This window comes from Amaranthus tricolor, chromosome 10, assembly GCF_026212465.1.
Source record: "Amaranthus tricolor cultivar Red isolate AtriRed21 chromosome 10, ASM2621246v1, whole genome shotgun sequence".
In the NCBI taxonomy this organism is placed as follows: Eukaryota; Viridiplantae; Streptophyta; class Magnoliopsida; order Caryophyllales; family Amaranthaceae; genus Amaranthus; species Amaranthus tricolor.
The window spans coordinates 5,901,783-6,044,978 of record NC_080056.1 but is presented as its reverse complement, the minus strand read 5'-3'; the positions used below and the strand labels follow the sequence as shown (position 1 = coordinate 6,044,978).

At 33.3% G+C, this 143,196-nt stretch overlaps 12 protein-coding genes and 1 long non-coding RNA gene across 22 annotated transcripts in view; 7 read left to right on the top strand and 6 right to left on the bottom strand.

Moving 5' to 3' along the window:
• The window catches only part of LOC130825543 (2-isopropylmalate synthase A-like), a 15,061-nt gene extending 10,673 nt beyond the window's left edge, over positions 1-4,388 (top strand). For both annotated transcript variants that reach the window (XM_057690820.1, XM_057690821.1), the window contains exons 6-12: positions 41-141; positions 1,971-2,004; positions 2,101-2,175; positions 2,781-2,864; positions 2,940-3,074; positions 3,568-3,710; positions 3,791-4,388. In XM_057690820.1, the coding sequence (XP_057546803.1) occupies positions 41-141; positions 1,971-2,004; positions 2,101-2,175; positions 2,781-2,864; positions 2,940-3,074; positions 3,568-3,710; positions 3,791-3,947 (729 nt within the window). In that variant the 3' untranslated portion in view covers positions 3,948-4,388. The remainder of the gene's footprint in view (positions 1-40; positions 142-1,970; positions 2,005-2,100; positions 2,176-2,780; positions 2,865-2,939; positions 3,075-3,567; positions 3,711-3,790) is intronic.
• Positions 4,389-4,894: 506 nt separating this feature from the next.
• Positions 4,895-7,538, bottom strand: LOC130825544 (uncharacterized). The gene is made up of 2 exons (XM_057690823.1): positions 7,214-7,538; positions 4,895-5,365 (listed from the first exon to the last, which is right to left on the bottom strand). Exons 1-2 carry the CDS (start codon positions 7,378-7,380, stop codon positions 5,071-5,073), a joined length of 462 nt encoding a protein of 153 aa, XP_057546806.1. The 5' UTR covers positions 7,381-7,538; the 3' UTR covers positions 4,895-5,070.
• Positions 7,539-12,125: 4,587 nt separating this feature from the next.
• LOC130825542 (probable phosphoinositide phosphatase SAC9) lies at positions 12,126-33,007 on the bottom strand. 2 transcript variants are annotated; one of them, XM_057690818.1, is made up of 14 exons: positions 32,736-33,007; positions 32,541-32,624; positions 30,794-31,392; positions 26,574-26,706; positions 24,728-25,944; positions 23,632-23,739; positions 23,316-23,486; positions 19,778-20,020; positions 18,439-18,801; positions 16,648-17,478; positions 15,094-15,291; positions 14,046-14,504; positions 13,727-13,960; positions 12,126-12,727 (listed from the first exon to the last, which is right to left on the bottom strand). In XM_057690818.1, the coding sequence occupies exons 2-14, from the start codon at positions 32,551-32,553 to the stop codon at positions 12,446-12,448; spliced, it is 4,851 nt and encodes a 1,616-aa protein (XP_057546801.1). In that variant the 5' UTR covers positions 32,554-32,624; positions 32,736-33,007; the 3' UTR covers positions 12,126-12,445. The 2 variants fall into 2 exon arrangements, with proteins under 2 accessions (XP_057546801.1, XP_057546802.1); XM_057690819.1 differs by lacking the exons at positions 32,541-32,624; positions 32,736-33,007 and having other exon boundaries at positions 26,574-26,696; positions 30,794-30,992.
• Positions 33,008-40,372: 7,365 nt separating this feature from the next.
• On the top strand, positions 40,373-47,490 carry LOC130825540 (inactive protein kinase SELMODRAFT_444075-like). Of its 2 annotated transcripts, XM_057690815.1 has the most exons (8): positions 40,373-40,703; positions 40,787-40,920; positions 43,891-43,985; positions 44,654-45,669; positions 45,823-45,983; positions 46,258-46,334; positions 46,406-46,706; positions 46,905-47,490. In XM_057690815.1, exons 1-8 carry the CDS (start codon positions 40,511-40,513, stop codon positions 47,052-47,054), a joined length of 2,127 nt encoding a protein of 708 aa, XP_057546798.1. In that variant the 5' UTR covers positions 40,373-40,510; the 3' UTR covers positions 47,055-47,490. The 2 variants fall into 2 exon arrangements, with proteins under 2 accessions (XP_057546798.1, XP_057546799.1); XM_057690816.1 differs by lacking the exon at positions 43,891-43,985.
• A 513-nt stretch (positions 47,491-48,003) lies between these two features.
• Positions 48,004-55,972, bottom strand: LOC130825541 (T-complex protein 1 subunit beta). Its single transcript, XM_057690817.1, has 12 exons — positions 55,803-55,972; positions 55,517-55,565; positions 55,370-55,426; positions 54,922-54,987; positions 54,694-54,805; positions 54,343-54,471; positions 53,350-53,421; positions 53,144-53,259; positions 52,910-52,986; positions 51,982-52,467; positions 49,027-49,342; positions 48,004-48,442 (listed from the first exon to the last, which is right to left on the bottom strand). The coding sequence occupies exons 2-12, from the start codon at positions 55,520-55,522 to the stop codon at positions 48,296-48,298; spliced, it is 1,584 nt and encodes a 527-aa protein (XP_057546800.1). The 5' UTR covers positions 55,523-55,565; positions 55,803-55,972; the 3' UTR covers positions 48,004-48,295.
• Positions 55,973-58,788: 2,816 nt separating this feature from the next.
• On the top strand, positions 58,789-61,296 carry LOC130825793 (uncharacterized). The gene is made up of 2 exons (XR_009046959.1): positions 58,789-59,246; positions 61,050-61,296. It is a non-coding gene; the product is annotated as an uncharacterized LOC130825793 (long non-coding RNA).
• A 3,588-nt stretch (positions 61,297-64,884) lies between these two features.
• LOC130825772 (cysteine synthase, chloroplastic/chromoplastic) lies at positions 64,885-73,100 on the top strand. The gene is made up of 10 exons (XM_057691174.1): positions 64,885-65,360; positions 66,815-66,924; positions 67,154-67,211; positions 67,353-67,616; positions 68,462-68,599; positions 69,094-69,145; positions 69,227-69,306; positions 71,791-71,850; positions 72,420-72,500; positions 72,779-73,100. Exons 1-10 carry the CDS (start codon positions 65,139-65,141, stop codon positions 72,869-72,871), a joined length of 1,158 nt encoding a protein of 385 aa, XP_057547157.1. The 5' UTR covers positions 64,885-65,138; the 3' UTR covers positions 72,872-73,100.
• A 2,201-nt stretch (positions 73,101-75,301) lies between these two features.
• Positions 75,302-81,280, top strand: LOC130826343 (stearoyl-[acyl-carrier-protein] 9-desaturase, chloroplastic). 2 transcript variants are annotated; one of them, XR_009047064.1, is made up of 4 exons: positions 75,327-75,587; positions 79,719-80,223; positions 80,381-81,025; positions 81,145-81,280. XR_009047064.1 is itself a non-coding variant. In XM_057691973.1 (3 exons), exons 1-3 carry the CDS (start codon positions 75,466-75,468, stop codon positions 80,939-80,941), a joined length of 1,188 nt encoding a protein of 395 aa, XP_057547956.1. In that variant the 5' UTR covers positions 75,302-75,465; the 3' UTR covers positions 80,942-81,280. The 2 variants fall into 2 exon arrangements, 1 of the variants encoding a protein (XP_057547956.1); XM_057691973.1 differs by having other exon boundaries at positions 75,302-75,587; positions 80,381-81,280.
• A 2,086-nt stretch (positions 81,281-83,366) lies between these two features.
• Positions 83,367-89,957, bottom strand: LOC130826341 (protein IQ-DOMAIN 14-like). Of its 3 annotated transcripts, none has more exons than XM_057691971.1 (7): positions 89,480-89,951; positions 89,005-89,038; positions 87,976-88,077; positions 87,178-87,717; positions 86,293-86,523; positions 85,780-85,905; positions 83,367-84,345 (listed from the first exon to the last, which is right to left on the bottom strand). In XM_057691971.1, exons 3-7 carry the CDS (start codon positions 88,048-88,050, stop codon positions 83,650-83,652), a joined length of 1,668 nt encoding a protein of 555 aa, XP_057547954.1. In that variant the 5' UTR covers positions 88,051-88,077; positions 89,005-89,038; positions 89,480-89,951; the 3' UTR covers positions 83,367-83,649. The 3 variants fall into 3 exon arrangements, with proteins under 3 accessions (XP_057547954.1, XP_057547955.1, XP_057547953.1); XM_057691972.1 differs by having other exon boundaries at positions 89,005-89,070; positions 89,480-89,913; XM_057691970.1 differs by lacking the exon at positions 89,005-89,038 and having other exon boundaries at positions 89,480-89,957.
• A 6,151-nt stretch (positions 89,958-96,108) lies between these two features.
• On the bottom strand, positions 96,109-105,315 carry LOC130825786 (uncharacterized). Of its 2 annotated transcripts, none has more exons than XM_057691194.1 (6): positions 105,169-105,315; positions 102,061-102,458; positions 100,533-100,840; positions 100,376-100,432; positions 97,620-98,044; positions 96,109-96,917 (listed from the first exon to the last, which is right to left on the bottom strand). In XM_057691194.1, exons 2-6 carry the CDS (start codon positions 102,420-102,422, stop codon positions 96,645-96,647), a joined length of 1,425 nt encoding a protein of 474 aa, XP_057547177.1. In that variant the 5' UTR covers positions 102,423-102,458; positions 105,169-105,315; the 3' UTR covers positions 96,109-96,644. The 2 variants fall into 2 exon arrangements, with proteins under 2 accessions (XP_057547177.1, XP_057547178.1); XM_057691195.1 differs by having other exon boundaries at positions 96,109-96,914; positions 105,169-105,309.
• A 2,462-nt stretch (positions 105,316-107,777) lies between these two features.
• On the bottom strand, positions 107,778-114,845 carry LOC130825982 (uncharacterized). Its single transcript, XM_057691445.1, has 6 exons — positions 114,670-114,845; positions 114,363-114,561; positions 112,954-113,037; positions 111,199-111,456; positions 109,914-110,049; positions 107,778-108,503 (listed from the first exon to the last, which is right to left on the bottom strand). Exons 1-6 carry the CDS (start codon positions 114,729-114,731, stop codon positions 108,289-108,291), a joined length of 954 nt encoding a protein of 317 aa, XP_057547428.1. The 5' UTR covers positions 114,732-114,845; the 3' UTR covers positions 107,778-108,288.
• A 1,353-nt stretch (positions 114,846-116,198) lies between these two features.
• LOC130824767 (uncharacterized) lies at positions 116,199-117,929 on the top strand. The gene is made up of 2 exons (XM_057689786.1): positions 116,199-117,077; positions 117,213-117,929. The coding sequence occupies exons 1-2, from the start codon at positions 116,199-116,201 to the stop codon at positions 117,927-117,929; spliced, it is 1,596 nt and encodes a 531-aa protein (XP_057545769.1).
• Positions 117,930-125,641: 7,712 nt separating this feature from the next.
• Positions 125,642-141,772, top strand: LOC130825515 (BAG-associated GRAM protein 1). 3 transcript variants are annotated; one of them, XM_057690778.1, is made up of 18 exons: positions 125,642-126,063; positions 128,665-128,715; positions 129,246-129,343; positions 130,876-130,951; positions 131,244-131,372; positions 131,468-131,508; positions 132,730-132,871; positions 133,476-133,592; positions 135,097-135,126; positions 135,221-135,320; positions 137,206-137,312; positions 137,944-138,087; positions 138,310-138,414; positions 139,632-139,778; positions 139,863-139,916; positions 140,026-140,089; positions 141,131-141,192; positions 141,299-141,772. In XM_057690778.1, the coding sequence occupies exons 1-18, from the start codon at positions 125,878-125,880 to the stop codon at positions 141,416-141,418; spliced, it is 1,773 nt and encodes a 590-aa protein (XP_057546761.1). In that variant the 5' UTR covers positions 125,642-125,877; the 3' UTR covers positions 141,419-141,772. The 3 variants fall into 3 exon arrangements, with proteins under 3 accessions (XP_057546761.1, XP_057546762.1, XP_057546763.1); XM_057690780.1 differs by having other exon boundaries at positions 125,923-126,063; positions 128,646-128,715; XM_057690779.1 differs by lacking the exons at positions 135,097-135,126; positions 135,221-135,320 and having other exon boundaries at positions 137,196-137,312.
• The last annotated feature ends 1,424 nt before the right edge of the window (positions 141,773-143,196 follow it).

The window sequence follows — 143,196 nt, the reverse complement described above, 5'->3', positions numbered from 1 at the left end:
CAATTTATGAATTAACTGAGAGTTGTTTATAATACTATAGCATGGAATGCTGAAACACAAAGGGACTTATGAGATCATATCTCCAGAAGACATAGGGCTTCAACGTGCGGATGAATCAGGGCTAGTTCTTGGAAAACTTAGGTATGCAACACTTTGTTTAACTAAATTCTTTTAGTGATTAAATTCATTATACTACATTATTTATTCAATATACTCCAGTTTCCTCTTTCCGTCAGAATCCTTGGAGCACTTTTTTTTCACGAGTTTCTTGACCCGATAATCTTCTTTTCTTCTGCTTGATGTTTGACAAATGAAGTTTAGTTATGTTGAAGGGAACAGAGTAAATGATGTTACCCTAAGTCTTTGTTTAGTTTACAGAATGGCTTTTTGTTTATTTTTTTTTTCTCTATTGAAAGCAATCTGAATGAAATCTGAAGGAAATGGAAAATGGAGGGAGGCTAGGACATGTGTGGGGGTGGAGAATAGGGAAGTTAGACTTAGGATTGAAAGTGTGGCATTCTGTTCTTAAAAATAAGAAATATTTTTCTTTTTTGGTGATTTTTTTCGTAATTGGGAATGAACCTTTGAGCAACTTCCAAACCAAACCAAACCAAACAAATTGGAAAAATACCCTTTTTTTTGGAGAAGCGGTACCCTTCCAACAGAACACACTATATAAGATTGATTAAATTGAGGAAATAGGAGGGAAGAGAAGAGATGAGAAGACAAAGGAAGGGGTCTAATATGTTTTATTTTGGATTACAAAAGATGAGGTGAAGGAAATGAAGGGGTATATATTTTTAATTTTTTAGAAAACTATCTCTCCGGAAGTGCTAAGCTTTAGAAGTAAACTGGAAAATGAGGGTTGATAATAACTACCCACCGTTTTCATTTGTTTTTTGCACAGTTTTCAAAGCATGTGTTTTGCCTTAATATCCATAAATGCATATCATAAAAAATAAAACAAGTATATGATAAAATTCAATACGCAGAGACAAATCTAACAAAATCTCACATGGATATATTTTAATTTGTAAATATTGATGAAAAATCATATTCTAGTTTCTATCTCCTTAAATAGAATATTTCTTGTAGGAAGTAGGAACATAAGAGAGAACAAAGGGAGTAACAAGGAATGAATGGCTGATCTTAATCCTTCTGTCATACTCACACACTTGCTCTTCATTCTCTCTAGATTTTCTCCTTTCCAATAGACTCCTTGTTATCTTTTACACTTCTGCAGGTGGCTTGCTGGCTTTTATGCAGTTTTCATTTATCCATCCCCAATCCCCTTTATGTTACATAGGATATTAAAATTATTTCCCTTGTTTAAAAGTTTAATAGGCCGTCCGTCCTATTCTCTTTGCTCATCTTCCCTGATATCTGGACAGCTGTTCTTCTCCTTTTCTCTCCGTTCTCCTCTCCCTTCTTCCTGCCTTTTTCCTTCCTCCAATGTTCCAACATATCGTAAGTGTTGCAATGAGGAGGCCACCTTACTGTCTGAAGGGATAAGGCCTGCATCTCGACTTAGGAACTCATAACAGAGGTAAATGCCCTTGTATTGCAGCTGGCTATTTCATGATGAAGATTCCATGGTTTTGCTCTAAGATGAAGTTTTGAAGTGTCTTATCTATGTACTAATGTTGAGAATTTGGGTGTTTAAGGTAAAATGAGTCCAAGCTACAATGCTTAGGACCCGACATGAGTGTTCCCGTCAATACTATCTGTAAAGTCTAATACACCTCAAAGATTTAGTATGGAGAATGGAGGCTTGTTAAGGCCAAATAAAGTAGGTAGAAGTGCTAAACAGCTGCTACTTTTTTATATCTTGCTCTGAATTTTAATAAAGGGTCAATAAGCTATATGAAACTGAAGCTTTATACTTAGCATTGTGTCTTTTGTCATACAATTTTTGACATTAGCCACTTCCATAGTATGATATTGTTGATAGACATTTGTTATTCTTGCAGTGGACGGCATGCGTTGCAAAAGAGACTTGAGCAGGTGAGTGGCTATGCAATTGATCAATATCTACTGAGTTCAACTGTTCAATTTTACTTGTGTGTCTAAATGTCTAATGAGTTTCTTATTTTTTTCCAGCTCGGATACTTCTTTGAGGGCAAGGAACTCGATGACATTTTTTGGCGGTTCAAATCAGTCGCTGAGAAGAAAAAGGCATGTGAACTTATCCTTGACTTATATTTAGGAAAAATTACCGTGGACAATACAACATTTCGTTAATTTCCCTACAAACGTTTAATTAACTATGAATAACACCAATTTAGATTTTTTTTCCCTAGAATAATACCAACTGTAGTTTGTTAACTAATATACCAATTCTTTTTAGTCACATAATCTCCTATAGTTTGATTTTTAACATGTTAGAGATATTATTAATGGTTTATCAAAAGTTGGAATTTTATAGGGAAATAAGCAAAAGGTTGTTTCTTCCTGATAGTTTTTCCAATAATTTATAGGCATCTGTTTGTGCTTTTGTTGGAAGCTGTGTAATGGCAACTTACTGAATTTTGAGATTGCAAATGTTCATGGCTCTGTTTTTTGCTTTTGTGAAGTATTATGTTAAACTACTCATTTATAACTTTTGTTGTGCAAGAACCTCGTTAATCGGCAATTAGTAGTAATTATGCCTAAATGTCCTTTTTTTTTTTATGGAATTAGTTATGTTCATTTGTTTACGTTTACGATCTTAATGTTTGCTTGGAGCACCCTGTATTAGTTTCTTGGGATGAGATTGTCTAATTCGTATTCTGATTCACCAGCATGTCTTGGATGAGGATATTGAAGCCTTAGTAGTTGATGAGCTTTTTCAGCCAGACTCAATTTGGTCACTTGGTGATCTTCAGGTAGTTTATTGATCAAATAAATGTTTTATATCTTTTTGACTACAATTTAATCGATTTTTCACAAATGCTGGGCAGGTCACATGTGGAACTTTGGGGCTTTCTACAGCAACTGTTAAGCTCATTGATGCTGACGGGATGGAACATGTTGCTTGTTCGGTTGGAACAGGACCAGTTGATTCAGCTTATAAAGCTGTTGATATGATTGTGAAGGTCTGTTGTAGACTATTATAAACTTTTGCGCTATTTGTAGAGCCGTCCAAATTTACACCCAATTAACCAACATGACTCGACTTGATCTGAATTAGCAAGATATTTAGTTTACACAACCCAAAATTCCCCCGACCCAAAATATCGTACCCAAAACGCGCCCGATCATTCAAATGTACACCTCTAGCTATTTGGTTAGTTTCTCGACATAAATTTTTTTGCCTGTGTAGAAAAAAGGGCTCATATCTAGTTGTGTTGATGTTTTTTTTAAAAAAAATAGGTGCTGAAGTTGTTTCTTGGAAATACGATGTTGACTTTGATAAAGGGAAATGCAATTATGCATTGCTTATTGTTGCAAAAAAATGTTCAATTCTCTTATGTTTTAAGACTCTAGAAATGCATTGCTTCTTGTTCCAAAAACAAAATAATTCTCGCTATTTGTTTCATTCCGAATTTCTTTTAATCTTATTCTAGGTACTTGTTTATCTTCTTGCAGGTGCCCGTGACTCTGCTTGAATACTCGTTGACCGGAGTGACTGAGGGTATAGATGCCATAGCCACCACTAGAGTGTTGATACGTGGAGAAAATGGGTTTTCATCTACACAAGCAACTGGGGAGAAAATTCGTCGAACATTCAGGTATCGGGTTATTTTCTGTTCTTATGTAGTATGTACAGTTACCGTGAACTTTTCTTAATTTTCTCTGTAACGACCTGCAGTGGAAGTGGGTCTGAAATGGATATTGTTGTATCAAGCGTCCGAGCTTACATTAGTGCACTAAATAAGATGCTAGCTTACAAGAGTAAACCTGATCACAAAATCCCAGAGAATTCTCACGTTTCTGCCTCCGATGCTGTTCCTGCTGTTAGCGCTTGAATAGAGAATTTCCGGAATTGCTTTATTTCTTTACAAATGTAAGATTAACCCTCCTGCTCATTGAGTCTACGTTTTTTCAGAATGGCGCCACCTCGACTTAATGTTATACATTGTGAATATTGAACACGCGTTTGTGTTACATGGAAGCAACCGTGTAGTGATTTCTCGAGAAGGAAAGCATAGGTTGTTCTCCTGTTTGCCTCCTTTGTAGTATAATGTTCCTCTCGTATCGACCGTCTGTAACCAGTTTTTTGAGACAGTATTCTGTAATCTGTCTTATGGCGAGGTGATTTTATGCCGATTTGTGTCTTAAAATAATGAAAGTTCATTCGCGGTATTGAATCGGAAGTATCTTGTTTTCTACTTTACGATGGCCGCTTTCACCCCAAGAATATAATGTAATGGCTTTCAAAGTATATTAAGAGTAGTTCATTGTCACAATTCTTGTTTCGTTTGTGGTGTTTTGGATCTGATTATACGAAGTTGGTGGTTTTAACAAATAATGAACAATCTAAAACATTCTCTTTTGGATTCAGAAAAAATGTCTATATTTACATATTAGAAGGGGATTGCGATAAAAAAGTTTCTCATGTACAATTAAAGAGGGAACAAATAATAAAAAGGTATTCACATGCACAAATTAAGGAGATTACAATAAAAAAGGTGTCCACATATGTTAGAAATTATTACTATAAATAAAAATAAGACAATTAGAGTGAACTGACCTAAAAAGGAAAGAAAACATTTGCTTTGACGTGGAGGGACAACTTTATATGAATATATTCATGTATGGTACACATTTTCATTTAGTCCTGTAGTATTATAAGTCTATGATATCAATTATCAACTATCGACTTTGGTTATTGGGTAATGCTAAGGGAAGAGAAGGGAAAAGAATAGAGAGAAATGGTCGGGGAAGAAGGGCATGCAATGAAAATCAAAACAAGTTTTTATGAAAAGTAGTGTATATTTCAACTGAAACAAAACTTAATTTTCATGCTGTATCAACTACCAACCATCCAAACACAATAAAAAAAAAACTATAAAAAACTTGTAAATTAGAGTTATTCAATAATGTATGTATGTTTACAAAGTCACTCTCCTTAGAATACTAAGGTTGAGATTATTGAGGCATAGGCTCAAGCTCAGGCTCAGGCTCGGGCTTGGGTTCAGATTGAGGGGAAGGGGAAGAATTTGAGGGTTGCTCAATTACTTTTTTTCCTCTCTCTCTTTGTTTGGCCATGGCTTGTTTCATGGCTTCCTTCCTTTTTCTACTGGCTAACACTTTAGCTTGGACTGCACTTATGTTTGGATCCTTTTTCTCCTGATCTGTTGGTGGTGGAGCTGCTCTTCTTGCACCTGCCCATGCTTTTTTCTCACCATAAACTGCACCAACTATTCCAATCGTAATAATATTTCTGCATTTAAATAACAATTTTAAAGCCTTAATTCAAAAAAAAAAGTCCGTTATATAGATAGGATCATCGTATTTAGTGGTTGTTCATAGGGATTTTTCTTTTTTATTATTCATTTTGAAATTCAATACTTTAACTTTGCTACTAAGACAACTATTATTATAAATTTAAATGTTTTAGTACTTTTTACCTTTAAAATTGTAAATTATAAAAAAAAAGTCTCACACAAAATTGAGAAGTATTATTTGTTTTTTTTAACGAACTTAGACACCATTTAATATTTTACATCTAAATTATAGATATTCTATATCCATTATTGAGGATATCATAAAAGTCATTTAAAAAATTTTCCAGTGAATTATTTTATGTTGTATTTGGAAATTGTGATTTTATTTGGAAATTTTAAATTAGTTAAAATTTATGATTCGATAAATAAAAAAAATTTAAATTTGATAACAAGGTAGGCTTAAAAATGTATGAATAGATAAGAATCAAATCGAAGAACTTTTCTAGAGAGAGCGACACTTGCTCCAATTCATACAAGACTCAATTTTTAATTTCACTCCTTAAAAGTAGTTTAAGTTGAAAATTTAAAAATAAATACTCACTTTATTATTATTATCAAATTTTTTATTTATAATATTATAGCTCACTATATTTAATTTCTTAATCACTATATCCACTTTCCAAGTTATTTACTTTAACTGATCCCTTTGTCGCTAAGTGATTGAAACACCATCAATTAGCACAAGTTTTTAAAAATTATTAAAAACTACTAAATTGCGTAAATAAAACTAAAAAAAAATAAAAGAAATATATAAATAAATATCATAAAAAAAATAAAAACACTACTTAAAATAAAAATATTATAAATTAAAAAAGAATAATTAAAATTGACGGTGTGACAATCTCTTAGTCTCATGGCCTCACCTACCTTTAGCTTATCATTAATTTACAAATTACATTCATATTTAGTTAGGGATGGAGTGATTTGTTTATTAACCCCTATAATTATGGATTATTATTATTATTATTATTATTATTATTATTATTATTATTATTATTATTATTATTATTGAGGTTTTTGAGAAACATTTGGTTTGAATGAAAAAATTATTCATGTAATAAAACAATTTTTATTTTCAATGTAAAAAGCAAATAATACTCTAATTAGTCTTGTTATTTAATCTGATGGGAAAATTTAAAAGTTCGAAAGGGAGACATTGAGAAGTAGGGAAAAGAGAATGGAGAAAATTTGTTTATTCCTCCTAAATTTATAGGAATATCAAGCAATGGAAACTCTTTTTCACTCTAATTTTGTTTTTAAAATAATTGTCAAATCGAATAATAAAAACATAGAACTTAATTTTCTTCAAATTAAAGACCTCCTAAATACATATTGGACTTCTTGTATTATTAATCCTACTTCCAAAATTAATACATAATAAATAATAACAATCATGTTAATATTCTCTTATTGATCAATCTTAATTTGTATTTTACTCTTAATTAATAAGTTGATGTTAGAATACACAACATATCTTGTGACTTCAACCATTAATTTAACCTTTGGAGAGTTGGTTCTTTGACATGGTATCAGAGCGACCATAACAAGAGGTTACATATTCAAATTTCACTAACTTTCCGTCTAAAGTAGAATATTTTGTGCCATGTATGAATAGTGTTTAAAGTATAGAATATATTCTGAGACTCTAACCATCCGTCTTAATGTTTTTATATAAAATTTTTATAAATTTTAATTATGCACAATTTATTATAACGTGAGGTTGAAAGCCAGATCAATGCACGTATACGGGAGTCATACTATTAGAAGTTGAGAGGAGAAAAAACCTGCGGCTGTGGTTGACAGTGCGTAGAACGAGGGGCGCTGCATCAGCATCGGCTGACTCCTTACGCGGTGGCGGCGACCACCGTGTATTAGTGTTAGGCTTGGAGTTCGTTGATGATAATCTTACTCTTAAGCTGGATATTGGAGTTGTACTTAATGCTTGACTCATTTTCAGTTCTTACAAACACTTTAAAATAATTGTATATTTGCTTTTAAATTCAACTGTAATAAAATAAAGTGGATCATGACATTTTTTAAAAAATGTTACGTTTTTATGAAAGAAAATCTGTGTATTAGTAGTCAGAAAATATGGATAGATGTGAATGTGATGTACATTGCTTTGTTTTAGTCTTTTAGATAAGGTTTTCATATTGCGTGGGCCCTTTTAATGTGCGAAGCTTTGTACATTGATAAATGCTCTTAGTTTTGAGGGAAGTAAAAATATTTATTTAATTTGCACGTAAAATAATTTATTAAATTATGTGTATTTTTATTTATGTAAAATTGTATATGACATTTATTATTATGAGTCAAATAAAGATAAAATAGCGTATATTTGACCACTTAAACCCCACACTGAGAGCGAGTTAATGGTGTTAGAGTAGTGAAATATTGTTGTAGAGTGAGATTTTAAAAAATTATATTTTTATGTCTAATTTTGTAATTTATTTTAATTTAGATCAACACTTGAACGTATAGTTTAGTTGAATTTGAGTTTAAGTCGGATATTGTATTGAGTTAGTTTTACCAGGTTCACTTTTAATATTGTGAGTTTTTATTTTTTATTTATTTATTTATTTTATTTAGAGATTACAGGTTAGGATAAGAGAATGAGAGGATTAGGTGAAAACTAATTCTTAGTCTTTATCTAAAATTGGGATATTTACTCCAATTGAGACAAGACTCGATTATCATTAAAAGTGTCTTACATTAGTTACATCTCTCTGAGGACCTAACTAAAGATAAGTGTAGTTGGAGGCGCATAATTCATGTTTTAGACTATTTACTTGTTTCTGTTCTTATTCTTTGCCTATTTAGATGATCACTCATTTACCCATTTATTTATTTATTTATATATTTTTATTATTTTTAGAGAAAATTACTAAAAACTACCTATTCTATAGCACCTTTTGCCAAAAACTACCTAATCTAATTTTTTTTTGCAAAAAACTACCTTAAGACATAAACGTTTGCAAAAGACTATCTGATGACGGAATCAATTAGTTGACCGTTAGTTGACTAGCACGTGTCTCACGTGATTTACTTTAGGCATTGATTTTCCCTAATTAGTTAGTTGACATATGATTTTCCCCAATTATTTCCCCTCTCCCCTTAAAATCATAAGAACCCTAATTTCGATTCTTTCCCTTTCAATCCCCAATTAAATTATGGCTTTTCTTCACACCAAAAAATCGAAGGTCGACAGATGTGCTTGTGGATTTCCTGTTGCATAGAGAATTTCGTGGACTAAGGAAAATCCTGGAAGACGGTTCAACACCTGCAATAATTTCAATCCTGACACGAATTGGAGGGGATGCAACACGTTCAAATGGATTGATGAACCTGAAATGGTTGATTGGCAAAGACAAGTGACGAACACAATTGTTGAGGAGAAGCGACATTTATAAATAGAAATCAAGATATTGACTTCAAGGGTTTGTTGCCTGAAACATGAGAAGGAACAAGCAATTTCAGAACTAAAAAGGATAAAGAAGAAATTGATGAACGAGAGAAAGTATGAAAAGAGATATCAAGCTTTGTACTAGGTTTTTTATTTGGTTTTTTCTTGGTGTTGATTGTACTAATGAAGGTTATGTAACCTTCAAACAATATTGTAAGAATCAGTGTTATGTAATAGTGAGCAGGGATTGTAATTGTTGTTTGAAAGCTTTTGTAAACATGATTATGATGAATGAAGAGGTTGATTTTCTTCATTACTTTGTTGCTAATTATCTAATATCAACAGATGTTCATTACATACATTGCATAACCTAACCATAGTACTTCCATAACCTAACATAAACAAACTAACGTAGTCAAAAAACTTGTTCCATAGCCTAACCATAGTACTTCCAACAAAAAAGTTACAAATTCTTCATTACATACATTGCAACTATATTTTTCTACTTTGATTTTTAGAACTTGAAGATGCTTGGGTTGAAAGCACCCTTAGAGCTGCACCTTTTGCTCCTTTTTTGTTGCATCCATACGCTCAAGATTTCTTTCTACCACCCTTTGATGGTGAGACCATTGGTGTAGCCATTGTTTGAAATAAGGTGGCAGGGGCAACAGAGCTTGCAGTTGCTGTTGGCACCATTGCTGTTGTTGCAGTTGCTGTTGGCACATTGGTGTGGTTGATGATGAGGATACCGAAACGTTCTTAGGCCTTCCTCCCTTTGATTTATCCATGGTGGAAGGAGATTTGGAAGGGTTTTTGCACTTCGTTTTGTTATGTCCTAGTGTGCCAAAATTGCCACACCTCCTTTGTTTATACTCCCTCACCACAAAGCCTTGTTTTTTCCCACCCTTAGCTTCATCAACCTCCAACCTCCTCTTCCTCTTATTAGGCCTACCAGACATTTTTCTAAAGGGAGGTGGTAATGGCTTAGGGTTTGTGGAGGTAGGCCACATTTTATGCCCTGAAATTTCATGGAACCTAAGTCCATATGTCTTGGCATGGTAAGCCTCATGGACAAACTCTGTATAGTCCAATTTTCTATGTACAATGCAAGCAATGACATGCTTGCAAGGGATTGCAATTAGGGTCCACCTACCACAATGACAAGTCTTATTTGTCAAGTTCACAACATAAGACTCCTCTCCATCATCAACCTCAAACTCAAAAACATCAACAGGGATAACCCTAACACCATGATATGACTTCTCATTGTTTTCTATTACTTTCACCACAGATGGCATAACAACCCCCTGAAACTTACTCATCCCCTCCCTCTTAACTGTACTCCTCTGCATTACATACCTCCTAATCCATTCCATCAATGAAATTATTGGTTTTCCCCTTACCTCCCTGAGCACATTGTTAAATGACTCGCAACAATTATTCAATAGCATACCAAATTTGCTCCTATTTGGGAAGGCATGTCTAGACCAATGCTTTGGGGGAATTGCATTTAGGTATTCAAATGCATCTACTGAAATCTTTTTTATTGCATTCATTTCTTGATCAAAAGATGACTGTCAAAGAAAACTAATAGTTAATCAAAGAGTACGTGAAATTCAATCAATGCACTTAAGAAATTAAAGAACATTGATACCTTGTTGAAAGCTTTGGCTGCACTCCAAAAGTGTTGCCTAAATAATTCTCCCGTAAACTTTATTTTGAAATTTTTGGTAACAAACTTCTTCTACATTTGGGTGCAAGCTAAGACCTAAATGTCTATATTCAATTTTGCAGTTTTTGGTAACAAAATACCCACCAAAATATAAACAAATGTTTACTGGCTTCATCATCTCGAATGTAGAATAATAATGTGCAAAATTTCTACAGTTATGAAATTGCAGCACAACACATAAAGATATTAGATCACAACACATATACAACAATCAACAAGCATCATTAAATTCAAGCAAATAAAATGCAATCAGAAACCCTAGAAAACAAACAAAATTTTAAAAGGTTTTGGAAAAGAGGAATTTACCCTTGCTTAGTTACCCACTTGAAATCAACCCTTTTTTCCTTTGACAATCTCCTTTTTTTTTTTAATTTTTTTTTCCCATAAACAACAAATTGATTCAACTATACATGAAGGAACACTTTGAAATCTCAAACGAAAAAAAAAGAAGATTAAGAGAAGAGAACAGAATGAATAAACCCACACATTCAAGTACTGATTCAGAGAATATATGAGAGAAATTTGAATTTGGGGGTAGATTAATGAAATAAATAGCAATTAAAGAACTTACCAGTTGATTGGATGGGATGATTAATGCTGCATTCAAGTTTTGATTGAGTGTTGATGCAATTCTTTCATGATCTGTGAGAGCAATCATCAACTGAGAGTGAAGGGAAATGAAAAGATGACGGAAATTAAACATTTCATAGCTTTAATTGAAGTCACGTGCAATTCACGTGTAAAGTCAAACATAGAACTAAAGGTCAACTAACTGATTCCGTCATCAAGTAGTCTTTTGCAAACGTTTATGTCATTTAAGGTAGTTTTTTGCAAAAAAAAATTAGATTAGGTAGGTTTTTGCAAAAGGTGCTATAAAATAGGTAGTTTTTAGTAATTTTCTCTTATTTTTAATGCTAATGGTCCAGTTTGTGAGGTTCAACCTTACCTTACGCAATCTCTCGTTGTAGGAATCTCACTATGTGGGCGTCTTTCATAGGTATAAATTGCCGTCTTTTATCCCTCTCCAAAGCCTGAGCATAATTTCTATGGACGGAATATACTTGATACGATGATGATGGGGGGTTGCTAATGGAAGAATAAGAATGAAACAAGTGGACAAAATCAATGTATAGATGAATGAAAAGAGAGATTTATTTTGTAGATGAAATATAAAAGAGATTATAGGCGTCATGTATATAGATGATAATGTGTCAAAATCATAGTAACAAATCAAATTTAAAAACATAACAAATTTATTAGGACAAAGTATGTACTAATACACCTAAAACAATCAACCCATGCATTGCTACGTTTGACGAATTAACATCGATTTATTTCATAGGTCTGTTAAAAATATTTCTTTTCATAGTAAGCTAATTATAATAAACCCGAGTATAAACTTGATGTCTGAAATTAATCCAAACAACTTGATAGACTACAAGTTATTCTCTATGTCTTATTGAATTTGATACATTTGTTATGAAAAACTGTCATATTATATAATGCAAACGTAGCAAATTTAATAAAACAAACGAGTAACTAATAATCAGCCGGGGGCCCAGGAACAATAGCCAAGCTAAGCTCAATAATATATCAGGCTCAATACTCCAAAACAGATTGAGCTCTGATTTCAGCTGATAAAGTTAAAATCGAGTTAAGTAGGCTAATTATTATGCGTATGAAACGAATGCATAAGCTCCCGATACATCACGAGGATCGCCAAACTTATGTAATTAATCAAATCAAGAATGATACAGACGTTATAGTAATACAAAATGAATAAGGTAAAATAGCTGCAAAGCCACAAGTGTTATAATCATATCCTATGGACACCATCGCTCTACGAGGGAAAAAGTTGATTGTTGTATGGATGAACTGCTATTAGACAGCAGAAAGACTAGCCCATTTTCCAAGTTCATATGGATCAGCATAGTAGTATAACTTAACTTTGTTTGCCAAAGAAAGACCCGCAGCCAAGGGCACAGTTCTGTACTCCGCATCATCCTGTTCTGTTGGGTCATCGATAAATGCAGCAATATCGCCCAAAAGTCTAAATGTGATTCTATTAGTCTGCAGTTGTCTTGGAAAATCAAAATACAACGGAGTTCCTGATCTGGCCTCCGGCAGCCGATACTGCGCTACAGTTACCATGTTTTGATATTCCTGTAACATATAGATCAGAAATCAAAATTAATTGTCTCCTATTTCAAAAGATGATATCTCATATAAAAAAACCATGCTCCGTGAAGTGAAATTTTCATCTAAGGGTAAGGTTGCATACATCCAACTCTCCTCCAAATACTCCTAGGTGGGAACCACTTAAAAGGCATTGACGTAACGGGAAAAAAGGGTATCTCACAGCTATGATATAGCACGCCAAGTTGCATATGACCAACATGATGAGGTAGTAGTCATAGAATGCAGTCTAAATAGCAGCAATTAGCCATTCCTCAAAGGGAAGCCAGGGAGAAACAATGACGCAAAGAAGTAACATGGCAAATAATAGGTCTAGTTTAAGGATTCGTAGAACTTCAGATACTTTGAAACGTTTATGACTCTCACCATGAACAAGCAGTTAAACAGTCTGTTTTGTCCATCACTGAAGAAAAGAATGCATCGCTTTATCAATTTAGGAGAAATGACTTCAATTTTAAGGAAACCAAGCTCTGTTAGCTTCATTTACCCATCACGTTTGCAAAAGACGAAAAACTATGTCCTAGGCACTTAGAAAGGCCTTCTCTTGACTGATCTATTTGTTGATGCAATCTGTTTCTTGTTTACAAAGATCTGTTTCTTGTTTATAAAGCATACCTATAAAGAAATCTCTGGTTGAATTTGTGTTGTATACTTCCCACTTTCCTCTATATAATTTTCTTCATCAAAATTATTTAAGCTACAAATGAAAATGCATAACTACAACTCTACAAGACCATACATTGGACTATTATTGTGTCCAAGTCGAAGTTTGCAACTGAAATACTTTCAAAGAGGATTTGACATAATGATACTTCCTCCATATCTTAAAACTTGCACCACTTCTCCTTTGAATATGTGAGATTTTTGACAGAAGTCGTGCAAGAATCAAAATTTAGAGGAATTACATAACAATAACAAATCCCAGGCAATGTGAAGCTTAAATTCTTAGTTTGTGGCCATAATTACCTGCAGTATTGAAACTTGAATATATAGCACAGCAGGTGAGATATGCCTATCTTCTAAGAGTTGTATAGCTGAGGGATCCCAGACATTCACGTCAGAAGTTGGTGAATGAGTGACCCGAGGTCTAATAGCACTAAAAGCATCCAGACGAAAACCAGCTAACAACGGCGAAGCAGGTGATAAATTTTGCTCTAAGACAAGATCATTATCAATCAGTCTTTCCAACTCAACTGGAACCTGACACACAGAAAACTTACAATTTCAGTGGATATGTTAAGATATACAGAGAATTATCGAGATCAGACAAAGATGATCAATGCACCTTAAATCTATTAAGCTGAGGGGGCTTCTGCAGCCAATTTTGCAATTTCAACTGTTCAGCACCTTCTGGTTCTGAAAGCCCCACATCTTTTTTCAACTGGGTACCAAATACAATGATTTTTTTGGCATGAAGACATGGATCCCTTTCATCAAGGCTCCCAAAAGATGCACGCCTAGTTGGTTGAGAGAAAGGATTTTCATCCAGTGATAAAAGATTGAAATCATGTCCAAAATTCACAGAAGTTGAGCCAACGCGTTGAAGATGTAGCATTATCCATATAATGCGGCACCTAACCGGATTTCTGAAGGAAAACTTGATGTGCCGAGGAGTAGATCCAGCAGCATCAATCTTTTCTTGTCCGTAGTACTCAGGTGACGATTGCAAGAAAGATTGCACTTCCCATTTTCCCACGCATGACCTTTCTTCTTTGCTTATTTTATTGCTGGCCCATATTTGCACCTATAGTAATAAAATAGACATAAAAATTAGATATGCATAGTCGCAAATCGCAATATGCTAATAATGGGCACTAGCCACTAGGTGACAGTACAATTTATCAGCCGTATCACAGCATTGCGACCGCAGTATGAAGGCTTTTGAGGTTACCTCGGCCGTAATAAAGGCGATAACCACAATTCCATAAACCACTCGCAGTGACGTATCCAAAATTTTCAAACGGCTTAAAGTTCTGTTAATCGGACTTGGGAACTCATATTTTTTTCTAACTGAAATGAGTGTCCCACCCATGTCCGAGTGTTGAGGATACGAAATTGGTACTTAAGGTAAAATGAGTTCAATGAACCAAAGAAATAACGTTACGAATAATTTTCTAACAGATGGAGTATTTTCTTAGCAATTAGATAGTGATACATATATAAAAAAACTGAGTGTTTATTATTCCTCCCTTATGATGCCAGGATTGATCAGCAATAATTAAAAGTATGAATCTCTTCATGTGAGGTTCAGAAATTTTTTTATCAAATGTAAGTTATGCATAATGTCAATGCACTTCACCAATCAACCAATAGTGAAACTTGAAAGCACTTACAGTAGGAGCATCTGCTTCTGAGTAGCCGCATGGACTAACGAGTAGCATTACTCCGCTAACATCTGACAGAGAGCCAAGAACAATGGGAAATTCAACAGAATTGCAATTTGAAGGAGCTCTCCAATAGGAATGCTGTGAATCTGGATCCAGAGGAGCAAGTAATGACAAAGGGGGAGCTGCTCCTGCTGCAATCTCAACCTTCCACATCATTAAACGGAAGCGAAAATAAGATGATAATATACGAGCAGTTTATTTTCATTCCAATTGAAACAAAAACAATTGACGCGAGGCAACAAGCTGATGATGCATCAAGCATGTAATGCAAGTAGAGGATCTACAAATTCAGAGACAGAGGACCAACATAAACTGCATATATATATATATATATATACAAATTAGAAGGATTTTAAAATAAGAAGGATGAGAAGGATTTTTGTTTGATTTTGTTTTGTTACTATACATACAAAAAAGGATACTATGTTATAAAGTAAGAACATTCTAAAAATTTATGTCATAGTTACCTTTCTGTGTAACATAGTTACTTTTACAATTATGTGTTTTTGGCTCAATCGTGACCATAGATATTTTTGTTTTAGTGAAATCAAGGGTGTAGAGTCCTTCTTACCCTTCTCATTGGATCCCTCTCCTATATATATATATATATATATATATATAGGAGAGGGATCCAATGAGAAGGGTGTTGAAAATGAGAAGGGTAAGAAGGACTCTACACCCTTGATTTCACTAAAATAAAAATATCTATGGTCACGATTGAGCCAAAAACACATAATTGTAAAAGTAACTATGTTACACAGAAAGGTAACTATGAAATAATTTTTAAAATGTTCTTAATTTATAACATAGTATCCTTTTTTGTATACATAGTAACCAAACAAAATCAAACAAAAATCCTTCTCACCCTTCTCATTTTAAAATCCTTCTTATTTGATCCTACATCTATATATATATATATATATATATATATATATATAAGAACCAAGCTTATATGAGAACTGTGAGAACCAATCTGCCTGGTAAAAAAGTGTTACTTTTTTACAGAAAATGTGTTACTTTTAGATAAAAAAAATGTTTTAACAAAATAAAAAGCTGGTACTTTTTAGCAAAAAAGTATTACTTTCAAAAATATATATTTTTCAAAAAAAAGATAATACAAAGTAACATGTTTTTTCCGAAAAATAACATTTTTTTATGTATAAAATAACACCTTTTTGTAAGTTTTGTTTAGAATTTTTTCTAAAAGTAACACTTTTTTGCCTAAAAGTAACACCTTTTTAGAAAAAAAGTAACACTTTTATGTCAGACATATTGGTTCTCACGGTTCTCATATAAGAATGGTTCTCACTTGAACTTCTTCATATATATATATATATATATATATATATGTGTGTGTGTGTGTATATATATATATATTCACCCTTCTCTATCATTTGTCTTCTTCCTAGAAAAAATAAGCATTTTCAAAAAATAAAAAAATATGAGTTCAATTTTATTGGGAGATGGGGGTGTGATTGTATTTAAATAAAAAAAACTTACCGCATACAATAAGCCGGAAAATGGGAATTCGGCTAAAGATTCCTCACCATCAAGTAACTTTGCCATAATTTTACTAGAGGTACCCGAAGGTTTACTCCTCTCAGCATCTCCATTGTTCAAGGTGAATCCAAGGACTTGGTCTAAAGCAGCAGAAGCAGCAACATCAACACGAGTTAATCTTCGTGAGCTCAACAACGTCCTAACATAGTCCAGTACTAGTGCATTCAAGACAACATCATTGCAGCATTGTTTACAGATGGCCCCATCTGATGATACATAGTTATTATTAGAATAGATGTCAACTTGACCACCATGACTTGAGCCACTACGGCTTTGTACACCATTGGAATTCAAAGAACCCTTTGTACTGTAATTTGCAAGCAAAACTGCTCCTCTTCCAGCACAACAAATTTTACAAACTTTTCTGCCGCAATGAGAACACAATAACAACTTCGAGGAATCCATTGATGACTTTGCACCAGATACTTTAACCATTTCCCCATTTTCAGCACGTACCTCACACGAACCACCAGAACAGCTCTCCCCAAAACAAGGAACATTCCAGAAATCTATGATGTTATCATCAATTGTATCAAGGCCAATGGATGCTGTAATTTTGTCTTCAAGAGCTGCTTGTCCAACCATTGCAAGACTATTTGCAACTTTGCATAATCTCACCATGTATAGATCATCAAGTAGCAAATTAGGATTTATAGAAGCAGGATCAGTACCAACTGCCAGTAGAGCCCTATCACGCTCGGCAGCAGAAAAATTTAAGCGGAGACGCTCAATCTCCAACTTCATAGCTTCCATGAAATTTAGCTTCTTTCTCTGCAGTAAGTTTAGTAAATAATGTTTAAACCCAGCATTGAGAGTGGAAGTTCTACATCAGAAGGATTTTATGTCAATCATTATAATTCTACTGCTATATTACTCAGAGAAACTCATAAAAATAGTTCTTACTCTAAAATATGCTGTAAATGCAACAGAATAATACTTAAGTGGTAATTGTTGCAAGACATACATTGAAGCAAGATAAACCAATTTCTGCAGTAGAAATAACAATGAGCCAGCTCTGATGCATAACCAGGTGAAAACTTGTTAAGGCTTTAATTCATATAAAGATCAAAAGACAAAAACAAGAGCTGTTAATTGCGCCTCAGAAATGGAGCAGTTTAATATATATAACAGCTTATTTAAATTTTGACCAACTGATTTGTAGCTGGTTCCACCAACTTAATTATTAATAATTGTTCGGTAACATTAGCCTATTGTGGCATGAAAGCATGAAATTTGAATAGATCTCGTTTATTTCGTTCTAGGAAAAAGCACTTGTTCAATAAACTTCAAAATTGAGCTTATTGCAAAACAGCTCATAAACCAAATAATTTCACTAACAAACATCGGAAAATAGGGTTTTAGGTAGGCCAAACAGCTAAACCCAGCAAATTAGCATTTTAGCTCGCCAATAAGAACCATACCAAGCATCCCCTTCATTCTTATTTACCAAAAAAAAGATTTATATATTACTTTTACGAGTATAATTAAAGTACTTGTGACATGAATTTAGATTATTACTGATTCGTATGAAAACTACATAATAATCGCCAGATATCCCTTGGTGCAATTTGTCAAATCCAAAACAACCTATTTGAGGCCGAAACCAAAGCCAGAGTTCAAGAGTCAACCACATGAACACATTTGACAAAGTACTAAGCCTGAAGAAATTAAAATAGATTCTGAATAGTGTTGCAACACTGTTATAGCCATCAATAGATTATAAAAACATACCATCTGTGGACCAGTGAGGGACTTTAAGAAATTAATATACTGCTTGGTGGCATTATCAGATGGTTTCATATCTGTAGACGAAGACTGCGAAAGAGCCAGATCATCATGCTGCTCATTGACAGGGTTGGCGAACGGATTCAAATGAGTCACATCTCCAGTTAAAAGATCCAACCAATCACTGGAAGAGGAATTAGGTACAGTCTTCGGTTGCTTTTTTTCACTGGATAGGTCATCAGCTCGAGGAACAGGTACCAAGATATTTGTTTGCTTCTGGTAATTTTTTGCCTGCTTGCGCAATCTCGCTCCGTGGCCTTTATTAATGAAAACCTCATTCCAAGGAATTGATACTCCAAGCACCTCTACCTACAAAATGATTGTCGTTGAACAGCCAAAAAATATATCAATAAAATACACCAACACAAAATTATATATAAGTAATTATATATGTATAAATACACACACACATATATATAGGGTCAAATTCTAGTGAGAATCAAGCTTATATGAGAACCGTAAGAACCAATCTTCCTGATAAAAATGTGGTACCTTTTTACAGAAAAGGTGTTACTTTTGGACAAAAAAATGTTACTTTTGTTTTAGAAAAAAGTTGGTCCTTGTTAGCAAAAAGGTGTTACTTTTAGAAAAAAATATATTTTTCAAAAAAATAAATATAATACATAGTAACATGTTTTATCTGAAAAGTAACACCTTTTAATGTATAAAGTAACACCTTTATGTAATTTTTTAATAATTTTTTTTCTTAAAGCAACACTTTTTTGCCTAAAAGTGTCAAAATTCTGAAAAAAAACTCACAAAAAGGTGTTACTTTTTACATAAAAAGGTGTTATTTTTCGAAAAAAATCGTGTTACTTTGTATTTATATTTTTTTCTGAAAGTAACACTTTTTTACTAAAAAGTACCAGATTTTTTTAAAAACAATAGTAACATTTTTTTGTGCAAAGGTAACACCTTTCTGTGAAAAAGTAACACATTTTTATCAGAGAGATTGGTTCTCACAGTTCTCATATAAGATTAGTTCTCATTGGAACTTGACATATATATATATATATATATATATATATATATATATATATATGTGTGTGTGTGCAAGACCAGTTGACCGATCCGCACCATTAACCACCACTAATCTCACACCAAAATTTTTTTCAAAAGATGCAAGACAGAGAGCATGCATCTATGCAAAACCAAAAGTTCTTCTCTAAATATCTATACAAAATAGATGGTCATGGCCAGTTTTCCCTACAGACCAAGCATGACTAAACCTACACAAAAGATCCCTACAATACAGTTGCATCAAGGAAGCAGAACTGCTGTGTACCTCACCGAGAGTTAATGGAGTTCTCCCAGAAGCACCAGGATAGAAAGTAAGAGCAACAACACGAGTAAGAAAGTCCAATTCTCCCTCCAATTCCTCAAAATCATACAGCAATGACAAGGTAGAAGCATCTGCCCCAGTAAGGCGCGCACCAGCTCCAGTCACAGCCAAATCTTCCGAACTAACAGAACCATGCAAAGGAATTAAAATATTTGTCCCATTTGCACATTGAGGTATTGAAGCACCCTGAAAGAGTTCAAAATATTATAATTCTTAAATGTATACACAGACAAAAGATTCGAGTAAAGTTGCATTAAGGAACGCAATTTGCAACATTTTACTGTAAAAATGAGGAGCTAAAAAGCAATAAATCATACGGTTAAAGTTTCAGAACGACTCATCACTACATGATAACTAGCATACTCCATGAAAAACTGTAACCTTGCAGAAGGAATCAACTCCCTGAAGGGAACTCTAAGTCAAATGAACAATACAGTCAAAGTGAAGTCTTCCATCTTTGATTTTCTGTTTGAGAAAGCCAAATATCATGACATAGTTGAATGAATTATCACGTAGACAGCTACAGCAACAAAAACCAGCCATGGACAACTCTATACCTGATTTTCTTCATGAACTCTTGGGATTTCATCCTTTAATACCAAGAACTCTTTCTTATTCAGAAAAATCACCGCAAACAACCTTCTAATGCTTTTCTTTTAAACACAAATATGATTTTCAAGACTCAAAAGTAATGACACTGAGTTCCCTCTTTTGCTGGTTAACTCAAATCTATTAAGGTCACATCACCACCAAACACTAACATCAATTTCTATAACTACAATAAAAAAAGCATATCATTATCCCAACGCCACTAAGTGGGTCCACTTAGGCGAGGTAGGGGGGGTCGGGTGTACGCCACCATTCCCTTGTGTGACGATGAAGAGATTGATTCCAATTGATGCTTAAATGCAAATATCATTTACAACTTCACATAAATAAGATATGCACCTGAATGAATGAGGCATATTATAAAGTTCATTACTCCATCTGTCCCACGGGTTTTGCACCATTTTCCTTTTTAGTTTTTCACATGTATTTTGGTCAATCTCTATTTTTGGCTAGGACCTAAATTCTTTCATTAATTCTCATCCACACATTTAACTTATCTTCTAATCTTATTGACACATTTCTCCCACTTCCCCCAAAGTATATCTTTTTACCTCTATTTCCCCTTTCCTTGGAATGCACAAAATTTGTACTTGGAGCAGACACCATGGACAGAGAGTATAAACACCAAAGAACTTAGATCTTTGTCTATATCATGAACGAACCAATCTATTTCTATTTCCTACTGCATAGGAAATTAATGATGCCTTGACCTCAGACCAGCCACCCCCACATCATTTGCATCATGACCATAACACAACCATATATTGAAGAGGATTTTGGGCTTATCGCAACCAGAATATAGGCAGAAAATCGTGCGAAACCGTTTCATGACCGTTATCATGACCTTTGTAACAACCGTTTTTTTTTAAAATAATAATAATATTAATAATAAATTTCAGAAAAAAAAAAAAAAAAAAAAAAAAAAAAAAAAAAAACCATAACTCCCCATTAACAATAACTTCCCACTCCTCCCTCTAAACCTTATAACCAACCTCACTTACCTATTATAAATTAAACCAATTACCCTTAATTTCATTCACATTATTACTCACACTTCCTTTTTCTCCTACAAACTCTTCCTCCATCTCCCATTTGCTTAAAAATTCAAGTCAAGAAAACGCAAGATTTCGATATTAAAGACAGCGAATTCGTAGACAGAGATTATTAGAAGCGTACGTTGTCTAGGATCGCGTGACAAGGTAATTCTCAATGTCCATCTAATTAGGACTATCCCGTTAGTATTATGTGCTAAGTGATAATTAATGTGTTTAATAGGATGCATGATTTTATATGACATTATTTTATATGATGTTATGTTTTATATATTCTCAAATTATATTTACTATTATTTTTGTCAAAGTTGAATTTATAATTATTATTTTGATAGAATTTATATTATTATTTTAATCTCGAAATTTGATACGATTTATTTGAAAGAGAAATATTTATGATATTAATTCCTATTGCCACCAATTGATGTTAGAATGGTGATTTGGAAAATGAGATTTCAGTTGGATATTCCTAAGATATATTTTTTTTATTAGGAAAAATTTATGATCATAAAATAAAATGTATAATGTATGTTTGATTATAAGTTTGTGTGCTCGCAACTAATTATTAAAATATATTAAATCACGTAAAGTGTAACAAGAGGAAAATGAAGCTCTTATATTTGTTGTGATCCAAGTATAAGGGTGATGAACAGGTTGCCCTGTTTGGTTAGTATAGCTGCCGACAGGTATTATTATTTCTGATACTTGATACGATGTTTGGTCTTCCTTCTATTTGTTGTGATCCAAGTAGAAGGGGTGTGCACACTAGGGTTCCCTGAGACTACTCTGCTGACCTTGAATTATTTGGGGTGACGACCTCTTGATGAAGTAGGTATAGGGGTAAAGCCTCGGCCTATTGGCGTTCTCGTTCCCTCAAATTAAAAATTAATTATGTGTTTGTCATTATTAAATATCAAATTAATAAATTGGTTTATGTGATATTATATATATTGTTTTCTCAAATTGTTTTCTATTAAACTCAGCTATATGTTATTTTCTAAAATTGTTTTCAATTTGATTATATTTTATTCTTAAAATCATTTTCAAACTTAATCGTTTTACGGGATGGAGTTGGAATTACTCAATTTCCTGATTTTGGGAGTTTTTCCCTTGTTTTTCTTGCATTCTTATGTTGCAGGTTATTGATTGCGTGGGAATCGTGGAGTGAGGATCACCTAGAAACATAGCTTTTGTTAGAGTCGTATTTCAGTTTAAATTTTACCTTAAGTTGTTTAAATTTTATATGGACATAGATTGCGTTTCAGTCTTCTCTTATGTTGTAAACCCTCTTTTGGATTTAAAGTTATTAAGTTATTTCTTAGTCGTTAAGCCTTACATCTATTTTATTAGAAATAGATGTGGCGGTAACACTCCCATGAGTAGGTTTTGGTTCATGTTTTCATTAAAGGTGTTTTCAAAAGTTCGACCTATTCTGAGGGTGTTACAACCTTTGCAGAAACTAAACTGCTTATTGCACTATGCCCCCCAAACCATTGTGCAAAAACAAGGCCACATACCGTACCACAATCGTATAGGTTTTTGAGCTTACCATGATCGAAATATAGACTGAAACAACCGTGAAATCATCCCCATTGACCGTAAAATTCGTTCCGCAAGAGATACCGCAAACGTAACCGACACCGTATTTTAGCACTATGTGGCTTTTTCCCCCACCCTCCAACAGAATGAAAAGAAAGGAAAACGCAACTGACAAGAATTTGCAGAATCTATAAAGCAACATCACTAAATATTCTCATGCAAGATCAACTGGTAGCCAGGGAAAGAAAAGTTAGTATACTAGACGTATGAAACATACTAACCTCCAACACAAGTTTAAGTTCATCCAAATCTCGACCTGTTCTCACATCAACTGTGGAAGGATAAGTCATATCATCTGCACCATGTGAGACAGTGAGCAAAAGCTGACAAACATGGCATGGCTCACTTAGGTAAATGAAAAGTTCAACTACATCAGCAGCCTGGGGGCAAACCTGTAACATAAATGTTGACATCAAATAAAAGTTATAAATTAAGCAGAGATTAGCCATAATCAACATAACCTATATTTATGGATATCTATTGCTAATTGCTCAAAATCAGAAGAGGATCTCCATATTTGCAGAGAGATCAACATACCCAGACCATATCTTTCCTCTTTACACTCAGAAGACCTACACCATCACTGGAGTTTGGAAAGATGCTTGGAACGGGCTTGAGAAAGAAAGCAGGTGGTCGAGAAGATACCTGACACAAGCAATATTGCGCATCAAAAGCCAAATCCAAACAAAGTAACACTCCACACGCATCAAAAGCCACATCAAAAACCATTCCTTCTAGGACAAAACTCACATCACAAGTTCACAACTCTGTGCACCCAATACCTAATTAGCAGAGTATACCTTGAAAAGTCAAAGATATAGTAAAACACATGTCGGGTACAACAATTTAAAGGCATTAACACCAATGATAGGATCCACCAGCTTCTTCTTAAAGACCATTGACAAGATAGGAACCCCAGATCTAAGGACAAATGATAGTGACATAAGGCACAAAAACAATATCTTGACTTTGTAGCAACCAAAATCAAAATTCAAAATAGCACACAATTAAGCAACAGGAACTTGAAATTATTCAGAGATATTGCAAGTCACCAGGCAGGTGACAAAGGTCATGGCATCACATGCATGGATAACAGTTTATTCAAATAAACAACTGGTGTAAAGAAAATCACATTAGATGTCTTACTCTTGACTGTCTACAAATAATTTAAACTTCTCTTGCATTTCTATAACCATCAACCTGATGGCCCATAATGATGAAAGCACTCAATCAAAATAATTAATCATGAAAGCATGAGTTCGAAAAAATTTCATGACAAGTTTTACAATTTTACCTATCCTTTGACTTGTATATACAGGTCTGACGCATTTTTGCCTTCGCACAACAAAGGTAATCAAAATAAGGTGGATGAACCTAGATGAGCTTAAAATTGTGAGCAGAAATTGCAAATAACGGAAAAGATTTTAAAATTATAAAACAAAGAATAACAAAGCTCAAAGCTAGTTGAGAAAGGTTCAAAACACAACAAGATGCACATTCTTTTTAATTTCATGAGTTTCATGTTAATAATTTTGTCAACATGGTCATCGAAAAATTCAGGTGAAACCAAGTGAAATTAATGGTAGCCTGTTCCAAATATTTATAACGCCATTACATCCACATAATGACATACATGCAAGGGAGAAAGTGCAACTGATGGAAGATGTTTGAATAGCCGCATCCCAAGAAACATCTCTAGCTGCTTCTGGCGAGAACTATCGACAATTGCGTTTTTGTATCTTCTTTGTAGAGTGATTTTCATGTTTTGTGCGGCAGCTAATTGCTTGAACTTTCCACCTTCCTCATTAAATATGTTAAGTATCTGGCTATGCATAGCTTTTGAACCAGTGTAAAGAGTAGCATGTATATCCCCAGCAATTAAAAATAAATCAGCAAGTTGAGCTACAGGTGATAAAATAGTTGACCTCTTAAACTCTTCAAATGTCATATCAAACCTCTTCCAAGGTTTATCTGGGCATGGATGATTCCATGTCGTAGTCCTAGTATTATGATCAATAAAATATGTCTTCCCTGTAACTGCATCAGAACGCTTTTCCCAACCAGGTGGAAGAGGAGCAATATATCCACTGTAGTTATCTACCGACTGATAACCAAACGCTAAATCACTGTCAAGAGATATACCCAGTCTTCTACATTGCTCCACAAATACTTGCAGGGCCCCAAAATAGCTAGCAGCATTTGTCCTATCCAAAGAATCTGCACAATTGAACCGTAACACTCCATTTTGGCGTGATCTTAAGCAAAATGCGCCCTCAAATTCATCGGTATAAATTACTTCGCCTCTGCAATTGCCTATACGCTGACGTGAAGGTAAGTAATCCCCTTCAGTGATGCCAATTGTTATTGTAGGTCCTTTAAGGAGTCTCCAAAGCCCTTCAATTGTTTGTTGCTCACCCTTCAACTTAACACTAGCATGCCAGTCATAATTGATTAAAACAATTCTAGTGGTAGGAAGTTTCCCCGAGGATCGAATGAAATTTAAAGATTCCTCAAAATGCTGAACCAATATAGATTCTGACTTCCCCTCTGCATTCCTTAGCAAATTCATGCACACAATTGGGACCAAAGGATTTTTCTTCTGGCTTCCACCGGTGGCCAGATTGAAGTTTCTAGCATCATATCGCTTGCTCAATCTTTGGTAGTATTCCGCACTTCCCTTATAAGGATCATGTTCAGCAACATAAATTTCGGCTTCTGCTGCTGTGATCTTTAGTTCAGCACCCCACCAGATAGGAATAGATCCCCTTCGCCAAATGTAAGTATTGAAAGGAACACTCTGGCCAGCTCTTTTGGGTACCCACACAAGCTGTTCACATTCAACTTCATTTCCTGCACAATTTAAAGACTTAGTACACTGTACACAGAAGAAAGTATCACTACAAGTACAAGAATATAGTTAAACAAACACAAATAGAAAATGGAAAAAGAACAAGACTAATCCTTAGACCCCCCCCCCCCCCATATTTCACCTCCACCCCATCAATTGTCCAAAGGGATTCCCTAAGTATTAACCAATAAAACGTTTTTTTATCTATATTCATAACTCATAAGAATTGTACGCCTCAAGGCTTAAACTCTTCAAATTATTCATGCACAGCAAAGCACATCTGTGTCAAGGTATTTGAGGTGCTTAAAAAGCACATATGTTTGTTATTTTTAATATATAACGTACTGAAAAGCACGATTGTGCTTTCAAAACCCACTTATGTACCTCAGAAAAGCAGTGCTCCACGGAGCACAAAATAAATACTAAACACTATTATACACACACATAAAATGACATGGGCACTTGCGATTCTTCAATAGGCCCAAAACTTCAAAGAACCTTTTTTCATCACAAAACAGAAACATCATGAATCTTTTGACATGATATCCCAAAAATCAAAAGACTATATAGTTAGAAAAACAAACAGCATGTAAGTTGCAGGTGCTAAATATTTGTAGCGTCATTATCTTACCTGTTCCAGAACAAGAATTTATTCCCCTTGCCAAGTATCGAGTGCCAGGATGCAGCCTGCTACGGCGAGCAATGAGAGCAATGATACCTTCATGCTGGCCTAAGCTCCCAAAGCTTCGACATTCTGCAAATCCCTATGTATTAACATGAAGCAAATGCATAAAATGAAATAACATGACTATAGAAATATGATTTCTTAGAAAATCAGATAATTATTAAAGTTGACGAATAGCAGCATAGAAAACTAACCACAAGAAGAATACAAAGGCTAACACAAGAAACAAGAGGAAAAAGGATAAAAATAAATGATATGCAAAGATCATGGACAGATTGATGATAACAATCTCATGGAATGAGCATGAAGCAACTGACTGGTGCAAAACCTTGCCTCATGCCCGTCACCTTCACTCGTCAAAGAATGGAGGAAAGATTTTTAATTACAATGAGAATAATAATTATTTGGAATCAAATAAGAGCCTTGAAAGACTGTAGATCACTGCATATGTAATTCTCAAAGATAAATATGGCACATTGCAAAGCTTAATGACAACCATCAATGTAAACTTATCCAAAAATGAAATAAAATTTAAAGGTACATAATAGAAGAATACCTTAAAACCTAACCCTCCGCCCCAACTAAAACAAAATAATTATTTTTCAAAAACCAACCTTTTTCTTCTTTCTCTCTCATCCACCTTTTTCCCCACCCCTCACCAGTTCTGTGCCATTAATTTGCTCATAAAGATGAAATATGTATTAATTAATGCTGCAAAAGTCATGTAATGATCTTAAATATGAATCATTACAATATTAAAAGAGATATTGGGATAATTACTGTGAATTTGAGCATTAATGTTGGTCACTATTGGAGCAAGGGTCTATTTAGTAAATAGTTGTTGCTTGGATTGTTGGCTGGTTTGACCAGCCAAAAGTATTGAATGATTTGCTCTCCTTGATAAAAATTAGTTGTTCGATGTTTGTTGGAGAAAAATTGGTTAAAAAAGCCGAAAACCAATGATAAAACTACTCAGTACTCATAGTAGCTTTTTTAGTTTTAGCTTAAAGCTAGTTTTTTAGCTAGCTTAAAAGTCATTTACCAAATAATTTTTTGGCGTGTTTAACCAACTAAAAAGCCAAAAGGCCAAAGGCCAGCCAACTAAAAATACATTTTCCAAACACACCCCAAATGACCAAAATTGGGTCAAGAAGAGAAACAAGAGATAATTGCAAGCAATCAAACAAAGAAGACAATATTTGGGAGGTGGAAAAATCCTAGGAACGTTATGTTCTAAGACTATCAAACCCACCCAGGAAGACCTTTGAATTAATGTTTTCTAGAGTTCTTGATTACAATGCTTGAATCCAATACAAAATTTGAGCAGATATCAGAGCTTTTACCTCTTACTAAGCCCTAGCTTTATGTGGCATAAATGACTCTCAATATTGGTAGACATGATAAGTTATGGTATCTATATGGGAAAGATAAATGGGATTAAAAACCCGTAAAAAATAGTGTACCAGTTGAACGAACAAGGGACAAATGTTTGTCTGGAGCACTTAATGCAAAACAATCCAAAAACTACACCAACAAAGACTCTTACTCACATTAGCAAAGTAAAGAAGCTCACTTGAGCGACACGATGCTTGCACGAGCAACGTGAAAATGCTTGCTCGAGCAGCCAAAATCTATTCAAAGCCATGCTCACTCGGAATTGTAATCTTGATTTCTTGATCAAACTTAACACACCCATTGCAGCCCCTACGAAGCTTTTATGCGCCTCTTCCTCCATACATCAACACATAAGTTCACAACCAAACCACAATTAACGAGTGAATATTGAGTGATTACTAAATCGCTAACTCAACATTGATGTTGGTCACAACATCGATTATCTCTCTCCTTTCCAATTCTCTTGTGTGATATAAACACAACTTACCAATCTGGTCAACCTTAATCAGCCCACGAATTAGACCGAGTCCTTAACAATTGACGGCCAAAATCAACCACAACCATCGCCCACATTCTATCTCGATGTTTTCTCAAGCACGAATGCAACAACTAACAACCACATCGAGCTTAGTTGAAAATAGTTAAGCTACATCTCGTTGCACTGGAACGCACTGATGATTTTATTTTTTTTTCACTTCAACGTATTTTCAAATTTCACATACAAAAGAAAATGCTAATAAACCCCAACAATAAGCAGCCCACTAAGTGAACCAAAACAAATTAACATGAGAGATTATCGCTAATAAAAATTATACTTCATTCGGCCCCATCTAATACCAATCTACGACTAAGAAAAGCAATTACAAGGATCATTATATGCATATTGTCTTTCCAATTTATTTATATATATTGTCATGAGCTCTAGTAAATATTAAGTTTGCATATTATTCTTCACTCTTGTTATCTTAAACCATCTTCAACCAACCTCTTCCTAATTAACTATGACTTTTGACCTTTCACCTTTTTACAAGCTTAATTTTCGATCTTATGCACATAAGCACTAATCTAAGACAACAACATTTCTTTACTCCAATTCCATTAGTGCCTCTCTAACTTATCTTTTTAGTGATGATAAAGAGGTTGAATTTGATTGATCCTTGGTAGCAATAAACATTAACAATTTTCTCTCATTTTGTCTTCAATATATATGACTTCCTTTAATAACTTCATTTTGAATCTTTATCACTCCACATTTCACACAGCCCATATAAGAAAAACAATGAAAGGACTACTGTCAGTAAAAAAGTTCAGATTTTGGAGAATTATATTAGTTGAAATTTTCATTTGACCTTTTGTTGATACACCCTTCTTGTTATTGCTTTATCAACATGGTATACTCTTCCCACCATGAATTTGATTGGATTCAGTTGATTAACAATGAAAAGATCAATTCACATAATTTGTGCAATATATATTAAGCAACATATAAGCGATAATGGTAGAAAGCTCGACATAAGCTTTTTAATTCAGATTAATGATGAGTAAAAAAATTATGTGTGAGATTAGATGACAGAAAAATGGGTCTAGAAATGGATACCAGTATAGCACATTTTCAACATTAAGAATTATTTCTTAAAATTTTTTATACAAAAATGGCCGACAAAATTCATGTATGTTGTACCGCCATCAAAAATTGAGTCAAGCACTTCATATGAAAAAGAATCGAAGCAACATTTCGGAACGCGGAATGTAGGAAGGCAATATTCTTTTATTTGTTGTTTGTCTCACTAAAAGATGGAAGAGGATTGTGTGTTTGGAGGGATGTTGGGCATATTTTCTCTATCCTCTTATCTTTTTTGGAGGAAGAATCATCAGTTTTATTTTACGGAAGTTATTTCCATTCATTCTTTGTTAAATTCATTAGCTTTTATTTTGTTTATGCTAATAACTTCTATTTGCTTTTTTTCTTCCTTAGTTTTTTCTGAAAATAGTGATGTGATTGGAATTAAGAGGGGACACTTTTAAGAAATTAACAGGAATCAATTCCCAATGGTAGGATTTTCATTACAGCACAAACATTAAACTAGCTATGTCTAGATATAAAGCTTCTCCATATACTTCTTCCGTATTTTAATACTCACAACATGTTTCCTTATAAGACCTTACTTGATACTTGCAACAATACGAAGTGGGGACCAACCGTTAACTAAGCATATGCGCTATGTTTTCTAATTTAGGCCTAGTCGTGATTTTCTTATTTTGTATTACATCAAAAAATTTTGCAAATATTACAATATGGAGAAAGTATAAAAGTGAGAATCTATGTTTTCGAACTCATTATTTTCTCTTTACTCCAAAAGACCCAAGATAAAGCTCATCTACACAGATAGTTCAAATATATTAATGGCTGAAATATGACCAACACAAATAGTTCTTTCTTCACATTACCACTATTAAAAGCCCCTAACATTCTAAACAACCAATCATTGGAAGGGTATTGAAATATATGACGTATATCTAGGAAAGGTAAATGAAACTTCTTTGAAAGGACATCTAGAAATGATAATAAGGAAGTTCTTTGAGAGAGATAGAGAGAGCAGCTAATTACTACATAGGCTTTAAAAACTCACTCTAGGTAGAGTCCATATAAAATGGTAGCAGTTACCACAAAATAAACACACATGAACACAAAGAAACAAAACCAAGGAAGTCAAGTTCAACTTATAAGTAAAAAAAAATAGAGCTCATGACAAGGATGAATCGATTCAAACCTGTAAAAGAATGACACAATGTTGAGGAAGCCCTATGATCTTGAAAGAGGAAGAAAGCCATCCATTCCAAACAAATTCGACATCAGGCTGATTCAAAGGCATTGGACTAGGGAAAGGTCGGCTCATATCCCTCGACTCACAAAAGTAATGCTTCCCATCAATATCAAGCTCAGTGAGTTCAAGAATGTTCTTAGCTTCTCCTTTACCTAGAGCTTGAGGATTTTGCAACGAAATTTTAATCCACTGACTTTCCACCACTGTATAAACGCAACCTCCTCCAGGTAATTCAGGAATGCTGGCAGCCAGCTTCGTAGCAACAAGGAGCAAACCATAATGCCCAAGAGCTGCATAACCTAAGATGGCCTTGGCATATGTTGTACTTCTACACAGCCACTTTGAGCCATTGGTGACAAAATCTACAGCTTCACGCTCAGTTTTGAAAATGTCAACCCCATGCTTTCCATAATAGCGAAGTCCTCCAGTCGTAGGATCAACATAAATAACTTGAGTATCAGTTCTTGAGGACAAGCTCACAATAATATATACTTCACTGGACTCCAAGACAAGAACAACTACTGATGTATTCCTAAACCCAACACCTAACAAAATAAATGGCAAGAGAGACACTCAGTCAGAACCTATAAAATCAAATTATGAACAAGTGAATGAGAAAAATAGTTTTATGTAGAGGAAAATGAAAGATATTAAGAAAACTAAAAATCACAGATAATGATAATGATGTTGTTGCAGAACTAAAATAACCAAGGCCTTCAAGTAACATTTCAGCAGTTGTGATTCAAAATTAGAATAGCTCAACGAGCAAAGATTAGACATACTCAACCAAAATCGACGACACAATCAAACATAGGTAACTCGGAAACTAAAAACTGTTAGACGAAAAAGAAAGTCTTGCTGGCAACGCAATATGCATCAAGCCAAGGTGACCAATACAGTGCAAAACAGGAAGGAAAGACAAAAATCTTAGAGAAAAATACCAAAGCGAATGGTTGCTCAGTATTCATGTTAAATTGCTTTGTTGAATAAAGCTAAGCTTGCAATCATTTGAATATCTATAAGTGACATCAATAACAATGACCCACAATAAAATCAGCTATGTGCAGGGTTTGAGGAGGTCTATTGTCAAACTAGACATCATAGTGCCAAAAACAAGGTCAAATTGCATGGCATCGGCTGTGTTGTAATGATTTTAGAAGAACCCGAACTGATATTTCTTGTGTTGTGAAGGTATAAAAAAAACAGTGCTTTGGGTCGTTTCGAGGGATATCTCATGCTTTCAACCAATATTTGGCGTTACAATAACCACATCATTCTCGTTCCCACATCACGGTGTCCTTTACGCGGCTTTGATATAGTTACCGCTTTTTGCACTATGCTAAGCATGCAATCTAACCAGATAGATTTGATTTTCTCCACAAGTCCACAACAAACACTTTCTAAAAACTAAGAGCAAGTCATTCTCAAATCGGCATTAAGAAATCACTAGGCTAAGATTATTCCAATGAAACTGTCTGGTCTTGAACTCTAAGCTAAAATGTATCAATTCCACAAACTCGACTTCAGCAATTCTTTCAATTTTCGAACATTAACCAGCAAATATTAGCAGATTCATTTCCTAGTTCATTTTTGGAAAAATACAACAACAAAACAATAACCAAAAAAATTCAAGATCACATCAAAATCAAACGAATCCAACAAACATGGTGGAGAAATGTTGCAAAATGCCTACCTGATGATGCCATCGTACTGGACTAAGCTGTCTCACTCCTCGTTGAAATCCACGTAATCAAAGCATAATCTCCAAATAAGATCACTAAATAACAAATCTCATAATTAATAGTTTTAAACAACTTGAATTGACCATGAACAAAGAGAATGAACAAATCCAATGAAAGAAACAACAAAAATTAGCAGATATTCTCACCTCAGATCCTCATGAAACAATCAAAAAAAACCCAACATTTGCCCAAATCAGGCACGCAATCGCTCCTTGATGCAATCGATACTTGATTTGATTAAGGGATCAAGCTCAGCTGATTTTAAGCTTCTGCTTCGAGGTTTGACATGAAATCAAACGATGTAAGAATTCGTTATCGTATTGATTTTGAAGAAAATTGGACCAAATAAAGGATTGGAAAACCTGCCGATTTTTTGTTTTTTTTTTTACCAAATTAATTCAGAAATTAGAATCACATGTGTTTGTCAAATTTTCAATTTTTTATCAATAAAAACTAGAAAATATATTAATTCTAACTTTATTGATTATATTTAGGAAAATTATCAAGAATAATATTTTATTTTATTTTTTGCTTATTTTTCTATAATAATACTAATTTTTTATTAACAATAATACCAATTTAGGAGTTGTTTCGCAAAACAAAAATCAAACTATAGAATATTATATGACAAAAAAACCGGTAATTAGTTAATAAACTAAATTTTGTATTATTCAAAAAAAAAGTCCTATTAGTTGTATTATTTATGGTTAATTAAAAGTTAATATTATTGTAAAAAAATTAACGAAAGATTATACTATTCACGATAATTTTTGCTTATTAGGACAAAGTTTGCATTGTAGATTATCGCGATGAATGAAGTTGATGATATTTCTTCGCCATCCAATCAAAATTCACTTGTGCTTTGCGTAAAGTCTTCTCTTTTCCGATGTCTTCTTACTGTGATTTCACCGATCTAGTAGGAAAAGGAACAACGTAAGTGTATTTGTAGCTAATGATCCCCTCTTCATATCTCAAAACTCAAGAGGAGATCAAAAGAAATTTTCGGTTTTTTTTGTTCACTCCCCGGTGTATTGATCAAGTGAAAACTCACTGCAACACTTTGTTTATTCTTCCCACATTGCTAAATTTATGATTTTTATTCGTCTCATTTAGTTTGTTAAGATTTCTTTATTTTAATATAATCCATATAATTTATCTCTCATTTAAATTAATATTCAAACAAATAAAATTTTTATGTTATATTCCCTTAATATTACAACCACTCTTTAATATTTACACACTATATGTTTCCTAGGAAAATATGAATCCAGTATAGTACACTAACTTTAAAATAGAAAATATTTTTCAATAATTGTACTTAATTTGTAATTCTAAAGTGGATAAACTTATCATATTATACCTTTTAATGTTACTTCACACTATACTGTTTTATTGTAAATCAAATCCATACAACAACTTATTTTTAATTCATAGGAATTAAGTGGATAATTTGAATGTAGTTTGTTTGACAAAATAAACAAATACCATAAGACTATAAAATTCTTAGAAAGTGTACACTCCATATGAATTAACTTATCAAACAATTTTCTTGAATTCCTTATAATTATAATTAGTTATTAGCGATTCCCATGGGAATTTACTTTCGATATTAAATAAATAGCTTTTATGAAAAGCGAAATTTACTAACGAATTACGTTTATGTCTCACAAATTTTGTAATATTTTTTAAATTTTTGATCATAATTCATACTATTTCTTTAATTTTCTCTAATATATTACTTACTTTTTAATCTCATACATGCATTTCTTCCATTTTTGTATGTTGTAACCAATAACTACAAAACAACAAAAATAATGTTACCAAAGTTTAGCTGAGTCACGGGCTATGTTGCTCTTTTTTAGAAATACTCGATACTACTCAAACTTTGTGCTAGCAAATTGTCACAATCGGATGTCCTCATGATGAAACAACATTTTCGTAAAATACTAGTAGTTTGCACAATATTACCAGGTGGAGAGCACCAAAATATATGAAAGTTTACTCATTTTCTTAAGTAACAATGTAACAATTTTCGACCCTCTATATGAAACCAAAACCACAAGAAAATGGGGAAATTTGAATATTACAAACAATTGAAAAAGGAAGATAATGATTTTTTGTACTCCCTCCTATCCAGCTTATGTGTCCCATTTCTTTTTATGGTCAAGTCACCTTAATTGTCTCATTTCTATTTTTGGTATGGGTTTTTGACTTTTATGCCCTTAGTAACTTTATCCTATTTCAATTATACCCTCCATTACCCATACTAATTTTTCTTCCTTACATTAAAAACCCATAATACCACTCTCTTTTCTACCCTTAGGGTCCCACTTTTAACTCTCCTTAAAATCCGTGAAAAGTCAAATGGGACTCCTAAGGTGAATAGGAGGGAGTATTATATATCATATTGTGAGTTGCAACTTTGCAAAGTGGGTTTATATAGCTAAAGAAATGCAAATGGAAAGTTTATAACTTTCATTACATATTATGATACAAATATCAAAACAGCAAAATAAGGTTAACTTGCGACGAGTTGCATTTCTATGAGGATATGACTAGAGATATATGTAGTTGAAAACGATGAATTCATGTTTTAAACTGTTAATAGTTTTATTTCGCTTACCTTTTTTCCATACCTATATATTTTTATAATTTGTATGCTTAGGGTCTGTTCGGCTATTTTTACTCTTGTATTATTTATATGCCTATTTATTTATTTATTTGTTCTAACGGATTAACCATAGCTTAGCTTTTGTTGAGATCTACCGGTAACCTATTTATTGTGTACTCGGTACCACTCACTGCTTCCCTTGTTGGGCTTTCTTTGTTTAGGGTCCATTTGACCACATTTTTCCTGCTCTCACTTTGGAGCGGATACGTGTATAATTTATATGTGTTATTATTACTATTGGACCATGCTAAAAGTGAGATATATGGAGTGTGATAGTATGATATGTTATGGTATTATATTTATTATTCTAGCTATTTATTCCAACGCCTAACCTGTATCTAATTTAGTTTTGTAGTATTCAAAGGCGGATGCAAGGTCATTTGATGATGACAACTGACAACTGACAACTTTTAAGTTATTTATAGTATATATACTTAGAGATATTAGTACGTGTGTTAGTTAAGTTGGTAGGAATTTTCTTATGTGATAGCATTACTTAGGTTCAGGCCTTAGTATGTGCATGTTTTTGAAGGGTTTAACAACAATTATCTATTAATTTATATCATCGACATCATTTGTGTAACACTCCGTTAAAATATCGGAAAAAAATATAATTTTTTTAATTTAATTAATTATTTGAGTATTTAATTTAGTTAGTTATTTGATTGTTTAATTATTTAAATTAATTTATTTAAGTAGTACGCGCGTGTTATCGCGTAACAACTTTTCGTCTAACAATTAAACCGAACAATTAATTAATAAATAAATAAATAAAGAAGGGGAAATGGGAGCCGGTTAAGGGGGACTTTTGGGGAGTTTGTAACTCCTCCCTTAATGATAATTAAGGGGGTAATTAGTAAGGCTTTAAGGGTGGAATTAAGGTTAATAATTAAGCCTATTTTGAATCTCTACTCACAACAAAAAAATCAGAAATTTTTATTCACTTTTTGCTTCAAAATTTTAGGCCAAAGTGTAGTATTGAGAGGAAAAGTGAGGAAAATTCTTAAGTTGAGTTTTAGGTGTTCAATTGTATTATTCAATCTTCAATCATTGAAATTGTAAGTTTTGAAATTTTAATTCTTTAATCAAAGTTTTGTTTTTATTTGTATTAAAAGAATTATTGTTCTTAGTTTTATTTTGGTTATTTTCATAAATTACATATTTCTTCAATAAAAATTTAATTTGTTAGAAGGAATTGTGTTTGTGTGTTTTTTTTTAGTTTTCATGATTTATAATTCTTTAACAAAAATTTAATTTGTTGGAAGAATTATGTCATGAGTTATTTTATATAATTCATTTCCCATGATTTACATTTCTTTAACAAAATTTAATTTGTTAGAGGATCTTTTGTCATGATGTTTTTTTTTATATAGTTCCATGATTTATAATTCTTTAACAAAAATCTTGATTTTGTTAGAGGAATTAATTCATGAGTTATTTTATATAGTTTCTATGATTTATAAATCCTTAACAAAATTTAAGTTGTAGAAAGGATTAAGTCATAATTTTTTTTATATATATGTATAGCTTTCCATGATTAGTAATTCTTTAACAAAATCTAAATTTGCTATAAGAACTATATTCATGTTGATTTTAAATAAGTTCTTATGATTTTATATTTCTTTAACAAAATTTTAATTTGTTAGAAGGAATTTAAAAATATGGGTCAATTTATATAGTCACTCGTGAGTTCATAATTCTTTAACAAAATTTAATTTGCTTGAAGAATTGTGTTTATATATCTTTGATTGAGGAAGTTGTTTTTTTTTTAGGTTATGATTCTGTAATAAAATCTTAATTTGTTAAGGGAATTAAGTGTTGTGGAATTATTTTATTTAATTGTCACAACTTATGGGTTCATGATTTTCTTTTATGTTGAAAAAAAAAATTTGATTTATGATTTATGGGAATATTTTAATTTGATGATTCTTCATGTCTTGATTATGAATTAAGTTAATAATGAAGTTTTGTATATGAGTTATATATATTGAGTTGTGTAAGTGTTAAGAGTTTTGGTTGGTTCACTATTGAGATTCAATTAGTAGTGGGAAATGTGGGTTTGTATGTATTGTGATTTAGTCATGTAATTATAAGGATGATATTAAAAGGATTTAATGATTTAAATAATAATAACAATAATATATATATATATATATATATATATATATATATATATATATATATATATATATATATACATACATACATACATACATACATACATACATATATATATATATATATATATATATATATATATATATATATATATATATATATATATATATACACATACATATATATATATATACATATATATATATATATATATATATATACACACATATATATAGATACACACACACACACACACACATATATATATATATATATCTATACACACACATATATATATATATATACATACATATATATATATATATACATACATATATATATATATATACATATATATATATATATATATATATATAAATATATATATATATATATATATATATATATATATATATATATATATTTATATATATATATATATAATGGGACAGCAGCTACTGTCTCGGAAGTCGCGCCCCGATTCGAGATGTCGAGTGTGTTTTGTTCTCGTTTCACTTATCCGTTGTATTCAAAACTCGTTAAACGCTGAAATTAATTAAAAATAGTAATGGATGTTAGAAATTATGAAATTTGGTACCCAAGGTAATTGATGCCTTCCGGACGCAGTGGTGAAGTCGGATTTTCGGTTTGAATTTTCGAAACTGTCCGAAATGGCCGTTTAAGTTACTAGTTAGATTTTAAGTTTTGGAATTTTTGAAATTTGGGTGAAACCATTTAAAATTATAAAGTTTTAGTAGTGCCTTAATGGTATGGAGTGGATTAAATGTGTAACACGTTCTAATACATGATTTTTGTATGTGTGTTGTGCTTAGAACCTCGATTCATAAGAGGTTGAGATTCAAATCACGAAGCGCTTGAGTTGCTTTAATCGTGCTATTAAGGTACACGTTTAGACCATACAATTGTAATTGGTTATGTAAAGTAATGTTGTGCTCATTCTATATTGTGATGTTATATATCACGTAAGATTTAGACCCCAAAATAATTTGCAAAGAGTTTTAATTGGAATTTGAGGATGGTTGTGTAATTACCCAAATTGGGCTATTTAATTGGAAATGGTTGTGTAATTGCAGTTTTGGATCATTACGGTAATCATGGGGGTATGCATATTTTTGCCTTTGACGACCCGAACAAGACGGGCAATGACATGAATTGGAGTCTGAAAAGTCAAACGTGACATTTAATTAATAGAGCCTTCGCATGCTATGATGAACTCATTGCTTGTATGTAACTAATATAATACATAGTATATTGTCTCTGACGTGTATTGTTATGTGCTTTGGAACTTGCTATGATGTTGTCATTCGACGACTAGTAGGTTGACTTGCAGGTAGGGACTAGTGTGTGAGGACTATTTTAATAGAACCTGTAGTCGATCTGACTATCGTGACCGGAATTACTATTAGAATTTTATCCATCCATACTTTATTATTTTTATTTTTGTATGTACATTTTGAATCGGATTGTATATGGTTTGAAGAGGCCGGTAGGTTCTCAAGTTGTAATTTTAGACTTTCGCTATCTTGTTATTTCGTCATTACTATTTTATTTCTTTATCACTAGAACGTCTTCAGTCCTAGAAGTAGTTTAATTTAATGTCTGATGTGTGGACTAGAATTCATATTTGTATGAATTTATCCGGTTCACTTCAACACGAACTATTACAATTTGGTTTTTATTTGGATCCGGCCTTAGTAGTATTTGCAAGTAGCTTTTGAATGGAATATCAATGTCACTTAAATCTCTTTGTGCACAAACTTATATCTATTTGGAATAAAATTAATCACATTCCTCTTTATCCTTTCTTTAAAGAGGTAACAAATATCAATTATTCATTATTTTAATCTACATAAACCTTATCTTTAAACGGGATATTAAAATCATGATCACGAAAATACGAAATACAAAAAAAAACTTTATAAATGAAGTTTGTATTCATTACATAACAAATACCAAAAGACTTTGCCAAAGAAGGGAAATCATTTGACAAGACTTATTTTGTTCCTACACCAAATAAATCCGCCATATAATAGTATTATCCCAATTTCTAACATAGTAGTATCATAGTTCATGATTGATTTAATCTACAAATTTTTATTTCAAATTAAAAGTTAAAGTAAAAGAAAAAAGTAGTGAAAATCAAAAGTAGAAAGCAAACACACACAAAATACAAGTATGTATATACTTCTATAAAAGAGGAAATTCAAAACAACCATCCCGCAAATTAGTTTTGAACTCCATTTAAAAAAAAAAAGGAAAAGTAATTTTGATGTGTGACAAATAATTAAAAGGGAACAAGTTTTGTATGAGAATATTTTCATACAAAAATCAAAACTTAAAACCAGAGTTTATTTAATATGTCAATTTTAACATGGCATATTTATTGGAAAAATATATCCATCAAAAAATTAGAAATATGTAGACTAACTTGATGGAAAACTTCGTCTATTATTAATTAATTTTAATATGAAACTCCATGGGATTTATGTGCAATTAACTTTCTTCCTTGTGGATCTTATTTTGTATAAGTATAATCACAAATTTATCAATGTCAAGTACTTTCTCTGTTTCTTTAAGAAATTCTCATAAATAATGTTCATGAAAATTAAGAAAAATAACATATTTTAGATAGAGGAAAAGTATAAACTATAAACATTTAAAAAATATTTAAAAAAGAGTTAGTTAGAAAAAATATAGAGACCATAAGTATTAAAAAATATTTTAGTAAAGTTAATTGAAAACATATAAAAACCATAAACAATATAAAAATGTTATAAAAAATTTATGTAAAATATATGAAAATTATAAGTATTGGTAAAATATTAAATGATGATAAACGATGCTAGTTTTATCTAAAATTTATAATATAAATATTCAAAATGACAAATAAAAACAATTAAGAAAACGAAAAAGAATTAAACAATTAAGTGAAACTCAATAAAAAAAGGAGAAGGTGTGATTAAATAGCCAAAGCTCTTAAATGAGACAAATAACCCAATTAACTCCAATTCTCTCTCTATTTTCAACTCCCCCCTTTTTCTCTCTCCTTACTCCTACACTCCATTAATCAATCATCTTCTTCCATAACTGACTTAACTTGCCGCCATTGAAATGCTTCCATCAAAAGTTGGATCAAGCAGAAGGTTTAACATAGCGCCTCCATTAGCAGCACCTGCATCAGTTGTAGTTGCCATTAAAGCTGAACGTGATGTTTGTAAAGATCCTTTAGCTTGGGCTCTTACTCATGTTGTTCGTCCTTCTGATTGCATTTCTCTTCTCGCTGTTTTTCCCGATAGAACTTCTGGTAGTGCCATTGAATTTTTTTTTTTGATTTAATTTAGTTTATTGTTTGGGCTCAATTTTGATTGATTTGTGTTGATTAATTAGGAAGGAGATTATGGAATTTTCCTCGTTTTACTGGGAATTGTGCGGGTTTGGAGGGCGGAAACTTGCCGGAGAAGATACTTGAGATTTCTGAATCTTGTTCTCAAATGGCTCTCCAATTCAACAATCAAATTCAGGTTATTATCATTAAATTTAATTAATCTCAATTTTCGAAAATAATTTAAAATTAGGATTTGACTTGAAAAAATCATTGAGTTTGTTATACGATAATGCTCACTTTATTAGCTGTGCACTTTTAAAATTAGTAATATTTTAGAAGGTTTCTTTTTGTTATTCATTCATTCATTCCTCTCCTAGTTAACTTTATAGATTTAATTAATAAAAAAAGGTATTGGGATTCCTCTTTTTCGCTTTCTTTATTGAACTTTATATTAATTAAGTAGGGCGCTTAAAATAAAGTTAAACCAAATCAAGTCAATTTACCTTTATTCAGTTACATTTTCTTGCTTTAATCATTGTGCTACTTTTCAAATTTTAATTACAGATTTAGGACATGGGCAATTGCCGCAAAACTGGGATTTTATATGATTTTTTATTTTGTATTTTAACTATGTTGTATATTTTATCACGCATTAATTTCTAACATAATTGACCTCCGGTCTCAAGACCTCAAAATAGCAAACAAATTCGACCTCTGGGTCTCGAGACCTGGGGATCAGAGGTGCGCCTGATCAGTTTGGATGATTGTAAGTCGTCTATGGTTAGAAGAAAAAATCAGGGCAATTTGGGCAGTAGACAATAGGCAGTAGGCCGCGTGAGATTAGGGAATATTCTGGAGTCGAGTGTATGTGAATGTGTATGGATATGAATGTCTCAACTGCTAGTCTACTAACCAAACACGGATGACAACAAATACTTGAATCAACTCTTATTCAATGAGCTACTTGTCTTAATAAATGGCACAAAAAGTTGGTTGGTTCAAATACTTCAAGAAGGGATGCATAGTAGTACTAGGGAAAAAACTTAGCTGATTGGGTAGATTAACTATTCACTATTAATAAACAAATTTAATAATACTTCATCCGGTCTAATAAATTTGCAATTGATAGTGATACATATTTCAGTATACAAGTAATATTTGTTAGGAAAAATTACCTAGAATAATCCAATTTTTTTTTATGATTTTCCTACAATAATCCACATATTAATTAATTAACTATGAATAATCCTAACTTTAAAGGGTATTTTCTTATACTAAACCTGGTAACCTGATGATTTGATATAACAAGTTTTGTTTTCTTAAAAAAATAAATTAAAATAAAATGTAAAAAAAATGTTAATAAAATATTCTGACTTTTTTTATTATTTAGAATTTTTTTTGTAAATTTTAAAATTTTTTTCTAATTTTATATTAATTTTCAATTTACTTTTTTGATGAATTATTTACTATAGCAAGTGATCAGGTTATCCAAGTTTACTATAGGAAAATACCCCTTAATTTGACATTGTTTATGGTTAATCAATAAGTGAGATTGTAGGAATATCATGAAAATATTGGATTATTCTAAATAATTTTTCCAATTTGTTATTGGAGAGTTGGTTCCACTACTTCTTGACGTCTATTAGTAGTGGGTTGTTTATCCAGTAGGTAGATGTAGCTGAGTTCTAGTACTAGTATTCAATGTTCTCTGGTTTAGTCTTGAGTCTCCAAAGTTTATTTTTGGAACAAGCTTTTGTAGTAGTAAAATTCTTCGAGAATTGGGTTTTTTGTCAATTAGAGATTAAATATCACTTTTCAGAAAATAATTTTAGTTCATTTTCATCTAGGTCACTCATTCCCTTGGCCTGCCTAGGAAAAAAAATTATACTTTTCTTCGTTTAAATTTGATTGACGGTTTTTTGTTTTTGCAATTATTTTTAATTTTAAATGGCATTTTTTTTCTTTAAAAATGGTATTTATTGTTAAATTTGTTATGATGCATATATTTTCAATATACAATATCAAACTTTTATTACTTTTTTTGATGGAATTTTTATAACTTCTACTTGCTAAAAGATGTAATTCATGCATAAAATTGTAAATTGATAAATGTACAAATTTTAACTTGACAGCTAATTAATTTGAACGAAAAAGTGCTGTAGTCTCATTTTGTTGTTCATCATTTTAAGTTGCTTGGCGATTTCAGAAAATATTCATAAACATATGGGTGCTAGAATATCAAAATAAATAAACTACACATAAACTCATTCATGGAATATGTAATCATAGTATAAAACACAATTTAAGGTGATAATCATTCATGCAAACTAGCATTAATAATTAATAACATAATATTGAAGATGTTTTGGAAGAAAAAGATTATTATATATTCTTTTTGCTTTTCTATTAGATAAAATGAATAACCTAACTTAACTACTTCATAAAACCATTTTAAAATAAAGTAACTTTAAATAATTAAAATAAATATTTTTAATTTTTGAATAACATTTGCCACCGGCGGATACCAAACAAAAAGACCTTTTTCAGTATGATTCAAACTTCTCAGTTGACCTGCATCTTTCTTTATTTTTTCTTTGTTACTTTGGAATTTTTCTTTTTACTTTCTCACTTCTCAAGTAATTGCTTTTCCATTTTTATTTCTTTCTTGCCTTTTTGGTACCTTAGATTTAATGAATGGTAAGCCTTGCCCTTTCGTGTTGATGAATTAGCCCTATTTACTTTTGACATAGAAATTAGGAATTTACGTATAGTAGGTTAAAATAGTATAATATTACAAAATGAGAGAGAGGATACAGAGAGTAAAAATGGTGGGATCATGTTCAAAATTAAAAATCTGGTAAATTAGGACGGATCAAAATAAAAAATGCGACAAATTGATTGGACAGTGGAGCAGTAAGTAACTAAAACACTTGGGCAGTTAGGAGTACAAGATGAATCAAAAGGCAAGCTGTAATCAACCTATTGGTTTCAAATTTCCTGACTTTTATTTGGACAAGTACGGACATAGCAAACTAATAATCATACAATAATGGAATACTTTGTAATTTGTAACCAAAAATTAAATATAACATATCAAAACAAACATGAGTTGCCTCTTTGCAAACTTGCGGACTGTTTCTCATTCAATGATCCAAGAGTTTGACAGGTGAAGGTGAGAGTGAAGGTTGTATTAGGCCTGCCTGCTGGAGAAGTGGCTGCTGAAGCAAAGAGAAACGGGGCCAGCTGGGTCATATTGGACAAGTAATTCTACACCAATGTATTAATTCTTGTTTCCAATCCGATTGCTCATTGTTCACCTTTGCTTTCCATCATGTACCCCATGAATCATGATTTTTCCCTACAAACTTTTCACAATTTTAAAGCAGCTTATGACAAAGTTACTCAATACTCCTATTATATGTCAACTAATGCGTATTAATAGATTATGGTTTACATGGTATTTCTAGTTTTATAACTTCGAACTATCTTTATAGCTTCTTTATGTCTGTTATCATTATCTTTCATTAGTTTTTCTAAACAATAGCTAAAGATAAAATATTTTCGTTTAGTGCAAACTGGATCGTTGTTACACTTTGTTGGTAAGTCATGCTTAATCTTACTATGTTTCTCTTTGCTACATGCATGAATAGGCATATATAGGACATCTGGTAATGAATCCAAATGTGTGAGAATGTTTGCTGCTCTGCAAGCACTTTTTTTTGCCAAAATCAACTTAAATTTTCTTGGAAGTTATTGATGTTAATACTAGTTTGATGATAGTGAGGGAGCTGCATGTTTTTCTCCTGAAAACATGAGCAACTCTTCTCTGACTCTATTCCTAAAACTTCTTTTGTTCTATGGTGTTCACACTTGAGTTCATCATTATGTGAGAATTTAAAATGCTCATTTATTATCCATATCTCATGCAGAAAATTGAAGGATGAACTGAAACCTTGCATTGATAAACTCAACTGCAGCTTAGTTGTGATGAAAGGTTCTCAACCTAAAGTCCTTAGACTTAATTTAGGATACTCCGATGAGCCGCAGACCCCTTACTTTTCCGCTGCCTCTTCTCCAGCCTTAGATAGTGGTAGACTGCTAAGCTTTAGGATGAAGCATTCCACTCCTATTAGTAGCCCTGATTATGCCAGTAGTTCTTTCTCAAGAACCACTGGAGAGGCTTCATTGTCAACCTTTGACATGCCACCTTCACCCTACTTGGTTTATGAGCAAAATCCTCTATATGAGGGACCAAATAAAGGGAGGTTGACACCTGCTTATTCTCCACTTAACCCAATGGTGTCTGAAAGTGAAAGGCTAGTTTCCCCAGTTAGAAGCAGCAGATTTAACACATTTTGGATTTCTGAAAGTAAAGCTCATAATGAAAGGGTTTCTCTAGATTCCGGATATAAAAACTCATATGACTCTAATTCTGAAGCTCCTGAGCTTATGGTTGATAAGCTGATTCAGAGAGAATGTGGATCAAGAAGTGGATTGCTCAAGATTGACAACAATCACAAAGAAAGTGAGGTCACTCACGCTAGTGTACGAGATTCTTTTTCTATGGCTAGAACATCTTCAGCACCACCTCCTTTATGTTCAACTTGCCAGAATAAAACACCAGCATTTGGGAAACCTCCAAGACGTTTCACTTACGAGGAGTTGGAGGCGGCAACAAATGGATTTTCAGATGATAATCTATTGGCTCAAGGTGGATTTGGTATTGTGTACAGAGGCATTTTGAGGGATGGCCAGGTTGTTGCTGTGAAACAATTGAAGTTTATTGATTCTCAGGGAGATGCAGATTTCTGTAGGGAAGTTCGGGTACTGAGCTGTGCCCAACACAGGAATGTTGTGTTGCTGATTGGCTTTTGTGTTGAGGAAAAGAAGAGACTTCTGGTTTATGAGTATATTTGTAACCGATCCTTGGACTTCCATTTATATGGTATATAGCTTCTCCCTATATATTTCTATATTACCTTAATTCAGTACCCTGCAATCTATGGTTCCATTTTTTGATCGTTTTGTATAGTTTTGGTAATAAGGGGGGCTTTTCCTGTACTTAACTTTTTATGTGCAAACATCCTATGATTTACAGGGACTGATTCCTCACGTCTTGATTTACAATCACGCCTGAAGATAGCAGTAGGTGCTGCAAGAGGTTTAAGATATCTCCATGAGGATTGCAGAGTAGGTTGCATAATACACAGAGATTTCCGGCCAAACAATATCCTTCTAACTCACGATTTCGAACCTATGGTAATTCAGAATGCATGTCTATTTATAAGTTCAAATTTTGCTCATTGTACTCCAGTACTTAGTTACATGTACTATGTGCATATACTGTTAAATTATATATCTTTTAGCTGCAATAAGAAAAATTAACTTGCAATCAACTAGCTTCTGCCCCCCCATTCAGTGGTTCCATACTGATCATCTTACACAACAATAGAGATTACATCTGTGCATTTGATTTTTACTTCAAATCATAAAATTGTATTTGATTTTTTTGAACATCCAACTTCTCATCTAGGTTGGTGATTTTGGCCTGGCAAGGTTGCACAGTGAGTGGAACATGGGCGTTGAGCAGCAAGTCATAGGCGCTTCAGGGTACTTGTATTTTCTTCTCATCTAACGACAATTTCTTTAAATTGATATTAATTTTCTTATACAAAATGCAGGTACCTGGCACCAGAGTACTTTGATGGCGGAAGCATTACCGAAAAAGTTGATGTATATGGTTTTGGAGTAGTATTAATGGAGTTGATCACAGGGAAAAATGTTAAGGAACTGCAGAAAGATAAGGGACTTTCCTCGTTGGCTCAGCTCTTTAATCCGTTATCAGGATTGGAACCGAATCAAGTTTTGAAATCAACGCTGTCCTCTAAACTTCAAAGCATTCCACCTGAGATACAGGCAATGGGTCGTGCAGCCTACTTCTGTCTTCGTAGTGATCCCGAGTCCAGACCCTCCATGTCAAAGGTCTGTTTGTTTTCTGCTTACTTTTGCATTCTCCTCGTCTCAAGTCCTTCATCCGTAGATCATGAACTTAGACAGTAATACCACTATAAAACTAAAAATTATCATCTATGATCTTATAAAAACTCTAAAAATTGTATGTTACATAGAATTTCTTCTCAAGTTGTTTTTTAATTGTTCTTCTCCCTATGTAAATCACAGGTGCTCAGAATATTGGAAGGCAGTAACACCCAAATGCCTATTGGTTTGGATTTAAACTCAGTTGGTAGCCAAAGTGGGCATATGCAAGGATTAAGTACTCGTAAACACGCTGAACTGAGAAAATGCCACTCTCGAAAGCTTTCACAATGACAAGTTTCTAGGTATAACGTCACGAATCAGCTATCGGATGTAGATATAGATGCAGCATCGGACCACATTCTGTGCATATTAACCCTACTTTTAATTATCATTGATAGTTTAAAGCTGATGCATATTTTGGTGTGAAATGAACCACAGGTTTTCGTACAATAGTTCTCGTAATTTTCTGTTACATAGCGTTCTTTGTAGTTGTGATGTATTTCATTGTTTGAGCAAGCAAGTTGCTAGCCAAGCATTATTATTGTTCCAAAGTGCTTCTTTCACTTTTGTTTTGTTGGTTTGATCTACAGTTATAGAAATTACATATCCTTGTAGTTGTATAGGTGTTTTAAGCATTGGCAGCTCTTAAACCTGGAATTTGTAGTCAACATCCATAATATCCAAAAAAAAAATTTTTATATATATATTTTTATTATGGCTTGTATTACTTGGTATTACTTGGAAATTGTTTTGTTTGATATATTGAAATCAAAGCAAGCCCTTTGCTAATCCTTTACAAAATTGTTGACATCAAATACCGGGATCCGAAGTGGCATAAGATGGCAAAAATATGGTGGATCTTCATTTGATCTTGGGTTGGATGATGTCTTCTCTATGATGGTGATTATCGATGCTCTTCACTGCTTAATCTTATTCTTCTCGTCTTTGATCTACACCTAGGTTGTATATTTTTTAAGTTCTTTAGCATCAGATGGGGTATCGGAATTGCCACCACGTCTCCTTGTAAGAGAAGCAACTCGATATTATGAGCAGGTTTAGAGGATGTGAAATGTGGGCCTAGTGTCGGTCTTGTATGATATTGTACATCAATCTTAGACTTGGCGAGTAACACTTAAAGTTAGATGAGTGTAGTACCAAGTCCAAGCTGGCTCTTCATTGCAGCAGTATTTAGATGCTCAAGTCAGATGAGTGTAACGAAAGAGAATAACAAATGAAAGTATTTTCTCAACTTTAAGATGCATTAATAGAAATCAAGTTCAATACATCAATACCAATTCACACTCAAAACTTCAATTGCAACATCTCAATGTACAAAAATGATCTGTAAGCAGAACACAATACAAAGAGAGCATGCAACATTCAAACATAACCAACTACAACAAGAAAACTATGATGCTAACGAAACATTCATTGCAGAGGGGAAGAAAAGTAAAATCTTATAAGGTCTTCTTAAGTTTAAATACTAATCAAAAGGTTCTACAACAAAAAAACTACAAAACAAATGTTATGTTCTACATTCTATCTTCTCTCCTCCTTGGGGCACATCTGATGATCTCATCAACCCTGAGGAGCGCTTCAGCTGCTTCTGTGGCAGATAGTAGAATAGCCTGCTTTACTTTGAATGCCTCTGAAATTCCCAGGGCAGCCATATCTCCGACCTACAGAAATTCAATTTTCTCAAGCATCAATTGACAATAGCATGATGAGCATGAGGCAAAGCTGGTAACAAATAACCACTACAGCTAAACTGCTTGTCCGGGAAAAGTAAATATGCTAACAGGCCAAGGCTTTTAAAACACATCCAGACGAGGGGGGAACAGAGTGAATCATAACCAATTCCTCAACAATAACAGACATCAGGTTAAGTTTTACACTTTGCATGCATTATAGTACATGCACTCAGAGACAGGGTCTGAACTACGGATATCACATAGAAAAGGTACAAGTTCGATACCTTGAATTTGGTTTAATTTCAGAGTATTCAAATGCTAATCGGCCAAAGGTGGCTAAAAAAGGAAAATAAAAGTGTACATATTTCCAGTCCAAAAATGAGAAATCTTTAGATAATGAATTCATGAATTATATAGAAAAAAAAAACACGGCACATGATAAGAAACATGAGAACAGAAAAACAAGGATAGTTCCGCGGCAGCAGCAAAAAGGTGCAATTAGCTATATAAAAGCCATAAAATATATAGCCTACTTGAGCATGTTTTAAAATAAAGGTTAAAAATGCACTTACAGTTCCGGTGATCACATCTATTCCTGCAGTACTGTCTTCCTGTTGGTGCTCGGCACGAAGCTTTGAGATCAACTCAGCACTGTCTAATCCAGCATTGTCAGCAATGATTGTCGGTATGGCCTGGAGTGCCTGTGAGAAAGCTTCAATAGCATGGGACTTCTTTCCAGGAGTTCTTCTAGCCAGCTCATCTACTTCTTTTGCCATCACCATCTCTGGCCAACCACCCCCAAACAAAACCCTGCTGTCATTCACTGTCTGAGACAGCACGCACAGGGCGTCATGTAAGGATCTTTCAGCCTCATCAAGTACATGCTCACTGCAAACAAATGACAAAATATGTTCAACTCAATAAAAAAGATACAAAACCAAATCCATAGGTTATAGCAGAAATAATGCCAATTGACAAGTTTTATAAATCTAAAAAAAAGGAGAATCTCCATGCCACATATAAAATTAAAGGTAGAATAATCAATCATCAGCATAAGACGAAAGTAAACACAAGTCAAAATTACAATGCTGCAAGAATGCGCACTCAGGAATACTTTCAGCCTATTAGAGAGAACTATTTTTTGACATCCTATGTAGTACCTTCTCCGTCCCATGCTGGCCTTCATTTTCCACATTGGGTTATGCAGACCTAGCTATGAACTCCATTTGTATTTGGGTTCACGTAACTAAAGTATTCAACATTTCCACCACTTTACTCATATTTTACAAATGGCGTCGCCCTTTTAAATTTTTTTATCACCCAAAGGGCCCCTAACACCCCCACCGCCTACTTTCAAAAGGTGCAAGGAGTGACCAAGGTGTCGAAGGATAGAGCAATGGCGCAAGGGAAAAGTGCCAGATTTTCATAGGCGAAGCCCACGTTTTGGCTCAAGAGTTTATAGAACAATTATGTAACAAATTTAACACTTAAAACAATATAATATCCATATTATGATCGCATCAAAGGTTTAAAGCATTTGTTATCAATTGTACTACACTACTAATATTGCACATATATCACAAGAGGGTACATAAACCTACATTCTAAAACATTTTGTCTACTTATTCTCACTGATTGTTATCAAAGAAGAGTACAAAAAAATATAAAGAACCCGGTAGAAGATGATAAAAAATGACAAATCTAGAGGACAAAGAAATCGAAGGAGGAAACTGAAAGAAGAAGAGAAAAATAAACAAAAAAAAATTCAACAAAATAGTAGAGAAAATCAAAGGATCATATAGTGAACGAAAAAATAGGAGACACAAAATCCAAGAAGCCACTGGATGGAATAAAAAAAGCTCGAGAATCTAGCAAGGAAAAAGACAAGAATCCACAAGATGACGGTAGAAGATGAGAGAAAAAAACAGAAAAGGTACCTAGTGGTGGTGGAGGCACCCTGAGAAAAGTTAGATAAGCTTTAAATTGTAAAAAAATTCTTATTTATCTCCTTCATTTTTCTTTCTTCACAATCAATAGCAAATTTTGTTTTTCCATTCCTTTCTCTCTTCAAAGAAGATTAACTTTTTCTTGTATAATTGAGCTATAAAAGGTATAAAAAGCAAAAAAAAAGTGTGCTCCTAAATCCTTATGTATCTCACTAAACCTAGACTAAGAAGCGATTTTTCTAGAGCCTACATTCGAGATGTACCCAACGTGTTCTTTTTAAAACTAGGACTCAAAATGCACACTTGTGTAAGGAAAACATATATGGACGGAGAAATACTTCATACAAGTAATGTCAATGCCTTTAATCATGAGGCTTATGTCAAGGGCACATGTAACATAGAGCTAAAATGCTGGATGATGCATTTAGTATCAGTTCAGAGTTCAGACAATTATAAAAGTAGATTTCCCATTCAATTATGAAAGCTATAAAAGTGGTTATTGGTTAACTACTCTTCCACGCCAAAAGCTACAAATTTTCTTACGCGAATAAGGAAAACTTGAATAATTGATTTATTATAAAATTATCAATTTAGAATATATTGTGTAATTACTTTATTTATTATATTCATGTTCTCACCAATGACTTTTTTTAATAAAAATAAAAATAAACATCGTATAAGTTGGTGTAAAAATAAAAGATAAAAACATACGTTAGGGAAAAAAGTTTGGAATTGTTATTCCGAGTTCCGACCCTAAAGGTCCAGATAAAAGTCCATCTTTTTTAGACCCTAAGGTTCTAGGTTCAAATTAGGGTCCAAGTAAAATTTTAGTCCAAATATGGAGATTTGACCTATTCTTTACCCGGAGATCTTGCGCCTTTTTCTCTCTCTTTTCTCAGGCGACTGGTGAGCTGTTGTTTTCTTTCTCTGTCCCCGTCACAAGTGGTAGTTCTATTTAACTTATTAATTTATTAATATTTCATAAAAGCAAAAGTTGTCACATGTCGTCCCCCCAATCCTTTACCCTTGGTACATATGATTGCATGCTAGGATGAATGGACATTGGGCTTCATCCCAGAGCATCTATCGGACTATTATTACGTTATGAGGGCTCCTCACTCCCACATAACAAGCACACGAGTTTTCCTTGATCCCACAATTGTACCCTTTTTATGTCATCTAGTGTCCCACAATTGTACCCTTTTTATTGTCGTCTAGTGTTGTTTAAAATCCACAGCTACTTTTTAGATTAACATTAAAAGAATTGTTCTTTGAGTTGAGTAATCATATCCATTAGGATTGAGTCTTGTGCCTTGCAATTTCGGGTATCGAGTTCGACACTTGATATACATACCAATCATTGACCCCGTACCTCGTTTGAGGAACATAACTTATGAAAACAGACACAAAAGCAAAATAAATATATCATAAAAAAAGCTTATAAGAATGGCAAAGCAAGAAAATTAAACGCTAAGGCAAAGTTGTGGGTTTTTTCTACAAGATGCAATCCAAATATTATGTAATGGAGGTCAGTTTGACTATCAAGAAAACCAAAAATGACACTATATATGAAATTAGTACCTTGCCCCTCGCAATACTATTGTGCATGCTTGTCCCATCTCAACACCAGAGAAATGAATCAACTTGTCTTCCCCAATCATAATTTCCTCAATCAGTTTGCAATGTCCAAGTTTGACTGATTCGGGATTATCAAAAGTCGATGCAATCTCACCACCAGTCACTAGAGCAAGGCGCTCAATACCATCAAAATCAGCATGCTCAATGGCAAGAATTCCAGCATCAGCAAAGAGTTCCTCCGGGAAATTGTAGATCAACTGACGGTTAACAAAACAATTAATTCCATGACCTATAATCTTATTCACCTTCTCTCTCATCTTATCCTTTTCTGCTCCCTCAATCTCTGCCACCTTAGCCATTGAATCAACACGTACACGTGCCCCATAGATTTTAACTTTATCTGTGTCCATGGCTGTGTTTGCCACTAAAATTTTTGCATTTTCTATACGCTTTGGCTGGCCAACACCAATCTTCTTGTCCAAAATAAATCTACAAGAGTCACCAAATAACAAATAATAAATACAACATAAAAAGAAAGTTTAATAAATGCAGGTACAAAGATCTTATTCATAAACAAGAAAGCTTAGCAACAAATACAGTACCAAAGAAAATGTAAAACAGCATGAAATTACACTTTGGATTCATGAAAGTTTATCATGTACATAAACAAATAGATATTGGAAACAAAAACACTGCATAACCTGTACTGGGAAATAAAATTAAATAGGTGTAAACTTTTTCTTAAACATGCATGTACAAAGTTCTCATCCGTTAAAGTTCAGAAACAAATAAGCCAATCAAAAAAACATTTACAACTATGTGTGGTTGCACATAGGTTCAAGAGGATTTTGTTGCAGTTAGAGAAACTAAACATTGAAACAAAATTACAAGTACAGTGATAAGTTGCGAACATATACTGAAATAGCCATACCCTTCATCTAGAAATGAATCTCTCAGAGATCCTCCAGGCTTCTTGATAATCTGGATGGCCTCTAGGTTTGTGCTACCCTGCAACATGTCAGGACCGTAAGATAAAGAGGAGGAGCTAAAATGGTACTGTACTCACTACTGCAACCTTACGAATAGAAGAGAATTAAGGGTTAACCAGAACCATGAAAAATAAACAGTAACCAGACATTAAAAGTTAAGATTAAAAATTTATAACCTTCAGTCTCATCACAGCATCTACTGCCATATTGGCAAAGTGTTCCTTGTCTTGGGACAATATTTTTGAACTCAGCGTCGTCATTGCGATTTTCATCAAGTCTGTCCTAAATTTATCTACATTTTACAAGTTATTATGTATCAATCAGAAATCATGAAAGAAAACTATCTAAAATATGTTAGAGAAGAAAACCTAAGAGTTAGTACCTGCATCTTGTTTGTTGTCAACAACTTTTTTCAACAGTGCATTTAGAGCACATTCAGCGGCCATCCTGTAACCTGGAAGACAAATTTAAGAAAAATCAATTGTCAGAACTAACAAGTCAATGACCTATTACCTCAAAGATATGATATCAGAAGATCAGACTATCAGTAAATTCTCCCATCATCCTACCTCTCACAATCAAGGCTCCATATACAGTTCAAGGATGTTTTTTACTTTGCAACCCATTTCATAATGGATGAAGACAGACTGAAAATTTACTCCCTTATACTCTTAATTAAGCTTTCCTACAGAAATTTCGCAGAGTATTGGAGTGCATTCTTCTTTCAAAGCTTGCTGTTAGACAACCTTCAATTATCTTCTTTTTCTTCTAAATTGCAAAAGCTAACATTTTCTTCTAAATAATTATGCTAAACAGAACATTATTTCCAATATAATGAGTTAATGACTATCACGTATTCGGAACACCTAGTATCAACTTCAGAAAATAGAATTGTCTTACTGCTTTGCTCTACATACTTTCGCTTAACTTTTTCTTACTACACATATTTTATTTTTATTTCCTCACTACCCTTTGGCCTTGGTCTCTTGCCTGAATTTTCCAAAACCTTTTAGTATGGAAATATTAATAATGACAATTCCAATTATGTGTGGTCTTCTAAAAATAATCCTAAATATTTAGTCTCAAAATCAGCTAAAATTAAGATGTGTCAACCGTCAACGGCATCTATAAATGCTATGTTTGTTGATGGTCATTAAAAGAGTGTTGAGAATCCCCAAAATTAGAAGAGCCAATAAAGCGTTGAGTTCGCATCTATGTGTTATGTGCTCGATAGATGGTGCAGATAATGATCATCTCTTGTTGCATTGTAGTTTCACATTGTACTCTATTCCAAAACAACACACCGCAGGAAAAGGACAAGCAGCAAGCCAATAGGAACATAAGTTTGGCAGGGATAATCCATTAAGTCATTAACCTGATATTATGGTCATAGGATGAATCTTCATTGCAATCAGCTTTTCTGCCATTCTCAATAGCTCTCCAGCAAGAACGACAACGGATGTTGTTCCATCACCAACTTCATCATCTTGAGTTTTGGAAATATCTGAATTTATATTAAGGACAACTTGCAGTCTTGCACCAAGAATAAAACCAACGAATCGAAAAAAGCGAATTATGGTAGGTTTTGGGCTATTTCAGGGTCATTTAGAACGAATTGCGAATTCAAAAAGCGAATTAACTGGCGAATTATGTTACACTGATCAACATTAAGTGGCCTTATATCTAAACTCAGCATTGGAATTGCCAAAAAATGTTCATAGGATACCGATTAGAACTTTCGCAGCAGGATTATCAATGTGAAGAGACTTCATAATAGTGGCCCCATCGTTAGTCACAGTAACATTATGTCCTCGACCAGTTGACTGCAAAATCTTGTCCTATAATCATGATTAAAGGTGCACGATAACCAATGTTAGAAAAGAGATACCAGCTTTAAATATCATGAAAGCTCAAAATTCAATAGTTAGATCTTTAAGGTTCATGAAAGCATTACCATTCCTTTTGGACCCAACGTTGTCTTGATTAAATCTACTATTGCCAGCGCACCAATGAATGTTGCCTGGTAAAGAACAAAAAACTCTGTCAACCAACAATGCACATCCAAGCAAACAGCACATACTGCATAATCACCAAAATTTTTGGTTTAATACCCTCACAGCAGACATTTATATAAAGAAAACTGTTACCTGTTAATGGAAGCAATGCTAAAGAGGTAAACATGCTCTTTTACATAATTAAACATAATTTTACAAATGAACCCAAACAAAATGGATGCACGCGTGAATAGCAGTATTTAATTCACTTAGTCACTACCTATAATCAAATATCAATTAATCAACTAGTTGAATGGAGAGCTGAAATCATTCAACTGTTAGCCCAAAGAAAAATTTCTACCATAAATGAGTAAGAAATAAAATTCAATCAACGAAACATGAACTCACCATTCTGGCACGCTCTCCCTTCTCCTCCGAAGCTTCATCTTTCAAAATTTTATCAACCTAATCACATATACCGAAATCTTAGGCATAATAACCAAAAACATTGCAATAAAAGTAGATACACACAAAATAAATAAGATCCAAACATACCGCCATAACAGATCGAAATCTACTGTAACACCAAAAACCTAACAATCACCTACAAATAAAAACCATTAAAATACATCAAATCCGATATTTGTAATCATGATTATGACTGCAACAGAAAGTTGACAACGAACCACGGAATGAACTTGTAAAGAGTAAAAAAACATCAAATCGGAAGTTTACAAGAAGAAGAAAAAAAAATTAAAAAAAAATAAAAAAAACTCTTCAGAATTTTAAACGAGCTGAACATCAAAATGCGATGCATAAGTAGAGAGAAACGAGAGCTCACCAGGAGAAGAAAGAGAGATAAATGACGGATGAGAGAGAATGGGTAATCGTAAGTGAAGAATCGAGAAAGGGAAAGCCGGAAAGCTAAGTGTAGTTTTGAGTTTCAACTTTCAAGTGGAATGGAGGGTTTTTTTGAGTTTTAAGGTATTGGGATGTTTTCGGGTAGACTATTGTTTGGTTGAGTGATTGGAATTTTGAAAATCATAAATAAGAGAAATTATAGAAAATAATTCAACATTTTAGTTATCCACTATGAATAATTTTAGGGAAATTACACGTGGTAATTTTGAGGTTTTGGGTTTTTTATTTGGTAATTAAAACTTTTAAAAAATTCACGCGGTAATCATGAAGTTTATCAAATTGTTCCACCGTAACCCTTTTTGCACATAAAACGTTAGCTTAATTTCGAAGTTTTAAGACTGTTGTACGCCTATTTATGCGAATCACTATTTCAAATATCATCAGTTTTAACCTTTTACCAAACAAATACCCTAACTCTACCATCTTTTGATTTGGAGGAAAAATCATGACTTAGATGAAAGAGGGTAAAATTAGGGTTTATGTTTTAGGGGAAAAGGTTGAAACTGATAGCATTTGAAATGGTGAATCGCATAAATAGAAGTATAGCAGCCTTAAAGCTTCGAAATTAACGTTTGCTAACGTTTTATGTGCAAAAAGGTCACGGTTGAACAATTTAGTAAACCTTAGAGTTACCACGTGGATTTTTTAGAAGTTTTGGTTATCACATAGAAAACCCAAAACCTCAAAGTTACCACGTGTAATTTTCCATAATTTTATAATTTATTATTTTCTAAAATCTCAACTTTAATATATATTTGCTCTTATATTACTCAATAAGTGAGGGGAAGAGTGGTGGTTCCGTGGTTGATTTGTGGTGGATCAGTTTACTAAGTATGTTGGCAGCAAATACATAGCACATATAGGATTATTAGATAATAATCAAAGATGAGATTATTCGCAGCAAATGAGTGAAAGGTTGGATTATTTTTTACTGTTTTTCCTAAATAAATTTAGTGAATTGATATTTTGAGCATTATTTGAGCAAAAATATCGATGATTGTATGGTTAGGACTGCAAATGAGTCGCTCTTAAACATTATAATACTTACGCGCGTAATTTCAAAGAGTGAGAGAAAGCGGGAGAACCTCGGGTGACCGTTGGTGAGCAAGTTGTGAAAATGACCAAGTTTAAATATTTTGAATGTATAATAAAGGGTCATGAGGAGATTGATGATAGTATAAAACACTTAATTCAAGCCAGATGCCTTTAATAGAGAGCAACCATTGGATTGTTATGTGATGTGAATTTCCCAACTAGATTAAAAGGTAAACTTTACGGAATTGCGTTTTGACCAGCCTTGTTGTATAGGACAAAGTGTTGGTCGGTTAAGAAGATATATGAGCATAAGATGGATTTAGCTAAAATGCAAATGTTAAGGTAGCTTTGTGGACACACCAGTATGGATAAAATTAGAAACCGGGTTTTGAGAGAGAGGTTAGGAGTTGTGCTCATCTATATGGAGATGCATGAAAGTAAACTAAAATGGTTTGGGCATGTGTATAGGAAGTCTACTAACGTGCACATGAGAAGGACTGAAAAGCATCATGATTGTTGGAAAGAGAATCTCGGTATGCTTAAGAAAACGTAGAGATAATGACATAAGCAAATTACACCTTTTTGAGGACTTAACAAAGGATAAAATTAGTTGGAGACATCGTACTTATGTCCTATATCTTGAAAATTCAATTGTGCCTTCATCTAAGTCTTGTTTGTTGTTATGGCCTTTGTGATTATCTCTTCGTTCATGTTATTATCACAAAATTTATCTTGCATTTTCTATCATGTTTTGGTCTTTTTTTTCTCTTACATTGCTTTCCTTGCAGGCCTTTATCGAGCCGGAGGACTCTATGATCGCATCTTCGTTCATGAGTATGGTTTGTCGTCTTTCATCCCTCCATAAGCCCTAATCGTAATTTCTATGAGCAAGATTCTTTGATGATGATGATGATAATTAAATAGTGCTGAAGTTAAAAGGTTTAACTCAAATATAAACGAACCATATAGAACTAATAACATTGTGAGCAATTTCTTTTAAATTTCAATAATATTGTTAGCGGTTTTATCTAATTGTTTTCAAAGGAAAGGTTTATTTTCAAATTTCTCATATTTTAATATGCACATGCACAAAAATTCAACCATAACTTCTCAATATTAAAGAACGAGTAGACATATATAACTATCTAATTTCACAAAAAATTACAATTTTTTCAAAATACGGTATGTATAAATTAGATAGTTAGATAGTATTCAAAGGAAAGAGACCACATGAGGTTGTTGTTACTTGTCTGGATAATTACGGGTTATTATATGAGTAATTAATAGATAGTTATCTAATTTACCACATAAAACATAACTGTTTGACAAAAATAGTTGTTATTTATCTATTAGAATATAATTTGATATTTTAATTAGTTTAAATACTTAATTTTTATTTAATTAAGTTTATAGTTATTTTATCTAATTTATTAATTTAATTTACATGAAGATAAATTATAATAAATAATGCAATCATTTTAGTAAAACATAATAATGCAAAAATAAATCAATTGTATCTTGTCCTTTAGTATTTCATAAAGATATGACTATACTATTAGGAATATCCTTCATTTAAGTATCTTTTATACTATGACCATTTGACATAAAAGATAAATTAAAATCTAAAAACTCAAATGATAATGAAATAGCCCTTAAATTAGCCGCTTAATTAATAGTAATTATTAGATTAATTTGGGCATTAAATTTTAAGTATGTTATTTTATTGGGACTGAGAATAATATTTTATTACTTAATGATATCAGTCGTATTTAATTTGGGATCGAAGTAAGTAATACAAAGAAAACTGAACGTAATTGAAAATAGATGAAAATAATGCATGAGTCATTTAGAGGATGTGTCAATCTATTTACTAACCCACCTCTTTATAAACCTCAATACTCATCATCAGGAATCATCATCCTTCACTTCCTGTTGCAAAGAACTAAAATTACTCCTACTTCATAGAGTTATTATCACCATCTTATGGAATCACGATTTCTACTCCAAAACACACCAAAATTCATAATTCAACTCCAATTGCTTTAATTATCAAAAGCCCTAAGTTATTAGAAGCAAATTGATTAAGTATCATCAAGTCCAATCATCACTAAGGTTATATCAATTCAAGTGTAAAATTTGGGTTAATTGAAGAAACAAGAACTAGGATTCATCTATCAAGATCAAATTGAGGATTTTGTGACTCAAATTAAAGTTCAAGATTGAAAGTTGGAAGGTTCTTCAATTAATGGTGATTAAAGATTGTGTTGAAGTTAGCTAGTTCACCCACGTCTTTTGAAGCTTACATGTGTGTTCTTCAATGGTGATTGAGGTAATTTTATTGAATGTTTTAAATTGAATGTTTTAAAGTAGTTTTAAGTTCTTAAATGGTTGTTGATTCATGTTCAAAGTTGTGAGTAAGTTCAGTTTATTTGAGCAAGTTCTATTTGAATCTGTTTGGCTGTGTTTGAGACAGTTAGACTCGTTTCTGGGTTTTGATTCCTCATGAGATTTGTAGAGCTTTAATTTACAGTTGCGTGGGCACTTGAATCGCCCCAAAATGAGTTCGTATGAGAGAGTTATGTCCAAAATACTAACAGGCTGTCATGAAAATCGAGAATAAGCTTTTTGTTTTACCATTTTCGGGGAAGTACTGATTGTTTTAGGGTTTTGATGTCTCGTAAGAATTGTAGAGCTCCGAGTCACGGTCGCATGGGCACTTGAATCGCCCCAAAATGAATTCTTATGAGAGAGTTATGCCCAAAATACTAATAGGGTGTCCTGAAAATTCGAAAATAGCATTTTTGGTTTACTTGTTCATAATTAAAGTTGGGATTCAAATTGAGTACTCCTCTTATCAAGTGTTTATGGTTATTATTTATCCTTCAATTGAGTTTTATTGATTGGTATTGTTGAGTTACAAGTTCTTATTTGATTAATATGATTATTTCGTTCTAGAATCAAATTTGAGAACATAAGTATCAATTGGGTATTTGATTACTTGATATTATTTGAGTATGATATAAGTTGGGTATTTGGGATTTAAGATTGGTGTAAAATTAATTAAACTCCATTGATAGTAACTCAAGCTTTTACATGTTGATGGTTGATGATGAATTGATTGGTATTTTAATTATTGATTGTTATTCATGGCATAGAAAGGTAACCTATAAACATCTAATATCTTTTTAAAGCTAATTTAAGTATTTTTATGTTCAATTGATGATGAGAAAAAATATTGGTTTGACAGCTTTATTTATATAATAATATTATCAGTGTTATAAAATGATTTTAAAAAAAATTAATCATGTTATAAAAATTATATTTGATTAAAAAGTACGTTAATATTGTATTTATTTAAAGAGATTACAAAAGCATGTTTTGTATTTTATTGACTTATAAGATATGAGTCTTGAAATATCGTATTGTGAAAATGAGTTATCATTATTGATTTTAAAGAAAATCAAGTGATTTATTGATTCGTTTTATATTGAAATGTTCGACATTGAAAAATGTCCGATTTTGGGAATTGGCAACGGATATTTGTATCCGGATTATTGTGAAATCCTATAGCTTGATAATAGGTAATGGTTATTCGGATCGATCTCGAGCCCCCGATCCCGTTTCGTTCTTGCAAGAACCATATTTTCGGTGATGACGATCACCCGTGTTCTCAGGATTTAGATCAAGCCTACTTCTTGACGGTCCATATATTTCCACGTTTTTAAGTGTTGTTATATCATTGTTTTAATATGAGATTTGAATAAATACGTTTGGTATATAAAGTTTTGTTTGTTTCGCAAATGAAATCATATGTTTCACTTGTCGTATTGTTTTGCTATTGACTTGTAAAGTAATAGTCGTATTTTGATTTTTGCTATAAACTTGTAAAGTTATAGCTGTGTTTTGATTCACTATAAACCAAAGGTTCTTAGTCGTATTTATGTCGATACCAAACGGTCTTTTAAAAGAGTTTAGGTTTTGATAAATTAATGTTTTATAAGGAGATACCAAATGAGCAAAAGATTAAGTTGGAGATGTTTGTTAATGACTTGTATATAAATGCAATAATTTGTTGGATTACTCAACAATTCAATTGTTGACAGTTTTTGATGGGGCCTATCCCTTACGGAAGATAGGTCCATTTTCAGGTTAGCTCAGCTGTTGAGACGATGCCTACATGTATTATGTGTTACGTGCGAGGCGAGGACTTCTTTTTGAAATACATTTTGTAAATTAGATATTTGAAAATTAAATTGTAATAATTTCATAATGTTTTTGTAAATAGTATTTACTTAATTATGTAAAAAGTTTTAAACACTCTGATATTGGTTTGCTGTGGCTATCGAGCCACAAGTCGAATTTAGCCCAGTCTTCTATAAGTCTTTCGCTGTGATTTGTAGACAATATTATTATACTGTTTATGCTGGTTTGGGCTGTTTCAGATAATTAAAACTAGGATAATTCATCTCGCACTCGAAAAAGTGTCACCTGGTGAGGTTATTTAAATGTAAGCATGTGACGCAGATGTAGCGATAGTGATCTCACTCATAGGAAAACTATTAGGGTCTGGGGAGGAAAGGTAGACGACAACTCATACCCATCAAGAAAGTGTGGTCAAAGAGTCTCTCGGCTCGAAAAATATTTTCAAAGAACGTAAAAACCTGCAAAGTAGATTGTTCTTCAAAACATCACAACATCTCTAATTGTGTCACCAAGAAAATTTGAGAGTAAAAAACTAAATCGTATTTGAGTTGGAGAGCAAATATCACTTTTATTACCGACCTTTAATCTTAGTACAAGTCCCTAAGACATCTGATACCATGTTATAAAGGTCGAACAACAAACCACACTCTAATATAATTTTAAAGAATTAATTCAACCGAAAATTTAGTTTGTTAGTTGAAGCCCAATGAGCTAGAATTATGTACTCAATGACCCCTCACATGATATCATTATGAGCTAGAATTATAGATGCATCACATTCTCTCTTTGTACGTGAGTTAAATATTTCATTTGAAATAATGATTCGAAGACATTTGAAAGCATGACCATTCCATCATATTGACTTCTAATATCATATTAAAAAACTAACTTAATCTAAAGTTAAAATTTAAAATTGAAGCTCCATGACTAATAGCTTATATGTCATCTTGGGCTTATATGTCATCTTACGTCTAAAAAAAGATAAATCTAAAACCTACCCCCACAAACAAAATATAAATTGAAAGGTGTTGATAAAAATGAGTTGGCCAATTAAGAAAATAAAACCTTGTTTGAGGACCACTTATTGATAATGCCCAAGTATGCGGTCACGTTCGTTTGGAAGGTGCACACAAATTAAAAGATTTTTTTTAAGATTTCTCCGAATTGGTGGTCATTCAAATGTGCCCTTTAAGGGTCTTTTAAGACAAAATAATAGTTAATGTTTTGTCCCAAAACTTATGTTTTTGTTTCATGGGTAGGTTATGAGTTTTGACATTTCTTATTGATTGTTAATTGTACTCATTCATGAAACAATAAAATGGAGAAATTCTTACAAATAGAACAAGACCAATTTACAATTTTATTACGATTTTGTTTGACAATTGGTTGTTAGTTGAAGTTATTGGTTAAAATTATTGGTTGATTTGACAAAGTAATGGCGAATAAACCAACAATTTAAGATAGTTGTTGACTTTTTATTAGGAAAAAAGTAGGCTAAAAGTCAAAAGCCAATATAAAAATTGATTATGAACTGGTGAGTTTGGTCAAAAGTATGAGTGCCATGTCGTAGGACATAACACAAATTTCTTTTTATAATTTTTCCTTCTTAGAAGTGGATATGAAATGGTGGGTTTGGCAAGTCGTGTAGACAAGCCGTGTATGCGAACCACGTATCATGCCGTGACAATCAGACAAAACAATGATTATGACACACCCATGGCCCAAAACGTCGGTTGGCAAGTCTTACCGTGCCTTCATATGGGTCATGCCATATCAGGTCATAAGTGGGTCATGAGTGTGCCACTCACATGTCGGGTTGGCAAGTCTTACCGTGCCTTCATATAGGTCATGCCATATCAGGTCATGTAACACCCCAGTCCCTAGGACCGCTGGTGACTACTCTTGGAGACTGTAAACTAGCCCCACAAACCAACACAAGTCTTTCCAACGCACTTTGGCCTCACTCGTGCACACCCGGGAAAACTTCCCAGAAGGTCACCCATCCTAAGATTACTCTCCACCAAGCACGCTTAACTGTGGAGTTCTTAGCAAATGGGCTCCCTAGAAAAGAAGATGCATCTTGTTGATATGAGTAGTCTATCAATCCTTTTTCAAGCTAAATCTGGGGTATTACAGGTCACAAATGGGTCATGAGTGTGCCACTCACATGCAGGCCCAAACTGTGACCATGTCTAATACTACTCTATGTCTCTATGATATTGGTTTTGTGTAGGGCCGGCAAAAGCTGACCTGCTAACCTGATCTGAAATCGATCCGAATTAGTGGGTTTGGGTTTAGATTTTTTACCCAATTAATTAAATGGGTCAACCGGACCTGGTCTGTTTATTAAATGGGTTAGGTTCAGGTTGAATATTTAAACCCGAAAAAAACCTGTTTAACCCATTATTAAATGGGTCAGTCAGGTCAGTTCGACCCATATTATCTGATATTAACCCATTAATATTTAACCTAAAACTCATTCTCACAAATAAACCCTAAAATTTTGTTGAACCCAGCGTGCGACGCTTCTTCAGAAGCTCTTCTTCTGCCTTCGTGGCTTCTTGAGTTCTTATGTGTCTGTTCTCTCTGCCTTCTTCACTCTTCTTAGTTCTTACTATCATCAAGTCCTGAATGCTAAAAGCTAAGGTAAGAATTATTTCCTTTTCTCATTCTTTTATTTTTGTAGTTTGATTTTTCTGATTTTTTTTGTGTTCGATTTTTTCTGATTTTTTTTGCGTTTGATTTTTTTGATTGTTTTTGTGTTTGATTTTACTGTTCATTGCTCTTACTGCTATTTTCATTGTTCTTACTTCTTACTTCCATCTTTAATTCTTCATAATGATTTTTGGTTCGTGTTTGTCTTTTTTTGTGTTCGATTTTTTCGATGAGCTTTGTGGGTTGGTAATGGAGATTAAAGTTGAAGAACAAGAAGACATATCTTGCCGTAGTCCAAGTCCAAGTTTCGATCAACATGAATTCAGCTCAATAACATCTTTCTCAGCCACCATATTTTAGATTATGATGATTCGTAGAAATTAATTATGATGCTTTTGGTTTTGGCTTGTCAACTTAACAATTTGTTTGATATTTTGCTTGTTATGAATATGATGAATGATGATAGTTGAACTTTGAAACATGTTTATTATGAAATGTGAATATAATATATGGGTCAAATGATCTGAAAAAATCGAATATGATCAAACAAAAAAAAGCAGGTTAAATAGGTATTTAGCAGGTTGACCCGACCTGCTACAGATCAGGTCGGGGTTTCAATTTTTGACCCATTTAATTAAACAGGTCAAGTTCAGGTTAAGGGTTTATTGACCCATTTATATATGATCTGAACTTGAAAATGACCCAACTCGATTTGTTTGACACCTCTAGTTTTATGTAACCATTTGTTAGAATTATCTATCATTTGAGGTTATTTATATATCTATCCAAAAATCATATAGCTAGTCTCTTGAGAGGCGTATCTCAAGCCCAACCCATTAAAGATTAATGTTTACTTATCGTATTTTTAATACCTACTTACATTATCTTTAATGCTTACTTACCGTATCCTTAAAGCCTACTTTCAATACTTTAAATGTCTACTTACATCATATTTATTGCCTACTTATAATATTTTACAAAATATATAATGAGCTGATCCAATTAAAAATAGCCTTTTATAAGAATTTATAAAATTTATATTAAATTCGGAAATATTTTTTAGAATTCTTATATATAAGAAAAAGTGAATTAATAATTCTTGTACATATTGAGAATCGAAATCTTGTCACAAGAGCAGCAGATGAGAGCAAATAAAAAATTTGGATCATTGTATGTTTGTATGTTTGGATTTTGGTGTATTCCAATTTCCAACCACATCTAGTGAAAAACATTGGACTAACACCATACCAACGAACGAGTGACAAAAACACACATTATTATTACACTTTCTAAAAAATATATTCCAATTCTCTAGTCCTAGAGAGAGAAAATCACAAGTAGAGAACTGTGCTGTCATCCATCCATGGCGTCTCTAGTCAACAATTCCTATGGTGCCCTTAGTAGCTCCAGGCCAGAGCTTCGAGAAGTTAAGAGCCTCACCAATTTCAGAGTTGGATTTCCATCATCATCCATTTCTTGCAAGAATCTCAAAAAGCCTTCATGTTTCCCTATTCTTTGCAAAGCCGTGTCTGCATCGCCTCACGCTGCCATTGAAGGCCTTAACATCGCTGAAGATGTTTCTCAGGTGACTTTCTTATGCTCATTTTTGATTGGATGATTATCTTTTTCAAATGAGTATTTGTAATTTCTTTGTTTTGGGCTTTTGATTTTAAATTTTGATGTGGGTTGCTTGCTTTATGAATTCTATTGGAAATTTGAATGTGGGTATTGCTTTTCTTTGTGATTGTCTGGCGAAATAATTGAGTTTTGTTGTGTATTTGCATTTAATGGTTTAATTTTTTTTGGAATTATACGGAGTATTCACCAAAGGTATAATCTTGATTAAGTGGAATAGGGACGGAGCAAAAATTGACAAATTATTTGAAGTCCCTGTGCAAGTTCAATATTGAGGCTTCCAATTGTTCGGGCCTGTGCGATCGAACATATTGAACACGCTCAGAACCTCTCTCATGAAGTGGAAATTCTAGTTTTTTTCGAATTTGTCATTCATCGTTCATGGTGGGTGAGGCTCTTTGATTCTTTTAAGAATGTCTGAAATTCTTATCATAAACAGTCAACATTACTAGACTGTAGATTGTTTTTATCATATGGTAGACAGAAGGAAGAAGAAGGCTTGGTAAAATCGAACCCGGGACCTTATGTGGGAAAGTGGTACAAGACCTTGTTCTCAAAAGACTAAAGAAGTTTGAACTAATGCATAGGAGTACATTTTTCATCAATTATGCTTACAATTTTGAACTTGTGATTGTAGTCCTTACGATAATTCATAGTTTTGATTTCATAAATAGTAATTGAGTTGACTTCAGTTTCGAAGTTTAGATCCTCACAAGGAACATCCAAAACTTCCATTCATCAATGTATTTTCCCTTAAACATCAAGGAAACTATGTATGTTATCATTGCTCATTATCACCTGGCACTACCCTGTGGCCTTTGGGTGTAGGACATAATGTAAATCTACTCTTACCTTGAAGGTTTAAGCATTTTTTTTTTGTGTATTTTTTTCTTTTTATCTGGATTAGATGCATTGCTTTTTTTCGAGGTTTGTGGTCAATTTGATAATGTCCAAGACATTCTTCATAAGAGACTTAGGAGTTATAGTACTTTCAAACATGGGGAATTTAGGCCATCGTGGGCCTAGTAATTTATTTGAAAATCCTATTAATATTGAATTGTGTAACATATTACACAAATTAAATAAATGTCAAATTGGTTTTGTACACATATGAAGATGATAGTTCGGCCCACTCTATTGTAATGTTTTGTATTCACCCGTACATTGGATCTCATATTGACACTATGCAGTTACATGTTTGTAAACTACATTCCCCTAAATGAAAGTTCAGATGTTACATGTGTTAGATTTATAGCTTTTTTATTTCTATTTGCTTAACTAATGTTCTTCTCTTGATACTTTTGGTATCAGTGTCATCAACCCATGAAGCTATATATGTTTCTTACGTGCTAGAACTAATCTACTAAAGTGTCGTTTTTTATCATTCGTAATGTCATATGGCAGCTAATTGGAAAAACTCCAATGGTATATCTCAACAATGTTGTAAATGGATCAGCTGCAAGCATTGCCGCGAAGCTTGAGAGTATGGAGCCTTGCTGCAGTGTCAAGGACAGGTGAAGAAGACTCTTAGCTTCTCTCTTCTTTGCTTCTGCCCCTTTCCTTAAGAAAATATCATTTTTTCGCAACTGTGACATTAATGAGTTGATTTTTCCGTGATGACAATGTTGGTTCATACTTCAAATGTTGATGATTTTTGATTTTAATATATTTCTGTTTTCTAGATCCCATTTTAGCATGAGAATCTAAGCTTGAGAGATGTGCTTTTATTTATTTTTTGTGCAGGATTGGTTATAGTATGGTTGATGATGCTGAGCAGAAAGGAGTTATAACACCAGGAAAGGTATTGTTTTTAGCTCTCACATTTCTTGACTGCCTTGGATGTCAATATGTGCCTGAAGATGGTTATATGTTTCAAAGACATTTAATGCTTGCTTTGTTTGGACACCCCATTTGATTTAATGCTTGCATTCTTATCATCTAGACTACTCTAGTGGAGCCTACCAGTGGGAATACAGGAATAGGTCTTGCATTCATTGCTGCTGCTAGAGGATACAAGCTTATCTTGACTATGCCAGCCTCCATGAGTATGGAAAGGAGGGTTATCTTGAAAGCGTTTGGAGCTGAATTGGTCTTGACTGATCCAGCTAAGGGCATGAAAGGAGCAGTTGAAAAAGCTGAAGAAATTTTGAAGAGTACTCCTAATTCTTACATGCTCCAACAATTTGACAATCCTGCAAACCCCAAGGTCCAGCTCCTTACACTTTTATTGTTATAAGCCATCCAGCCATACTGATGATTTTTCCTTAATGTGATGCCCGCCATTATTTGACACATCTCTTGCTTTTGTTTGATATTTGGAGCAATGGACCAGGGAGTACTAACTGTAATCACTTTTTGATGGGCCTGCTAATAATTCTTATATGTCGATGGCCGATATTCTTTGATGAACTCTAATTTAGATCCACTTCAGAGCTAATTTGAACAAGACTACAAATCAAGACGTTTGTCATTTTTCGATGTTTGAACTTTATTCTCACTTGAATTTGCCTTTTCCAAAGTGGGAATCGTCTTGCTGCAAAATATTATGTAAATTAAAGCCTTGTTTTGACTTAATATATTTGACTGAAATATACATTTCAACCTAAATCCCACTTCTATGAATTATCATTACATCTTTTAACATGCCTGTTGTTTATTCATCTATTACAGTTCCAAGGAAGATGGTATAATGCCACTATGCCAGCATATCCTAGTACACTAGTGGTTCTTTCTTAGTCAAACCAAAATTTCATTTATCTCAAATACCAATGTCAAAGACTTGATACTATAACACTAGTATTAATTATGTTGCTGAACCTTTTATTTTCAATGAGGCACATATTGGTGGAGAGCCAAATAAAAAATAAAAGAAATGGGGAAAATAAGCAGAGATGGGTAAGTAACAGGTTATTTGACATATGCTCGCAAACATCCCAATAAGTACTGAAGTCTTTTAAAATATGTGTATGCAATACTATGCATTATATATTACTTCTCTATGTATGAAGTACACATAGTTTTATAAATTTTCGTTGTCATTGTTTTTTGCAGATACATTATGAGACAACAGGTCCTGAGATCTGGGAAGACACAAAAGGCAAAGTGGACATTTTAGTTGCTGGTATTGGAACTGGAGGGACAATTTCTGGTACTGGTCGGTATCTTAAAGAACGTAACCCTGGTGTAAAGGTATGGCATCCTTGTATCAACAGAAACATTCTTTTGGGTGAGTGGGGCATACTAATGGGGACTTAGGGGTCGCTTGGATTGAGAGCAAATATTTATGGGGTAAATAAAAGTCAAACTAGAATAACGAAGTTAATTAGATAAATGATTAAAGGGATTTGATTGTTAGAAGGTAATGAAAAATAGAGAATATAGCTATTAGTTCCCTTATTTTGGGTACAAATTTACTCTAGGGGAGGGTGGGGGAATTCTTTACCTCCTAATGAGGGAAATCAACCTCTTTTTTATTCATTTTTTTATTTCTCTCATTCTACCTCTATCACAATTATTTCAATAACTTCATTTGCATTTCTAAATAGCTTTGTTACATTAGTTTGATTTTTTTTATCCCCTTAAATATTCACTCTCAATCCAATTGACCCCTTAGGAAGTACTCCTATACCTTAGAAGTATCTTGTTCTACATATGCTGATGTGAAGATATTTTCCGGAATATAGGTCATTGGTGTTGAACCTACAGAGAGCAACATACTTTCTGGTGGAAAGCCTGGTAAGATGAAACATTCTATCTTCCTTGTTTGAATTTTTAGGCATATTTTGGGTTTTTGATCTTTATCTCATTGATGTCAAGGTCCGCATAAGATTCAAGGGATTGGAGCTGGTTTTGTTCCCAGTAATTTGGATTTGGGTGTTCTTGATGAAGTTATAGAGGTGCTTATCTTTTTTGGCTTATCTACAACATATCCTTGAATTCCGTGTATGTTGTCTTGTTATATCCTTTATGATTTTTTCAAGGATGTGAATACAAGTGGGCATCATTTCACTATCCATAGATCTTTTGCAAAAAACAATAGTCCGTATTCAACTTGAATCTAAAATATGTAGCTTCATGGATTACCTAGTACTATTGGGATTTTGGTTCCATTATCTTTGTTAAGTTGTTTCTGAGGAAGATTTATTTCAAATAGTGCGCCTCAACTTGTCATGTGTTGCACAATTGCACCATCACTGATTACTGAGGAAGCTTCAGTACTGATTAAGTTGGGATTCCTCCATTTAGAGCTTCCCATATCTTGCCACAGGTGGGGTTTAAGACGTTCATTCTTGTCATTGTAACATAGGGATGGCAATTCAGTTTGAATCCGACCCTAGTCCGAATTGATCCGAGGAAAATAATCTGATTCGAGTCCGAGGAAAAGGTTATCCGACTCCAACTCCAACTCCGACTTCACGATCCGAATCCGAGTTAGAGACGGACCGGAGTTGGACCTTATTAAAAATTCGACACTCCGACCCTGAAGGAAATCCGACTTTGAATTTGACTTTTAACCCAATATTTTGTTTCCTTTAAAACTTTATACGTGATTAATTCAAGCTCTCTCTCATACTAATTGTAATTTTCGATTTTGAAAAACTACTTGGTATTTTTATTTAGATTAATCTATCAAAATACGACAAATCAGATCAAAAGAAATAAAATACGCCAAATCAAAATGTGAGAAAATTTTGTTAAATTGTAGTATTAGGAATATTTCTCATGCTAAACTTGAATTCAAAGTACATATTTTTTTGTTAAATTGTATTTGAAAAAAATATTTTGTTAACTTCGTATGCTTTTAATCATTAGTACAATATCACAACGATAAAGTTTGATAATAATCCGATTCCGTTGGAGGTCCGAGAGTCCGAGTTGGGGCAAACTTGGAGTATGCATAATCCGACTCCGAGTAGAGGTGGACTGAAAAAAAAACTTCGACTAAAATCCGGAGCAAAGTCGGAGTATGTATAATCCGAGCCGAGTCCGACCCATTGCCATCCCTTAGTCATTGTTGAGTCATGGATATTAATCCACTGTCAATAGTAATATAGTGTACTAATACTCTCTCCATCCGAAATTTTCTCTCAACATGTTCTTTTGGCACATTTTCAAAGGAAGTGAAACGTTGATGCTAGAAATTGGATGTGTGTGGAACCTAACTTCATAGTGAGTAAAGAGAATAGTGTAAATAAGAACTAAGTTAGGATGTTTTAAAAAGGAAAGCAAAGGTTTCTAACTTGGTCTATGTGTTTAAGAGACTAATTATTCATGTAAGAAGTGAGTTTACATGGATAATGTTTTTCTTTCCCCTTTTTTGAAAAACAAGGCATTTTAGCTCATATGTTAGGTTCAAAAAACAAGTCAATCTACAATGTCTATGGAATGCTTATTGCTATATCGACGTGCTTTATGAATTTATTTTTTATGTAATATCAATGCAATATTATATGCACATTAGACATGCCATGTTACTAAATCAACCACATTGTTAATGTGCGGAAGTTTTTAAAATATGTGTTTTGAAACAAAGATTGTTATGTTGTGGCTGTGCTAGAAGATGAATATGTTAGGATGGGTTGGTTAATTATAGTTTTGTTGGCTTTTTCTTATTGAATATATAGGCACAAACTACATTTAGTACTGATTGTTGTTAGCTGCAACTATTTCATTTCAAGATATTGAGTTACTAAAAACGAAAAAAACTAATGTCAATTGAAGTCGTAACTAAGAAGTTCTCACCTAGTTGCAACTTGCAAGCTTCTCAGAAATCAAGAAAGTAAACAATTACAGACTGTAGTTCTCTCACCTTGAATTTTTGTAAGGAAGGCTTTCATTGCTTATAGCTATTCATTTTCTATCCTTATCATTGTACTCCATTTAACAAGACTATTGTATTTAGGTTGGTATTGGGGCTAAGGAGCTATAGGTGGGGTTTTCATTTTCATTTTTTGCCTTTTTTTTGTTTGAAGCGTCAAGTGCTTATTCTTGGATAAACTTTTCTTGGTCATCATGTGCAATAATAAAGCAGGGTTTAGTAGCCTATTTTGGAGAACACTTATGAATTATGATATAGCCTCAAGGGCTTTGTATAAGCATGAAATGCATCACACGAAATGATACTACATTTGGAGTTTATGGCAAAATTACGCGTCATTTAATGTTATTAGTTCTCAAAATTCGTATTTTAGCTTCTACAACATAATCCTTAGGGCTATTGTAATCTATCTAAAACCTTTGTTGGTGACTTTTTATGCATGTACAAAGCTATTTTTCTTGGTCTGGAGTTTATAACAAATTATGCGTCATTTGTTGTAATGAATATCAGTCTCCATAGTTAGAGAGTCATACTTATCTTGAAAGCTTTGCGATTGTTTCAGATATCTAGTGATGAATCGGTTGAAACTGCAAAGCAATTGGCACTGAAAGAAGGCTTGTTGGTAAGTAAAATCTTCACATGTCATGTGCCTTTTTGATTCTCAAGTTAAGATTATGTTTGTTGAGTGCTTCTCAACATTGTATTGGATTTGATGGCAACTTTGAAAAGCATGATGAAATCATTCTAAGGGTTATAAGACTTATAATTATACTTCCTTTGTTCCGTTGATTTTGCTACACATTCTATTTTATGTCATTCTTTTGATTTTCCTACAATTTCTTTTGATAATGGTCTCAAATTTTGTCTTCCAATATCCTCCCCAAACTCTCTCTCTCTTATATCTTCATTCTTCCATTCCACTATTTTGTCACCATTTTTTTTGTCTTTTTCTATACTAAAAAATAATTTAGCAACTTAGATCCATTGTATTAGTGTTTATTGAAATTGTTAATGATAAAACTAGGGTAAGGTTTGGGAGGATCAGATGTACGCAACTTTATCCTTGTTAATGATGAAACTATCCGATTGACCCATGGTAGCAAACGCCATGTGCAACTTCACATAGATAAGAGTACATATGATTTAATGAGTCATTTTACTTATAGCTCTAATCATCTATTCTGGCTTTAGGTTGGCATTTCCTCTGGAGCTGCTGCAGCAGCTGCTATCAGGGTTGGTAAACGACCTGAAAACGCAGGGAAACTTATAGCTGTAAGCCCTTCAATCTCTTTACTTTCTAAAGTCATTAGTAAATAGCCTTGCATATATTACCCTTTTGTTGGTGTGGTTTATTTTCCTCGTAATCTCTGTTTTTCAACTTCTTTTAATCGATTTGATAACCTATCATCTTTTTTCGTCCCAATGATTTTTACCCTCCATTGATCCGATTTGGAATATTCAGTTTCAAGCCTTGTGTAAGGCAACACCATAAAAAACGTGTCTTTCAGATTCTTGATTTTATCCATAACTCGCCTTTATTACCATTGCAGGTTGTGTTTCCGAGTTTTGGCGAGCGATATCTGTCATCGGTTTTGTTTGAGTCTATTCGGGATGAGTGCCAGAACATGAAGCCGGAATCATAGAAACTCGTCACACGTTTGACTCATTGTTTTCTCAATTGAACTAGAACAAATAGACCTTAACAGCCCATTGTTGTTTCATTTTAGGGTTGTGCATCTTGGTTTCTTGTCATGTTTGCAAATTGGATACTTGGAACTCTGAAGTCTTTTCTTTTTATTTGATAAAATCCATGATCAATAAACCATCTGTTTTGAGTAGAAAATGATCTATTCATGGAAAATTTGTTTTTAATATTCTTTTATGTTTGATGCAAATTTGAATCAACATGCTTATTAAAGTACACCTGATCCGACATAAAATACATGACCTAAAAGTAATTCAATGATTCGGAACGGTCGCCTTTGATAGGTGGTTAAATATTGAGCCAATCTATTGGATTCACGATTGTCGGGTTTTGTTAAAATAATTGATTTGTTAGCAGATGAGGTTATTAATGTGTCGGGTTATAATTGAGTTTTTTTAGTAGGGTCAATAATGATGTATATATAATCTGTTAAGAAATATGGAAAAAATTTTAAACCCTAACTTTTAATTTGGAATGTTTTTAAATTATAACGTTTTAAAAACATTTATCTGCTTCACTAAGAGCACTAATTTTGCTATTTCACCGGATATTGATGTTATTTAAAAGTAGCATTTTAGTCTCATTAAACCACCAATATCTAGTTAAATTGATATACCAAATATGCCTTTAGGTCTTCAAAATTTCTACATATTACACAAACATCCCCAAAACTAAATAAAAAAAATTATTTAAAAGTTAGTAATCAATTATTCTTGATAACCAAGATTTATGAAACAAACTATACAATTAAACAATTTTTTAAGGGGTACATTTAGAATTTAGAAAAATTGATGAAAATTGCAATATAATGTATTTTCTTTTTTTTAGAATGTTGCTTACATTTAACTTTTTTTTTTACACATTTTTAAGTAAAGTAAAACCTTTATATCTACAATAGGGGTAACATTTACATAAAATTTACCTATGTACTACCTTTGTTTCGTTTTAGTTGTAATATTTAGTTGTTTTTTGCCAAAAAGATTAATGTTGCAAGTAATATGAAACATCAAAAAATGAAAAGTGTTGCGAGTAAATTAAAACGGAGAAAATATGTATGAAAATTGTAAATGTAACTAAAAATATAAAACTAAAAGAGCAAGAATTTTTCCGTGATAAAACAAGACGGTCTCTCGTAAGACTTGCTGACTTGGTGAAATGTAATAAGCTCACCCAATCCTTAAAGTTCGCCACCCTTTTCATTAATGCCCTTAAATTAATTTTTAATTATAAAATCAACCTTCGTTATTACTAAACTAAATTTATTAATGATAATTAAATTAAAATAAAAAATATTAATTTTATTAAAGAAAACAATATTTTAAAATGGAAAAATAAACCTAATCACACGTTTTGTGTTGAAATTTGATACACGATCACTCTTTTAGCCAAAACTTTTGATAGGAAAATCACATTGCTACAATGTTTGCAACAATAGAGCCTATATTATAGGCCCAATTCCGATGATCGAGCGAGAAATGACGATCGTATAAAGTTTGTTTGTGCTGAAATTTGATACATGCTCAATCTTTTAGGCATAACTTTTTACAGAAAAATCGTGTTAAATGCAAGGTGTGGTATTTGAAACTAGACTTCAAGAGCTTTCCAACAACATATTATATGCCAAATTCTGACAATTGAGTGAGAAATGACGACGGTTTAAAATTTGCAGTGATTTCTAAAATCCAGTGACGCGCAAATGGACCGCGGTATGGTCGCGTAAAACGCGCGATCGGACCGCGGTGGAGTTGCGTGTTTTACGCGACCATACCGCGGTTCGGTCGTGCGTTTTACGCGACCATACTACGATCCTGTCGCGCGCGACTAGATATTATAAATTCCTGCAAACTTTAAATATTCGTCATTTTTCGCTCGGTTGTCAGAATTGGGCATATAATATGTAGTTGGAAAGCTCTTGAAGTCTAACTTCTAATGACGCAAACCTTGCATTATTATAATTTTTCTATAAAAAGTTATACTCAAAAGATTGGACAAATATCAAATTTCAGCATAAACAAGCTTTAAACGATCGTCATTTCTCGCTTGGTTATCGGAATCGGACATATAATATATCATTGGAAAGATCTTGAAGTCTAGGTTCTAATGTCACAAACATTGTAATTATATAATTTTTCTATTAAAAGTTATAGCCAAAAGAATGAATATGTATCAAATTTCAACATAAGCATTTTTTTTGAAATTAACGATTTTTAGTTTTACCTTATTTTAGTTCAATGAGTATTTGGAGAGAGTTTTTAGAGAGATATTAAAGATTGAAGGTTTAAAAGTAACCAACAACAATTTCAAAAATTTATTTTATAAAGGGTGGCGACAAATATAAAAAGTACTACGAAAGTTTAATAATACCCTTGATTGATAAAGCTGTCCTTTAAAAATTGTCTTTCTCATTCAAGTTGGGTCTTCTGTGGCTGTGGACAGACTGATAGACAGTGGACACCAGAACAGAAAACCCAACAACAAAAACTACAATCTACATTACAATACTCAACCAATTCAAGCAATCAGCAATCATCCATGGCGCTTAATCTCATTCCTGTTTCTGCTCCTTTTCAATGTCGTCGCTTTCCTTCTTTCTCTTCTCGTCTCAGATCTCCTAAATTTATTATGGCCTCTACCCTCAGCAGCTCTTCTCCTAAGTCAGTTTTCTCCATCTCTTTCTCTCTTTCAATTACTGTCTTCTTGTTTTATTATTTGTCGGAATTATGATTGTATTATTCTAGGTTTCTTTGATTTTCCAATTGGGCATTTCATGATCTTCTTCTTATGGTTTTTGTTGTTGTAATTTGTTGATATTAGGATTTAGGTTTTCCCCATTTTTATTGGGGCTTTTATTTTCATTGTTTAATTTGATTGAAAATGTTATTTTCTCAAGTGGGTTTATCTGAAAACCATCATTTTCAATCCAATTATAATAGGGAGATTCTCTGCAACTCCAGTCGCAACTTGTTGGATTCTCATCCTTTTGCTGTTTCTCTGGTTTATTTTATTAATTTGTTTTTTATACATTATATATATATATTTTTTTTATCTCTCATATATCCTATATTTATTCGTACAAATACAATACAAGTGTATTTTTGTTAGCAGTTGTATTTTCATATTGGGTTATGAATGACTGGTGAGGAAAATTAAATTCATGTCTAAGGTTGCATATATAGTATTTTGGTTTCTGATTATAATGTAGTAGTGTATTAAAATTGGGTCATTAGATCACGTGCACATTATTTACGCGAAGTTGTAGATGATGTTTGTTACTAATAGTCAATAGGAAATAACCTCTTTTACCACTGGCATGCTTAAAGTTGCGTACATTTTACTTCAAATCCAGCCTTGTTGGAAATCATTGAATAGCATTAAGGAAGGTAATGTTTGTATAGGAAGAGAGAATTTCTGAGATCTGGTATTGTTCTTTTTTGTAAACAAAATGAATTTATGATTGCACATGTTTTCCACCGTTACTATTTCTGATTTTATTATCCTAAATGGGGTATTTTCATTTTTTATTATACTCCTACAATCTTATAGGTGTGAAAGTTCTAGAGGATGGGGTGGATTGCTTTGGTTTTCTCACTTGGGTCTTCTTTTGTGTTAGCATTTGAACATAAGAATTAGATTATGATGTTTGTTTTTGTCATTTACTGTAGTTAGAGCTGGAGAAAATGTGTGGAATTTTCAATTTTCTTTCATTTGTAGAATTTAGTGTTTTGGCATTCATTATTTGCTAAACATAGTTGTCAAGGCTTTAGTTTGATTTTGCCACCAAATATGCCACGTTTCTTGATACATTTATTCTTCCCTTCTTTGGTTTAGGATGTTATTCATGGTGATAGCTTCTGCAACTGTATATAGATCTGTCATCCTTTCTTTTGTTTATGAAAAAAGCTTCATAAAGCTTCATAGTAATGAGCTCTATTCTTATGACTTAGATAAATGCAGTAATCATAAATTATTTATTGCCTGTGAGACTTATGACTCATTAAATCATTTGCACATTTTATTCATGTGAAATAGCACTAGACGTTTGCCACCAAGGGTCAATTAGAAACAACCACTTTGTTAGATTTATTATTAACAAGGGTAATATTGCATATATTTGACCCTTTCAAACCCCACCTTAGGTGGGAGGTACATAATCTGTATTTACAATTTTCACTATAATGGTCCTAGTTTAGGAGAGGATGCTTGCACATGAGGTAAACATCTACAAATTAAAGGCTAGAACACTTTTTTTTATCTATCGACGAGTATGCCCTCATATCCTGTTACACCCCACATAACCTTTGTTCTCCACTTATTGTGTACTGACATGGGAACTAGTGTATTAACTGTACATGATTGAATTACTTATACTAGGCTCTGTGTAGATACTTTGTAGTTATTTTCCTTCTTATGTACACTCTGAACTAGAGAACACGATTCAGAATGAATGAATAACTACAGTTTTGAAGTTTGTAGGAAATGATAGTCCATAGGTAGATAATGTTGAAATTAGAGATGCCTAGGAACGATTGAAGTGACTTGCTAATTGATTTATTCAACTAGAATTGGAGGACGAACAAGATGCCTAATGTCTGTAGAAGAACTACTTTAGTACCTATTTACAAGAACAAAAGAGATGTCTTAGATTGCTCTAATCATCGAGAAATAAAAATCATAAGCCATAATAGCAAGTTATGGGAAAAAGTGATAGAGATACGTATGAGGAGATGTACCTCCATATTTGAGAACTAATTTGTATTTATGCTAGGGAGATCTACCATGGAAGCAATCCTTCCTATGACACAAATGATGGAGTACTATAGGGCTAGAAAAAGAGACTTGCACATGGTTTTTATTAACTTGAAAAAGGCATACGACAGGATACCAAGAGAAGTATTTCGGTGGGCACTGACAAAGAAGAGCATTCCCAAGAATTACATTAATATAGTGCAAGATATGTATCGGGAAACAAAGACGAATATTAGGACGTATGATTTTCCATTCACAATTGGCCTTCATCATGGCTCGACCCTATACCTTTTTCTTTTCGTAGAAGTCTTAGATGAGATAACTCATTCGATACGAGGAGACGTGCTTCAGAGCATGTTGTTTGTTATTGACATTGTTTTGGCGATGAGACCAGAGAGGCAGAGATAGGGTAAATGTTAAGTTAGAACGATGGAGACGATAGTTGGAGTCACGGGGTTTCAAATTAAGTCGGAGCAAAACATAGTACACGGAGTGTAATTTTAGCACAAACAAGATAACGTGAGACACTATAAAGCTGGAAGAGAAAGAAAGTGGTGCTTCAAATACCTTGAGTTCAAATTTCGAGTGGTGGAGACATCCAACAAGATGTAATGCATAGAATTAAGTGTGAGTGTGAAATTGAGAACGGCAACTGGAACATTATGCGATTATGGTGTCCCTTAAAGTTAAAGGGTAAGTTTTATCGAACGACCATTAGACCTGCGTTACTATATAAGGATGTTACTATATGGATAAGATGTTAGACTTTTAGAAATGATCATAGTAGAAAGATGGGAGTAGTGGGAATGCAAATGCTCTGATAGATCGAGATTAAGGCTCTAGCATTATTGTTGTTGATTACCAAATCCATATTTGATAAATTTCTGGTGTTTGTGAATCCAAAGAGGTTGAATTTGAAATTTGATTCATTCTGGGTCAATTTCCAAGAGCTAAACTAGACTATTTTAAATTTATTCTTATACCGTGTCAGTTGCAATTCCATCCTTGCATCTCTTCTTATTTCCGTAATAGTAAGAATCTTATCTCCTCTATCAAATCATTAGTATCTCTTACAATTTCTCTCATGCTATTTTGTTATAGTATGAGTCTTATCTCCTTCATGAAACTCTTAATTTGCTCAACTGTTTTGGTTATAACCTGTTGGAGTTCCATGGGTGTTTATGGAATTAAAGTTCTTGATGAAAGGATGTGGTATACAAATTGGGCAAATGATTTTAATTAATTTTCCTTTTAAATTTGTTTTGTTGAGTTATTATGGTCATAGTAGAAGATGGAATGTGGCAATGGTGGTGGATGGGTTGGTGTTGGCTATGGATAGGAGGGATAGAAAGATAAGAGAGAAAGAAGTCGAGGGAGACATATGCTGTAGCAAGTAGAGGCTGCTGTGGAAGAGGAGGTGGGTGAGAATTTTTTCCATTTTAGAGAGTTCATGGAAGTTACAATTATGAACTTAAAATTTTGTTGTTTAGCAAACAACGGATTGAAATTAAAATTTTGGATTTTAGTATGTATTCGAATTCAGGGAATTGAAATGAATTTCATATTTTCCAAACACTACCTAAAAAAATTCAGTTGCGGTGTGAAGCAAAGTCAACTAGTTATACCGGTTGTACTAAGGGATCTTTGAGAATTTGTTGTAATGTGCATTTACCTATCACTAATCGGATTCAGGGGGCTGTATTAATGTATGTTATCTGTACTGTGAGCCAATTTCTTGATTTTCTAGACCAGGTTTCTGTAAGGAACACGTTACGATTGAGGTGTCTGCCTATATTTGTGCCGATACGTGTATCAAAAAACCCAGTTGCGCAGAGAAATCCTAGCCAGTATGGTTATAAACCGTAATGACTTGTGTATAATTTTTATTTTTTTAAAAATTTTCTTTGTTATGAAGTGATTGATGGCAATGCTAGTATTATGGTAGTCGTATTACGGAGATATGCCTCAGCGCAGTACGAGTTCTGTGTTGTGAATGTTTTGTTGGTTTTCCTTTTATTAAGTTGCTTTTCTTATTTTAGAGAAACGGAAAGCCTGAAGAAGCCTTTTAGCCCTCCACGTGAGGTGCATGTGCAAGTTACACATTCCATGCCACCAGAAAAGATTGAGATCTTCAGATCTCTGGAAGGCTGGGCAGAAGAGAACCTCCTGGTCCATTTGAAGCCTGTCGAAAAATGTTGGCAACCCCAAGATTTTCTTCCTGATCCAGCTTCAGAGGGCTTTTACGATCAGGTCAAAGAGCTCCGGGAGAGGGCAAAAGAGATTCCAGATGATCTCTATGTTGTTTTAGTCGGGGATATGATCACAGAAGAAGCTCTTCCAACTTATCAGACTATGCTTAATACTTTGGATGGAGTAAAGGATGAAACAGGTGCAAGTCCTACTTCATGGGCTATTTGGACTAGAGCATGGACCGCAGAAGAAAATAGGCACGGTGATCTTCTCAACAAGTACCTTTATCTCTCTGGTCGCGTGGACATGAGATCAATTGAGAAAACAATTCAATATTTGATCGGGTCAGGAATGGTGAGATTATGTTCTAAATTCTGGATTGCAAAATTAGTGCACTGCATTTTTTTTCAATTTTTAAGATAAAATGGCATATTAGTAAGCTACGTGTTTTACGTTAGTCTATCATATCTTTCATTGATCCTCACATCATTATTTGAAATAATGACTGCAGGATCCAAGAACCGAAAACAATCCTTACCTTGGTTTTGTTTACACGTCATTTCAAGAAAGGGCAACCTTCGTTTCCCATGGAAACAGTGCGCGGCTTGCCAAAGAACACGGGGATTTGAAGATGGCCCAGATATGTGGCATAATTGCTTCAGATGAAAAACGTCACGAAACAGCTTACACCAAAATAGTGGAAAAACTCTTTGAAATTGACCCTGATGGAACAGTTCTTGCTTTTGCCGACATGATGAAGAAGAAGATCGCTATGCCAGCCCACCTCATGTATGATGGCCGTGATGACAATCTGTTCGATAACTTTTCTGCTGTTGCTCAGCGTCTTGGAGTCTACACTGCGAGAGACTATGCCGACATATTGGAGTTTTTGGTGGGCCGTTGGGAGGTCGAAAAACTTACTGGCCTTTCATCCGAGGGGCAAAAAGCTCAGGACTACGTATGCAGTTTACCCCCAAGAATCCGAAGGCTAGAAGAGAGAGCTCGTGAGAGAGTTAAGCAAGCACCTTCAATTCCTTTCAGTTGGATTTTCGATAGACAAGCCAAGCTTTGATTTCTTAATACCTGAAATCTAATCGTTGGAAGTTCACTCTTCTTTGGTGGCAGGGTGTCGTTAGCAGCATCGCGGTTATTCCAGGTAAATTTTGATTCATGCTGATCCAGTAGATGTGCCCAAATGTCGTATTGTTTCGAGGGAGTTTGCTTGTAGATACATTTTCTTTTTACGGTTTGATGACACTTTGTTTCTTTTATTAGCTCAAAAACATCGTATGATTTGGCGAGGGTCGGGGGCTAGTAGGCTCGTGTTCAAACTCCAAAGAATTCACAGGTCCTATTGTATTTGTTCTCTGGTCTTTCATTACCGGAAAAATTCCAGTATAGCAATTTTGAATGTGATGATTTTAGCATATTAGTATGAATATGGTTAGTTCTTGGCTTCATTTGTTTTGTACTACTTCCCTTTTTCCCGGCATTAGAACTAGTTGTAAGCCTTTCGTTGTATGTAAGCTTCTTTCTCGCCTCTTCGCCTGCATGACCTTTACGTTGCTGCTAAAAGCCGAGATGGGTACAAGAATAGAACGAAGGGACTACGAGTATACTGTTGTTTGGTATTTTCGTTGAAACGAGGGCCAATGGGCCCCATTTCTTTCATACATGAGATTTCTCAGGAATCAGGATTCATCATCATCCTTCCCAGTGTATCCCGCTCATAAAAAAACTATGGACAGGTTCTGGAAAGGGAAGGACGGCGGCAACTCAAGCAAGATGGCAAGAACACCCAAAGATAACCAAAGGAATTAGGATTGTGTACTGTTATTGTTAGAGTGGTACTATTGCCCTTGCACCGACATTTTAATGTTTTGCAAGAGGATGTGAACTTATTGCTCACAACTTCTCAAAGCAAAACTAGTATTTATACTTTTTCTTTTAGGAAAAATTGCATGAGACTGACTAAACTTTAGCCATTTGAAGTTTAATTGGTAAAAGAACCTAATCATCATCACATTCAATGTATCTCATCCATAGAAATACTATGGTTAGGGTCTTGGGAGAGAAGGAGTGCGGCAACCCATGCCTATAAAGGAGGATGTGGCCAAAGAGTCCTCCGATTCGGTAAAGGATGCGAAGTTCGTCCCAACGAATGTAACTGATGAAGTCCAGCCTAATAAATTTCAACTCAGTCTGTCTCTTGCAATTTTTTCTATTTTTTTAGGAGGAACTTATCTACTTCTATAAATAGTAAGTTTTTGATATTTTGGTCAAGCCAATGTTTCATCTTTTGGGTAAGCTTTGAGAATAAGGTGTGATGCTTGAAATTTTCTTATACTGAGGCCTAATTCCTTGATATGATGGGATCAAAGGAACTATTTCCTTCTTACCCCCCAACAATTTGGAGGGAATAACTTGTATGCCTTGGGGACATGAGCTTTAAATAACTTGTCTTCTCCACCTTGACAAAATTATTTCTAAAATTACAACAATAATATCAAAACTGTAATCGTATAAATTGTTTGCTATTTAGAGTTACTCTTGTGAGAGACTATCTTTTGGTGAGACGACCTCAAAAGAAAGAGTCCATATGCGAATAATTGTATTAATTGGGTTATTCAACTCATGTATAGAACGTTTCACGGTGAGACTGTCTCACACAAGAATTTGTGTTAAACCAATAATCTAGTCTACACATGAATTATAGTAATGCAAATGTATGAAGACATATTTCCCAACACATTTGAGCTTGACTCAAAGTTGACATTTGAATGAGCAAGCTCAAGCGGAGCTCGAATTACCCTAATTGTGAAAGAGTCAAGCTCGAACACGTCGAAAGGTTTGGTTACGCTTGAACTTTGCACGAACATTAATATTTCTTTCTAATTTAAATCAAACCTCTTTAAACTTAGCTTGGCTTAGCTTGATTTATATGTATCCTTACGTTAACACTATGATACTTCAACGTCGTAATAATCGTCGATTGTAAATATTTTCTGAAACTCGAATATTATAAATATGCGTAAGCCATATGCCTCTCGAGATTACAGAAGTTAAGCCCAATAATACTCGTATCTTGGCCTAAATAGGTAAATACTCCTTATGCCAATTGTGATTACAACATATCCCTCAAAAGCTCTCACATAGATATGCATAATATAGCATTTTCTATCAAGTTGCTTTTGTAATAACTTGATCATGCTTCTTTGTCCAATGATCATACTTTTTATATGCTGATAAGGGTGTTTGATAAATGGTTTTAAATTGAATTTTAGTTAAATTTTAACTTATTTGTTGGTCAAAAAACAGAAGAAAAGAGTATGTTAAGCTTTTAAATCAAAATAAAAAAACTAATTTTATTAGTTGTTTATTGACTTTTAGCTTGTTGAACTTTTTCTTTTCTAATAAACAACTAATACATAATTTTATATCAAATAATAAAAAACCAATTAAAAAAGCTAACAACCAACAACCAACAACATCCAACATCCAAAAACCTTTTGCCAAACATTCAGTAGGGCGTATGTTTGGATACCAATCAAAGGAGTATGGGAATAAATACAAACACTCAGGTTCAAAGAATCCGACCCTTTCACAATGGAAGTAATTACAAGCCATCACATCCTACATGGTCTTTATTAGTATACATCAGCAATGTAACTCACATTTAAGCACACAGTACATTTTTTCTTTCCGGAATATATAATTCATAGCGAGTAAAAGAAAATCGAGATAGGAAGAGAAAATTAAAATAAAAAAATGACAAAATAATCACACAAAACGGTTAAATGGCTTTCGTCCAACAGTGGCAGGCATAGAAACCGTAGAATCAACACTCATGTTTCCTACCGATTGCACTGACTGCGTCTTCCCTAAAACGCTCGGCGAGCCACTCTCCTTGTCTTTGTTCCACTTGAAAGATCCGCCACCTTGAGTAAACGGAAATGACATCCGCCTTCTAGGGTCATCACTTGTACTACTTGGACTATCCGGGATTCCTTTTAATTTAGCGTTAGCAGAAACCGTAGAAGACATGTAACGCGGGACAGAGAAAGGGGGGCAGCTCATGAGGCTGTCATCGTCTTTGAATGCTCTGCCGTTGAAAGGTGATGTTGCAGCACTTCCTCTCGATGTTTTTTGCTGAAATCTACTCGGTGGGGTTCTTGCGTGTCTTGATCTTGGAGCAACCGATGACCGAGTAGATCTTGGAGTCGGGGTATCCATAGTATCAAACCTAGGACTAGGACTACCAAGGTTACATGATTGAGGCACGGGGCTAGCCTTGAAGTTTGATACTGATCTAGTGGGGGTTGCTAGGAAGTTCTTCATAGCGGGGCTTCGTGGAGGGTTCGTGGGTGTCAATGGAGGTACTTGCCGTTTTTCTAACCAGTTCCACCAGTAGGGGTATCCTCCTGACCGGAAGTCTGCCAAAGCTCCGTTTGCCGTTCTTGTAGTTGATTTCCACACCTAATAGAGGAATAAGAAAATTATAAGTTAAGCAAGAATCCCAATGCCGGAAACAAACTCAATCACTAACAAGGGAAATGTTGCGTACATCTGACCCTCAAACCTCACTTACGCGGCGCTGGGGTATTGACATGTTATTGTATTACCATCTAGAGCTTTAACAAGATCACAATAAATCCAGCAAGTCTTGTATGAGACCATCTTAGTATAACACGAGTCCATATAATTAACCCATTTCTCTACCTGATCACTTTTAGATTGTAAGTGACCACTTTAAGATTATAGGTGATCACTAATAAAAATAATCACTTTAAAGTTATAAGTCATCACTTTAAGACACTAACTGTACATTGTACAGTGGATCAGTCCTATAGAGAGTCTCACCGTGAGACCGTCTCATTTGAGAATTTTTGCAATAAATCAGCTCAACAGTTTTACCCTAAAAAGGTCCATTTAATACCTACTTTGGATAGATTAACCTACCCAACCAAATGTAAATGCAAAGATAACCATTGCTTTTTATTAAACCATTGCTTTTGATTGCAGAAAAATCATGATATGCATAGTTCTAATTTTGACAAGATGAATAAGACAGAGTAACTACACAAAGTAAACAGAAAACGAGGGGCCCTCAGATTCACTAACTGCACTTATCTAATCAAAATACAAATACCCACATACTCAATTAATCCAATTGATATCTACTCCTAGTAGGTCTTGTTCATCTGCCTCGCCTTTCCTTACAGACTTGATACTTCCTTTCATTACCTTTAGCGAAGGCCAACTCAACACGGTGCCAATAGCTAGTAAAATTTGATTCGAGACTTAAAGACCAACTCTTAATAAGCCCTTACATGATTAAATTTCACAATTACGACAAATCACCATGGTCCTTTTCTATGAATATTTTAGGGGCAAAGCTACACAAGCTTTACTATAGAAAAGTTCTAGTTCTAATTTACTAAAATTGGGAATTGACCTATTATTTTTTAAAGGGTCTAATCATATAGGAATGGAGGAAGTACTGGCGCCTATTAGCAAGGTAATGACAATAGCTCCACAAAACCTATTTTATGATACATTTTAGTGTCATGGGACGGTCATGGTCATCAACCCAATATCCCGTACAAAGTCAGGTCCGGGGGGGGGGGGGGAGGGGTGAGGTAGCACCATACCTATACGCCCTCGAGGGAGAGGGGAGGAGGAATGCACATTTTAGTGAGTGTTTTCAAAATTGCAACATTATGTCTTTGTGGCGCTCATGTCTCGTAGAACTATAGAAGCATAGTAAGTTGGAACAGTTTTTCTATTTATAAGCTTTTTTTATTACTAACAGATTATAATGGTAAGAAGAGGTGTTTTGGAAAGTGTGGAAGTTTAAATGTTGAGGATGTAAAAACTCATTTTGTGATACAAGGCGAAGAAAGGAACTACCTGATGGGAGTATGCATAGGCCATCGCTCTTTCTCTCTTAACGATTGCATCAAACTTCCGCTTCATTCTTGCTTCTCTTTCTTCTTTAGTCAGTGTGCTGTCATCCCATTCCTCCTGATTTTCCGACTGCGGAAAAAGAAGCATTTTTCCATCCACAACATCATTTATACGAAGGTTATGATTACATACGAAAATTCACACGAACATAAATAAAGTCTGAATTGAAAATCTAAAATTGACTCGGATTTAGTGTTTGGCAAATCAAAAGATTCAAATTATGGATTCGAGTCAATTTCACTCAAATTAAAAAATAGTCAAAGTTGAGAATTTGAGAATGACTAACGAACCAATCTTTGTCATTTAACATTCTCGAATTCTTCATTTATGATTTTATAATTGAAATGTATAATTTAAAATGATATACTTGTTCCAAAATCCAAACACAACCTAATAGAATTTGAGAATCGAGACCAAATGACGGAAAAAAACCGCTCATGAAAAATATAAGCTTACCATCCACTTGCCAAAACTGCTCTCTAGGTCTTGATCATTCTTATACATGGCTTGCCGCTGAAGTACTTGATTTTCCAACATCTGGATCCTCCGCGAGTGAATTTGATTTTGTACACGAACCAACATCTGCATGCTTTTCAAAGCATTTACTGTTTGTCGCTTTACGCTATGCCCTTTCATCACTCCTTGCAGCCGCACCAGACCTCTAATAGCCCTAAAACTCCTCCTTGCCTACAACCACACGAGTAATATCAAGTTGAGGTGCCAAAGAATAACATTTGACACAACGTTGCCAAAACTGTCGACAAATTGGAGAATTTTAGAGTTTATCCCATAAAATATAAATGCACAATTAAGATCATGATTTTGCAACCAGAACTTATTAAACTATATAATATATCCTTGGGCCTCAACCATCAGCTTAAGCTTTTGTTGAGTTGGTTCCTTGACAAAAATTTCGTCATATATATGTTTCCGAACAAGATATGAAGGATTTTAATCACATGGGGTGCAGACCTAGGTGCTAAAATATCAGAGTGGAATAGATGGAAAACTTCATGAAAAGTGGAAGTAGTGTCACATGATTCGCTAATCTTCTTGAGAATCGCAAATCGCAAAAGGCGAAGGTATTTTTGGGCCATTTAGAGCCAATCGCGAATTCAAAAAGCGAATTAACTAACCAATTATGTAAACACTGAGTGAGAGGCATCAGGTTTACTCATCAGTAAACAAAAGACCGTTAACCCGTGCTCCCATGACCGATATATGTTTTAGTGTAGATGCACTACTTCCAACATAAAAAAACCCGGTTGTAAAGATCCACATCATACATTATGATCAACAAATGCTTAACATTTCGTGTAGTTTAGGCTTCAGATAACTTACCATATAACCTCTAAAAACTGCCTGGATCTTAGTAGCACAAGCATGCTGATCTCTTAAGCTCGGCTCTGGCCTCCGGTATTGAACAAACTTTGAGGAAAGAACCCTATTAGGAGTCGTATCATTTACAGGGGTTGCAGCTCTTGTCGGAGAAGCTACCGTTCGCGCTGGAGGGGAAGGCTCTCGTGGGGCATCCCTTGAATGTGGAATAGACTGAACAGTTTCCCTTGGAGGCGAAGCTCTCCTTGGCAGAGTGGGAGCTCTGGGAGGGGTAGCAGCTCTAACAGGGGGGATATTAGTTCTTACAGGGGGGCTAGAGGGTCTAACTGGGGGAGGAGTTACATGTAGAGCTACGGGTTTCGGGTTCTCAGGTGGCGTAGGAGGCCCATAATTTGTAACTTGGTGCTCTCTTTCAACCTCCCCGAGTATTTTTTCAATGCTACTTGGCTCTCTAACAAACGGTAAAAACGAATGTCCATCTCCATGTTTTAGCTTCCCAAGTCCTTTCTTCCTTTTCTCTTTTGAGCTGTTCTTCTCTCTTCCCTATCGATTTCGATAGCAAAAGATCACTATATTTCTTAGTTATATATGACAAGTACCGATCCAAACAACTTTTAACATAAACGATATGATTACATTTAACCTTTTTCGGTTCATCAATACACTAAAGATATCAAAAAAAATGAAACCATTTTATAAAAAGGAATCAGCAATGTTGGATCAAGGATGTTAAAGCTGTATAAACACAAAAATTTACAGAATCTAAAAACGAGAAACGGGTTTTTGATCGAGTTTACTCACATCAGCTACTTTCTCCTTAGAACTATGTGTAAAGACCTTTTTAATTGCTGAAAACCAGCTTCCTTTCTTTCCCATTTTGCTAACATTACTGTAAACTATTTACTGCAACACAGAAGGAAATGAACCTACAGTCAGAAATCTTAATGTACAATGTAAATTTGGACTTATAAGATTACATGAACTTTCTAATGTTATAGATGCTGAGATATCGACATCGAAATGAGCTGCAAACTACAACCATCTTACACATTTCATTTTTCATTACAAAAAAACGACTATGGAATGCCCGAATTCAATCGAAAAGCATGCAAAACCTAGTCGAATTCATGAAACTGAATCCTCTGCAATACACCTCTATATCATAATAGTCCCCTTAAGGCACCCAAAACCAAAACAAACTCAAATCATGAATAAGCAACCAATTTCGGAAAGTTCTTAGAATCACATTCCATACAAGATTATACACAGAATTGTCCTCAATTCCTTAGTACTCATCATCATCATCATACCTCGTATATCTCACTCATAGAAGGTATGATCAAGAGGAGAATGTTGGATGACGACAGATTAGAAACTAGAGATGTACATTCAGGTAATCAGGTTGATTTTTGGTTGTGATTCGGGTCGGTTTGAAATCGGGTTTGTTTCTGTTATGTTTTTTACATGAATGAAAATCATTTTTGAAGTCGGGTCACCCTTTTGATCAAAACAGATAAGAGGTTGTGGTCAGAGAAACCCTCATATTCAACTCCATGGTACTACATGAAGACTAGCATAGTAGCATGAAAATCTGGGGGCATGGTGAATCTAAGTTAGTACTGCCATGAAGAAAGGCTAAACCAGGAAGAGGAGCAAAACTACTAATCCAAAAGGAACCATAATCAAGTGCTAGAGAAAAAACAAAATTATATTGTCACTTTAAGCTTACCTAACACAAATTCCAAAAACAAAATCCCAAGAAAAACATAAAATAAACTGTTACAATCAAGAAAAAAACAGTATCTGACAGAAATTTCTGAAACTTCATACCTATACATATATTGGGTGAGCTGAATTTGGACACCTGAAGGAGAAGAAATGGAAGGGGAAAACAATCTAAGAAAATATAAACAACTCAGAAACAAGGAGAACAATAGAACATGCTACTGAATTGAAATAATATTACTCCTACTACATAATTTAAGGAATTCAAAACCCAAAAGCTGCAAAATTTCCAAAGAATCACTGATCCCCAGATCAAATGGCATTAAAAATTCTAAAAAACCCATAAAAAATTTCAGCTTTTTAAGTAAGATCAATCATACAATCAAAATTAATCAAAACCCTTAAAAATTAAGCTCTAATAAGATATAAGGACAACTTTACCTAAATGGACAGTACATAATTAGTATTAAAAATATATACATCACATAAAAATCAGCTTTTTAGTAAGATCAATCATGACTTTATCAAAATTAACAATAACCTACAAAAATTTAAGCTTTATTACAAGATTTAATGATACCTTTACCAATTTTTTTCCAAAATCACTGAAAAATAACAAACCAAACAGGTGGGTTCCCAGAGAAAGGACTTAAATGAGCTGTTTCCTAACTCTTTCTTCTTAGCCCACCTCTACTTTCTTGAACTTATTATTCTTTTCTCTCATGGGAAACTTTCATAATTTTGTAATTTTTTTATTGTTTTGTTTATTTAATATCAACTTTTTCACTCTAGAAACTTAAAAATTGAATGACACATGAATAGTCCGTTCACCTTCTAAGATGAGAAGAAGGGAAAAGTAACATTTTTCCCCTACTTTTTTCCCACCTTTGTTTACCTTTTGTTTAGAATTTATATAATTAAACTTTTTGGTTCCAAGAAATAAGAATCTAAGGATGAGGAGATTAGAGAGAGAATGGAAGGAAGGTTAGCAACTTAGTCACTCAATGTGGCCAACTTCAACAAACTTTACTTGAATGTGAAGACTATTTGAGACAACAAAACTATTGTTTATGGAATTGTTAGGTTTCATTCTTTTATTTTATCATTATTACTTTACTCACCATTTGGTATCAAAATGTGCTTTTTTTTGCTAGCATTAAGTTAATTTTTACCTCCATTAGATACAAAAGACCAAGAGAATTGAGTCTTGTTTCAGTTGGTGCAAGTATCGTCTATTCTAGGTAGGATCATGGGATTGATTTTCATCCAACCCGACGCTCTCTCGATCTCTCCTCTTCCCTCAATCTACCCTGTAATCCCTAAAAGATAGTAATGATATATTATAGGGTTTTGTCTATATGTAAGGAGACTGCTCACTGCTTGTACTATAGATTGGTCAGTGAACATAGAAAATGTGTCGTGTTGAGTCGTCTACATGTCATGTATGTCATCTCCTGTGTTAAGTCATTTCGCAAACAATATTTTTCTCTGTTGTGTCGTGTCTTTTGCGAATCTGCGTACCAAGTCGAACTTAATCCATTTTTATTGTTTAGTTAATTTCAAAGTTAGGATAATTTTAAAAAAAACAATATTTTCTATTATGAGTAATGTGTAACACTATTTATAAAGATTTGTTTAGATTGACATGGTTAATAATAGATGTTAAAAACATTTACTTATGAGTTATTAGAAAAATTATTTATGAATTACTCATAAAGATTAATGTTACTTAAAAACATGTGACCTTTATAATTATTATATATACCTCTTTAAATCTCATATGTATCTCTTTCTAACAATAAATTGAATCATTCTAGACATTTTTTCATTTATTAATTAGCTAATAAAAAATTGCTAATCTTACATGATTCTATTTGTTGTATCAATCACACAAACTCCACCGATTAGTGGGGGCTTCTTCCATTCTACTCACTTTACTACACTTTGTCAATAAACCGAGCTAAATGAAGAGAGCTAACTAATTAATTATAGAGCAAGAAACATATGATTATGTATCATTTGATTATGGATATTTAATAAATACTAGTAATAAAAATGAGTTTTAATTTTAATTTTTATAATATATAATTTTTTTTCTATGAATTTGTCAATATTTTTATTTTTGATTGTCCTTTTCATCTTGTAATATTTCTATTTTTGATAATATTCTCGTCACTTTCTTCAACTATATATAATTCACACATCTTGTTTCAATTTCTCTCCTTTAAACCTTATCCACATAATTTAATTGACCCATCATTTTTTTTAATACTTGTGGGTGTTGTATATTTAGAGACAACGAGAGTAATTTTTTTCTAATAACTACATTAACTTTTTATTATTTTCACCATTTAATAACTATAATAAAAGGACCGTTAAATTGCTATCATTTATGTTCTCTATTCCTTAAAATTGTTTTCATTTATCATTTTGACTCGTTCCATTTGTATTTTTTTAAAGAATCTTTTGATTTATATTACAAATTTTGGACATAATTAATCTTATTCATCTTCATTTAAATATTTTATTAATATTTATGGTCCCCATATTTACCAATTACCACTAACTTTATTTTTATATTTTTACATTCCATATTATCCCGGCGTATTTTTCACTTATTTTATTTAAACATTTTTTAGTTGTATTTCCTAAACTTTTTGCACTAACTTTATTTTGATATTTAAATAATATTTATAATTTTCACTTTTTCTCTATTAAAATTATTATTCAATAATATAATATATTTATCATCTAAAAAATTATATTTTTCTAAAACAACTTAAGGGGAGCGCTTAATTAGCTAAACTAGAGTCTGAATGTCGGCAGTATACCAAAATTGTTTACCTTTTAACGAAAAAAAGTGACTTAAATTTCATGATATTGTTAAGTAATTATCCAAGAAACCTTTTTAGTTTATACCCTTATTCAACATATTGTTTCTTTGCGGAATGAAGACTATTGAATTCATTTATTTTTTTGAATACTGGAGATTATGGGCCTGTTCTCTTCCAATATAATCTGAATACTGGAGATTATATATTATTATTATTATTATTATTATTATTATTATTATTATTAATTTGGAAAAAGAAAAAATTTTCATTAGTTCAGAACAAAACATTACAGAGAGTACCACTAACAAGAGAACCGTCTCCCTAATTTACATCAGCATGAAAAAAAGGCACACCTTCTAGGAAAGGTTTCCCATCTTTCACTCTTCATGTGCATAAGGGAAGTAGAACTCCGGAGAAAGACAAAAAAAAAGATTAACTATACAGTATAATCTAGTTACTCGTAATCAAAAGATTCATAATCCAAGGGCGTTGTATATTGACACCTATGATTGGAATATGCAAAACTCTACTCTTGACTGCAATTTTTACTTGGCGAGTTACCCTATTATTATTATTATTATTATTATTATTATTGTTTAATTAAAAAACTAATTAATTGTATATTATTATATTTTAATTAATTAATCAATTAATTGTATTACTCATTATTCTTAGAATTATAATTTTGTTCATTCTTTATTATTATTTAATTAATTAAGTTATTAATTAATTGATATTAATAGTTTTTAATTAATATTATTATTATTAGAATTATTATTTATGTAAATATAACTATATTATTAGTTAAGTAATTAAGTAATTAATTAATATTAATATTAGTTAATTAATTAATTAATATATTATTATTATTATTATTATTATTATTATTATTTAATTAAAATAATTAATTAAATAATTTTGTTACTTAACTAATTATTATACTATTATTATTATTATTATTATTATTATTATTATTATTATTATTATTATTATTATTATTGTTATTATTATTATTATTATAACACCTACAATAATAATAATAACAATAACAATAGGAATAATAATAATAATAATAATAATAATAATAATAATAATAATAATAATAATAAGTAATCACTATCACCTATTCAACATGAGTTTTCGATTACTCTAGCACGCATACACTCATTCAATACAAGTCAAAATCATTAACTCAACGCAACATAATTCTTTTCACCAATTTAAAAGTAAAAGTATATGTGAATCGTTCCTTTTCATTAACTAATTTTGAATATATCGGTTCGTTACCCAAAAATAACTAATCACAACTAAGCCTAACAATTTTAATATAACACTTATATAACAATAAGACAAATCTTAGAGTTATCGAATCACGATATCATTTGTTACATTCTCCAAAGCTAGAAAGAACTATAATCAAAACAACACGACAAGTAACTTTAGCAACCATTGACGATAAGTTGACATTATACTCTTGGCTTTACTAAGATTATGCGTTTCAACTTCAATGACGACCTAATAAGAGCATTTGTAATTCACAACAATCAAGTCACAACAATTATCAACTATTACTCCCAATTAACAACCAAAATCATTTCTATAGTCAACTATAATAAAAATCATTACTAAGTAAATAGATCATAATCACAACTAACACAACTAAACCTTAAAACAACTTATGAAATTATGAAATCAATCATCGCACCAGGAAATTCAAGTGTTACATCTGATCTGATCTGATATGATCTGATTCTAATAAGAATAAGTAATAAGTTCAAAAAATAAGTTGAAGAGAATATGCTCTATGACGGTTGAACCTCCTTGGAAAGGGAAAATTACAACCGTTACTCAAATATTCAGGCAGATTTCAGTTATAATATATTAAGTCGTGTCAATTTTAATTTTTATGTTTATGTAAATATTTTGACTATCTGATTTGATTTATATGTGCAGATCATTTCGAGTTTAGTCGAATAATATTCATTTTCGATTAATTGAGTCAATCTGCACCAATCTAACAATTATATGACGTCATACTTTTATACCCACAAAACAAAGGCACAAACACACAATTGTTGCTTGCAATTTGATGAACACTTTAAGTTAATAGAGTAGCTATATTTTGTTTTTAGCTAATAGCTAGGTTTTCTTTTTACCAAAAACAAAAAAGAAATAGACAGCTTTAGCTTGGTTGGTGACTTGGTGTAACAATCAACTGCCGTCTTAATACTTCATAATACTAAAAAAAATTGAAATTAATAATTTAATTTTTTGCTCGTCCGCTGTAAATAATTTCACTTTTAGATTATTTTTTAATAATTTAATATTTGCCTTTAGTTTGTTATGAATAATCTAATTTCTGTCTTAGTTTGCTGACAGCATATCCTATTAATACCTATTATTAGTAATTTGGTATGTTGTGAGCAAAAGTATAACAAATATTAAATTATTTAAAAATAATTCAAAGAGAGAATTATTCACAACAGATGGGTGCAAGACTGAATTATTAATGTCAATTTATTTAAAAAATATTAATAATTAAATGTAGTGACTTTGAAATGGAATTATATAGATGAAATTTACACTTGTACAATTGAAAATTTATTACCACAAAAACAAATGGATGCATTGATAGCTAATCAGGATTGATCATCGGTGGACCCAAAGGGTTTAGAATCTATTTAAACTCACTTATTTTTTTATTTTATGGGATTTGAATTTATAATTTTAGAGTTCGAGTTTGAATTTGAGTCTAAATTGTTGAAACTCTTATTTAATTAATAAAAAATTCTTACTAGTTGAAAATATTTTGATAATTTTATATAAATGGACAGAAATTGCATACTATTTTATTATTTTTTTAAGAAAAAATAAAAATATGGTATACCAAAACCTAATTTTATAGAGCATATAGATAAAATATAATTTAATGATTTAGCTTTGTAGGGTATTGTCCATATGTGGAATTCTTTTACAGTAGTTTGAGGGTGATATTGCAATCAAGAGTAGAAGATGATACATGTGATGTATGTTCCACCATTCTTGAAGCATTCGCCATTTTGCACAATTTTTTGACACAAAAATAGCAAAAACAAATTAAGACAATTAAGTCTATGACTAAATGAAAAATGTCAGAATTTTATTCTCAGCCTACCATATAATCTAAAAAATATATGTTCAAAAATCAAATAATAAATAATTAAATATTGTTGTGTGGAGTAATACTATGTTGAGTTTGTGTAACTTAACAGTAATGTTCATCTTTTGTTACAAGAAATTATCAACCTTAGCTTAAAGAAATGATCAAAAATAATTTTTAAAAAAATATAGGAAATGTGTAAAACATTAGTGAGAGGCCACATGTAAGAAATAAGAGGCATGAAAATTCATTATCACATTTAGGTTGGGGACCTTATGAAAGACATGAGGCAATAGTCTTAAGCGTATAATTTAGGTTCGAGTCTGTCAAGATTATAGTTCGGATTATTTGATTAACAATCCAATAATATTTTTGTGCAATATATAACACAGAAAAAGACAATCGAACTGTTGTAATATATGTACAGAGATTAAGTTCGAGCTACGATATAATAGTATGAATTATGTGAGAATATTTAAAAAGAGAAGCATTGGATCCTTGAACAAGAAAATAATTATGAATAACAAAGGTGTTGTATGAAAAAGCAACAAGTTATAGGGATGTATCATTGTCTTTCCTTTATTGATGATGCCCTTTTAACCATTCAACTTTGATCACACACTTTACAACCACCCGTCCACCTATGTGCTTTTCTTATTGTTCTCTGCCTATGCCTCCTCGTGGGGAATAGCTCGATTCTAGATCTAAAATATATCATGACTCAATTTAAGGCGGTTTGGTCAGGTTTGTACGTGTATATCTAGTCTAGATTGGGTTTGAGGTTGATGTGAGCCTGAAAATCCTTAAACCCAAACTAGAACTATATGGAACTTTTATTCATTATTATTTAAATCGTGATTTTAATGTACGATTTTATAATTTCATAATTCAAAGATAAGTGAACAATTTGGATCATAGGTAAAATTGCAATTTAAGAGCTAGAATTTTAACATCAATTTATAAAACTACGACCTAATAATCTAATACAATAAATTTAATCTCAGTTATATTTTTAGTTTCTTGTTAACCATCTATCTTTCTCTATTCTCTTCGCATACACATATATATTTAAATATTCCATAACCATAATCTTTTATTAAAATAAAAAGTTTTATCGATAGTTTAAAACTAATTATTTTAAGATTTTCCATTTCATTTTTAAAACTAAAGTCAAAGAAATTTTAATTCAAAATTTAAACATTTGAAATGAATAATTAGGATTGATAACTAAATATATTAGCTAATTTAATTTCATTAGTAGGATCGTACGTTCTACAATTCAATCAGACCTCTCAGAACAATTCCAAATAGAATGTAAAACATAGAACAGTGAGCTACTTCTAATTTAAGTGTCTAAAATTCTCTGAAAGAAATAAAAAGAATGGCATGGAAGAAGAATGCGCAACAGAATGCAAAAAATTTAACTATATCCTGTATTCATGACAACCCCCTACATATGTAAGTCGCATCTACACACCATGAACACAGCGACGAAAGCGGAGCCACGTATGCCATCTTCCGCTTTCAACTAAATCAAAAATCTCATCAACTGTATTTCTATGTTTCATTCGAGACTGCCAGCTAAAACTACGAAATCAATCCTAGACTACTATCAAACTGCTTATTTTTTCACCATTATCTCTAGCCGTGAGACGGATTCTAACACAAATAGCTGCCCATATCAGATAGCTTGGAGCGATGAGTACTCACTCGAAAAGATGAAGGATACGGTGTTAACGTAGGTTTTGTCCACGGCTATAGTTCAGAACAATTCAACTGCTATCTGGGTCACCTGAAGACCTCATATTCCAACCAACGGGTCTAGCCTTCCTCTCACCTCGCTTTCGTCTATATAAAGTGTATGGAACATCGGAAGTCAAACGAGACTTTAACGATGCTTTGTCCTGAACCAGGGTATGTCCAGTCACTAAATCAGGTCTGGCTCCTAGACTTGATATACTCTGATCTTTCTTTTCCAGCTTAGGATGCTCATCAATTGGCTGGTCAATACCCTTGTTTTGTAGATGTGGATAATCTATATTCTGCTGATCAAATATAAAAAAAATAATCAGATTGCAATTGTCGAAAAGCACAAGTCGGATCTGCAACCAGGATTGGAAGAAAATAGGCTAATATGATGAAGTGCAAAGACAAGCTCATGCGTAGGGGTGTTTAATGGGCCGGATAAGGTCAGACCGGGTTGGATAAGGGCCCTTTAAACTTAATATGGACTTTAAATGGGCCAGGCTTTGAAAACCAACCCATTTTTATTACTAAAAGTTAATTTAATCCCCATTTATCAATTATAACAGTCAAATTATCATTTATAATAATTAAATTGAAAAAATATTAATAATCCCCATTGATATTGTGATTTATAATATTTAAATTATACATTATTTATGCTATTTACAAAAGCCCATTTCTGACCCTTGTTGAGCCCTTTTATAGTCCGCTTCATTATAATTATAATAGAGCCCATTTTCAGCCCGGCCCTTACAAAGCCCTTCTAAAACGGGCCGGATAAGGGCTCAAAATGGGGCCCGGTCCATTGAACACCCCTACTCATGCGAAACAACGAGGGGGAGAAGAGCGTAATCTAAAATAACATTAAGATCATGAATGAGATGCAGATATGCTTCAAAAGAAGAATACACGCTAGTTATACAAGCAAAATCATCAACACATTACAAGCGTTTTAGTAAAAAAAAATTGTATTCGGTAAATCATTTAATGAAGAGTCTTACATTTTCACCAGATTCTAATCTCTGTGGTTGGTGCAGAGTAACATCTGTAGCGGGATGTAATCCGACTGTACTTTCTATTATGTCGGGAATCTCAGAACCATCGGATAGCAGAGTGTTAAATTCCAAGTCGTCCAAGTTTTCTTGAACAAAAATGGGACCGAAAGACATACTCTCCCCATTACCTGCTGAGAAAGCAGGGCTCTGGGCGGCACTTGTCTGAGCATCGTAAGGTGCAAGGAGATTAAGATTTTCTGAGGAGGAGAACTTCACACCGTTTTTTAACATCACTGTTTCAAGTCGGGTTCTAAGCCTCTGAACATTAGATTGCGCATTTTCAATTTTTTGAAGAATCGCCTCAAAGGAATCTTCACCATCTTTAAACAAATCATCATTCGTGCCAAAATCATCGTTCTTAGAACATAAATCTGAAAACAGCATCCAATAAAAAATGCCAAATTATAGTTCAAAAATTAGAAAAAAATTCACAAGAATTGCTCATTATTACAAATGTAAGCTCTAAACAGACAAAAAGTTGCTCAAGATCAGTGCTATGACAGGGACTATCTCTAGATGTTACATTTACTACCTCTGGTTTAAAATAGTTGCATATTGCATAACTACTATTCATCAATCAATATTGTTTTATTTATTATTCTTTATACATAAGAAAAAAGATAATCATAAGGGATTTTGTTTGATTCTTCTCGATGCATAAATTTATGATATCAACTTTTATAATTTTTATTTAACGCAACTAAATATATTAAGGATTATAACAATGCATTGGATAGTGTAAAAACAAGAAATGTAACAACTAATTTGAACCAGAGGAAGTAAAAACTGGCAAAGAATTAAGAATGCATAGGTTCCACACTTCCAACAGGATGGCAAAATATATCGGTTTTTTTATTAAATTTTGAAAAAGAACTAGAACGTAATGCCTACACTAGGGGTGCTCATTCGGGTCATCAGGTTGATTTCGGTTTAGGTGTTTCGGTTCGGTTTAAAATCGGGTTTTGTGTCCTTATTGTTTTTTGCATAATTGTAAGACATTTTTAAAGTCGGACCAAATCGGGTTCGGTTACAAAGTCGGGTAATTTTCGGGTCTGTTTTGAATACCTTTTTTTCATGCCAAGCTTTCAGAAAGAAAACCAACTCCATGCAGGTAAAGTCATGGCCTGGCATACTAATAGAAACCAAAACAGCTTAACCTCCTCCAAGAGAGTCAATGCAATCATATTTGATCACAAGCCACTATACATTTGTTGCAACTAAAAAGAATAAGAGGAAGTATCATCATTCGTTGAATCAAGGCTCATTGCATTTAGTATTTGTTAGTTTCTCTGGTTTCAATGCATGCACATTCATTCTCAAGTAAGGAGGTAGATTCTGAATTTCAAGACTTCTCCTAAGATCATGTATTTTATGTTAACAATCATGCAACTTTCCAGCAATGAAAGATGAAATTTCTATACACCTAATTTCTGTTCATCTTTTATGTATCATTTTGCAGTGTCATGAAAAGAACTTCATGAATTTATACAGAAAATTTTGGGTGAATGCACAAAGTATTGTTGAACCATTTACCTCAATATATCTTAGTGTAGATTAACAGCGTAAAAATTTGCCACCTTTCTTTTTTTTTTTTTTTTGATAAACGAGAACTTTCTTTCAATGTTCGCTATGTTATTGTAATTCAACATGTTGTGCTCAAATGAGCATACACCTTGCTTGGGGAGCAAAGTGCACAAGCATAGGCACAATTTTTGGGAGTGTGCTAGTCTGCTGCTCATGTAAGCAGCCTAAGTGCTTGGACAAGCAACTGTTATACTTGGTTTTCATGCATATTGAGTTTGAGAGTTTTAAAGTGGCGTTCTTTTGACCTTAGGAGCTTTAAAGGGCGTGGAAGTGTGAGAATCTCCAAGAAAACCTTTAGAGAAAGAGTGGGAAGGGAAAGCGACCAAGGAGGGAGAGTAATCCTCAAGTAAGATTACTCCATTAAAGCACCTCGAAGGTAACCTAGATAACAGCTTGTAAAATTATTTGAGTTCCCCAAAATTTTGAGCTAGAGAGAACTTGAGAGCCAAGAAAGTTTGTGAATTATTGGTAGATGTTGAATTGTATGGATGAAAGTTTTGTCGGTTATGATACAGTTTTTGACCTTAAAATTTGGGTCCAAGAAAAGACGAAAGTTCATATGACCTCAAAAACTCCATAATTATTACTTGGTGACCATATGTGTTAATTTAACATAGCAAAACTTTCACATACTCGTGTCCACACATCTTATTTTCTTCACTTCAATGACGAAAATAAGAAATTAAAAAGTTTAAAAAGGAAAAAAACATAACTAAAAAGTCGTATTAAAAGAACAGAAAAGAGAACAATTTTACACAAGCTCCTCACTAGAATAAACTAAAATCAACAAAATATTTTCTGACGATCAATATAGATTATAATCTTAGTAATTTTTAACTTGTCAAACCCATAAGACAAGAGGAGAGAATTGGACGACAACTAATGACTATGTCAAATATTAAACTCAATGGCTATGAGACAATGAGGCATGAAAAAGGGGGAGAAAAAATATTAAAAGAGACGTAAATAGTTAAAATTTACAACATAAATTAGTTTTTTTAAAAAATCTCAAAATGGGGCCATTAAAAACAGGGGGATCTTAAAACAATTGCTCAAGGTCATTTGTGCTCCTTTGCGTATTGAAACACTTAAATTTGAACATAAGAAGGAAGTCTTACCTATATTAACATCACCACCTATGGCTGAAGCGGCATCATATTCAAAATGCTTATTTTCTGCAATACACCAGATGTAATCATAACAGTGCAGGGTGCTGAGCTAATATGTGAATGATATAAAAAGCCCATTACATAGCTGCCTTGGGAAAATAAATACCTAAATAGGAGAAAAGTTGGTGGTGAGACATATAAGATGATATATCAGCCACATTCTCCACAAGTTTCCGTTTTCGTCTTTTCATGAACTTCCTCTTGCCTGAGTGGTTGAAATATGCAAAAGATTTCGAACTAAAGTCTGATGTATGCTGATGTTGTTCAGACATTTTACCTTGTTCATTTGCTTCAAGCTCACGAGTATATTTCAATGCTTGTGAATCCAACTCCTTTATCTTTAATTCTGTCCATTTGCACCTCCACATAAGCGGCTGTATGAAACTCCTCCAATGAGTTGTCAGTTTCTTTCTCCTATATGTCATGGAAAAAGAAAGACAAAATGTTTTTCCTGCGTGAGTTTACTACAAGACGAGTATCGTCAAACAAATAATATGGCTGGCGAGCTGTGGTAGTGACGGTGTTTTCCAACATTATTACAGAGGTACAGAGGGACAGAGGGATGCACAAAGGAAATTCATTAAACAACTTTACGTTTGGCACAAACAACAATGAAATATACAGGGGTAATCCCAAATTGTAGTGACTAGGTGAGTTTACTACAAGACAAGTATCGTTAGTTTCTTTATCTCATCCACTTGTTTTTTGTCTTATTCTCCAACTACTAATTAATAAAGCAACTTTACGCTATTGTATTAAAATCAGAGGGACAGCGGGATGCACAAAGGAAATTAATTAAACAAGTAATGCAAAATTGTGGGGAGTTAAAGACAACTTCAACGATGCCTCTCTGGCTATTGTTAATTATATAATCTAGAAATCATTTTAACCCCTTCAGAATCATATAATTAATTATGAAATCCAAATTATAAAGGCATCGGAAGGATCAAATTTTTAATAAAAAGAACTATTTTACTCACAAAATATTTTTCCCACTGTCCCTGTTAAATAAGTAGACTTATTCTTGGTAATCAATGAGTGATTAAAGGAAGACTTTTTCGATTTGGCACAAACAACAATGAAATGTACAGGGGTAATCCCAGCCAAGGAAAATGTACAGAACCTAAAATCAAAAACCAGTGCAAAGTAATCTTTATAGAACATTCTTTTCACCTCACTTACACCCTTTTCAATTTCAGGGAACTTTTCTGAATTTATTGGAACAGTGGAACCAGTGTCACATGATTCGTTAATTGCCTTGCGAATCACAAATTGAAAAAAGCGAATTATGGTCGGTTTTAGGCTATTGTTGAATCATTTTGAGTGCATCGCAAATCCAAAAGACGAACTAACTAGCGAATTATGTTACACTGTGAAACTCATCTCAGCTCAATAGAACTTAATGTAGCCATGAAGGAAAGGTCTTTCTTAGAACTTATATGAACTGATTGGACCTAGACCTATAATTTATGAGCTAAAGAGAATGCACGCTAGGGCTAATAGCATAAGAGATAGTAAAATTAAAGCGGATAGGAATGACAAAATGTAACAACAAGGTCGCTACTCACAGCTACCTGCAGCAAAAAAGTAAGGACAAGTAAATAGAAGAGAAGTCCTTGGAGAGCATAACCAACCTCACTGGAAAAACACTACCATAACTGTCCAAGGTAGATGCCAAACCATTGTCCACACGAAATTCAGACTCCACTTCAGCATCACTAGTTCCAGAAACATTCTCACTTCTCGAAGCAGTATCACCAAATGAGCTGGAATTCTCGGTTGCATCTGCATCTTCAGAATCAGGCAGCCTGATGGCACTCGAATTCATGGGTTCAGTTATATCGGCATAAACCTCATTTGTACTTTGTGCATTATCGGTCTTTCCATCCAAGAAAGCTTCCATTTCTCTGAGAGTGTCCTCATAGCTCTTATAAGTTAAGCTTTTACTCGGCATCCTCATGAAATTGCTAGACTCCTGGCATGCTAGAACAGTCATTGTAGCATCTCCTTCCTAGATAGCTTACCTATACACCTACATGTAGAAAAGTGGAATAAATCTTAGTAAAAATATAGTTATTATTTTGATTTTTGAATCAGTTTCCTTAGATCCCTTTCATAGGATTTTTTGTTTCTCTAATTATGTTATATATATCATATAAAGGTTCCTTTGTACTAAAAAGTTAAGAATGAAATACAGAAGTTATTTCAAATCCAACTTTGTTTATGATATTCTTAATGATATCAAGAGAAAATGGTGTTTTCCGGTTAACGGTAAAAGACCCCGTTTTCGATTTCATTATCTACCAAAAAAGCCCTTTAAGAATGGAAGATTGAAAATTGTTCTTTCCAAAATAGCCCTTAGTACTAAAAAGACCCATGTTTCTTATCATTTAGTCTTTCTGTACCTATTTATTTACACAGCATTTTTTACAATTTATATAGTTGAATTGCAATGTCAGCAAAATGCAACAAAAATTTTAGGCAGCAAGAAATATGCAACCAACAGACTTTCCAGTCTGTATTCGTAGCAACAGTATACACAGTTATAATGAAACAGACTGTATATGAGAGAGGAAAGATGTGATCAGTACATCTTACGTATTAGAAATTAAGAAACTACTATTTCCCTTGATTGAGTGCTAATACTCAACCACCAATCTTCACTATTCACTAACAAAAACACATAAATTCTCAAGTTTCAAGTTCAGTTGTGTTAGGTTTTTCATATAGCACATATGTTGAATACCCTTGCTCCGAGTTCAACAAGTTCGAAAATTCAAGCAGATTCCTAGGTCAAGACAACTTTTGACTATCAAGCTTCCATGAAAGTATACAGAATGAATTTCCCAAAAAGCAATAACTTAAACGTATTTTTTAGAAAAATTCTAACAAAGGATTCCTTCGTGTTTCGTTATACCGAATTGTATAGAGACTAACTCAAATGCAAGTAAAAATGAGTAATTTTTTATGCATAAACAAGTGTGTGTCCTTAACCTCTCTTCTTAAAAGGCATGCAAAAATGGTAAGGGACGCCAACTTGGCAAGTTGGCATGCATGCCCAAAAAAGTAACCGGGACATCTAAAAAATAATAAGAATATAAAAGAAGACAAATAACCTTTGGATTATCCTTTCAAGAAAAATTATGCATAATATAAAGGGTCAAGAAGTACATAATCAAATAGTCATAAATGATAAAACTGACAATTTGTCACAATGCTACAGAAATCAACTATAAGCATTCTTTCTTATAATTAAAATATGAAGCTCAATACATACCTTGTGACTTTGAAGTCTAAAAATAAAAATCAAAGTTATACAGTGCATTGTTTTGAAATGCCTTCTTTTTTGCTAATGGTAGGGGGTATAGTTGTGTGTGCTTAAGCCTAGGATAGCTGAAGTTGTAACCTTCATATGACAAACATACATAGTCTTTTTGTCTAGAACTTTAGTATCTTGGGACATCTAGTATAGCTGTCACACTAGTATAGGATTATAATCATTTGCTTATCATACCACGCACTTCAATTGAAGTGAAAAAGGAATTTTAAAGGACTTTATGGAAGGAACTTTGGTTAAACCAAGATGAGTCCTTAGTTGTGACAACATAATATAGCATTTTATACAAATGTATCTGATGTCAAGTATTTTTTTTAATCAAAAACTTGGTTCAAATCATACCAACCAAGGGGGTGTTTGTTTAAAGAAAATGGAAATTGTGAGACTTTTAACATGAGACTTAAGATAAGATTTTAAGGTTAAAAAAAGTTTCATTCCTTGTTTGTTATGTTAGACTTTCATTTGTGACTTTAAGGTTAAAGTCTCGACATTAAACATCTACCCCTAAAGAAAATTTTGTTAAAAGCTTTGATCAAATTCAGCCATCCTCTATCCTCCATCCTTGTAAACAAACAAAAATTTGAGACTCTTTTGATAAATTATCATTCTCTTCCCCCAAATCCCTGAAAAGAAGCACCCCCAAAACTAAAGTTTTTCAACCACTTCCAACGACTTTCCGAAACCCCCTTACACCAGTAATGCTACCAATTTTAGAACCCTCAAATAGTAATTGTAATTCCTGTTCCTTATTATTAAGCATAACACCATAATTTACTCAAAGACCTCTAATCATCCTCATCACTCATACTAGTTTATTTAGAGTACGGCTGTAAACTCAACAACATATTATCACTTGTTTCAAAGAAATGTGATAAATTTCACTAGGACATCCTCAAATGTACATGTATCAATCATTTTCTAAACCAAAAATTAATCGTAATTGTAGCAATTCAGCATCCCTCACTATTCCGTAAGTTCACTTAATTTCTGGGCTTAATGAATTTCAAATCGAATAATGCTTTGTATAAAATCAAGAATCAAGAAATTCCCCAATAAATAAACTAACAAAAACCCAACAATGACTAAATCCAAACACAAACAACCCATATTTCCTAAATTAATCAATCCTGCATGTTAATGTCCAAGAAAAAAAACGAAGAAACACCAACAACACAAACACAAAACGTAAAAACCCAAATTGAAATCTAGAACGCCCACGAAAACCCCTCAAGGAAACAATCATGTAACACAAACAGAAAAGTTAATTAATGATAAAATTCAGAATAAAAGGAGTGAAATAAGCACCCATGAAAAGCAGGGAACTGGGGAGAACTAAAACAACAGCATACAAATGGTTTTATATGACAAAAAGCGCATCAATTAGGCCTATAGAGAGAGATCATACCGGCGAAGATGGAGGAGAATGGAGATGAGTGAATTGGGAGTGTAGTATGCGAATGGCGGCTACAAGGGAGGAGATGAGAGGGAAAGGTCCTTGTGTCTAATGTTTTTAACTTGGTAAAAGAAGTGAGCGTTATGAAGATGAACGACTATCATATTATAAAAACCTAATAATAGAAAAGACAAGGCAAAAAATCGGTGAGTATTTTAGATAACTAGTATAAATACGCTTGTATAAAATTTGTTAGAATGAAAATATAAATACAAAAGTATAAAATTTAGGAAAGATGTAATTATCAAATTATAATATTTATAATTAAATATAGTGATTGATATTGTTTATGAGAGCATAATGTCTGCATGATTAATAAATAATTATTAAAATATATAATTATTCAGTTTAAATTTAGCTATTATTGTAAAAACTGACATACTTGCCGAATATTAACCATGTATAACAATAATCTACTCAAATAATAATTTTATAGAGCTTTATTAATTGAAATTATTTTTACTAATTAAACTGTAATTACATAACATTCAAAAAATATTATTAAACTTGTTATATAATTTTAAGTATCAATGGTAAGTTTTCAAAAAATTATTACACCAAAAACTTTACTTTGCAATACACAATTTGATAACTATTTTACAAGTAAGGATTTGGTCTTAAAATAAAAACGACTTTATATAGTGATGCCAATCTTTTATAATAAAAACTATTTTATTTGATGTATATATACTTTCAATCTATTATTAACACTTGAAAATTTGAATGAATTAAGCAAAAAGTAAAAAAAAAAATAAAAAAATATACAATGTTTTAATATATTTCCCAAAAAAAGTATTTTTTTTTCCCAGAGCTAAGGTTTCGGTTCACTGTTATTAACAGCGAACAAAGAGGGTTAATAAAAAAAAAAGTCAAATTCTTTGTTCGCTGTTAGGCGACCAGACCAGGCCAAATCAGAAAGGCTTTGATGACTCAAGGTTCATATTAGGGAAAGGAGAGTGAGGTGACGAGAGTCGGCCCGATCATCCAATTCGCTCCAACAGACAGGCATGGTTCTATAGTCGAACAAAGGTTTGACCCAAACCTTTGTTTGTTGTTACTAATAGCAAATAAAGAACTTGACTTTTTTTTAACCCGCCTTCTTTGTTCGCTGTTAGTAATAGCGAACAACCCAAATCTTGAGAAAAAAGTTCTTACTTTGGGAAATATTTTCAAACATTACTTATTATTTGACTTTTTATATTAATTTGGCTTATTTAGTTCAAATTTTCATCACAAGTTCAATTAGTAAAAATGATCCAATTGATAAAGCTCTATAAAATTGTCATTTGGAATTTTCAGTTCTTTTACTATGTTGTATGATAAGAGATTTAATTGTTATTAATTCTTTTGTATTAGGATAGGTGTTCGCTCAATGAATCGTTTATGTTAGATTGGTTACTTTTATAACTTACATTTTAAAGTACATTAAATTTTTATTTTGATTTTATTTTATTTCAACTATTAATAGTAGTGAAATAAAAGGACAATGACCACACAATTGACGAACGTATGTGAGAATACCAATAAACATAATTAAGCAATGAATATGTACATAATCAATATCAAATATACAAAGGCATTGCACTATACGTCATTTTGCCACTGGATACAATATGTTTATTGATGTTGAATTGCGCACCCACCTTAAAAATAAAGAAATACTCCTTAGTAATCATGTGAACGCCAAATAAGACCTTAGTCCCTTCCTTTTGGGTAAATATTTATGCTAGTAGGATAAAGGAGAAGTATTTCTCTCATTATCTCCCAAAATAAGATTAATCATCTATTTGTTTCTTCATCTCCCTTTTAAGTTTTTACCTTTATTTATATAGTTTGACTTTTATTTTTTCTCCTTACACATTTGCTCTCAGTACAAGCAAATAGTAAATAGTATGGGATGTTATAACTAGACTTATCAAATATTTTACCGCGAGCCAATGTCAGCTTTTCAACCGATCAATTAAGCATAAAAATTTTCAGTGTTTCTTGGCTTGCTATCTTAACTTTGTTAAATACAAAAGATTTATAACTCTTAGGTTTTGAGTTAGATGGACTATATTAAAATAACATATTAAATTATGTGAATTTTTTATTTATGTGAAGTTGTAAATGATGATTGCTAACAAAGATCAATCTATAAAAAATTAATTCATTATCACTAAGAGTCCCGCTTAGATATCAATCACTTAATGATACTGGGGTATTAGAACGTTGCTGAAAACTAAATGTATTAGCACAAGAGATATAATCAGAGAAGACACTTGAGAGTGACACCATGAATCAGCTGGTAAAGCATCAGTACACTTTTCTAATCTGTAGCAATTTTTCTTTGACATGTATGTAGTTGAATGTGTCTTCTAACACGAAGTTATGTGATGCAGAAAATGACCTTTTTCAAAACTCAAACTGGTCCAAATTTTCAAGACGATGAGCAGCCATGAAGTTTAGCCTGAGTGCTAAGAGAAGTGTTATACTTGTACATGCTTCCTCGTATAGAAAAGACGGTTTTGATCATAATCAATATCCGTAGAAAAGATGACACTGGGGGTAATAGAATGTAATGAAGTGTGCATAAAAAACTGAGATAAAAATATTTCAAATCGAGTTAAGATTATTCTTTACAGTGCCAGCAGCAACCTGACAACCATCAGATGACTTAGCTATGTCATATCAAGTAAAAAGTATATATACTGAGGATAATTACCTATCAAATGTGGGACTACGAGTGCCCAAGTCACACAAGAAAGGAAAGGAGTATCGGCATGTTTAATATCATTTCGTAAGATACTTTTACTACCCGATGTATTTTATGAAACCTCCATCAATCCAACATCATCCTGGGTTTCCGTCACTAATTAAGCATCGGAGCTTGATCATTTACAGCTGTTACAGTTTTGTTTTCCACTTGTTGAGCAGAGCATCGCTCCATTGCTAAGAAAGATGTCAAGATGTGGATCTCACTTTTGGACGCTAGAAGACAGAACATAAGTTGGCGTTGCAGAAGGCCTGGTGCAAATATACAGTGCATTCTTTGGCTGTGCAGCCTTGGTTAGAGACTTGAATTATGTGACACTACGATGCAGGCCTCGGCAGTAAGTGAGCAGCTTGAAAACGATCTGCACTGACACTCGATTGTGTTGATGCCATTTTCTGAGGACAAAACTTTGATGAAGAGCCCAATGGTGCAGGTTTCTCAGAAGATGCTTCAGCAGGAACCGGAGAGGGTTGCTGTTGAGATGGTGTAACCTTAGTAACTGGCAAGTTACTTTTCACGGCACTTATTTTGACTGTATTATTCCAACCAGCATGTCGATAACCAACAACATAATTAAAAAAAGGGCAGTCGGTAAAATGCAAAATGCAAAATGCAGAGCGATATATCTTTCATGATACATAGTAAAAAAAAAACTTTGAAAAAAAGGCATAGAAAGATTAACTTAAAACGCTTTTACTAGAACCTGGAAGTGTATTGGAGTTGTTATTTTTATGAAGAAAGTTTTCTGTAAATTAATTACGTTACAACTTGACAGTAAAAGGGATCAATCTAAAAAATCAATTAAAGGAAAGTATGAAAAGAAGAAAAACTTTGCACAAACCCCAAAAGGATCCAATATCAAATGAAAAACTTGTGTCGATCTATATTCAAAAACGGTGGAGCACCCAAGAGAGGCCACAAGTAATACAACTGTTCCGAAAAATGAGGAAATTACCCGCTAATATATTACCCCAATGTCATTAGTACCTCTCCCATAGGCAAAGTTTGAGAGTCGGATGCACATCTTTACCTTTGTAATAATAGAGAGGTTGTTTCTAATAAAACCCTTGATAGCAAATATTATCAACAATTTCACATAAATAATAAGTGCACGTGATTTGATGAGTCATTTTACTATAGCTTCTTATGATTTGGAATCAAAAGACTACAAATCATTGACCCCATCAAGAATGGACAATCACCCACTAACAAAAAAAGTAAATCTTCCAAGCACCCATTATATAAACCTATAAGTTTCTCACTTCCAAGACTACATGGAAACAGCAAGAAAGCAAAGTTATTTAAACGAAACCGTAAGTAAATAAGATAGAATATATATTTTAAGGGCTTTAATTGATCTTCTTGGATGTCTGAGCTCTTAGCCCCAAAATTGTTGAAACCTGCTTTATTAGGACACTTAAAAGTACATGCAATAACTAAGGCTCATAGCTTCTATAAGAGGAAATAAAATAATCAAATGAACATATTCTTATCTAGAATTGTAACCTTAAAGCCTGTTGATTCAATTTGATTTCAATGAACTAGACGAAAGATTTATAAACCTTCACAAAAAATAGAAATTTCATGGAATACCTTAGCACAAAAATGCCACAGCAACAATTTTGACAATCCAATTAAAGAAATTACTATGTTACTTGAGGTACATACTAGAAAAAGACCAAAACACCCGCCTTATAAACCGAGCAAAAAATTGGATGAATGAAGTTTAGCAATGAGATTTAAGTTCTGTCTTCAGAATGACTGTTGGAAACCTCACATGAATATGATCTCTAGACTTACAAAAGAAGGTAATAATTCTACATAAGTAAATTCATGATCCATCACTGAGTTACATGAGAAAACAAAATTCTTAGGCATCAAGCTAAGCATTCCATATTTTACAACAAGAAAGGATGCACTTGAAAGAGATCATAGTTCATACCAATGCCACCACGTGCTGATAAATTATCATCCAAAGCCAATTTAAGTGCATTATTTAAAGCATCCATATCAGGACGGCGTTTGCAAGCCGCCGGGTTGTTCGAGCTCCCTGGATTTTTCTTAGCAGTATGTGCCTTCTGTATATGCAAGACAAGTCAGCAATTAGAGGGAAAATGGGGGAAGAGCAGATTAAAACTCTTTTTGTTTCAAGGTAAAGGTGGGAGACAACAAAAAGAATCAAATACTTGTCAAAATTATATTTCGCCTCAAATAAACAAATTCAGCAAACTTTGAAGTCTTTTCAGCGAGTGCAAATTTACGTTGCCGGGATTTGAACCCGGGAAACCTGGGACAAAGCCAGACATCTAACTCAGATTAGATGACAACGTATCACAAAATACTGTTATTTCAAGCTTTTTGGTCTATGCAAGTGACATGCATAACATAAACCTGAAAGTTAAGCTAAGGTGACAACACCAACAATTACCATAATGTTTGATCAGCAACAGCAAAGTGTTTCACTTCATAGGTTTTTTTTGTCACCCCTAGCTCCTAGTCTTACTCTCTACCTCTCTCTCCCTCCCTCCTCAATCCCTTTTTCCTTCGGTCCTAATCTACTAAATTAGACCTCCACAGTTCCATTTTTCAATTAAGTACTCTTGATTTTGCTAGTGAAGTAGCAATGAAAAAGTTCAACCCATATAGGAAAGGAAGTAAGCAAAAGTAGGAATCATTTTATTTTATCTCAAGATTTTTTATGCTCATAACTACTCTCTCCACCCCAATTTAGTTCATAACAGCTCCTTTTTTAGTCCATCCCAATTAAGTTGACTTTTGAACACTTCATTTTTAGGAAACTAGCCATTTATCGAATACATCTTTCCTAAAATTTCTCTTTTCTATCTTTATTCACATACGTCTTTTCTATAATAAGATATAACCTAATAGATACTTATTACTTTAAACTGTGTCTTAAATTGGATGGCGGAATATTAGGTTAAGTACTCCATCTATTCCACTGTGATTGTCAACTGTTAAGTCCAGTGAAAACCTTACACTGATATGTATCACATTAGTTCCATATCTAAGTGTGGAACAGAATTAAATTGACTACAAAATTCTGTATGACGTAAGAATAGAGGGGATTTTTTTCCAAATGAGTGTTAAATATTCTAAAAATGTAAAATTATTAGCTTGTCACTATAACTTAATTACATTTAAACTTCAACCATAAAAGGAAACATAAATATTATAACAAGATACGAGTAAAATGAGTAGAAAAGAACCTGGGCTCGCTTTGAACTTCTTTCCCGCTTAAAACCTCCCTTCCCAACATCAGCAATAGGTTCTGAATCTTTCTCCTCCGATGACCTCTTTCTTTTCTTTTGAATGTTGCTTGTTGATACATTTTCTCCCAGCCCTCTGCCAAATGTCCCAGCAGCTTGTGAGCATTTCTGAATTTGTGGATTTTCTGATGAAATCCTTGGCACCTCAAAACTAGAGTTGTTATGCATACGAGAGTTGGGGGCCTTCGAAATAAGAACCTAGATGGGGCCATTAATCATCATTAAAGGCGAGAATTGTAAAAATAACTACTCATCTAATTATAAATATAAGTACAATCTACGACTCCCTCCATCATCCTCCACATTTAGTGCTTATTTAAATAAAACTTTAAAATGAAATTGGTAAGGTCAAAGTCATCACTTCGCACAAGAAGATGAATCTTCGATACATGATTCCATATATAGCCTTATTTCTAGGGAACCTAAAGAGATACTTTATTTTATTATGTTCTTTATTCCCATCCTAAATTTCCTAATCACTTTTTAATTCCTAACTTGTCTTCCGTTGAAAACAAAAAATCATCTTGCGTTATTATTCATTTCACAATGTTCACCAACACATCTGTCCTCGTATGAATTTAAACCTTATTGCACATCGTAAGTCCTAACTCCTAACTTAGCATCTAAAATCTGCAGAGTGCAGACGAACCATAGAGAAGTCCTCAGTTTTTCATGGCATAAGATTCTCCTCAATGCTACAATATTCTAGGTGCTTCTTGGTATATGCTACACATACAACAATTACTACCAAATTAAGAAAGAATATGCAGAAAGCCATCAATCTTACTATCCCCAAGCTTGCTCAATTGCAACGGTCATGAGCAATTCTTTACAAACCCCCCTAGTCCCTACGGGTGAAAAATATTCAATGCGGTAACAGCTGCAAAATTGTTGTCGCGGGCTGTCAATTTGAATAGTTCTGCATTTATTGCACCTATTTTGTTGCGGTAACCTCAAAAACCTTTACAATGTGGTCACAGTGCGCTTATGCAACCGAAATTTTGCACTTTGCCTACCACTCACACACTCAGTCTTAAGACATGTTGGAAGCAATTAATAAACAAACAAAAAAATATGAAACAATAAAGAATGGCCCATGAAAATGTCTGACATGAAAATCCATCCCCAACTGGCCAAGTACATGTTCTTCATAAATTTGCATTCCTTCTCCCTACCAACTCGCTAATGGCTTCATACGTCCGAAGAAAATGAGAAATTTGGGGGTCGACAAGCATTACAATAGAAAATGACATGGGAAATCTTATTAGAAATAACACCAGTTTTCATCTTAACCTTCACAATTGGAGATTGAATGCATATCTTAAAGAGATTAACTTTATATATGTGTAATACTTTAATACTTTAAGAATAAAGTTAAGCAAATCAAAATAGAAACTTGTCCGCATAAGGATAAATTGTGTAAACTATCATCTCCAGAAACATGAACATGTGCCTAATCTGAAATCAAGTTTAGAGAGAGAAGAAAGTTCTTCATTTATGTGCTTAAACTAACTAGGATGCAGATTGCAGATAATATTAGAATTTGTAAAGACCATCAATAACAAAGTTAAGCCGTCTCACATATTTGTCATTTGGGATAAACTTTTGGAAAAGGTCCATCACAAGTCTATCTTTTGATACAAATCAAACTATTAACAAAATCTGAAAAGTCTTCCCAAATAGTCCATTTTTAACCTTTACGCAATTGGAAGCATCCAGCGCATCGGCGGTGCTGACATCAGGGCATTCTACTTCAAACTCCAAGTCACTGTCATCATCCTGCATACAATTAGGCATTATCATCACCAATCAGCCATGCAATTTTTCATCTAAAGTCATACAACCAAAACTAATACACAAAACATGTCATTGCAAGGTTCAGTGATTCACCACTTCCACTATAATACTGTACCCACTACCCACTAAATTTCACATTTTTCTTTGTCAAAACTTCTTTCTTGGTTCAAGAAATATGTTGGAGATCTACTGGCTGATAAAAGGACTTCCCATACAGCTACTGAGCTATGCATCTATGCATGAAATATATATACATGTTGCACAAAATGTTATGGCCAGAGAAAAGCATCCAAGAATCAAATCATAGACTTTTTATTTCCAAAAATATGCGGCTCCTCAAAGGGACAAACCTTTAAGGGGGAAGTTTTAAAAAGCATCCTTCCTCCTAGTGAAAAAATCAAAAGGCAAAGATGATAATATTTTTCAAATGACAACATAAAAATCACACAAGGCAATGGAAATTCAGCACTTTTAGGCGAAAAGTACTTCAAAACTAGGGACAAAAAAGGCCACAACAAAATCCCTTCACATTTTAGAGGATTTTCCTAATTTCCTCTAATAACTAAGCCCGAAAAGGCAATGTCATAGATCAATATAGGTCACAATAACCACAAAATATATGTGAGAGTAGTTTCAGATTTTGCACTATAATTTGTTGTCTTTCCCAAACATTTTTTTCTATTACTACAGCATATCATTACCTCAATGTCAAGTGGCATAAATCAATAAATAAAAATCTCAATTTTAATAACTAATCACTAGAAATCAATCAACCAACTAGTCAAAGACATAACAACCCTACACCATACTCCATCATGTATACTACAATTAGAAAAACGCTCTGGAAAATCGAGGGTTGGCCTAATGGTTAAAGGCTATCCTTCCACCCTTGTGATTCTCACCATCAATTCCCTTTCCTTCTTACCCTGAAACCAAAATTCATTCAAAATAATAAAAAATAAAAAAAATATCTATGTCCATATTACTAAAATTTCCTTCCACAAATACTCGTAAAACCAAAACAAAAATCTTACTATTATCATTCTTATTCAACTCCATCCGACAAGTAAACTTTATCTAATAAAACCTGAATTCCTAGGATGATGCCCTAATTACAACCTCTCAAATCACAGCAACCACTCCACTATAATGAAATTCAAATCAAATTAATGAATTAAACCCAAAAAATCAAACATTAACACTCTCAATTCCAGTTTCTTTTTTCCACTGATAAATTAAGCCTAAAAATTTCAAATTTTTCATAAACAAAGAATTAAAGAATTGTTTTGTTGAAACAAGAAACTGACTATAGGCGGTTCATCTGGAGCAATGTAATCAAACAAAGGATGACGATATGCCAAATGACGCCATAATATCTGATATTCTCTGGCACTTGTAATTCCAGTCTCTGTTTTGTTCACTAACGCATGCCAATCAATCTTTGCATCTACATCTGCAATTTGCGATACCTCTCGTAACAATGCTAAAATTGTACTCGCCGGATATCTGATCATAAATGTAAATTGTGCAAAAAATCGGAATCAATTCAAATTCGAAACATAAATTAAGAGTCAAAGAAGAAGAGATAAAACATAAAAAATTGAAATTGAATACCTCTGCAAGAGAGTGCAATTATCTTCTTCGGTTATTTGCCCTTTCTTCGGCTTTTCAGTCATGGTTGAATAAATTTAGAATACTGATTAATGTTGGAGAGAAATATGAGAGATAGTGTCGCAGATTGTGATTAATGACGACTTAATACTCTCTTATGTTCCCACCATTTCCTAATGTTGTTGTGGTTTAGAATATTTTATTTTATAGAAATTTGTTTTAGATTTTTAATATATATATATATATATATATATATATATATATATATATATATGTACAAATGATAAAATATATTTATATGAAATCTCATTAAATTAGTCTTAATAGATATTTTTTACTATATATGTTTTATAATTTTTTTATAATGACAGATATTAAAATTCACAATTTACTTTGAAAACTATAAAAAAAACGAGAAGAAAAAAAATGGAGGGAGTATCAGATAATTAGCTGTGTGCACGACATATTAAAAAATATTTTTTAAAAAAAATTTGGTTTTTTAAAATATGACATAATGTGAATTACTCATTTTTCCTATTTATTAAAAAGTATTATGAAATATTCTAAATGCAAAATAATTTAATTTAATTTTTATACAATTTTGCAGTTACATGACAAATCAAATAATATATATATATATATATATATATATATATATATATATATATATATATATATATATATATATATATATATATTGTTATGGTAATATTTATTCTTTTATTAATTTATTTAATAATTAACATCATATTACTAAAATACCCTTTGACCTTTCGTGTTGACTTTGACTTTCGGTCAATGGGCTTTTTTCTGAATTTCCCATCCTCCTTGAATGGCCCATGGGCTACTCACTTCCAAATACCCTAATTTCCCTCCAGAATAATAACCACCTGTTTGACTCAACTTCCCACTCACCCACATTCTTTGATCATCCTTCTTCCAAGGTAGATAACTGCCCACTATCTTCCACTCTCCATCATAACCACCAGCTGCTGCCCATTACTCCCATGATCATCCACTCCTCCTCAGGAATAACTTCATTTCCATCATTATAAATAGGGGCAGCCACCAAGAAGGAAGGATCATCTGAAATATAGCCTTTATAATATCATTGCTCTCACCCTGCTTCATTAACCTACCCAAACACTAGCAATCTCAATCCCGACATCTCTTCTTGCATTCATTCTATAATCGTTCATTCATTAATTTCCGATTTACGTTCTAACTTGAGCGTCGGAGGGGTTTTCCGGGAAATCACCCCCGGACAAGGCTAACGTGTTGTGTTGCAGGAATTCAGGTCGCTTCCTCCTACGAATCGCTGCTCCCGATAACACTTCCACCTGTGGTATCTTAAGTGTCTTCCACTTCCTCGTTTCATTACCGAAACAGTTTGGCGCCGTCTGTGGGGAGTGTTACAAAAATTCATGGCTCCCGAAAGAAATCCAACACAAACCGCAACCGTGCATAGCACAGATACAGACACTTTTGCAGGTCAGGCCAACAATCAGGCCGTGACCCGCCATGATCTGGACATGCTAGCACGAAACCTCACTGCTGCGTTTTCCGAACAGCTCCGCGCCGTCATGAATAACAATAATCCTGCTCCGCAACAAGTATTGGAGGATATGGCGGATCAAATAAAAAATCTGCGGGAACGAATCGAGCCCCCTAACGAGACACCCAAATCCCACGAATCTCAGGATGGGAACTCGGGGATGTCACGTTCCAGCAAGAGAAACAAAAGGCGACGGGAGAGACCAAGGACTCACGCAAGCCTCAGCAGAAGTGATCCTAGAGACAGAGAGTCTAAAACCGCCTCTCAAGATGCCCGTACTTATTTAGAAAGCAAGAAACAGAAGGCGTCCGAAAGTTTGCAATCCCTGGTTGACAAAAGGAGGGAAGAAAGGAGAAAGTCTCAACTCACGGGATCTAGCCATTCCGCTAGCCCCGTATTCATGCCGCGGCATGAAGTTAGCCTGGGTAGGCTTCCCGAAGACTCCATGCCAATTAGCTCCCCGCTGGCCTCGGAGGTGCTGAATACTCCCAATCCAGCAAAGATAAAGATTCCAAACATGACAGCCTTTGACGGGACGTCTTGCCCGGAGGAGCACTTGATGGCATACAAAAACTTGATGCTGCTATACACCACTAACTCCGCATTGTGGTGTAAATTTTTCCCAACTACTCTTACTGGAGTAGCTCTTACGTGGTACACCTCCCTTCCAGGAGGAAGCATCCACAACTTCGCGCAATTGGAAGGCAAGTTCCTAGGTCATTTTGTAGCATCAAGAAGACAAGAAAAATCAAACTTCCATTTGCTCAGCATCACACAATTAGAAGGAGAATCCATATCATCATACCTGAAGAAATTTCATGAGGCGGTGTTGGAAGTGACTGATTTAGAGGAATCAGTTGCCCTAAACGCCCTGACTAACGGAATGAAGGCTCAAAGGCTCAAGTTCCAGTTGGCCGAGAGTCAAGTGAAGACATACGCGGAGGCCATGAAGCAGTGTCAAAGCTACGTCACGGCTTCCAAGATATGTCAGGCACATGACCCGAAAAAACGAAAGTTAGAGAAAAGAGATCCAGCATCCTCCCATCAATCCTCACGAAATAGGGAGGAATGTGCGTCAAGAGACCGGAGTTACAGGCCGCGTCGTCAAGAACCCCCATCAGACATGGGACCCCCACGGTCCAGACATGTGTATGTCACGAAAGGGGAATCCAGGACACGGAATTTGCTAGATGGAGATAACGATCCGATGTTCAACCGAAACAGGAAGGAAATATTCTTCGCCATCCGGGATGAGTTACCAACTCCACCTCCTACTACCACCCCCTCCGATCGACGCAACTACAATTTGTGGTGTGATTACCACAAAGAACACGGCCGCACTTTGGTCCAATGTCGCGAACTCAAGTGTATCCTACATCAGCTAGCTGACGAGGGGGAGCTATCAAGGTTCATCAATCGAAAAGACTATGGCACGAGAGGCGACGCGGAAAGAAGGCCTTGGAACCAGAAAAGAAACGAGGCTAGGCACGAAATTTCCAACACACAAGGAACCATCAATATGATTTTCAGCGGCTACACCGAGGAATATCCTACAATCCGCGCCGCGAAAGACAGCGTCCATACTATGTTCGAAGGACCCCCAAAAACCACCTCAAGTGGGCCGATCATGAGATTTGATGCCACTACTTCCCAACCGTTGCAACAACCACACACTGATCCTTTAGTGGTTACCATCAAGATTGGGTAAATGATGGTGAGGCGAGTATTGGTGGATACCGGAAGCACAGCCGATCTTATAACGATGGAATGCCTAAGAAAAATGAAATTCGAAGAAAAGCACCTGCAACCCCTTGATAAACCTTTGATTGGGTTTGGAGGAAACCAGGTCATTCCAATGGGAACAAACCGAACAATCATACTCCCTGTGCGAGTAGGGGAAAGAAGCGGAAGCAGAACAATGCTCTTGCGATTCACAGTGGTAGATCTGATGTTCCCCTACAACGCCATCATGGGACTCCCACTCATCAACAAGATCAAAGCGGCAATCTTCCCTCACCAACTCTTGTTACAGTTTGAGCAGGACGACGGACAAGTGGGCATCCTCAAGGGAGACCAGGTAATGGCCCGCCAATGCCTCACCAACACCATGAAACGAGGAACTTCCGTCATCCCTTCTAAAAGAGGAAGGGGAGAAAAGTCTCCTTCCGTCATGAGTATAGATGGACAATAGCCCTCATTCATCAGTCTCAATTTCAACTAAAAGCAGCGTTAGTCAAATTAGACAATAGCTCTCCTTCATCAGTTACAATCGTTTGTCCGTGACAATTTCAATATCAATATAATAAAAGTTTCAACATTTTATTCATCATCCAACGTCAAGTTCCAATGTTTTCAATTATTTAGTGTTATATTCTACTTTCTCATGATTATCTAGTCTTCAAAATGAAGAGTTGTCGGACGTACTCGACATCCGTTCACACAACCTCAAGTTGTCAAGTATCAGACGCCTACTGAACTTCCTTATTGCAAATCTTGTTAAAATCAGTGTTTTCCATAGACTCGGCAGCAATCAGTATCATCTGTAAAGTCGGACCCCAAAATAGGTCTTAAAAGCTAAGAACCTTGGGATAAATCTAAGTATGAAAGGATTTTTCATAATTCGTTCGACTTATAGACGTGACTGGTCAGTTGCCGCCTCCTCCTTGCTAGCCGTGGAAGGTGTTGAGGTCACGTCATCCTCTTCAACGTTGCACTTTGTCGCAATTCCTTCAAGCGCTAATCTAAGTCGCGACCAACATGGCAGGCACCAATACGCCCAATCCGTAAAATCGACAAATCGGGCCCCTTATACTATCCTGAATTCATTTGCTAACGAAAGCGTTCACCACATCCGCGAAAGTATTCCATTTTCCACGAACTGCCCGACAAATGCAAAAAGTAGTTGAGGCTTCTGAATTGAATCTTTAAAACTTGCGGAAGATATCACGAAGGAGCCGCGGTGGCTATAGGACTTCGAGAATATTGGTTGTGTCTGCAGAGTCTATAAGTCGGACTCTATATATGACCAACTTTCTTGCAATTTTTTTAAGTTATGAAGATTCCGCAATAAGTCCATGCGGGTATTATTTATTCCGCGGCAATGTTCTATATAGCTGAGTTCACTTGCCTTGGTGTTGCCCTATAATTCCTACAAGGCATGAAACAATTATTGTGGAAGATGTCCGTGCCATCGATAAGTCGAACCCCTAATGAGAGGGGGAATATGGAAAATTTTTCTAAGTATTTCAGCACTTGAATGTGTCCGGGGAGTCGATAAGTCGGACACCCAAAAGTGTGAAAATATTGATAATTTCTCTAAGTTATCAAATTTTCTATCGACGCCATAGAGTCGATAAGTCGGACCCTAAATTACACTCCAAGGGAAATATAAAAAATTCTAAGTATAGAGATTACCCATTCTACCGTCCGACTTATAAATCTTGCGAATCCTTATTCCGCGTCATCCAAGATAGCCGCGGAATACAACAAGTCCGCGTCATCCTCGTTAGCGTCATATGAGCAACTTCCAATCTTTCGAAGCATTCTTATCAATCCGCGATATAGATAAGTCAGACCCCCAGGTCCTCCCTACCATTTTTGAAATATTCTAAGTATGGAAGGATTTCCGTGCCGACCATATGATTGAAGACGCGGACCCTTACATTCATTCCGCGGCGTAGAAGATATGAAGGACTCGCTGAGACGAGAAATTATTCTAAGTATTCTTATCCTCCCGTGATATTAATAAGTCGGACCCTAAATTGCACTCCAAGAAAAACATGGAAAAAATTCCAAGTCTGAGATCACTCATTCCACCGTCCGACTTGTAGACGTGGCGGCTCTCTTGCCGCATCACCCATGATAGCCGCGGAAACTAATGAGGCCGCGTCATCCTCCTTGTTGCAAACCATCGAATGACTACCTTATAATTTTTCGAAGTATGGAAGGTGTCCGTAGAGTCGATAAGTCGGACTCCCAGGTGCCCCTAATAATTTTGTAAAAATTCTAAGTATGGAAGAATTCTCGTATTGTCCGTATGATCGAAGACACGGACCTTTGTGCTCATCCCGCGTCATAGAAGAATAAGGGGCTTGTTAAGACGAGAAAAAATTGTTCACGTATTTTTATCGTCCCGCAATGTCGATAAGTCGGACTCCCCTAAGTCCTTCAGTGAAGGTTTAAAAATCTAAGTATAAATCTAAGCCGCGTCATCAACTCGCGTGATTTACTCGTTCCGCGGCATATTATCCTCCTAAGACTCCACGGTATGTAAAACTGTAATAAGGAAAAAATAAAAAATAATAATAATAAATAAAAAATAAAAAATAAAAATTATTGTGATTTCATCCGTGTGGTAGAAAAGTCGGACCCCATTGGGGGGGTCTTGTTCCAAAAATATTCTAAGTGTTGGAGCTTCCGCGGCATTAAAATAGCACAAACTAAGGCTGGAAGCATCAATTTTATAAAAAATCCGCGCGATATGCTACACAAGTAGATAGCTGTCTTAGTTGGTTCCATGTGTTGCACGCTATCTCGGAGGTTGCAAGATCAAGCCTCCCCAACTACATTTTTTGCTGCTGAATGATATTGAGGGATGGGGCCACTCCGTGGCATGCTTCAAAGCCGCGGCTCATTTGGCCATATTTGTTTTTCTTGAACTCGGAGCGTTTGCACGATCACTTTGAAAATGTAATAACTTTTTCGTTACAACTCGGAATTCGACATATGAACAGTCGATTCGATGCTTACGAGCTCAATTTTCATAATCCATCAGAAGGTTTGCCAGATTGTGTATGTGTTCATTCTCGTGGGGCTTTCGAATATTCTCTACGATCATGTTTCTTCACTAAATCAATTCCGACGGACACGTATTTTTCCGCATAAAGGAAGATGTCTCCGATTGTTGGGGCTATTTCCTCACATCATCCTTCATGCGTGGGGCTAAATGTTATGGTAATATTTATTCTTTTATTAATTTATTTAATAATTAACATCATATTACTAAAATACCCTTTGACCTTTCGTGTTGACCTTGACTTTCGGTCAATGGGCTTTTTTCTGAATTTCCCATCCTCCTTGAATGGCCCATGGGCTACTCACTTCCAAATACCCTAATTTCCCTCCGGAATAATAACCACCTGTTTGACTCAACTTCCCACTCACCCACATTCTTTGATCATCCTTCTTCCAAGGTAGATAACTGCCCACTATCTTCCACTCTCCATCATAACCACCAGCTGCTGCCCATTACTCCCATGATCATCCACTCCTCCTCAGGAATAACTTCCTTTCCATCATTATAAATAGGGGTAGCCACCAAGAAGGAAGGATCATCTGAAATATAGCCTTTATAATATCATTGCTCTCACCCTGCTTCATTAACCTACCCAAACACTAGCAATCTCAATCCCGACATCTCTTCTTGCATTCATTCTATAATCGTTCATTCATTAATTTCCGATTTACGTTCTAACTTGAGCGTCGGAGGGGTTTTCCGGGAGATCACCCCCCGGACAAGGCTAACGTGTTGTGTTGCAGGAATTCAGGTCGCTTCCTCCTACGAATCGCTGCTCCCGATAACACTTCCACCTGTGGTATCTTAAGTGTCTTCCACTTTCTCGTTTCATTACCGAAACATATATATATATATATATATAATTAAAAATAAATTGCAAATATAATAAATAGGAACTTGACCTTATATATAAAAGATATGTAAGATTCATATAAAAAGCATGGTTGTAATATTAAAAATTTTATAAAAAAGCGTAATATTAGAAATTTGTTTGAACTAATCTTGTTTTAGAGCTCAGTTGAGCTTAGAAAAAATTAAAACAAGAGTTTAATTGAAAGTAAAGCAATCAAAACTAATAAGAATTGAAGCCGAAATGGTGTTGATGTTGTTGTAGTACTGAGGTTGAGGGTCAGCTATTAATGATTCCTCACTCTCACGTAACCTAATGTTGAAAAAGATCTTAATTACGAAGATAAATTTTTATTAAAAATTAGATGTTTTATACTCTGTCAGAAAGCACCTTGTGACAATTAAATATGTAAGAATTTTTTGAGTTATATAATATTTTTATATTTTTAGATGGACAAAGAGTATAAAGTGTAAGTATGTGTCCTACCAAATTTACCTCAAAATAATTTGAATAGAAATAAAAAAGTGGATTAAATAATAGTTTTATAGAAAATTGTCCGGATAAAATGTAAAAATAAGTTAAATGTATACTCCTTGATCCTTTTGAGTTTGTTATTGAAAATAACATGTTGTGAGAGAAAATATTACTTTCAGTTAAAATTCAAAGGAATAAAAGAAAGTAAATAAGAATTAAAAGAAAATTATTAGTTATTTCAATAATAAAAATAAAACAACTTTAATTTAATAGAATGATTTGCTGAAATAGAATTAGAAAAGATAAAAATTCTCACATTTTTGTTCATCAAAAAATATTTCGCAAACTAGTGTTCTTGTAGGTTATGAATTTTACTTATCTATATTTTTTGGTTTGGACACTCTAAGCCTCTGGCTTTTGTTTTTTAGAAGGACATCAAAATCATAATCTCTACAACTATGTTATGTGCTAATTTATTTACATTGTTTATAGAATCATAAAATTTAAAATAATAATCTTTCAAAAAATAGAAGAAGTCTTTTTTTTTTTTAGGAATTGCACATTATTTTACCAAATTCAAGTATTCTATTTATCCGATATTTCGACATCAAATATTTCGGATCAAATATTTCGCAGTGGATCTTTGTATTGAGATCAAATATTTTTGCACACCCCTAACTAACGTTAGTTATTTCCATCATTAATTTGAATATTAATGCACAAACTTGTAGTGATTAATTGATGATGAGAAAACCATGTCGAAGAAAATCGTTGTTACATTTTTCTTTTTTCAGTCTATAATTATATATCATTATAGTCATTATAATACATGTATAAAATTGTCATATAATTAAATATGAGTTTTTACATTACATTATTGTTACATTATATTTTTTAATAGGTTTTTTAAAAAAAACAAAGGATATGATAAAAAAAATAAAATCATAATCCAAATAACTAAAATGTTATTGTGTTATTTATTATGTGTAATTTGCAATAATTTCAACATTTCTCTGGCAAAATGCATCATATGCACCAAAGTAATCCAAGAACTTGATTATCTTTTTTGCTTTGGTTATAACTTAATTGTTTGATATCTCATACAAATTATATAGTACAATTTATTTTTCTCCTATTTTATATTTTTATAGAATACTCGAATTTGGAAAATAATGTACAGTTCCTTAAAAAAACTTCTTCTATTGTTTAAATGATTATTTATTTTAATTTTATGATTTTTTAAGGAATGAAAATAAATTCGCATATAAAACATAGTCGTAGAGATCATGATTTTGAAATACTTCTAACAAAAACATTAGTTTGAGAAATGTTTTTCAATGAACATTAAAGTTGGATTTTTTATTTATTCTAACTCTATTTTAGAAAATTATTCAATTTAATAAGATGAATTAAAATAAACAAATTTAATGAGACAAACATACTAATCAAATTTGCTCCTTTAGATCCTACCTTCTTGGAACTCGAGGAACGTTATACTAATCCATATTCTCACTCTTCTAAGCTCATGTCTCCAACTCCCACCGAAAATTTGTTTATGTCTATCTTTTTTTGGTTGCTTGGATTGAGAGTGAATATTTAAGGGGATAAAAGAAAGTCAAACTAATATAACAAAGCTAATTAGAGATGCAAATGAAGTTATTGAAATAATTATAATAAAAGTAAAATGAGAGAAAATAAAAAAAGATGAATAAAAAAAAGGTTGATTTCAGATAAAGAATTCCCTCACCTTCTCCTAAGGTAAATTTATACCCAAAATAATGGAACTAATTGCTATATTCTCTATTTTTCATTACCTTCTAACAATCAAATCCTTTTAATCATTTATCTAATTAACTTTGTTATTCTAGTTTGACTTTTATTTACCCTATAAATATGCTCTCAATACAAGCGACTCCTTTTTAGAATTAGATACTACTTTATTTTTTAAAGTTCACAAATTAGTGTGATATACGGTTTTTTTAGAGATACATTAGATATATGAGTTGAATAGTCTAATTAATATATAATTTAAAGAGAAAATAAGAATATGGACTTTTTTTTTCGGTCGTCTTTTTTTTTTTCACAAATAGTTGTTTAAAGTTTCAATAAGTCTTGTATAAGAGCGTCTCATCGTGACGAACCCATATAAACAGCCCATATTATTTATCTAAAAAAACTAATTGCTTTTAATTCAACAAATCACAATACATATAAGTTATAATTGACATTATATATACATGAAATGGCTTAATAACTGCCTTAGTTTTTTAAAAAATTATTAGTTAATGATTGTACATGAAGTGGATGGTTTCCAATTTCCAGTAATGAAATCGTTTTTTAAAAACTTTTACAGTTTTTGTTTTTTATCTTTTTTAAACTAAATTTAAACAATTTTTCTTTTAATTAGATTGGGCCGGCCCATATTAAGCCGTCTCACTGTGTGATAATTTTGATAAAAAAATTGTTTTAATATAAATATATACTTCTGCCAAGTTTCAATCCTAATCTTTTACTCTAATACTTCTATTACATTAGAAACTTTTGGTAATTTAATTAAAAGTTTTAACTTGGTCTCTAAATAAAAGTTTACCATATACAAATTCAACTTTTCTTCACCTTATATATACTAAACCTTATATGCCTTAACGGCTTTACCAATTGTTTATTTACTTAAAATACTCTTAAAAGTCAAAACAGTTGGGTAAAATAATGTCCATAGTATTCAAGGTTAAATATCTCAATAATTGGAGTATATAAAGTTAAATAATAGTTTAAAATATTTTTAATCAATGAGCAATAGTTGGAAATATTATTTACTATTTTTCCTAATATAATAATATAACAATATCATATTATTAATTTATCAATATTATATTATATTATATTATATGTATATTGTATATACTCTCTTTGTTTCTTTTCAAACGTCTCATTTGTTTTTCGTACATTTGCGAATGCATTAATTCAATCGTTAATATCTTTAATTAAGCATAAGTACAAATTATAAAAATAGATATTAAGACACCTTATGTTAAATGAATCAAACAAGATTCTATTTGACTATATATTAATTTATAAATTAGAAATAAATTACAAATTAAGATTGATTGATAAATAGTAAACAAATAAAACGTCTGAAAAGAAACAAATGAATTATATTTATATTTATATTATTAGTAATAAAAGGACTATCCAATATCTTTAAAAAATGGATAGAATCTTGAAAATCTCGTTTTCCAACTATACGTTATTTATTATTTATTAATATTATGAGTATAATAAACCGTTACTCCTCCAGGAAATATCCACGTCATTTCTGTCCGACAAAAAACAAAATATTCTTTCCCAAAAATTCCAACTTCTCCCTCCAAAGTCCAACCACCCTCAATTGACCTTCTCTCATCTCTCTTCATCTTCCATGGAACAATTTATTCATCAATGCCATCTCAAAACCCTAGGATTTGATCCCTACTATTCTCTTATCTTGACCAGATTCTGATTTTTCAACTTTTTTAAAAAAAATTGATTGATTTTCCGATGGAGATTCCGGCGAAGTTGATTATGAGAATGGCGTTTGATTCACTCGTGCCGTCGTTGTGGGAGATTGAAGTTACTTTTGCTGCGGCTGTTTTTGTGCTTCTTACTTATTGGTACTTCACTTTTGTTGATTGCAAGACTACTGGATTTGCTGCTTCTTGCGATCATGTTGATGATAATGACAAGGTTTACTTTCTCCGCATTTTTGTTTGATTTCTTTTTTTTGTGGTTGGTTTTGTTGCAGTTTATGGTGAATGGATTGTGTAGTGGAAAATGAATGTGCTGCTTTTTTTTTTATTTATTTTTATTTACTTTTATTTTTTAACTTGAGTTGGCAGTTTACCATTTTTTTTGTTGGAAGTCACTTTCTTTTTTGATTTTACTTTTGAGTTGGCCTTTAGAGTATTGAAAAAATAATACTGTGATTACTGTATGCTTGATAGAATCGACTACTACACTCTTTGGTATCCTCATTTTGTTACATGGTTTTGTTTGAATTAATTTTTGTTTGGTTGTTTGTGAGAGAACAAGGCAAAAAGTAGGTGAATGAAAGAAAGGTGTGAATGATTTGAAGAGAGAAATTAGATTTCGGAATGAAGTTAGGAGGGAGAATATGGGTCAAATAGAAATGTAGAAAACTCATGAGGACAACGAAAGGCGAGGAAGTGAGGTTTCAGATTATAATGGACTATTACAAAGCGACTCAATAAATAATGTGCACTTCTTATTTATTTGAAGTTGCAAATGATGTTGCTACCAAGGGTCAACGAGAAATAACCTATTTTTTATCACTAAAGGGTAAGACTCCAAACTCCACCTCAGCTGGAAGCCGCTTAATCGTATTAGGAAGTGAAATGTTGTTGTAGAGGGCAAGAGAGTATGTTGCAGTGAAATGACTTTTGGCGTTTGGTGAGAGTTGCAGTGGACTGTATATACTGTTAAGTAGTGCGCTGCTTTTGATCATGTTTGGTTCTTTGGCTTCAGTTATTAGGATCATGAAATGAGTGGAAGCATGTTCCAGTATTGAAGTGATGACAATAAATGAATGATGAAACAAAGACAGGGATGTTGATATCTAATGTTATGTTGAGACTTAAGAACATTTTAAATTAGAAGAGATCATTACTATAACTGGCTAATATATAATTGATCAGATCTGACGGAGAGAACTAATAGTAAGTGGTGAGTGGTGACGAGAATAGAGAATGTGTCTAGTGTTTTTAAGAGTCAAGATCTCAAGAAAATAAAGATTTTTCGAGTAAATTCATATAACCCGAACTAAAAACAAGGTGAACCAGAGATGTTTGTCACTTGGGAAATGCATATAGTTGGATGGTTGTAACTTGTTCTATTTTCCATATGTCTTTTGGTGGGTTAGCTGGGCTTTTAGTTGATGAGATAATGCTCTAGATCTTTATATTTCAATTGCATGCCTGAGAAATTTTAAAGTATTCTCTTTGTTCCTCGGAGTTTGCTCCCTAAACTCAAAAGTTGCCTTTTTTGAAAAAAAATGTTTTTAGTGGGTAGTGGGTAGACTATACTGGGTGAGAGCAGTGGGTAGAGACTAGAGAGAAAAATGTGGTTTTCAATTTCCCAATAAGGTAAAGGGGGTAGACTTAAAAGAGACCACCGAATAAGGAAAGAAAGGCGACCTCAAAGGCACATAAGGGGTACACATAACCTCTTTTCATTCACTGTTAGATCCCACGATTTTTGTAGGGCTAGTTTGCTAAGAGAAACCGAGGTGGACTGTGCCTTTCACACTATGCTATTGTTAATGGATTAAAGAAATCCAGGGAGGAATCAAAGATTTATTTTCTTGAAATTTTGTTTTTCAAGTGGGGTTGTTTCATTTTCTTGGGATTCTAGTTTCAAATTCTAGTTGTGGAACTAGTTCACCTAGTTTTAGATAATGATGTTCTCAAATATAGGTTTTTTGTGTGATGCTTTGGTTTTGTTCTAGATTTCCTATGGTTGAACGGTAAATTTTGTCTTCCTTTTTTCTCCTTTATTAATAGATGTGCACTTTGTAAACTTGTCCATCAATTCAATCAGTTTTTTAAAAATCTTTCAAAAAAGTGATAACTCATTGATGGTGAAGTTGTATTTCCTTTTCTGCCCTTGTTAATAATAATTTTCTTAGCAATTTTGGCACAGTTTCCTGACTTTGACATTGCACTATGAAAGAATCTATAATTTTTTGTCTTTCAGTGTGTATGAAATGCTCTTTATGCGCCCTTGCACTGAATTTAAAGTCGTATATTGCGGGGTTAATTTTCTTCGTTTGTGGTGTAGTTACAAATTGAAACACACCTATTAAAAAGAAGATTAGGGTCTAAGTCATAATGCAAAACGAGATTTCCGTCGCAATTGCAACAATTTTTATTGTGATGTGGCAACGGGGATGATGAAATCATGATACCTCCAAATATCGGCTTAAACCTTGAGATACCCTTTAGCCAGCCAAAAATACGGTTTTTTACGCCTTTATGATGCGAGTGGTATTGATTTGGTGGATTGAAAACCCTTTACGTTGTGGCCGTGATGATACAACATATCCTTGTTTTTGTAGAATAGTCTTACCTAAGTTTGTTTGATTGGTGTACATGCTTTTGAATTTTGGCTCAGGATAGTTTTTAGGACTCTTTTTCTCTTGCTTATGCATTTTAGAATGCCAAGATTAAACTACTTTTGGTTATTATTAGGTGGCATGCTACTTATGATTTTTATTTAATGTTATGAAGTAATTCCGCTTTCTTGACATGCAGTTCTGTAATTATTTTGTAGATTGGTCAACTGAAGTTTGATACTCAAACTCATTCAGGATATTTGATTAAGGTATACTGGTGACTCCGTGCACTTTTTCCTGTTTGTTATTCACAAGTTTTATTGAAGTCTTAACAGGTAGGCTGTAAAGTTCAGTTCTCTGTTAATGTTACGAAGAATCTACAACCTCTTTGTCATGTAATGTTGTTTTCTAGATAAGGAGCTCATTTATTTTGAGAGACACTGTACTTGACCAGCCAAATTGATTACCCTTCTTCAAGGCTGCTTGTATATCCCTGCTCAACGTAAAAATTTCAAAGTTTTGTGGATGGAGGCATCAGTTGTGACCTGGCAAAAAAGATATGAGCAGTCATTTAGGAGTTCCGTACCTCATTAATGGTAGATTGGAGAAAGTTTATGATGTTAGAAAAACAATTCGCTATGTCTAGGAAGATTTGTGGTACTCCATGTTGCAAAATTTCCGTGCTATGACTTGAATTTAGAAAAACGAAAGGCACTAAGAACTTTTTAGGAATGCAGTTTAAATTGTATTTTTTTTCAGCATTTCCTTTATGACATCTGTGAGTACTGTGACTTTCCAGGTTGGGCTTTTGGCAGCGAAAAATCTTGTTGCTGCAAACCTCAATGGCACTTCAGATCCCTATGCCATTGTGACTTGTAGTACAGAGAAAAGATTCAGGTAATCAAAATGGCTGACTACACTAATGACTTTTTATTTCCAAAAATTCCTTGGTAGTCTATATTTATTACATGTTGCGACATGCAATTTCTTATTTTCATTTTAATGTGTTTTTCAGGGAGCCTGTTAGAAATGATAAATTCTTGGAAAAATTCACTTAAGAACAAACAATTTGATTAAAACAAGATTATGCGACTGATATTCGTTCCTACTATTATTTGACATAATCATATCAGTTATGTTTGAAATCATTATCAAAATTTTAAATTCAAGGTTCTTATTAACTGCCTCGCTGATTTTACAAGGAAAAGCTGCATAATTTGACTCCTATTTATGGCTGTAGCCAGGAGTTGTTTAGGAGGGTGAAGGCACTGCTAGACATCTGGTTGTCTGTTTGTCATTGTAGTTAACCCATTTTATTCAACTTTTCTTATTAGTTATTGTTCTTTATTGTCTTGGGGCCTGGTTGTGTTTTGATCTTCCTTTGCTTGAAGCTTCTGTTAATTTCAGAGTATTGGTTTGACTGATACAACTAGATATTGGCATGCTGTATTGAACATCTTTTTCGTTTGGAAAAGAAAAGGAAAAGACGTTGTTCTCTTCTAGTGTCTCCCTACAATTGAATGTTATTGGTGAACTTTTTGTTGCTTGATTTACTGTAGTGCTAAATTATTGTGGAAATAGAGGGGACGAAGGCTTGACTGTTCTTGTATGCACTGGTTATTTTTGTTTTCTTGTGTTTGTCTTGGTTAAAGTTCAAACTACATATAACTTAAAAAGACATGCATGCCTCTTTTTAATCATTAAATTCACTACCATTACTTTCTGTTTTTTAATGAAGGTAATACCTTTTCACTGTTCATAAGAAAGTGTTAATGAGACATGCAGTCTGTGATTTAATCAAACATTCTTAACCTTTTGATTGGGATAGTATATTACATTATTACTTCGACATTAGTTCAGAGTACCCAATGAGTTTCTTTAATCACGTATAATGCAATCGCATTTCACAATTGTCTTCCTTCTTTCAATTTCATTTATTCTGTAAAGCTCTTCCAACTTTTACTTTACATTTTGGAATACACTAGTCCCCGATCTCTTTCTATTTTCTCTAAATGCTTCTCTTTCTCCCACCAAAAGTGCAATATGACTTTCTATGTAGCAATTACAATATCCAATACTTATTTGTTTGGCTATTAAACTGATATTTAGTGAAGGTTAGGTTTATGCATTTTGTAGCATTTTTGAAAATAGAGGCCATTTTAAGAAGATTATTAAACATATATGTTTAATATCAAGCATATAACATCTTATAAACTTTGTTTATTTCTATCTATATCATTGTTATTAAAACTTATAATTCATAATATGTATATTTCGTGCTGTAATTTTGATTTTCATGGATGTTACCTATGACTAATTATTTTTATTTGATGATGGGGTTCCATATCAAAGAATTAGACTACCCTTGATGTACCATTGTATTGTGTGTTTGAGTGTTTGATTCTAGTCTTACCCTATTTTCTCTGCAGTTCAATGATTCCTGGTTCAAGAAATCCCATGTGGGGAGAAGAATTTAACTTTCTTGTTGATGAGTTGCCCATCCAGGTAACTACATTGGTGTTACCCTATTTTATTATTTATGTTTCACGTACACTCATATTTTTTTTGTGGTACTTATTAGGATAATTTCACTCGCCTAACTCATATTGTTGGGATTAAGGCTTTAGCAATTTGCTGTTGTGTCCCTTGTCCACTTGGGAGGTACTTCTGTGGCATTGGGGAATGTAATGTTATATGTCCATGTTATTTTTTATATTTCGTTTTGTTGTCAATTCCTATACTTCTATCTTTTACCTATGTTCCTTCATTTCAAATCATTTTATTTATATTTATGCAGATTAATGTAACTATATATGACTGGGACATAATTTGGAAGAGTGCCGTTCTTGGTTCAGTTACAGTGTCTATGGATTCGGTGGGTGAAACTGGTGCAGTATGGCATCCTTTGGATAGTTCTTCAGGAATGGTAATTTATTATTTTTTTATTGGAATTTTTTCGGTTTGTGATGCTTAATTGAAACTCTGTGTTGTGATTTGATCCTGACGGATTTCATTTGTTAGGTTTGTCTGGACATTAAGGCTATTCCTTCAAACGCTTCCAGGTATTGTTCTGGCAATACATAAATGATTAAGTGAATGAACTTCATCAACCTTAGTTGTTACTACTCAGATAAATTGTCTTTTAATAAATCATAGTCAAGAATTCAAATTTTATGTTTGTATCCAAATTTGCTATTTTAGGAAATATACATTCAGGTTTACTTTGGCCACTCCTATATTGTCTCTTCAACAACTAAACTTAGGTTTACTGGCTTCTAGGACTACCAACTATTTTTGAATTTAATTTGTTTTGAGATTTTAAAATGAAATGTTATCAAAGTCAACTAATAACTCTAGAGTCTAGAAGTTTAACTTTATTTCGGGTTGGTGGTTGTATACATTAGAACTATAAACTTTTACTCCCTCCAATTCAATATAATTGTTCCATTTCCTTATTTAGTCAGTTCACCTCAATTGTCCCCTATCCATTTTACGTCATAGATTTTTACCCAAATTGTTTACATGAACTATTTATAATTACAAAAATGTCCTAAGTAATAGGTATGATTGGATTGAAATTTAGAGGGTATATCATGTCAAAATACCTCATGGGAGTACCACTTTGTGGGTCCCATCCATTTCTTAATTCTTGTGCCCAACCTAAAGGGGGCAATTATAGTGATTGGAGGGAGTATTTTGTTTTTATACATATAAAGTTTATTTATTTATTAATTTATGTAGTGGATTGGTATTTCTGCGAAATATTTATCAATATACTTCTGCCTTTTTATGTCCAGTTGTGGTGTTGTGCCTTGGGATTTGGGAATGATGGACATAAATTTGGCCATAAACGTATTAAGAACCTCAAATCCTTTTTTTTTTCTTTCATAAAGAAAAACTACTTTAGCATAATAAAGGTGTGTGCGACTTTAAAAATTCTAGGATTAGTTGGTGAACGCAAATCTTGGATTATATTGTGGGCTGTGGCTTTTATCTATTTTGCAAAAATACAATTTCAGTCACATTCGCAAAACGAATTTTATGACCGATACAACCTATATTTTAGTCGGGGTTACTCAAAAACCTTCACGATACCGTGATGTTGCCTTGTTTTTGCACTATGTTGTTATCAATTTAGTCGATGTGATAATTTAGTTTTTTCAGATGTATGTAGAAGCTTTATGCTACTTAATAGAGAACCCATAATGTTTCACATGGTATTTAAAATTTCAATGTTGTTGGTCTTCTGCTTTTGATTCTTTTACTGAAATTGTTATTCTTAGGGCTTTAAATGGTTGTGGTGGAGGCAATGCTCGCAGGAGGATGTCTGTCGATAAACAAGGAGTAAATGACAAGGAAGAGCCGATGGTTGTTAGACAAAAACCTGGGCCTTTACAAACAATATTCAATCTTCATGCTGATGAGGTGAGTCTCATGTATAGAATATAGAGAACATCCTTTTGTATCAAAAGAGAATTAATAATAATCTATGTTTGTTACAAGTCGTGTTATATGCTAATGGTTGATAATTGTAGTTGCCTCACAATGACTTCATTTTTTTTTACAAAAAAAGCTATTGAATTATGCCTTAATGGGTTTTCTATATTTTGTAAATGTGGTTTTTTAAGTGTTGCTAGTTAGTGAGAGAATAAGACAAAAACTAGTGGATGAAATAAATGTGCAGATGAGATGAATAGAAAGGTTGAGTTTGTGAATGAGGTTAGGAGAATATAGAGATGTGGCTAATTAAGGAAATGTAGCAAACTCATTGAGACAAACCAAAGAGGAAATTATAGCAAACTCAACAGGAGAATAAGAGTGTTTTGGTCAGGTTGAGTTTATAGCTATCTTGATTGGCATCCATTGATATTTTGTGAAATTGTAGCAAATTCACTAAGATAGATCATGCGTGTTTTTAAAACTAAGATTCTACTTGATTCTCTCTTACCTTGAGCAATCTCTAGTTAGTTGTGACTGATTTTCTTGGAATTAATGTTTTCGCTGAATTTAATATTAAGGCTTAATGCAGGTTGTCGAGCATAGCTATTCTTGCGCGCTGGAAAGATCATTTTTGTATCATGGTCGTATGTATATTTCTGCATGGCACATTTGTTTTCACTCAAATGTGTTTTCTAAACATATGAAGGTTTGCTCTTTTTCTAACCAATATGATGTACTTTACTACATAGAAGAAGGATCATACATAATTCAATGTTGTTTTTTTCTTCACCTGTTACTTAAAATGGAAAGTCACCTTGCCTCAATCTCAAGAAGAAACACCAATACTTTATTGCCTATTTCAGTGTATCTTATAGAAAAATAATTAGTATGGCTTTTTTTGTGAACTTATATTGCTTCAAGTGGATACCTGTAAGCTCACTTGGTAAAGTCATGGTGATAGTGGCCTGGGATTGAATCCATCCGGTCTACAACAATTGCCCTTGTTGCTTTCTTGATACCAAAAAAGTAACTTGCATTTATTATAGAATTATACTAATTTACTCCCTTCGTTCCTTAAAGTTGTTCCCATTTGCCATTTTGGGTTGTTCCATTTGTTGTTCCCATAAGGAATCATTCTATTTATATTACAAATTTCGAACAAAATTAACCTTGTCCATCCTCATTTTAATATTTTAATAATGCTTATGGTCTCTACATATCATTCACCAACTTCTTTTTAACATTTTTATATTGCTTATGGTCCTCACATGTTTCTCATAAACTTTTTAAAAACATTTTTTGCACTAGTTTTTTTAAATATATTTTTCAATATTTATGGTCCTCACCAACTAACATAAAAGTAATCCAAGCCATTTTGTTGGTACCATCCAAACAAATCAAATTCAACCCATCTATTTTCAAAATATCAAACAAATGGATGACCAAAAATCCTGAGAAAGTCTTTTATTTGCCTATCATTCTAGACAATACTTTTTATATTATCTACAGAAATCGAACCCGAACTCTAAACTCTATTTTTTTATGATTCATTATTTCTATCGAACTGGATACTAGTTCGTATTTAGTATATAGATTTATGTCTAGCCTTTTCATGATGGAATTCCGCATATTTTCACATCTAGGATATACATATACAACATATACCCCTGTCAAGGGTAAATTTCGAATTATTTAATTCGTTCCATTTAAATGGGGACAAAGGGGTTAATAAATTAGAAACCTAAAGAACTGTTACGGTTGGGTTGCGCCATATATATGAAAGAGTATACAATAATGATGTATTTGGCGAATCAAATACATGCGGAACACCCTGTTGTTGATTCCAATTAATGGATAATGGTATACATATGTGTGTGTGTATATATATTAAGCCTTTAGAGTGGAACATTCTTTTTATGTGGTAGGATTCTATATATGCATAATCAAAATTTTTCTTAATTATAATTTTAGTTTATATTCCATGTTGTTTCCAAACCCTTCCTTGGTGGGAGACTAGGTTGAAGCCACATAATGACTTGGGAGTTGGGACTTGGGGGTAATGAAAAACTATTCAATATTTAGTCCAATGTTTACGTAAAAACTAAGTAAAAATTTATTTTTTTGCTACATAGCTGCATGTTTTCTTCCATTTCTTGATTGACTTTGGTCTCACATAGATTTCTCACTCTTACTAATGTCCCATTAATTAGGTTATTGTCCCCTTTGAAGACATAGATGAGGTGAGATCTTTTTCTGAAAAAATTAGGTTACTGCCCCTGCTATAGACGACAAACAGATTGAATGGTCTTGTCAATAAAATAATTCTCATTGTAGATTCGACGAAGCCAACATGCTGTAATTAATCCTGCTATCACAATCATCCTTCGGCTGGGTGCTGGTGGGCTTGGTGTACCACCTTTGGGAAGTTCCGACGGTTAGTTATGACTGAATGATTGATTCTTCTTGCCTTATTAGCCATCCTGTGTGAACTTGATCCTTGTGAGAATTTTCATATTTCATCATATATCAATATCATGATACAATACAATATTCAGCTAGTTTGAATTCCCTCTTATTCAGCTTATGTGTCCCATTTAATATTGTACACTTGCCAATGCCCTAATTTCTTTCTAAAATATCTTTACTTAATGAATAATTAAAAATTATAAAATGTTTATAGTATGAACTCTACATTGAAACACATTTGATCCAACTTGACTATGTTTTAACTTCGAGATTAAAAATAGAATGCAAATTAAGAGTGATCAATACTTAGTGTAATAAATGACACTTAGTTGAATAAGAGGGAATGCTTTTTGAATGAAAAGAGTTTGATTTGAATTGGGAAAAAGGTTTTTTTACTAGACTCGCGGAATTTTTTTAAAGCTGGTAGTTACAGCCTATGTTACATGGATACTACTAGGTTCTAATAGTACTTGATATAGGTATTGATCTGGTATTGCACTTGGCATTTTTCTTGATATGCATCCATGGCTTGAGCCTAAAATGAAGTGCGAGTGTATTGCATTTTATCTGAATATCATGGTCAAACATGAGCGTGTGAGTTTAGATGAAGAGTCTTTGTAATAGAGATAGCAATTTATTACATCAGTTTTAATTATTAAGATATTACTATTAAGGTATTTGACTATCTGCTTTGGAAAAGTACGGTCTTGATCGCAGTCAATACGATGATTTTGCTATTGTCGTGGCCTATATTTTTGGTGCAGGAACTAAAAAAACTTTACAATACGAACACAATTCGATGATGTGGGCAATGTTATGCTTTGTACTAATAAGATGTTATTCCTAGTTAACAAACTTGATTACAAACATCATATGATGCTTCACACTAAAAAGTGTAGATGGTTTGACGTGTTATTCTTAGTCCATTCTAATTTAATACCAAAGAAATATGAACAACTTTGTTGGAGATGGTCACACTAGACTAAGCATAGAAAATTGTTATTGTTCCTATCACGTGCTAGAGTCAATATTGACAAATGCTACAAAATGTTATCATTCTTTCGTAGTGCAATTGTCTTCATAAAAATAAGTTCCACAAAATTTCATGTTCGGTTCATCGTCTGAATGCCATATGCTATTCTTGTATGACCTAGAAGACTAAAATGGTGATTTGGCGAACCCAAACATACCAAATAAACTTTTGCAATATAAACATGTTACCATGATAAATTATGAAAAGCAAACACTTATGGTATTAAATAAAAAACATGAGCGTCTTAGTGTAAAGATGTGCTAGTTGCGATCACGATCTGGTTCACGTTGATTTGGTAACAAGGGTGATGAGGTTGTAGTAACGTCAAGTATCCTTCAAAACCTTAAGATATCCCTTGAACTGGCCTAGTTGTTATTTGCTGCTTTATGATGTGAGTATATTGGTTCGATAGATTTGAAAAACTTAACGGCTCATATGATATGTTAAGATAATGTAGTTTTGGCGCCAATAAATTATCATAAATATTCAGATTCCCTAAGATCCAACTACCCATACGAAGGCTTTTAACGTGTCTCGTAATCGTAGCTTTCCTTCTAAAATTGAAGGAGTGGAAGAATTTTTTGTTTAGTGTTCTAGAAGGTTATATATGTGGATGATCATTGGATTTATTTTCTTAATTGTAGACTAGTATTAGATGGTGATAAATAAAGTATATTCTTTGTCGGTGATGACCTCTCTTCCAAAATACTATTTTTTACTAGCAATTTGCTTTGTTGATTTTCCAATTTGTGAGATATCATCCTTTTCCCCTTGCTACATTGCTCCATTGTGATTATTGGATTTTTTTAGTTTCTTGCAGGAAGAGTTAGATACAAATTTGCATCCTTTTGGAATAGGAACCATGCTTACAAGACATTGCAGCGTTCTGCAAAAAACTTCCTTACAATGCTAGAAGCTGAAAAGAAGGTTGTGTTATGGTGAATATTTCTTAATTGTGTCCCTCATCAACTATATCGAATACATTGCATCATTTTTGCTTTTTATTAAAGATCTTAATGGAATGCCCTTTGCCACTGGAGATTATTAAGCTTTTAAAGTGTATTGACAAAAACATGCTTGTGCATATCTCAATTATGCACATTTTATTCTGGCATCTAGGGTCTTAAGTCTGAAGATTGGTGTTACGTTTGGAATCTAGATGTACTGTCAATTTTCAGGTTTGTAGTTGGGAATGGATTAATTGCTGATGTAATTTTGATCCATCTTATGGGCATCAAATAATGCGAAAGCCGCAAAGTCGAAAAAATATAGTGTTTTTAAATTGTAGGTCATGGGTTGTTGTATTTCCTTATTTTGACATGTAGGTAGTTATATAACATTATAATGATGGTCTTGTACAGTCTTCAACGATGAAACTGTTATTTTGTGGATGTAATTGAAATGGTGTAGATTCAAGTGGTTTTTTTTTCTTGCCAATGAGAATGCTTCAGAATTTCGTGACTTCAATAGATACTTCTGAATTGATTTATAATAGTTTTATTATATTTTTCCTCAATATGTAAGAGCTTATTGCATACTTTATTATACTGCTGAACAGGCGCAGGAACTATCTGAAATTCGTGCGCATAGTAGTTCGAAACGGGCAAGTCAGAAGCAGCCTAAAGTTCTTGAAGAAAATGTATTCAAGATTGATAAGTTTCAACCTTTTGTGAAGGATGAAGCCCTTGTTAGTATATATAATGTATGGTTCTACTTGTCATTTCCAAGTACATCTCTGCTTGGTCATTTGACTTACAATAAAAGAAATTTTTTATCCTTTTGACATTGGCATGCAGCTTTCGTCAAAGTGCATATTTCTTTGGGCATATGATTTGCCAAAAATAGGGAAAAATTGAATAATTATTATGAATATCCTTTTGTTATGTGATATTGCTGACATTCAAATACGTTGAACATATCTCAGGACAACTTTCCTTGCACTGCTGAGCAATTTTTTAACTTATTGTTAAGTGATGACTCAAACTATATAAACGAGTACCGTTCAGCTCGGAAGGATTCTGAAGTTATTGTAAGCACCTTTCCCATTGATGATGTTGTTGCAATTAGTGTTGCTAGCAACAATTTATTTTTTCTTTCCAATATTTTTCATGGAGTTGAATTTAGTTTTCACAAAATAATGTAGTGTTAAGTTTTGTTTGCTAAGAAGCACCATTCACACTTCCCTGTTATTATCCGTAGGTTCTATAAGCATTATTCTCAACATTTATTTCTGCTAAATGATTCTGCATTACTCCATGGAGCCAACAAGTCAATGGTTCTTTTGTTTAGAATTTTGATGGATTATAGTAAGATGGCTCTCTAAATCATGTGCGTTTCTAATTAATGATAAGTCGTAGATATTTGCAGTCAAGGGTCAATTATTAACAACTTATTTGTTGTTACAAGGGAAATGTTTCCTACATACGACCCCAAACCCGCTTAGGTTGGAGCCACTTATTCGCATTGGGGTAATAGAATGTTGATTGTGAATCACTCCATAGCTATGTGTCAAATATCTCAATCCTAATTGTTGTGGTAATCGCCCTGAAACATATTGAAATACTATTGCTACAATTTTGTGATTGCTATCGAATAATCTATGCTTGAATATGTATGATTTCTGATCCCATGAATTTGACCTATTATGTCAAAGATTTCTTCATCTGCATTTGATTAAGTTAAGTTAATCCAGTGAGATGATCGAGAGCATAGACGGTGTTTTGGCTGTAGGTTTTTAGGTTGTATTGGGGACCTTGATGTTGGCTAGTTTCAAACTTAAGTACGAAGTTATCAGCTTTAAGTTCCATACTGGCTATTTATTTAAAGCTTTTACTTTATAACTTAGAATTATAGAGAATATTTACAATTGCTGTCTTGTCATTACTATGGTACATTATATTTTTTCCGCACTCACATTTTGTTCCCTTTCTGTAGTACGTACATAGCCGTTTTTCTAGCCAAGTCTAAATTTTTATGTGAGGTCATAGGAAGTAGGTAAAGTGTAAATACTAGTTTCCAAGATCAATTTGTCTTGGCTTAAACCAAAGAATAGTAGCATTTGGAACCTTCTTTATCTCTGTTTCTCTTTCTGATTGAGCTCTCGGTCTCACCCTTATATGTGTGTCCAAGTCAGTGGAACATAAGTCATAAAGTGGTCTGAAACTAAGTAGTTTCTGGAATTCTTTGAATCTGTTTGCATGTTTGGTGGTTTAAATTTTATGCATATTCCTGTTGCATTGTCTTCAGATTGGGCAGTGGCATCCGACAGATGAATATGAGGGTTTAGTCAGAGAATTAACTTTTCGCTCAGTGTGCAAGAGCCCCATGTGCCCCCCTGATACAGCGATGACAGAGTGGCAGCATGCAGTTTTGTCACCTGATAAGACAGTATTGGTGTGAATTTGTTCATTATACTTTTACCTATTTGAGACTTTTTTTCCCTTTTTATACTGATTGCTATGGGTGCTCTGTTTTTAGGTGTTTGAAACGGTGCAACAGGCACATGATGTCCCATTTGGGTCCTATTTTGAGGCATGTTACTTATGATCTATGACATTCACAGTTTGTGATTGATACATGTTTCATATTATAGTATACAAATAATTTTAAATTGGTTCCTTTTTTTGGCATTATGGTATAGGTACATTGTAGATGGCATCTTGAAACTTGTTCAGAGTCATCTTCTACCATACAGATTAAAGCTGGTGATTCTTTCTATTCTCTAAGCTCTGATGTTTTCTTTTCGGGGTCTTTTGTGCTTTGTAACACTGGATTTCGGTATTAGTACCACTTGAATGATGCTTGATACGAAGTTACAGTATTAGTACTAGTAGAATGATGCTTGATTAATCTGAAGTAGCAGTTGAAACCAGACTTTCTTAATAAACTATAGATGCTGGAATGTTGCCTGTTGACTCAAAGTATAACACTAACTTGAATACCTGATTACTAGCTACATTTAGCAGATAGATTTCTCGCAGCCAATAAGAAAAGAAAAGTTGAACTGTTTAACTGACAAAGATTCAACATTAAGTGAATCAATTGTCCAGGCTGGAGGGGAAGTTTTCTTGTGACCTAACTATTCTGAATTCGGTTTTTCACCGCTCTGAATTCTGCAATTTATGCGTGTTACATGCTGCTATGGCATTAATCGCATGCGGGACATAATGACGGATGATTTCAGCGGATTCTATGGTGAATCCTTATATGAAGCTCGGCAACTGCGGAAGTAATTCTTGTTGTGCTAAGAGGATTGCCATTTTGCTACCATCTATTGAACAGTTTTTCTATTGAATCAATATAATGCGAGATTTTGGAGCTGCCGTTTTTGCTAAAGAATTGAATGTATATTTGAGGACAGGCTTGTGTCTTTGGCGGAATGACCTGATCATGAGCATGGCATCGCACAAATTCTTGCATTTTTTTTGTTAAAAGCACTTTGTTACAATTCTCACCGAAGAGATAACAATGAAGCCTAATGCTTCTTTTCTTGCCTTTTCGGCTTCAGTACTTCTGTTTTTTCCCTAATTCAAGAAAAAGTACTCCCTCCGCACCTACCTGGCACACTTTTTTTCACCGTATTCAGTTATGAAATATCGTATTTAATCATGTCAAAGTTGATATTAGTACTTGGCTGATTGAGATTATTTACACACATAACTATCCTGATGCATTCCTTTTATTCTGCTGTTTGTGTTTTACTTGTGAAGCATTATTCTCCTGACATGATTTCACCTTGTTAACAGGTGCTCACTTCAAGAAATGGTGTGTGATGCAATCTAAAATCAAATCTCGGGCTGTAGATGAGGTATGCGTTCTTAGCTCCTACTCTTTTTTCCTTTCTTGAACACCTTATGTTATAAATCGATCAAAGACTACAACGAAATCGAAAACTTATTCATTATCTAATGCAGTATAAACAAGAGGTGATCTTGATGATAGAGGCAGCTTGCTCTTACATAAACTCTGGAAAAAACTCCAACTCAGATGACACTACTCAAATAACGTCTTCGGTTCCACAAGAAAGTGCGTGAACCAAAGCAATTCTACTATACAGTGCTTGGTAGCTTGATTCATAGTTTGGGTTTTTTTTTCCACATTTTGTTTTGATTGGTTTTAGTAATAAATCATTTGTCTTTTATTTTGTAGTGTTGTAAGGTCTATGAATAGCATTATACGTAGATGTGAATTCGCCCTGTTTCCTTAGCAACAAAGCTAAGATGGCGGTGGTGTCGTTTGTAATACCCTCACTTGTACGTAGATTGACGAACCGTAATTTCATTGTGATTAGGGAAAGTTTTGTTACAAATATGTTGTTTGTTTCTCTTGAGAGATGATGGTTATCTAACATAAACAATGTCAATATATATTTTTTTGTTTTAGGATCACTCTTCTTTATGCAATTCCTCTTAATTCTTGACCACATGCTCCTCACCCTTTTCTGGTTAAGACGATTGACTTAATGTTTTAGGTAGGGCTTTGTTTAATTTGATGGGGAATCTAATGGACTATTCAATTATCTACAATCCTTTTATGATGATGATAATCACAATATTTCACCTTTAACTACTACCTCTTTCAAGTGCATTGGCCAATTTTTTTATTAGATTTTAAATTTTAAATTTTGATTTTGGTTTATTGATTGGACAAACAATTAAAATATATAAAAGTTTTTAAATGTCTTATAAGTTGGTAAAAAACTGACTTCAAAACAAAAGTTAAAAGTTAATATAAATAGTTTTTTTAATTGGGTTTTGACTTTTTGATTTTTTATCTATAATTAATAATAAAACAATGGATAACTATTTTAGCAAATATTACTTTATTAGCAGCTTATACAATTAAGTTAACTGAATACTAAAAAGCATTGTTAAGCTAACAAACCATATAATAATCATGGATCAATTTTCAAGTACTCCCAACATCAATAGCAAAAGTAAAAGTAAAATTATTATAAAGAACTTCAATTTGACGGAATGTTCGTCCGGTTCGACGTTGTCGTGGCTTGTAAGATTGTTGTTAGTTTTTCAAGTAGTTGGTATATGTGGGTAATTATAATTGTATAATTGTAGGTATTAGGTACTCTTTATTTCCTATTAATTTTGTCCTAATTTTTCATCTTACTAAATTTGCCCTATTTTTATTTTTGACCATGACTAACATTTTTTTAACTCTCATCTGTATATTTATCATATCTTTTCGTCTCATTTGCACATTTTCTCACCTTTACATAAATTACCACTTATCCATTTCACCAATTGGTTATGGAATAAATTGTTAGAACAAAGAAACTATAAATCGTCTAATTAGCTAAGAGTAGTTTTTACATGAATTTGATTACTATTTCTTTTAAATTATGAAAAATTACCGTGAATAATACAACCTTTTGTTAATTTTCTCACAGTAATACCACCTATTGATTAACGTTTTGTCTAATTAGCTAAGAGTAATTTTTACATGAATTGATTATTATTTCTTTTAATTAAGAAAAATTACCGTGAATAATACAACCTTTTGTTAATTTCCTACAATAATACCAACTTAGAGGGGTATTTTCCTAAAATAATACTAACTTTAATTTATTAACTAATATACTATTTTTTTGTCTTATAATCACCTATAGTTTAGCTTTTAACATGTTAGGGATTTTCTAGGAAAACACCCCTTTAAGTTGGTATTATTCATAATTAATCAATGGTTGGTATTATTATAGGGAAATTAAGAAAATATTATATTATTCACGGTAATTTTTTCCTTTTAATTATGGGGTAAGATGAAAAAATGGACTAGTAAAATTCAATATAGTACCTTA

Coding starts and splice junctions, on each gene's coding strand:
- LOC130825544 (XM_057690823.1), bottom strand. CDS start 7,380: ATGAGTCAAGCATTAAGTACAACTCCAATATCCAGCTTAAGAGTAAGA. Junction 5,366..7,213: donor ACTGTCAACCACAGCCGCAG/GTTTTTTCTCCT, acceptor ATTTAAATGCAG/AAATATTATTACGATTGGAA.
- LOC130825542 (XM_057690818.1), bottom strand. Junction 23,740..24,727: donor TTGCACTTTCTCCCTTGCAT/GTATGTCATTAT, acceptor TGCTTGTGTCAG/GTATCTTCTCGACCACCTGC. Junction 14,505..15,093: donor CAGAAGCAGATGCTCCTACT/GTAAGTGCTTTC, acceptor TTATTACTATAG/GTGCAAATATGGGCCAGCAA.
- LOC130825540 (XM_057690815.1), top strand. CDS start 40,511: ATGCTTCCATCAAAAGTTGGATCAAGCAGAAGGTTTAACATAGCGCCT. Junction 40,704..40,786: donor TTTTCCCGATAGAACTTCTG/GTAGTGCCATTG, acceptor TTGATTAATTAG/GAAGGAGATTATGGAATTTT. Junction 40,921..43,890: donor AATTCAACAATCAAATTCAG/GTTATTATCATT, acceptor AGAGTTTGACAG/GTGAAGGTGAGAGTGAAGGT.
- LOC130825541 (XM_057690817.1), bottom strand. Junction 54,988..55,369: donor AGGGAGAGCGTGCCAGAATG/GTGAGTTCATGT, acceptor GTTCTTTACCAG/GCAACATTCATTGGTGCGCT. Junction 53,260..53,349: donor TGACAACAAACAAGATGCAG/GTACTAACTCTT, acceptor TGTAAAATGTAG/ATAAATTTAGGACAGACTTG.
- LOC130825772 (XM_057691174.1), top strand. CDS start 65,139: ATGGCGTCTCTAGTCAACAATTCCTATGGTGCCCTTAGTAGCTCCAGG. Junction 65,361..66,814: donor TCGCTGAAGATGTTTCTCAG/GTGACTTTCTTA, acceptor GTCATATGGCAG/CTAATTGGAAAAACTCCAAT. Junction 69,307..71,790: donor TTCTTGATGAAGTTATAGAG/GTGCTTATCTTT, acceptor CGATTGTTTCAG/ATATCTAGTGATGAATCGGT.
- LOC130826343 (XM_057691973.1), top strand. CDS start 75,466: ATGGCGCTTAATCTCATTCCTGTTTCTGCTCCTTTTCAATGTCGTCGC. Junction 75,588..79,718: donor CTCAGCAGCTCTTCTCCTAA/GTCAGTTTTCTC, acceptor TTCTTATTTTAG/AGAAACGGAAAGCCTGAAGA. Junction 80,224..80,380: donor ATTTGATCGGGTCAGGAATG/GTGAGATTATGT, acceptor TAATGACTGCAG/GATCCAAGAACCGAAAACAA.
- LOC130826341 (XM_057691970.1), bottom strand. CDS start 88,050: ATGGGAAAGAAAGGAAGCTGGTTTTCAGCAATTAAAAAGGTCTTTACA. Junction 87,718..87,975: donor CTAAGGAGAAAGTAGCTGAT/GTGAGTAAACTC, acceptor CGAAATCGATAG/GGAAGAGAGAAGAACAGCTC. Junction 86,524..87,177: donor CAGTTTTTAGAGGTTATATG/GTAAGTTATCTG, acceptor GTGTGGTTGTAG/GCAAGGAGGAGTTTTAGGGC.
- LOC130825786 (XM_057691194.1), bottom strand. CDS start 102,422: ATGACTGTTCTAGCATGCCAGGAGTCTAGCAATTTCATGAGGATGCCG. Junction 100,841..102,060: donor GGTAGTGTTTTTCCAGTGAG/GTTGGTTATGCT, acceptor CATGACATATAG/GAGAAAGAAACTGACAACTC. Junction 96,918..97,619: donor GATTAGAATCTGGTGAAAAT/GTAAGACTCTTC, acceptor ATATTTGATCAG/CAGAATATAGATTATCCACA.
- LOC130825982 (XM_057691445.1), bottom strand. CDS start 114,731: ATGACTGAAAAGCCGAAGAAAGGGCAAATAACCGAAGAAGATAATTGC. Junction 114,562..114,669: donor AATTGCACTCTCTTGCAGAG/GTATTCAATTTC, acceptor ATTTATGATCAG/ATATCCGGCGAGTACAATTT. Junction 113,038..114,362: donor CTCCAGATGAACCGCCTATA/GTCAGTTTCTTG, acceptor AATTGTATGCAG/GATGATGACAGTGACTTGGA.
- LOC130824767 (XM_057689786.1), top strand. CDS start 116,199: ATGCTAGCACGAAACCTCACTGCTGCGTTTTCCGAACAGCTCCGCGCC. Junction 117,078..117,212: donor TGACTGATTTAGAGGAATCA/GTTGCCCTAAAC, acceptor AAGATATGTCAG/GCACATGACCCGAAAAAACG.
- LOC130825515 (XM_057690778.1), top strand. CDS start 125,878: ATGGAGATTCCGGCGAAGTTGATTATGAGAATGGCGTTTGATTCACTC. Junction 131,373..131,467: donor TGGATAGTTCTTCAGGAATG/GTAATTTATTAT, acceptor TTCATTTGTTAG/GTTTGTCTGGACATTAAGGC. Junction 138,088..138,309: donor CCCTTGTTAGTATATATAAT/GTATGGTTCTAC, acceptor AACATATCTCAG/GACAACTTTCCTTGCACTGC.